Consider the following 144,179-nt stretch of genomic DNA (forward strand, 5'->3'; position numbering starts at 1 on the left):
GTCTCGCGCTGGACCGATGCCAAGGCAAGTCGATCGACGGTATCCTCATTCGATTCTTGGGAATAGCTAAAGCTTTATATAGTGACTCGAAATTTCGTTGGACAAGCCTTCTGTGTTTCCATATCTGGATTTATCGGCTCACCTTTTTATCAAAATGCCATGAGAGCACGGCATCGATAACGACAAAACGGTCTGTTGAGACGTACGTGTACGAACGGTACCATTCAGGAAAAAAAGTTCCGGTTGATGACGTACAACAGGGGTAATATGCATATCTAATCTGTGCTGGTGTACGTCATACAGGTGGAGATACGGGCCAGTTCATGTAAATATATATATATATATTATATATATATATATATATATATATATATATATATATATATATATATATATATATATATATATATATTATATATATATATACTCCAGCTGATCTTGAACTAAACAAGTATATATGTATATATATATATATATATATATATATATATATATATATTATATATATATGTGTGTGTGTATATATATATGGGTACTAGTGTGAGTACACTGTACGACTTACAGCTATAATATGAAACTTACCTTAAAGCAGCTGTATTTTTGTATTTTCAATTATTTTTGCTTCATTTATGAAGTACTGTAGCTTGTTTTACTTTCATATCTCGTCAGATTGAATGATATTCAACTTGTCGGCGCAGCTTATGTGTGTGATCTAGGATGTTTACACTTGTGACAAAGCCTTCCAGTTGCCTTAATGGTTATCAACCTGCCATCACAAAAATTTAATTTCCCAGATCTATAACATGAATCCATTGGTTGTGGAGATGATGATTTGTCGTAAATTTGTGAAAGAACGTTGTTTATCGTTTTGTATAAGTTATATAATAAAGACGATGCTTTGATTCAACAAGCTGCATACGCCTTTTCATTTGCTGTACTTGTAATCCCACGTTCATTTCTCATCTCGTATTGAGCGCCTCCAGTGGTCACAAAGATTTCAACGTGTCATTTTTTTTGATACAGACCCTTAACTCTGTCGAGATTTCGTCATCTTCGAAAAACGTTAGTTCAATTCTTTGAATGAAATCTTAGTATGAAACGTTCATTACTCTTATAAGACTTCGTATATCTCATTATTAATTTATGACTTCAATAATCAAGAAATTGTAAACTTTAACAATAATTGATCAAATGCCCCTTCTTCATGTCCTTAACCACAACCAGGGCAAAACTTAAAATGCTCTCAATGTTTTATCTATAATTTCGCAGACTAATTCCCGAAAAATATGACAGTCGTTTTAATAGAGGGCGGTGAGATGTTTTCACATATGCTGAGTAATTTTAACGATTAAGTTTGTAATCCTTTAATGATGGATACAGGTTGTTTTCTTGGGTATATTTTATGCGATATCGTCGAGGTCGACGAGAAACAATCGTACTATGTTCTTTGACCGTAAATGCTAAGTTTTGGGCAATGTGTACGAAAGTTCTGACCAATCACAAATGTTCGCGTCACTCAAGGAGGCAAAATATTTGCTTCTGATAACAAGATTAATCCGATTTTAACATTGGCGACCCTCAACATACTTCATTGCAAATCCTTCCGTCTGTGGATGAATTCTTTCCCATTGGTAGTATCCTGAACACTTTAAAAGAACAAAAAAACTCGAACAAGCAACGACAAAAACAACAACATATTCAAACTGAAAATTTTCGTGGTCTATCTATCAACTTCAAGCTATAAAGATATCGGCAATCAACACAATTTGTTATTTGATCATAATGTCATCCAACCTGGAAAGAAGCCTTCGGCCGTAGAATAATCTCGAATAAAAGATCAATGTCTTACAATGTATGGAAAAATGCATCCACTAGCCAAATAATTTGAATTTCCTTTGCATTTCAATGTGCCATTGTTCGCTTAATCCTTAGAATCCTGCTTCCTTCAAATTTTTATGATGATATTATTACAATGATGAGCATGACATTTACAAGACGTGATGGGAGAAGCAATTATGAGTAAATATGAGAAAATAATTGAAACTAAGGGACGTTCGAATTTTACGGCTATGGGGGCAAATTCTTGCCATTGGTTTAAAAAAAGATAGACATCTCGCATGCATCCCATACGAATCCAATACTAACGCATGATGAATACCCCTCCTTTGACAGGAGAACAAATGTGACCCTCCATAGTGAAAATGTTAAAACACTACGATATAGAATGAAAAAATACTAGAAATAAAATTGTTCTACCTTGTAAAACTGATATTGCTGCACTCTATGTATATCGCTTTCTAAAGAGGCAATACACATTGCAGAGGACAAAGTCATATAATTCGCATCGTCCTTATTGTAGAGATTAATAAAATATGTCTGTAATGTGCAAACAAATGAAATTGAATTACAGGACAGTGTAAGTCAGTTCCATTGTAATGTTAGTCTTCATTATTCGTGGGCATGAAATTATCGAGAAGATACTCGTTCCAAGATCTTGCACGCTGTCCAGATCTTGTGTAAGCTTACACTGTATGCACTGTTTCCATTTCTTCATCTTCTTCGCTGCTGTCTATTTCCTGTACAATACTATATAGTAATATCATCATCATCTTCATCACAGCATAACTCTACGTCCTTTGTGATGTGGTGTGGTGTGATGTGATGTGATGTGATGTGATGTGATGTGATGTGATGTGATGTGATGTGATGTGATGTGATGTGATGTGATGTGATGTGATGTGATGTGATGTCATGTCATGTGATCTGTTGCATTTCAAACGCAGCGTTCATCCTTGTTTTCAAACTTCTTTCAAGTTGTGCAATGACATAAAACCCTTTCATTGAAAAGCTATCATTTGTGAAGTTGTGACGTGCAAATTAAAACACTATTTGAATAAAGTGAAATGTTCGACTGGACAGACTTGGCTTTAGGACACAGTGACCATCTGTTTTGTTATCTGTTAGACTATGGTGACAAGAACCTGAAATGTTTTAAAGCATGGCCGTCTCTACATTTTCAAAATCAGATTGAATGATTCACTGAAATAAGATGTTTTTGTGAGTGACATGGCCACGTCAGTAATAGTCTTGCCACGAATCACGGCAGACAAAACTAGTTATGTCTAAATATTTCTTTTTTTGAACATGCGATAACCCCCCCCCGGTCGTAAAAACTGAACGGCCCTAATTTTGCAAGGACGGCCTGTACAATAACAGATGTTCCCGTCGCGGCTAGATCACACATTCTCGAACCACGGTGTACTGACTACAACCTCTTGTTTTGCTTCATTTAACGATCTTTCCTTGTCGAACATGGCATTAGGGACTGGTCAGTTTCTTCGGCCTGGGGGGGGGGGCGGTGGATTATTTTTTGCTGACGTCAAAAGTGGCTGACCCCCCTATTCCAAATTTCGAAAACAGGGTGACCCCCCTCGGCGCGCGACATAGGTAAAACAAAAGGTGGACATATATATATATATATATATATATATATATATATATATATATATATATTATATATATATATATAATATATATATATATATATATATATATATATATATACATATATATATATACGAGCAGGACGTAGATTGATGTCTTCATCGGACTGGCAGAGTGCTCAATAGTTGAACTAGAGCTATAGGTCCAGCTCCGGACTTTCATCTACATATATATATATATATATATATATAATATATATATAATATATATATATATATATATATATATATATATATATATATATATATATATATATATATATATATTATATTTTACATTTTACATATATTTATATTTTATATAGTCATTCTATGTTTTAATGACATTGTTGACATGTCAGTTGTAAGATAGGAATTTCAAAGTGTCAATCTTAAAGTCTGAATACAGTACATTTTGAATGAGCTGTATTTTGAATGAGCTGTGAATATATCACACTTTCTATGCTTAACCAGATGTCCTGAACTGTTGTACAGAAATGGATGTCAATCATTAATATCAAAGAGGAAAAAGCAGTGTATCAAAAACTTTGATGGGTGTTAAAACTTGCCAACCATCCAATTAAATCTCCTGAGGAGCCATAGAGAGCTTTTTTAGCCAAATTTGATGTGTACAGTGTCTGAGAGGACCTTTTCTTGTAACATTGAAACCATAAAAGCACAGCTAATAATGACAAAAACTGCTTTTTTGACTGTTATTTGTTCATAAAAAGCATCTTTCTACAGAAAACCTGTGAAACAAAGGAAAATAATTGCATCAATGAGAAGGAAAGATATCTTGTCATTTTTCTATCTCTAAAATAAGTCACCGTATCAAATATATATTATGAAATATTTGTGCATGTTGCTTTCTCATACTGAATTATCATAGAGAGAACAGAAAAGTATCAGGAATTTGTCATCCTTTTCATATGAAATGCAGATTTCATAATGGTACACTTTCACTTAGCAAACATAAAGATATCTCTGATTTATTTAAGTATGGCGCCCGAAAAATATGAAACATCCTGATATCTCTGATATATATGCCTTGTATATTAAAGTCATGCACCTGAAGGGCATGCTGAAAAATGTCTGATATATTAAAGTATTGAGCTTGAAGAGCACGCTGAAAATATTGAACATACAGATATCTCTGATGTATGTATGCTTGATATGTTAAAGTTAGGCGTGCTGAAAAATATGACTGATTAATAAAGTTACGCGCCCGAAGGGCGCGACGAAAAATACAACTGAATGATGAAATTTGTGGCTGACACTAGCATTTTAGGCAATGATGAGCTGGTGTCAAAATTCAAAAACACACTGACCCCCCTATTGGGCATTTCAAAAACATGGTGACCCCCCCTATCACCAAAGTCAAAAACAGGGTGACCCCCCCCATGAATCCCCGGCCCCCCCCCCAGGCTGAAGAAACTGACCAGTCCCTTAGAACGGTTCACTGGGTGGTGAAAGGTTCAGGTATTTCTTAAAAAGTTTGACCACACGATATTGGCTTGAAGGATAATTGAACTGGCGTCATTTTAACGAAGGACTTTCCTTGCATGATACATTCCATCCTGGGTCTGGCTGTTTCTGCAAGGGCGTCCGAGAAAGTCTTTGTACTCATCTTGACAGTCTAACCCTTTAACAAACCGTACGACCACTGAGTACTGTGCTCATCAATGACTCTGCCTGTGAAGACATTGCATAGGTATAGAAGTAGTTCAGATAGCATCTCTCGAACTTGTGGCGGTATCAGAAAGAAGGAAATACGTTTTGGCACACCTTTTCTTGATCTTCGGCTGTACATGGCTCAGCATGGCGTTTTCAAACCTGTACCACGTTTATGTATGATTTTTAAGACGCGATCAAAGGTATTGCGTAATTCAACGCATTCGACGCGATGTCATTTCGTATTCATAAAATACGCAGATCGGGTTACTAACATTCTTCACGTAGATATCTTTGCAATGCTACACTTTTAATACTACGTAATACAAATAAAGTGTTGAATTGATACTTTTAGAACCATCTTGTCTCCAGCCCTCTACTACGAAGCTGTGTGAGTTCCTAAGCACTCAAAGCTTTACCACCAACTGATCACGAACTTAATATTTCGCTCCAAGGAACTCTAGTTGTTTCAACTCGCTTGTTCCTGGCACGTCTACATTCATCCTTCACGACCCGCCCCATATTGTCTCGTGTATTTTGAGGTAGACGAGATTTCTTTTAGTTCAGTCAAATGTTGTATTTCCAACCAGAGGAGCAAACTTTTCATGTTCCTGTTATTTTTTCAGTCTAAAATCTTCTTTGTAATCCAGTCGTATTGGGTCGTCATAATGAAAACAAAATCGTTGTATTTCGGTACAAAAGTCCGTGTCGGAGCTCCGAGTATGCCTGCATACTGATGGGTCGACTGAATCCCAGTGACACTCACAGCGTGCAACGTGGCAAATCGATTAATGTGTACCTTGACGGTGCACTTAGGCTGTCAGCCAATGAGATACTGTATTATACCATGCTATTGTGTTACAATTTCCATCGCTGGTGAACCCAGGTGTACTTATGTGTGGTATATACACTATGGGTTCTTCACGATTTTAGAAGGGTCAAACTATAAATTTATTAAAATAATGGCATCAGTAGAACATGACAAATTCAAGCAATCTTTCTATGATCATCTTTGTTGACTAAGCGGTGTTTGTTCTGACAGGGACCCTACATCTCTTGCCAGAACAGGTCCATAGATCGTATAATTGATAAGCGCCATCACACGGTTATAGAGTGACAAGTCATTCAGTTCCTTTCTGCTGTGCTCTATACTTTAAGACAGCATGGTCAATGGATCTTACAAGTGACTTCAATGATCGTATCGCTTGCATTTCCCCCATCTAGAATCTGACTCACAACCAAAGGGTGGTATCAGACTCGATTTTAAACTGTGTCATTATTGAAGCATAACTGGATGAGATAAGTCTTTGTGCTATCCAGCTCTCTTCATCGCACTGAGAACCCAGTAACGTTGTAGCCTCTTATTCATTCGCACGCTTTATTAGCTGATGGTGAAATGCTGTACACAAAATCGAAAGGTTTTTTTTAATGCACGAGTCGGTTTAAGAGATTGCATCGGACCGGTCTAGCCCCGCTGTGTGAAGCAGACAATGCCTTAAACTCGCTGTTCCCCTCTTGGCATACATTCCATTTCATGACCTTTTTAACTCCCGTGTTGAGACACAGAATCTTGTGTTTTACTTGTGTTTTACTGCTGTCTGTCCTCTTTTTCGTCTAAGGGAGCATTCGTTTATTGCGGATGGGGGATGCCGGTGGAACTTAAGTTACAAATGAAATGTAAAACGCGACCCCTTCCAAATTTAAATATCTAAAATTTGACCCCCCATGTGAACCTTCAAAAGAATATGCAAAAAAAATAAAAAAAAATGAGTGACCCTCCCTGATTTCCATGCATAAAAAACAGTGACTCTCCCCTAGATGTCACAGTACGTATCAATATCTTAATTGACATATAATTTCTCATGTGACTTTTGAATTACCGAAGAATCCTTTTTGATTCCAATATCATATTTCAATATCATAGTTCACACCTACTCTTTCCAACACCCTATTCTCATTACGTGCATTATACCAATTGTCGAAAATATAAAAGAGCACAGATTTATCTAGTTTTAAATTGTAAAAAATATTCATAATTTCTTCATAGACTACAATGTATAAGGAATCAACATTTCGATGAAATTCTAAAATAAAATTTCTTGCACACACATACAATTGTAACCACCCTAGTCTAAGCAAGTACACTGATATCTATAATCAAGTGTCCATAAATAAACAGACTTAGTTAGTTTTGTATTGGAAAAAAAATATTCATAGTTTCCTCATGGACTACAATGTATAGTGAATCAACATTTGGGTGAAATCCAAAATCAAATTTCTTGCAAGCACATGCATTTGTAACCATTTGTAACTCTAGTCTAATCAAGTGCATGCAAATATCAAGTTTCTATAAATACACACAGGTGCCGCCAACTGGTAAATTTCATGAATTTCGCAAAATCATCACAAAACATGTTTTGAAGGCTGATATACCGATTTTTCGTATTTTTGACCTTGATCCAAAAATTTGGAGGGGAAAGTAGAGCTGTTCGTAACTGCCCTCCCACTGGCAAACACGGAAAATATGCCCTCCCACTGAATTTGATGCCCGCTGCCCTCCAGTATCTATAGTCTGCCGCTCCCCACTCCCCGCAACATTTCAAGCTCCCTCTGCCCTCTCCCCACTACTGAAATTTCCCATTGCCAACTAATGCCTACGAGGCAACCCAGATCAACGCAAACCGTGGGAACAGCTGGCAGTATAGCTTGGAACACTGCTCCCCTCTAAGTTAGGCGCTAAATCTCCCCTCAAGTTCTATCAACCACGCCGCTTTCCCCTCCCTCTACGTATCTTCCGGTGCCCACTGTCAAAAATTTTTTCCCGCCCACTGAAAATGTGAAATTTCTTCCCCGCCCACAGTAAATATAGATTTTTTCTCCCGCCCGCGATTAGTTTTGAAATTTGCCCGCCCGCTGAAAAACTTCGCACGAACACCTTTTTGCACGAACAGCTTAGTTGGCGGCACCTGTACACACACTTAGCTAGTTTTATATTGGAAAAATATTGTTCATAGTTTCCTCATGTACTACATTATGTATAGTGAATCAACATTTCAGTGACATTCCAAAGTCAAATTTCTCGTTTAATGTACATAATTACGAAGTCTAAAACTCTTTGTTAACACTTCGTATAACAACATATTTTCAAAAATTTGAGCTATATTTCACGTATTTAAAGTGTTATAAAAGTTATATCGTGAAAATGGCATGACACTCATTTGTCTTGGTCGACTTGAAAATTTTATCTTTGTTAACAAAAGTGCTCTTTTCTGCTTGTTATCACCTGTTCAGACAGAATATAGCAATGTTCATATTCCGTTTTATATACTTTTTGGTCAATTCTGTTGGTTTTTTGCCATAACTCCATACAAACCTTCGTAAAATTTGAACCCCCCAAAATCGTTGATTGTAAAATTTGACCCCCCTGAAAAAAGTCACCTCCCCTGATTTCCACTGGCACCCCCTCCCCGTAAAAAACGAATGCTCCCTAACGCCAAAATTTCAAATCCGCTGATTCAATCCGACTGTTAAATGGTCTACAGGTAAAATTACGAGCATGAAGAACTATAAAGAATTTGATTGTCATGGATTGAATTATAAGTGTTAATTTGCATATTTACTGATTTCAGAATCAACGGCTCTCGTAAATTTGTTTGGAATGATTTTCCTCATTATCAATTAGAAGTCGGTCTGAAATAATGTATTTGTCAGTAATTAAAAGAACAACCGTTTAATTGTTTTTAATAAATTTTGTAATAAAGTAGGTTTAGGTTTCCAGAGTCATACTGTTATAAAAAAAACTACAATACTAGAAAGAAAGAAAGAAAATTTCGAAAGAAAATTTTCCATTTGTGGATGTGCGTGTTTTCATTAATGGACAATAAAGTAATTTGAATTGAATGAATTGAACTATGCGTGTTCTGTAAATCACCGAATACCTCATATACGATTTGTGCTTGCATTTTAATAGGCCTTTAACCTCTGCAGCTAATGAAGTAGGCCTTATACCGGTTTCATCCAGATATATGTAGAGGTTTTTAGTGTGCACGTGACGTTAGGAACCACAATCATACATCTAAGAATTCCTTTATCTGCTTTGCTGCTATTATTTTTAAATATAGTTTATTGGATCACTTATTCGCGGACTGGCTACCATTAATCTTCGCCAAAGCTCGATTTTCACGTACGGCATCCGTGGTTCGTCCTTTTTGAGTAATAGATTTAAGGTGATTAAAACGTTAATGTAAAGGTAGTATCAAAGAAACAACTCTACTTAGTTTGAATTTAATTTTTTATTGTAACAAAAATACGAACTTCGCTTGATATTACATCATCTCATTTTGAATTACTAGTACACCACAGCAATGGTAATACGAGTTTACAATTTTGATATGCGTTGGTTAGTCTAGACAGAACATTGCTTTTGTTATCGATATTACAACCAGTTTACAGGCACTACACGTGTCCTGTATTTGCACACATTATCATTTGAATTGCACATGTGATGAAAACTAACGGCGTTGCTTGTCGGCGAAGAACAACACCAGAGTTCGCCGTAGCATTTTCAAAAGTGTCAAAACAGTCATTGCACAACGCAAATTTTTAAAGTTCTCGTTACGGCGGGTACACGACTGAAAGCATTGGTATACAGCATACTGGGTAATTAATAAAGTAAGATGACACATACATTTCATAACAATAATTTGTTTTGGTCATATTGATATCTTATGAAGCGATCTATTGCAAATACATGTCATGTATACTTGTCTGTGATATCTAGGTATTCGAATAAGATCTCTAGGTATTTGAATAAGAATGGAATTGAAAGCCATCACAATTTGTCATGAGTTGTCCACGCATCCTCTGCACTTTAAGGCAAATGCAGACACTGAATTTGATCCGTAAACAGACATCCACACAGCGAACACAATAATGAGATAACTTATTCTGAAGACTCTTTCTGTTGTTTTTCCCAGTGATAGACAGTCTCCGAACTTTACATCCCAGCAAAGAATTCGCTTATCGCTTTCAGAGTAAACGTGACATATCATGCAGCGTAAATAATCGACAGCGTTCTGCTCTGTCAATGGACAATTGATGTCTCCCGATTGATGCCAGAATAATTGATCACGGTAAGAAAATACAATTATATAATAATATCATTTTCATCGAACTAACCTCGATAAGAAAGCAATGAAAGTCACAATGCGAAAAAACATGAGATAGATAATACTTTATTTTTCAAAATCAAGCGATATTATCAAATTAAAGCATTAAATATTATTAAATTAAAGGAATTTTCTTAAAAAATCGACTTGTATTTAAGACGGAACGATGACGGAACAAATTTCTGGAAATCGTCGCAAATATTTGTGGTCTTACGAATGAGAGCTCTGTCTTCAATTGTTGTATGATACGAAAACTGTTTTCTAAGCATGGAAATAAACTCACTATACGCCATTCAGTGCGAAGTCATACATACAGCTACAGCACACAACGTACATACAGCTCATCACACAACGGACATACAGCTACACCACACAACATACATACAGCTACACCACACGACGAACATAGATTACAAGCGTATGAAACTAAATGTTTGTCGAGTTGTTAACGTAATGCAGGTAATGTATTGATGAAAAGGAGCGAGATCAAAGATGTCGCAGATAATTTCTTTCAGTGACTCACGTACGCTGTTCGTCTGTGGTCAAGGTCATCAAGACGCATGCTGAACGTTGCTTGGAGTGTACATCTACTACATTAAAACACTTCCACAATTTCCAACGTACAATACATCAATCATAGTCCTCAGTAAAGAATCGTGGTTTCCCGGTGAACGAAAGTACGCAAAAATTTCTTTGTGTTTCTTTTTGTTTTGTTTTTAATTTTCATGTCCTAGTTGAGTTGATTTTTCACCATAAATATTGGCCAATCATACCACTAAAACTGTGAATCACGTAAAGGGAAGTGCAATGTTTACATAAATTGCCCTCAATACGGTATTATTCTATTACACTCCGCGTCAACAAAGGAAAAGCCTGAGTAATTTGTTGCTTGGTAGCGATTGGTTACAAATTTTGAATAAAGATAGCATCGTCATACGACAGATCTTCGATTCATAAAATTCATAGAGATTGAAAAGAGTATGAACGACTAGCTCCATTTTCTGTTTGATGAGACTTAAAAAGCGACGGAATTATTGACTGGAAGCCTGTATTCTTACAGTTTGACTTCTTTAAAGCGTGAATTTGATCTTGTGTGCGTTCTGTGGTCTTATGAAAACCGGAGATATGACGTCACTAAAAATTGTCTACGAAATGCAATGTATTCATCTTCTTTGTCTCACAGTCAGGCCGTATTATACAAGCTTTAACCAATGGATATTTCGGTCATGACGCTTTTAAAACAAGGATGTTGACTTTTATTATTCGTTAAAAGATGAAGTCAATCACATCCATTCTCAAATTGAAAACATCCATTTTGAAGTCATAGTGATAAAGTATAGTGATAAACCGTATACTTGGTTGATCATCCCTCAGGCCTATCACTTTACCAAAGAATTAGTTGGATATGCCAGCTGTAGAATGCTATCCTGGGGTAAATTTATAACATGGACGATTGAAGTATTGAGCAATAAGGCTGTATTTTAAAATTCATGCTGTATTTATTTTGTATGTGTGTGATCTCAAGCTTGGCTACATTTGCATTGAGTTTGAGATAGCAAAACTAAAATTTAGCTGATACCAAATTTTCGCTATTCAATAGTTTTAACAAAAAGAGCAAAATTAAGATACCAACGTAAATAAAGCATTAAATTATATTTAATCCATTTTCTTTACTTTTCTTTGTATTTAGTCTCAAACTTCTCATGTCGTATATTAAATAATTATTTACAAATTGTAGACAAATTTTAGTTTAAGTCTTCTTATCGGCAGGTTTTATTCTTTTGAGAAGATTATATCGTCTGGATGGTGAAAACAAATTCACTTGCTGAAGTGATGTTAGGCTAATACAATACGTTTAGACAAAGTTGAAGCATCTAAAATTTGCGGTAAAAATATACTTGTCTTCCACTGTGACTCTATTTAAATTGAAGTACACATATACTAGATAAACGCCTATTCATAAGAGAATTTCATACTTTCACTGTACAAATGCAAATTGGACTCCACTGGTATTAGCTATATCCTCTAACAAAGTGTGTTAGCAATACTGATAAACATCATAAGGACAACAACCGACGGTCCTCAGTAAAAACTACACTTGAAATACTTTGTCGGAAGTTCATTTTATCAGATCTTGTTGCCATGTTCAATGACTAGTTCTGCGACTCACCGTCATGAATCACACACAAAGACACATTGAATGGCGTGACTTAGCGTTCTTCATGTACTGCTTGATATGTCAATGCATGTATGGAAACAGAAATGACCACACAAAGTCCCTGTATTTACCCAGTCACTCGATGACGTCATCGTCTGAAGCAAACGTCTTTGGCACATACTGGTCTGTAAGTTTGATGTCATGGCCACGATGGCAGGAAGAAATCGATGTAAGTTAACCTCCAGGGTTTAGTGTCACCCCATCTCATCATAAGGGGGCGGTGGTTCAACGCTGCCGTTTTCCCCAACCACATTTGGAATGTCAACGGGTAATTCATCAGCAATGCTTTCATATGGCGGTGGCGGTTCTCCATAGATGTCTTCGTCATATGGCGGAGGATCTCCGATATCCGTGCCATCGATGAAATCGGAATCGTGTTCATTGTCGGCCAGGATGTCACTTCGTGGACTGAATATGTCGAACGGTGGTGAAATACTTAATGAAGTTCCATTATACGGTGGAGGACCTACACCTTCAATCTGCCCAGTGTCAGGAACTGGTAGCTCCTCTATAGGGCTGCTATTCTCTGACATAGGGGGCAAAGTATCACCCATTATAGCAGTCATTGGTACAGGAGCTGATCCTTCTCTGTTTCTCATTTCAAGAAGATCGTTTCTGCACAAATAATGATTAAAGCTCGCCCTCTTGATACACGACAAGGCAACTATAAAACATGCTAGGCATCCAAATATGGCTGACAAAATACAAATTATATACAACGTCCTGTCCGAAGGTGGATAACTAGCATTCCAAACGCCAACCACCAAACTAACAATGCCCAGCGAGAACATCAAAATCTTTCGACTGTGTTCCTTGAAACAAGGAGGCAGAAATTCCATTCGAGCGGAATGATTATGGTTCAGATTTGCAACAGAAGTGAGCATTTTAGAGACTTCTTGGCGATATCTCAGCTTGGCGTAACTCCAGTAGGACAGGAAGTTGCCTCTATGTGTGAAGGTGATGTATAACATCAGGTTTGGTTTCAAGACAAATGTCACATATATTGCGGAAAAATATCAGTCCTATACCTTCCACGTGGGAATCTCTCCAGCACACCTTGTTCACATAATGTATTTGGACGGTTGATGTAACATTAGGATGTGAAGCACGGAAAAATACCGTATTGTAATTTCTCAGCCTGGCCAGACACTGAAAAGAAACAGAATTATTGTAAAGTTAACGTTTATTTGAAGATGCCTCAAGATAAAAGATAAATAAAGGCAAAAAGGACTGGTTTTAAAACGAAATAATCCGGTTTATTAAATCCTTAATAAACGAAAAAAATAAGTGCCTGACAGTTGTTACATTAATAAGCTTTCCGTCAGACGTGTTCTTCTATCAGAAATCAATTTCAAATATTTGGAAATATTGTTGACATTGAATAGAAAAATTGAACTACTATACAAAGATGTTAGGACGAAAAGACGAAAACAGACAGCTGCTCAGATTAGTCTATGTATTTTATCCTCTGTAACACTAACCTTTTGTGGCCCTCCATTTAGCCTGACACAAATTCCTTCTGTGCGCGCTTAAAGCATCCTTAAATGGTCGAAGTGATCTAGACATAACCTTCATCAAGTGCAATTGTGCTAAGGAGGAAGTAGCATGAGTAGCCAGGGTAATTAAGAAATGCTGACTGGCTGGGTTATCTTAATACTTAGCATTCATATGACCTGACTCAACGCGTATGCATGGCACATAAACGCGGCGGACGATTTTACAATTTCTCTCTCACCTTTGCACACATGTGTTGCCACGGATACGTGCTTTTATGTTGACGATTTATGTAATAAATTGAGTCTGTTCCCATTTTCAGGGGATAACATAATGTAATCCGTGACGTTCAGTCATAGTGCATATTAATAAGTCCGTCAGTCTCGACCTGTAGACACAATATCTCAAGAGTGAATTCTTTCACAGGCTAGCAAGCTAAATTAGTCTGCTAGATTGTTATGACTAGGGGAAGGGCGTTCATAGACCTGTAATATGATCGGTTCATGCACCGTACTAAGGAATCTCACCTGTCTCATTGTCCTAAAAATGCATGCGCAAGAATTCTTTCAACGTTGACCTGTAGGCCTATTTCAACGATTGCAGTCTAGGCGGAATAGAACCGTCTTGCTCGATACTTATCAAAGGAGATAAAATCTTTATTGAAAACACAGTTTGCGACTCCCGAGTCGTCCGTAAAAATCGATTTTTGTTTGCATTTTATGCCTTGATCTATTTACATATTAATGTGGAAAGGAATCGATGCATTAGTGTGGTTTAGTTCATCCCTGCTGTTATGTCGAATATGTTGTGCCATATCATTTGTAGACGGTTTACGAATGCAAATTCAGTATGACACAAGAAATCGTACTTCCTTTACAGCATAGTAGCTCTTTAAGAAGCCAAAAAAATCTACACATGTACATATTGCATGAGAAATAAACACACTTTATCTTAAAATGATTTCATTTAGATATTGATACGATAATATTATGTCAAAATATAGTATGCCAAGCTTAATATTCTTTACGGTAAATGTTGATTTGCAAACTAGTAGCAACTTCTATGAAAAGGTTCATTAAATTTTAGAGTATCGCCCTAGGATGAAGGATTATGACTTTACAAATATTTTCAATTTCTGTATAACTGTTTATTATCATGTACGTAGTAGTGAGTAGACAAGAAATGTAATGAGCAGATTTGATATGCAAGTCTTACTTTCTGAGATTAATAGCATGGATATGCTTCCTACCCTCTGACTGTGTGACTATTGCTGTGTGACACATTTCAGCTGTCGATGAAGTAGAAATCTGACTAAGATATAGACATTGTAATTTCTTTACAGTGTAGACGTCTGAATCGTTATTTGACATCAGATTAGTTTCAAATGAATGAAGACACAATTGGATAGCTTACCGTAACAGGCAACCAAGACGCACATTTACACACATATCAAGCGCATGCAAGAAAAACTCGGGCAGCGTTTTTTTCAGATTCTGTGTTAGAGAAAGAAATAATGATGTCACCAATTTATTTGAAATCTACCACGGAGAAAATTCTTCTTTAAATACGTTTTTCACAATGACTTCTTCAACAGAATCCATGAAAGTGTGAAGAAAATAGCAACGGCGCGTTCTTGCATTGCTCTGCAAGGACTGGCTGACACTATACCGACAGCCCATGGGTAGTACACTACTTTATATTAGTTTCGCCATTCAAAATGCCAAGCAATGTGTTCAAAAACTGATGTCTTTTACAATGCTGTTTTACTGGATTTTTTTCCTTTTCCGTTTTAGTTTGTGTCCCTGTCTGTTGTTAATATTGTCTTGCTCGTCTTTTTCTACCATCTTTGTTATTTGTTATATATGGAATTTTGTGACATGTAATTATTTTCTAACACTCCTGAACTTATCCTGAAGTAAAGATTGTACTATTATCATTATTAGTATTTGTATTATTATATTTCTTGTCTTCGAAAATAGACTTGTACATGCGCATGACGTACTAACCAACCAACCAACCAGCAAACAAACAAACAACCAAACAACAAACAAACAAACAAACAACAGAAAGTAAACAAAACAATTAAACCATGCGTACGCATTGATGTCGGAGTTATTGAATAAGAGCCACACAGTGGGCCTTTAGAATAAGCAAAATCTGATCAGACACCATGAAATCTTTGACTGTTTTATGAGGATTTACATGGATGTTAACCCGCTTATATACGATATTGTGGTTGGACATTTTATATGCATCGTAAGCTTTGCGATGAATTATTGCTTGAAATTTGAAGCGAGGTACGTACATTCCTGACTAGGTCGCTGATTTATGGAACACTGAGTTAAAATGAAAAATGTAAATAAAATAAATCTAGCAATCTGCCTAACAAGATTCAGACAAAATGACGATATACCGATTTGTGATGTGATAATAAGTCATAATGTAGAATGCCGTTCTCAAAGATCGACAAATGGATTGATGATTGTCAGAGTGTTGGAGATATATTGATATGACGCCAGAGGCGTTACATTGACACTCTTCCTGTAAAGGCTTAATAAAATACACAAACAATCTGGCACGAGGAAATGACTATTACTATAATATTTTGAGTCGAATATAGTGCTTTCTCTGCTCTTACATACAAATAGTAACATTACTTCAAATTCAAACGCCGGCTGTCAGCTTTTATCTGATGGTTGCATATTTTCATTGAATCAAATACGGTGACCATACGAACTGTTGACACTGCATATACTCCGCAGAATTCTCATGTAACACATCAAATTGCATATTATGGCATATTCTAATGTTTGCCGCGCTAAGGACAATGTACTTCAAGCTAATATAGAGATGGAACTGTAACCGCCGGAAGATACATCAAACTCACAGAGAGACTGAGTTATCATGGTCGAGGTACGGGCCGCAAAATCGGTAGGTATCTCTTAAATTAAAAAACTGCAAAATAGATAATGTTTACGATATTTCACAGGGGAGAGTAGAGCGGTTCGCTTGGTCCCAAAACGACTATCTAGTTAAAAAGTCATGTTTCAATGTCAAAAGCAACTAGGAAATATAGGTGATATCTGAATGTTTTCGTTCTCTCAAGTAATCTCACTATTGAATTGTATATGTGTATAGTAAACACCACTTAAGGTAGTACGGGCTCGAAACTAAAAGACTTACCTTTTTCAAATTACTCAAAGCAAGAATAAAAGTCAAACAAACTAGAATAAACTAGAATAAAAGTCAAACAATACAAACTAGCGGCATTCCAAAAATGTATTGTAAAAAGTTGAGAGTTCACATATTTGTCCCTCGGCTCATTTTTCCTTAAAATATGTATCTGATACTTCAAATGTAAATAATGGTAGTACACCTAGACAACAAGATGATAGACTGCCAAGAGGCAACAGAACAAAGACACCTGATTGAAAACTAACGGTCATTTGATGACCATGAAAGTATCAAGAAAAGTAGTATAATAATAGTGGACAATGGGGATAAAATCTTGTTTTTTTAACTACAATCTTGTTTTTAACTACAGGGAATTCCCTCTTACGCGCATGCGTGGAAGAGGGTAATTCCCACTGAGTCAGATGGGCGCGTTTGCGCATGCGTGGAAGAGGCCCCTGAGTCACTGCACAACATGTATAAACACGTTCCGAAGGTAAGAAGCGGTGGCCCCGTTCCGGCAGGAACCTCATGTTGTCAGACCGGCCGGCCGGTCGACGGAGTCTAGCTGCCTACTGCATAACTGAGGTCTGAACGACTCTCGTTCCTATCGGTACGAACTTGTTCACCCGATAGATAAAATTTCAGAAATTTCCTCTGAACTTACAATGTGACGGAAGACCATTACTTCAAACAAAATGAGTCGTTTTAGATAAATAACACTGATATCTAAAGTATTCACACTTTTATCTTTACGTACAAATGTAGTTCCAGAGTCGGGGAGGGATTCTACTCTATTCCCTCCAACAAAACATTCAATACTCATTTCCCCTCCCCGGTCTTTATCGATATTTATAATAATATCACAAGTTGTTCTGTTGTCCGTTTTCATAGCGTAATATCCAACCAAATCATCATACTCGTTTCCTGTAGCTAACTTTACACATCTAATGAGAACTGTACCATGCTCAATTATTTTCATATTATCAATCATCTGTTGATTTACTGTCTGTAAAGTGAGAACAGCTGCCTCATCACCAACACTTTTCAAGCCTAGTTTCTTTAAAGTTGTGTCCCAAAATAATCTAACTGGAACTCCGCTAGCTGTATATGAGCAATAATTCTCCCCCTCGTTTATCCACCTTCGCAGTGTATTATCTGCCTTCATTATTGTATTAAGAGGACTAAATTTAAGGTGAATCGGTATACCAAGAAGTGCAATGTATGGATTCTTAGGAGTAAGCCAACGACGAAAATCTAGCAACTTGTACTTGTTAACATTGCTATCGAAATAAATAACATTTGGAGTCCCTGGCGGTTCAGTAACTCCACCTGCAATTTCACTATCCAATATATCTAAGATGTTACGCGGCACATTATAAGGCATGAATTTCTGACTATCCGAATCCCACGTCAGAGCAAAAGGAGTAGGATCATTTGAAGCCTTTGTAGCGTCTATTATGGACTCATCGATGTCTTTAAGTTCGGAAAATTCTACAGCATGCTCGTGGGTTAACACCGCGGCAGAGGCTAAGACAAAAAGTTTCTCGCGGTCCTTATAACGAAGGACGTAATCCTTATTATGATTACCTGCTATCTTAGTATTATTGTTAACTTTAACATCACTCAGATCTTCGAGCTCGAGATTTTGTACATGAATTGCACCTAGACCGAAGTTACTTGGACCAGACATACTCCGTAGGGACCTATATACAGTGAAAATTAAATAATACCTTGTAATATACAACTAACAATCATGGCTTCAGCTATAGGAATGACAGTTCTCGGTGCTGTATTAAATGCAACGGCATTCACAGGAGGAAATATTATCGGACAAAAGCTTAGCGGGAATGGTGACGCTCTTATTGAAGAGAGGGTGCGACATGATAAAGCATTAGAAAAATTTGAACATGATCGCAACATCTGGTCAGAAAAAAGATTACTCCAGGCTGATTGGGAAAGAGAAAATCAAGCAAAGGATGCACATGCTGCAGCAGAATTAAGAGATACAGATGCAGAAATCCTGGAAGAAGCAGAAGCGGTGCAAAGCAACTCTATGTCAGGCAAAGCAGCGCAATTCTCAGATTATTATCAGCCCAGTCCTGAGCAAAAAAAATATGAAATGATTTATATTGCTGGAGGATTGGTCGTGGGATGGTTTATCTTCCGATAGGGTTACACCGTTAGCTACAGCAATTCAATACAAAAGCTAGTTGGCCAGTTATTGAAATTAACTATGTTCCCATCCTGATCTGTTACCCAAATACGCATTGAACTCATATAGTCTGAATCCTTTCTCAATGGCATGGAAATTGAGCCCCCGTTTTTAAATCATAGGTGACCTTTTCACTTATTTCTTTTGTATCCTGGACGGTAAGTATTTGTAAACAGTCTGATACTTTCCCCTGTATGTATTCGCCAGAGCCAAATGAAACATAATTTCCAGTAACGTCAACGACATCTGAATGAACTATGTATTTAGTGACTGTTAAGAAATCTGCTCGACCTGGACTCATAGTACTTTTTATCACGGGGTTGTCCTCAGGTTTATCTGAAAAGCCGACGACGTTGGTGAAGCTACCTGTAGCATTGAAATATACTTTAATATCTTTAGCCAAAGTTAGAAGAACGCGGTTTGTCGGCAGATGTTTTTCAAAATTAATTTTTTGTTTCAACCCGATTGCTTTGTTTAACGTATCGATATTGTAGTTACCTGGACGTATTGATTTGGTCTTCTTCGCTTCGTCACCTTCTTGGTATTTTAGTACATTATTCGTCCCTGTTATGTTATGCCATGAATTATATAGTCCACACTCTAGCAGTCTTATTTTAGTAAACTGTGATATGTCAATGCAAGGATTAAAATTGACAGTAACTGGTTCACCCGTTTCGCTTACAATCCAAATGATCATCGTTGCACGTTGTATGTATATATTACTAAGTATAAGTGTTCGATGAATATTATTATTATTATTCCGAAGGTGTCCATTACAAAGTATAAGGTTCTGCAGGAATAATATTTTTCTGTTCAAGGAGATCTTTGGTCGCAACCGCGGCAGCAGTCGCACCGCCTAATTTTGCCAAGCGAGTCAAATTTGGTCGACTTGGATCGCCCACCTCTATTTTTAGAAATTTGCTAGAGATCATTAGATATCCCATCGCTAGTCCTGCGATTACAATACCATCGTACATTGTGTTTACAACTGTTTTAGTATCCATGATTGCTGACACGTATATAAAATAAAAAATAAAAATAATTACGGAGTTAATCCATCTCATGCAATGCAGAGGGACCGTGTTTTCCCTCCACCCAGTTATGTTGTTCCCACACACTAGTTCCTGTCCAGTCTTTATCTACATCCCAGTTATCATCTGGAACCGTAAGACTTTCAGAGGAGGCCGCTACCGTTCCGGGCTCTGTTTTCGTTGCTTTCTGGAGTGGCTCACGCGTAAGCACCTTACCGGCATGGTTCCCGAGGGGACTTGGTCGCTTAACGGGACAACTGTGTTGTTGAGCACGCCTCCAATATAGTCCTAATGCAGTCAATGAAACTCCCACAATTCCTAAAATAAGATAACAATCATTATACCAGCTATCGCGTGAGCCATCCGTCGTAGGCGGTACGTTCCGAAGGGGGTCTATACAGTTTGCTTCAGTCGCTATCGCGGAGCTCACGGCGCTGGTCTGGATGGCTTGACACTTCTTCTCCTTGTTTTGCCTGTTCCATTCCGCTAGTCGCTTCCCTGCAGCAACTCTCCCTGGATGCTTCGTCGGTAACGTAATTTTCTCTATGTTGCGCTGTGGCTCGTTCCAAAGGGTAGTCGTCGGAGGTGACGGAGTCGTTTCCGTTTGCTGAGTCAGTGCTTGCGAAGTTGAATCCATTTATTTCGGGTATTATATTAAGCCCGATTTTTTTAAAATTTAAATGTTTACCCGTAATTAAACCGGTGGAAACTACAGCAATCACGGGCCCCCACGTGTAGGCTATCCATCCTGATAATCGCTTTATTTCACTGTTTAGTATAAAATCCTTTTTAAGATCAGTGGCATAGTTATCCCGATCATCGATTGGAACTACCTGACTTATTGCGCGGGCTCCTAGATCTATGAAACTTTGAGTGATGGTATCACTTATAAGAGAACTGTATTTCGCTTCATAAACTTTAAATGCTTTATTCACTGTTTCATCTGTCCATTTTTCTACGTCCGCAACTGAAATCCCCTTACCAAAAAATAACTTACTTTGACCACTTGCGATGACACAGAGTATTTTTTCACGTTTCGTCTCTATTATTGATTGAGCGTCCGAAGGCGCAGAAGGTAGTGCCCCTTCGGAACGCGTATTTGCCGCTGCCGATGTCTTTATTAAATTCTCCATTGTTTGCAGTATGTTATCTATTCTTAGTAAAAAATAAAAAATTCGTTTAAACCTGTATCCGAAATAAAGTATTAACATAGTCTGGAATGTTAGTACCCCTAACGGAATGATTCCGATTCCGAAGTATGGAAAATTCTCCTCCATTAAAATCTATCTGTATATAGAAACACGAATAATGAGTACAGACGCATTCCCAGTTGCTTTTCAATTGAATAAGATGAGCATACCGACAGTACAGCATGCTGATATTCCTTCCAAACCGGATGGGGGAATAAAACCTATTCTCATGGACTTAGAAATATATGTAACGCCGACAGATAAATTTACTTTTCATCCAAGGGATATATTTAAAGATAATGTAATCACTCATCGATCAGCTAAAGAAAGTAATGTCTGGCTGGGCGGCCCGCACATGAAATACTGGGACCAGCAATTAAATTTCGCCGTATGGTGCAGCACTACTGGTTGTGGTATATCATTCGCCCATCTCTTCGGTTCCGAAGGGGGGGATTTCCTTCCCCCGCCCCAAATACGATCATTCTGCCGTTTCCATGTATATTTTACAATACGTCGTATTCTTCATGAAATGGACGTTGCACTTCCAGACGATACCCCCACCTTCAAAGCGGGCGACAATCCGTATAATCTCGTCCAATATGAACTTCTATGTACAGAATTTGGAAGCCCAACGAAGTCCAACTTTCGTTATCGAAAAGGTCAAAACTCAGGTCTTGGTTATGGTTATGAATATTACACTAATCGTGGCCCTGTTCGACAGCCTGCCGCTGTATACAATGGTCATGACTTTTTCCTCTCCGCCGACGGAGGCGTTTATTACACACATACAATTTTTGGAAAGAAAAAACATGTACTGTCCGACAAAGACCGACCACACTACTATTTCTCCCGAAATGATGGAACGGAGGGGCAATATAATAGTTTCATTCCTCTGACAGGGGACTCGGGACTAACAAAGGCTGGCCTAGCCCGCCTCAATGAAAGCCTTGAAGCCTACGTATATTGTATACTCGGTGCACAAGCTAATATTCGCAGTACCATAGTGGGCGATACTGGCAGTGCAGAGCAAGTAAGAAAAGAATTCGGCGTTCTCCTCGAAGATGAAATTCGCAATACTGACAAAGTAATTAGCTATAGGCGATACCAAGACACAATAATGAATACTGGTGTCCAACTTGATATGGCCGTTTTGCCCAATTTACTTCTCTTGCCGTCTGAGATGGTCATTCTTTCGGGCCCGGCAATCTCGGGTTATAATAATGAATTGCAATACGCAACTGAATCTATGGTCTTCGGGGTGAATGGTGATATAAACACGGAAGTTCGAGAAAGTGCTATACATGAGATGGAAGGGGAAGATGATGCTGTGAAATGGCAGGATGAGCCCTCCGGAGGACCACCTCACAATGACACGAGTCGGATTCCCCTACGGAACGGGCAGCATCCGTGACAGTCGCCGGCGCAGACCCTATTCAGGAATATGGCAAAATTGGTTTGTTATCCTCGACGACTGCGCCTCGTCCAAAGATATGAAGAAGCGCAGTGACGTTCTAGTCAAACTTGGTTTCAGCGCAAGACATGACGGATTATCTGTCTTGGTTCTGACTCAACAATATACTAGTATTAGTAAACCATTTAGGGAAAATATACAGATGTTAGTACTTTTTTACACACCGAGCAAGACAGACAACAAGACTATTATAAAAGAATATGGAATGGAGGTGTCAGAACAGGAGGCCACTTCCCTAATCAGGCAATTGAAAAATACACCATTCAGTAAACTAGTATTTCATTTACGACATCCGTACGACATAAAATTTTTCGTATAATATAGCTAATTATGGAAGGCTCTACCGATAGGAACACCGAAGGTACTCTTAGAGAATTATATTACAACCCGAAAACTGGTTTTGGAGGTGTACAAAAATTATATGACGCAGCGCGCCAGCGGACTCCTGTCCGTTACTAAGAAAGAGGTGCAGGAGTGGTTAAAAACTCAGCTAACTTATAATCTACATAAACCGGTACCTCGTTCTCGTGCTACGGGCGGGAGGCGCGTTTTTGTAACATCGGTGGACGAGTTTTGGCAGGCTGATCTCGTGGAATTCCCTTCATCGTTCGCAAAAGAGAATCATAACATTCGATACATGCTAACAGTAATCGATGTGCTAAGCAAATATGCATGGGCCAGGCGATACAGTCAAAAACGGCTGAACACACGTTACAGGCGCTACAAGACGTGATTAAGAAATCCGGGAGGCAACCCGACAAACTTCAGACAGATGAGGGGCTGGAATTTACTAATCGAAAAATGCAGGGGTGGTTGGAGGAGTCGGGAATTCACTGGTTTCACACCTACAGTGACAAAAAAGCTAGGGTCGTTGAACGTTTTAATCGGACTCTTAAGACGATGATGTGGAAATACTTTACATACAGACAGACACGTTCCTGGCTCCCCATTCTACCACAACTTCTCGAGAATTACAACAACACTGTACACGGAAGTATCAAAATGAAACCCATCGACGTAACAGAGGAGAACGATTGGCAGGCATTTTATACACTTTACCCTGAGTTGGCAGCCATGGGAGCTAATCCTGAATTCAAGCCGGGAGAACGGGTTCGAATTACAAAATACAAGACCACTTTCAAGAAAGGATATTTACCAAATTGGACAGAGGAGATTTTCGTGGTTTCAAAAGTGGTGTACGCGGCTGGCTTGGGAACGCCGCCAGTTTACAAAATAAAAGATCTGAATGGAGAGGAAATACTCGGCACTTTCTATTCCGATGAACTGCAGAGAGCTGCTGGTGCCGACGAGGTGTACAGAGTAGAACGAATTTTGAAGACGAAAAAAATTAGAGGAAAGAAATATTATCTGATAAAATGGCGCAACTATCCAGAAAGTTTCAATAGTTGGGAGCCAGAGGAAAATGTTATTAGAACTTTGTAAGTTCCTATGCTGGTACTTGTCAAGTACTAACGTAAGTACTAACGCAAGTACTAACGTAAGTACTAACGTAAGTATTTACGAAAGTTATTCAATAAGTACCATGGAAGAAGTCTTAATTTCTTGAAAACCGAAAGTGTCAGTTTACCACCCCGCTTCCAACCACCTGGCCAAGTATTTATCATGTACTGTCGTAAGTAATGTTCACTTATTGCATCTTTTTTAGCAGTATGTGGATGAGGCGGTACCTCGGTTCCTGAACATATTAAGTTTGCAAGATCTTCAAAGCGACTTCTCATGTTGCCATGGTCCGTTCTTTCCAGTCCCCCTTTTTCAGCTTTATCAATAAGTTCTGGCTGAAGTATAATGTACACAACTGACATGAGCCATAGACAAGTAACTTCAAAGCTCCTTACGGAACCGTAAGGTTTCATAATATCAAGTGCCTGTAAGTCAAATGGAGCATTATAAGTACACACTGTTTCACAAGCATTAAGAAGTTTATTTAGGTTCTTGAGTGTGACTCGAGGTTGTTCTAGTTGTTCTTGGCTAGGTGGGTAGTACGCTTTTTCAAGTTCCTCCTTGCCGAAACCGTCTATTAAAAATCCCTGGCTGCCACCGCTCCATGCAATTCCAAAGTCAAAAGCTCGTGGAAAATCTACTGGCCCGACTGTCTCTGTATCAATTGTTGGATTAAGTATATTCTTGAGAAGGGTAGGCGTAAGAGATTGATGAATTATCAAACATGGAAGCCTGTAGTCATTACAAATTTCTAAGAAAGTCTGTTTGAACTTATCGTGAATCTCTTCTAGTTCTTCTAAGGCGGCTATTTCATATTGTCTGGCTCGAGTCAACACATTCTGCCTGCAATAATCCCAAGGCATATCTTTGAATATGATAATGAAACTGTGTAAATGGTCAAATGCTCTAGAAACAATCTTTTTTTCTTCCGCTGCCACAGAAACGCCCCGGATTCTAGAAAAAGTTAGATGTTGAATTATGGAAGAGTCACAAATAATGTACCCGTAGTTGGCTTTCCCAGCCTGACATTGTAAACTAAGAGTATGTTCTATAAACTGGTTCTGAAAATCGGCAATCGAAACGACACGCCCATTATAAAAGTCGGCAATGTTGCTAGAAAAAGTAGTGTCAAATTCTGGTACGTGAGTCACCTCCGGCCCCTTCGCCAAATTTACTGCATCGTAACTCTTACCACTTCCAGTTGGTCCATTTATGAATATGTATGACATTTTAGGATACTATATCATAGAAAAAAAAAATTTTTAATTATTTTTATTAAGATATATACGATAAGACAATGACAATCCTTTCTATTTCAGATGCAATAAAAATACTTGAAACCGGAGAAAACAATATTCGAATCAGTGACGGCAAACTCATATTTGGTGAATCTTTGGTAGATCCTTTCATATACGTAGACAGTGAGCTAGAAGTGGTTTTCAACATTGGACCTAAATATGGATCCAAAGATCCAGCTACATGTGATGAAATGTGTGTCCGTTGGCAACAAAGTCTTCAAAAGTTTACTGATTTAATAATATTCCGTACCTTAGGTGAAAGTTTTGATGCAAGCACTGCTAAAAGTTATGCTGCAAGCCTGGCCGCTCACTCCAAGAATCCTATCGGATTTTACAATCCTTCTAAAGTGTATCAGAAGCGAGGGAGCGGGGTCCAGATAAAGTATTTTAAATTTCGGTTTAAAAGCGCTACATGTATTGATATGGTTCAAGAAACTGACTGTGGTTTTAAAGCAGTGAGCCCATTGCCAGTCCGAGAAAATCCTGCTATTGTACCTCGTAATATCCGGAAAGGTAGTAAGATAGAATTCTTAGCATTTAAACCGCGCTTAAATAAACGTGCTCTTTCTTTCACTGTTGAGAGGTTATTTTGTGCTGCGGCTAATAAACCAGAAATTCAAGATGCGGAAGAACTAGTCGACTTAGAAAGATTAGGCGAGATATATAAACAAATAAATGCTGCCAAAAATATTATAGTGGATTTTGATGACCTATCATAGAATAATTATTTTTTCTTTTTAAAAAATTTTAGGATAGTATATATCATAAAGATTATTATGGCCCGTCGATTACGTACAGCATTCAAGGGAGCAGTTTTACGAAAAGAATTTCCTGAAGTCAAGCGAGTCGAGGATATTGAAACGATGGTGGATATTGAAGGTATGGCCAAAGAAAGAAAGATGTACTCTGTTTATGCAGAAATGGAAGTCAAATTTTCGGATCCGAAAAACGGTAATACACAAAATCGTACATTGCCTGTTAAATTAAAAGGTACATACACAAAAGAGTTGGGAGGGGCGGAATCGGATGTGAAAGAATTATTAATAGATTGCTACGACCATATGCTTGATACAATTGAAGCTGTTGAGGGTTCTGGTCTCGTTCTCGAGGAGATACTTAATTTTGAAGTAATTCTAGTAGAAGTTTTACTCGGGGCAGGCCGCCCGATTCAACTGCCTGAATGGTTAAAAAATAAGCATTGTGTGAGTGATCTTATTCTACCTTCTGGCAGCGAGCATTGTTTTCAGTACGCCGTCGTAGCAAGTTTAAAGTTGGCCGACCCCGAGTTTCGTAAAAAGAAATGTGGTCAGGTAAGGAGAAACTGGAAGACGTACGACAAATTTATGGCTGACTATACTGTTGGGATGGAATACCATTTCCTACGCCCGCCGATAAGACTGTATTCAAGCGCTTCGAGCAGCAAAATCCAGGCATTAAACTCCAAGTATTTCAGATCTACGAGAATGATCCCGCTCCCCCGTCAGACATAACTGTGTTATATAGTGGCGGAGCCAAAGGCGGAACGGATCAAATAGCATATATCTTACTGATAGTTGGCGAAGACGGCTGCCACTTCGTACCAATTACTGCGGAAAATCGCTTTTGTAATTCTCGTACTAATCGAAAGAATGAGCGCAGACGGAAGTGTATTTGTCCAGTTTGTAAGCGAGGTTTTGCGTCAACAAAAGAATTAGAAAAACATCAGGAATACTGTGGAACAGACACTGCTCAGCCAGTTTTTCCTAAGGAAGTATGTCAATTTGAAGGACATCGGAAAACGGTGCCCTGTCCCTACGTTATCTACGCAGATACTGAGGCAATTATTGACAAGGCTGACAACGATGGCGCCCGCCGACACATTCCAATTTGTATTTCGTATGTTATGATTGAACGGTGGCCGGGCAGTAAGCCGAAAGTTTATAGGAAAAGAACATTCACGGGTCTCTCCTGTGTTACAGAATTTCTAAAAGATATGAAGAAAAGGGCTGAGTATTATTCGAAATCGTATTATTGGAAAATAAAACCGATGAAAGATCCTTCTAATTACAACGATCCAAACTGTATTGCATGTGGAGAGCAAGCCGGATACCGAATAGTGAAGGATCCTACGACTTTTTATTGTGAAAAGTGTCGCCCGTCGAGAACCATTCCAATCTACTTTCACAACCTCAAGGGATACGATGGTTCTTTTATTTTACAAAAGTTACATGAAATCAGGGATGAGGCGGAACCAGAGCCTAAAATCATAGCTAAGACGGGCAATGGTGGAATTATGTGTCTCACGAAAACATTTATTTTTAGTGCCTCAATTGTTGTTGGTGGAGAGTGGCCGAATAAGAAGAGGGAGATAAAGAAACGTTTCTTTTCTATAAAGTTTATGGACAGTGCTCAGTTGATGTCTGGGTCGCTCGCGAAGTTGGCAAAGACTGTGCTGGACCCCTGATGGACAGCGGTACCACTTTCGTACCCGGACATTGACAGCGGGCGAAAGGTTTCTTCCCCTACGAATATTTAGACTCGGTTGACAGACTGGAAGAGGAGGAGCTCCCGGACAGACACAAATTTTATAGCGAATTGACGGAAGAGGGGATTTCGGAGTCTGATTACGAACATGCATTGCGAGTATGGGACGAAGTTGGATGTCGGACGATTAAAGATTAGGGAGCGTTCAGTTTTTACGGCTGGGGGGGCCGGCAAAATCTTGTCGCCGGTGTTCAAAAAAATATAGACCCCCCTGCATTTTTCGTGAAAAAAAGATGACCCCCCCCCTTTGTCAGACGAAAAAAATTGATGACCCCCCCCGCGCTTAAAAATAACTAAAACCATATGTCAAATTTACCCACATGATTGGATTTGAACTCCGGTACGCGGCACACTTTATTCGTGTAGCAGAGATGCCAGTGCACAAACTTCTCAGCCACATCCATTGAAACGTCTGTTAATTAGGACGACTGTAAGGCAATTTTTAACTTCATTTCAATAGACAACTAAGCCGGTAAAGAGGGTCGATCATGGCCATTGCTGAAGTAAACCTAATTGGAGTGGGCCGCCAAAGGCGTCTGCCCGTTAAGAGGGTCATGGGTAATACATAATGTATATTTATTGTAGTGGGCCGCCGAAGGCGGCCCGCTGGTAAAGAGGATCGATCATGGCAATGGCATAAAGTGAACTTTATTGTTGGTATTATGTTTTTGAAAATGTGGTGACCCCCCTTTCCTACCAGTGAAAAGCGATGACCCCCCCCTTGTGCGGATTCTCCAAAATTGTTATGACCCCCCCCCCCTGGATTTTGCCGGCCCCACCCTCCCCTGCCGTAAAAACACTGAACGGTACCTTATATGGAATTCTATTGTGAGGCGGACGTTCTCCTTCTTGCAAATATATTCGAAAATTTCCGTGACACATGTTTAGAAGCATATAAGTTAGATCCAGCTCACTATATGTCAGCGCCCGGCTTGACATGGGATGCTATGTTACTTTACACAGGTAATAAATTTAAACTCATTCAAGATGCTGAGCAGATGAATTTCGTACAACGGGGAATTAGAGGTGGTATCAGCCAGTGTAATATTCATTACTTACAGACAAATCATCCAGCGGCCGGCGTCACTGGCGGGAATTACGATCCGGATAAACCGTTAACCGAAATAAAATATCTCGATGCTAATAATCTTTATGGCTGGGCAATGAGTCAGGCAATGCCCACGGGCGGACTTCATTGGATGACGATGGAAGAGTGGGTAGAATGGTCTGCTCAGAATGGCGGAGCAGGCTTGGGGGGGTGGGGACCCGGTGCCACCTTTCCGCCAAGTTTTCTAGAAGTAGACTTAGAATATCCAGCCGAATTACATGAAGAACATTCCGATCTACTACTCGCGCTGCACCACTACGAATTTCCGAGGCAGGGCAGTCGACTGATTACAAGTCTTATGGACAGAGAGAGATACGTCTTACACTACAAGTTGCTTGAATTCTATCTTCGGATGGGAATGCGACTGAAAAAGGTGTATCGGGCGCTAGCCTTCGAAGAGGCGCCGTGTCTCGCCGACTACATTGACTTTAACACTAAAATGAGGGCAAATGGAAAGACAGATTTTGAAAAGAATTTCTATAAGTTGATGAATAACGCGATGTTCGGTAAGACAATAGAAGACGTTCGAAAGTACAGAGACTTTAAATTTGTTTCGGACCGGAACGGTACGGATAGTGGTCGTAAAAAAGTTCATAAGTATAATCCAAAGATGAAACATATAACTCTCATAACTTCCGAAGAGGATGGAGATTCCTGCGACAGTGCCCTACTGGAACTGAAAACGGATGAGCATAGATATGTAAAACCAGTTTTCATTGGCGCGGCAGTGCTTGAACTTTCTAAGCTGCTTATGTATGAGACGCATTACAATTACTTTCGAAAGCAGTTCCCTGGAATACGATTAGCCTACATAGATACTGACAGTTTTGTTTACAGTGTACCTCTTCCTTCCCCGGACGTAACTTTCAATGATATAGTCCGAGAAGATGTGGAAAAGAATGGTGAGAAGTCTATATATGATACTAGTGGTATGAGCGGCCCCAATTTTCCAAAGATTAATAAAAAGGTGATAGGTAAATTTAAAGATGAGTTGAATGGAGAACCTATTCTTGATTTTGTCGGCATACGCTCGAAAGTGTATGCTTTTCGGACTCCAACTTCGGAGACGAAAAAAAATAAAGGGATAAAAGATGTTTGTGTAAGAAAACATTTGAACTTTGAAGATTATAAGGATCTGTTTGAAACTGGGAAGAAGCCGGAGCCGGCACAATTTGTACAGTTTGTACGGAAAAAACCTGGAGAAATATGTAGTGAAAAGCGCAGTAAAATCATGATGGCACCAAATGATATCAAACGTGACGAATGGCTGGCAGAAACGTGGCCAATAGGACGGACCTACGGTTACGGTTCCCCTTCGGAATAGAAACGAAGTTAACTTTCATATCCATTTAATCCATAATGTCGCATGTAACGCTCTAAAGGGGGACTGAATCCTTCTTGTTTTTGTATTTCTAGTGCCTGATGAAATATGTCCTGAATAAGTTCTGAGGCCGGGGCCTCGTTCCGAAGGGTTGCGCCTTTTTCTTGTATTTGTGTAAGCAGCTGTTTATATTGAACGTAATAATGTTTATACTTCTCTCTTCTTTTTGATACTCCTGTTTTTCCCTGTATCACATCAATAATAACACCTGGTATAGGAGTTAAAGCTAAAAGAACCGGAACTGCCGGAATTGCTGCTATTACAGCTGAACTTACAAGAATTCCCTTAGTCACATTAAGAGCCATATCAATTCGACCCATCAATTTATAACTGCGGCGATATGCGGCGCTAGTTCTTTCGATATAGTCGGCCAATTGTTCAACACTTTCAACAACTGAGACGTGCATTTTTTTTACTGTATATGTAAGGGATGATAAAAAATAATTGTAGTAATATAGAAAGACAATATGGCAGAAGGAGGAGAAGATATACCACTCCAGGATTTCGATGAGGCAAATTTTAATGATGATGATGCTGCTGAAACATACTTTATAGACGATGATAATGCCCTTGCAGAAGCCGATCCTTTCCAGGCCAGCTCAAGCGATAGACCCCCAGGTGATTCGTTAATTACACAGAGAGTAAGAATTACAAATTTAATGGCTGAACAATTCTTAGATGAGAATAATATTACTGATGGATCAGCACGAATTGAATTGATTACTAATGCTGAGATAAGGGATGGAAGGCTATATTATAAATATCTCAGGCTATCAAAACTTTCAGGACGTGGATTTAGATCGCTCGATACAGTAAAAAAAGAAAGAGGAGGATACGAATTTGTAACTAAAGTATACAATACAATACAATACAATACAATAGCTCTTTATTATCCCAAAACATGGGCAATTCTTTGTACGACAGCGGACAAGTCAAAAAGTTACACAGATAAAACATGTATAAAATATTTAAAAAAGGTCAGTGACGTTAAAACACATTAAAAGCAGAGATGACTAGTCGTTTCTGTTTTGATTCAGTACAGAAATTGCAGTGGGAATGAACGAATGTTTTGATCTATTTGTTCTAGTTATTGGAACCCTATAACGCCGGCGAGATGGTAAAATATTGAATTCCTTGTAAAGTGGGTGGTGATTATTCCTGACTATAGAATTGGCTTTGTGTAAAACTTGTTTTTTATACAATGTACTGAGATTAGTTTGTTGCACTCCAATTATTTTACTACAGATGTTTACTATTCTACCAAGTTTGTTCTTGCACTGTACAGTGAGGTTTCCGAACCAGCAAATGAGTGAAAACTTAAGACACTTTCAATACATGATCTGTAAAAAAGCACAAGCATTCTTCTGTCAACTTTGAAGAAATTCAATTTCCTCAAGAAGAACAGACGCTGCTGGCATTTACATAAAATCATATTAATGTTATCCTCCCATCGCAGCTTATTATCCAAAATAGAACCCAGATAGTTGTATTTCTCAACAATTTCCACTTCTTTACCATTAATAATTGTTACATCAGCTAATGGTGCGTCTTTCCTGAAATCTATACACAAATCTTTGGTCTTATCAATGTTAAGTTCGAGAAAAGAACTTTTACACCACTCTACAAAGTCATCAACCACTGGCCCATGATTTCTTTCATGATTTTGGAGTAGACTGATTATGGCAGAGTCATCTGCGAACTTAATTATAAATCTATCATCATGGTGACTTCTGCAATCATCGGTGTATAGAATATACAGAAGTGGTGACAGTACACAACCTTGCGGTGAGCCAGTAGATGAGATACATACATCAGAAAAAGTGCCGTTCACTCGAACATGTTGTGATCTCCCAGTTAAGAAATCCAAAACCCAACCAACAATCTTAGGATGAATGTTAAAATGAGACAATATCATTTAGAACCTTAGGCGATGCTTTCTTTGCAATAGGTACTACAGTAGCTTGTTTCCACAAGTTAGGTATTTTCTGGAGATCAAGGGACCGTTGGAAAATAAAATGAAAAATGTCACATAACTGATTGGCACATGATTTAAGGATATAACCGCTAATGTTGTCTGGGCCAGGGCTTTTTCTAGTTTTTGTATTTTTCAGGGACTTGCGCACATCATCTAATGTAATTAAAACCTGCTCATTTGTAACAACAGTTTCCCTAATTCTTCTCTGTTCCCGATCAAAATCATGGACATCAAATCTTAAGTAAAACTTATTTAGTGCATCTGCAAACTCTTTATCAGATTTATTTTCCCACTTAATATTATCTCTGTTCCCCTTAGATTTTAGACCTGCCATAGTTTTTATCCCATCCCAGGCTGATTTCAAAGACCCTAAGCTTAATTTATTCTCAATTTTGTCTTTATAATTACCCTTGGCTTTCCTGATTTCTTTTTCAAATCTCTCTGAACATCCCTATACTCACTTAGATTACCCTCTTTAAACAATTTTTTCTTCTTATTTAATAACATTTTAAGAGATTTAGTGACCCATGGTTTATTATTTGGGTAAATTTTACAAACTTTCTGTGGTACTACGTTACTCTCACAAAAGGAGCATTTATGTCGTGGCAAGTATCCTTAAACAAGTCCCAGTCTGTGCATTCAAAACAGCTCTGTAGAGATTGTATGCTGTCCTCAGACCATACGCGAACTTGTCGTGTCTGCAACTTTTCTCTCTTAAGCACAGATTTGTAGACTGGTACTAAGTACACTGTATTGTGGTCAGCATAACCGAGAGGTGGCTTTCTATAAGATTTGTAAGCTCCTGGGATCGATCCGTAGCACAGATCTAAGATCTTATTGTGGCGTGTTGAACAGGTAACATACTGATGAAAAGTATGTAAGGTCTTTTTGAGAGAACATTGGTTAAAGTCGCCAAGGATGAAATTTGGCGCATCAGGTGAAATTGTCTGCAGTTTCTGGATAACGTTAAATATTGTATCAGCAGCCTTGTTTACATTGGCTTTAGGGTGGATATAAACTACAGTAACAAACAGTTGTTGAAATTCACGAGGTAAGTAGAAAGGACGGAGGGAGACTGTCAAGAGCTCGATGTCACAGGTACATACTTTTTCCCTGATAACAACAGTCTTGCACCAGCGCTGGTTCACATATAAACACACTCCTCCTCCTAGGACTTTACCTGTTGTTTCTTTGTTACGGTCAAGGCGGACTGGATAGTCAAACCCGTCAAGAAATAGCTCTGAATCAGGAATAGTGTCGTCCAGCCACGTTTCTGTAAAGGCAAGTATACCAGCATTTCTGTACTCATGCTGGAAACGGACGTTCGCTTGGAGTTCGTCGACCTTTCCTTTCAGAGATCGTACGTTCGAGAGAACAATGGTCGGCAGCGGCATGCGCTTTATTCCCTGTTTCTTCAACCGCAGACGTACTCCTCCTCTCTTACCTCGTTTCTTTGGTTTGAAATTACTGTTTCTACCCTGAGATGCACGACTTTGGAAGAGTTGTGAGACCACATTGTCGGGGGACAAAGTCACTTGGGTCTGAACAGAGTTAGTTTGAAGACTGAAGAGAAACTCACGGCTATACCGTAGACGGCCATCTTGTTGATACTGTTGTCCACTGTGATGGTGCAGGCCAGCTGCAAAATAGCTGAAACTCTCTAATGCCAGTAAAAACAGAAGCAGGAAACGACCAGCGACATCTGCATACATTGCTATAGATGATTGCAAACAGTACACACATCAAAACATGAAAAACAACGATAAAAACTAGGGATTTATCAGACACGAAACGCTGTCGTAGGTCGCTATATGAACAGCGCCCTCTATCTATGAACAGCGCCCTCTAAAAGTATACAGTCGGAGGGGGGGGGGCAGCGCAGAGCCCGAATTTGTGAGTTCAACATTGTATTCTGAAGATGTGAAAAACGATAAAATACCGGCTGAGAAGATGACGCCAGAAGACATGGGTATATACAAAGATGAACTGACATTCTTACGGCAAGATGCTTCCGGTAATGCAGATAAAATACAAGCTTTTGAAAATAAGATTGATGAATGGAACAATCTAAACCCTGAATATAGAGCTATTAATGATGAATTAAGGATTGCGAATATGCGTCTTGGCGAGCTTAACAATGAAAAAAAGAAAATAACGCTAGAGAAAAGAGACATTGAAAAACAGTTAAAGGATCCTGAAATGAGCACCCAAGGAAAAGAAAAAGCCGAGAAACTACTAGCTGAACTCATAACAAGAGAAGCTAAAATTGTTGATCGAATTGAATACGAACATGATAAAATCAGTGAGGCACGTGATAGTCTGGCTACTACTAGGTCTCTTCGTGATGTAATTTCCGATCCAGAATTATCACTCAGGCTGAAGCTGACTGAGTTATTTAAACGAAATGGTATTACAATCGCTGCAATACTGACTGCCCTTGGAATGACAATATCAACAATTGCCCTGGCTGTGACTAGAGGAGGAGGAGGAGGGGGAGCAGGAACTGGAGCAAACACAGGGGGTTCAGGTCCGCCCAAAGTATATACAAAAGCGAAAGAAATTGTAAAGCAATTTGGTGAATGGTTAAAAACCTTGGCCGCAAAAAGTGCTGCTGCAATACCAGGTTTAATCGGCTCCCTTGTCAGTTTTCTATTAAAAACGGCAGGATCGGTTGTTGGATTTGTTGGAGATCAGCTATGGATATTTTTAACTGGATTAACATTAGTCATTATAAATAAAATTATGTATTAATATATGGTCCCTACGAAATCGGCATGTTTGGTGAAAAGAATATTGCAAAGTTTCTTTCTAAAAATAAAGACCTGTTTGGTTTCTCTGTCGAATTGGAATGGTGTAAACTCCGACGAGTAAATCGACATATACTTCGAGCAAATCCAGGTGTCCGACTCAAAGATGATAATCTATATCATAACATATTAGCTTTCATTAAGGAATGTCAAAAGACTAACTTCTTTAAGCGACTAGAATTCATAGCTGTATTCCAGGATACTGAGGATGACCAAGAGGCTCATCATCTCCAAGAATATTGGGTTCTTCGATTGATTCGCGACACGGGTAATCGATTTATCTTTCAGGCAGACGGAAATATTTATGTGAAGATGTGATTTTTGAATTTTTTTCTTCTAAGTTATTATATACACGAAGTGAAACTTAAGATGTGATTAATTTTCTTTTTAACTGTAATTTTTCTTTTCTTCTTCACTACTATATACATTACACGAAAATGGGTTACGATAGATCATTATTACCGGAATTCACCAACCGAATACCGAAGGGAACGAAGTCAGAAAGAACTCATCATGTGATTGCCCATAATCCAAGTGAGGCAGATCCAGGCCAGACACTTATCATACGATGTCCAAAGTTAGACAGCGGAGTAGTACTAGTTCCAGATACTTTCGACCTGGTTTTTGATCTCGAAGTAACGGGACATGAAAATAACCGAGTAGTACAAAATGTTGCAAAAAATTTGGTGGAGCGTATGGTTCTCACATTTCAGGGGCAGGCACTTTTCAATTTGAATAAATATAACCTTATTGAATGTTATCGCGATCTCTTTAAACATAAAAAGGAGAGAACGAACATGACACTGTACGGAATTCAGAACGAAAATCTAAGAAAATTGAGAAGTGAGGCGGCCAATGCAGATCATGCCGTCGTGGGCGATAATTTACTTTTCGATACATATAAAACAAAATATGCTATTCATCTGAATCACCCCCTCATAACAGGTCATGGGGTTGCATATCCAAAAGAGTTAGGGAGTCATATTGAATGGGAAATTACGTTGGCACCCGCCTCCCAATTACTTGTCAGTAATAATGTTGTTACGCCCAATTATAAATTAAAAAACATTCAAATGGAATACGAAACAATTTCTGATTCCGCACTCGCGAGGTCAACTGCTGGTTATTACAACGGCGGAAAAAGTTACCTTTACAAGCATATACATTATTTTAGAACAATCCCGATGAAAGAATCAACCACGGTTATCAATGAAAATATAAATGTACCACGACGTAGCATTAGAGGTATCTTATTACTCTTCACTAAAAAACAGAATCAGACAGAACTGAACTTTTCTTTAATCCATCCATTGAATCTGTGTCTGTAATGATTGAGGGTATTGTGAACAAAGTGTACGCTCAGAAGATGATACCAAGACAATTTTGGCGAGAGGCACGACGGTATTTTGCTGAAGATAAAGATTGGTGTGAAATTGATATAGATGAGGTCGATTATTTGAAGAATAAATTCTGTCTGTTTATTGATCTGCGTAGTTTTAAAGATATTGAATTTCATGGAAATGGTCTTAGAGTAATGAACACAAAAATGGAATACAGCTTGAAATGTTGAAGAAAGATACCTTCAGTGAAAAGTGTCGACTCTCGCGATGATAATAAAATCGAAGGCCGGGATGATAATATATTTGCACAGTTTATGTAATTAGCGATGCTCAGGTCTCTGTTGAAAATAGTAGATTAAAGTCTTTACTATTTAGTTCGTATCGATAGGAACGAGAGTCGTTCAGACCTCAGTTATGCAGTAGGTCAGCTGACTCCGTCGACGGCCAGCCGGTCTGACAACATGAGGTTCCTGCCGGAACGGGGGCCACCACTTCTACCTTCGGAACATTTTATACATGTTGTGCAGTGACTCAGGGGCCTCTTCCACGCATGCGCAAACGCGCCCATCTGACTCAGTGGGAATTACCCTCTTCCACGCATGCGCGTAAGAGGGGATTCCCTGTAGTTAAAAATAAGATTGTAGTTAAAAAAACAAGATTTTATCCCCATTGCCACTATTATTATACTACTAAGAAAGTGTCACTGAAAAATGCAGCAGAAAAAAGCATCTCATCATATCTATATTATGTATTACACAGTTGAATGAAATCACGGATGATCGAGGAAAGTAAAAAAATAGCAACAGGAGGAAAAGTCAAACAAAAAAATGAATTTGTAATCGATGCCTTTGGTACACGGTGGCTTCATGGGAAAAGTACTGAATGGACAAGACCTTGATAGGTACAAGGGCACAATATGGAGAACAATTAAAGTTACTTACAAGTGATGTACTGAAGAAAGATGATGTAAATCATTGTGAAACTGTATAAAACAATATCGATTACATTGCAGAGCCAAAGATTTATCCTGGTACATGTCACATCGTTATCAATGAAATGGACAGCAGCACAAGTGACGATGGACCTTCCGAACCTTCCGAGATACGGTACAATGGGTGTGGACATAGAGTCGAGTCTTGGGGGGAAAAACCTTTTCCAAAAACCCTTTTCTTATGATATCATTGTCAACACAAGATTATAAAAGGCAATTATTATAATCGAAAATTTAACTTAATTCCAGAATTTGTCGGCCCGTCCCCGGCCATGATAACTTCGCCAACAGCTCATCAAGGGTCAAGAATTGATAAAACTCTATTAAGAAATTATTGATATTGGAATATTCACCATGCAAAAATGGCTGTGGATATTCTCTTTGACAATACTTTTTGATACTTTTATATGACAATACTTAAATATGCATATTCCAATATGAGACTTAGTTGGCACAACAGTGCTGCTCGTGGGATCGATTCCTAAATATTCATTATGTCACTATTTATGGCTTGAGCACAGGAAAGCATTTAAGCTGACTCTTGTGGTTTTCATTGTGACGTCATTGTAAGTATCTTTCTTTTGAGTGAACGTGTTCTGAAATTGTTGATACAGAGTACTGAATTAGATATCCCACCCTGCACATACTGAACGTGATCAAAATTTTGTCTGACACAAAAATGATGGACAGATATAGATTCTGTATTTGTGTTACCGCTGAAACACTCTTTGTGTTGTATATTTTGAAATCGAGCATGTAATATGATCTGGAGCGGTAAATGTACATTGCTATGAATAGACAGCAGTCATGTTAGTTGTTTCAATAGGTGTTGGCATAGTCTGCGCATGCTTCACGTGTTGTATCCGTCATGTATCATCAGAAGTCATGAAAAAAAAATGATCAGACACTAGAGACAAATGTAGATGACACCAACTGTACTTATCCATTGTGGGCACACTGTATCTTTCACAAGTTCTTCATCCGAGGCATTAATTTTGAGAGAAGTTGTTATCTTTCATTGCCAAGGTAATCTTACAACTTCAAGTACCGACCAGTGCCATTAACATGTAAACTACCACCATTACTTGGATTAGAGTTCGATATTCTGGTCGAGTGTAAGGCAGTGAAGGTGGTGAAGTTGTAAGGATTCCCTTCTGCCATTCATTCATATAGCAAGGTGAACTTCTAAGGCAATATTCAATATTCGATATCAAACAAGTCTATAAACACGATTGGAACTAATTCGGGATAATTAGATGGTAAATTAATGTGTATTTAATCTGCAAATGTAAACTCATCTGCTTTTCTTTTAAAATTACACACTTGTTTTTATGAGTAATTTATAATATAGCAACATTCAGCTATAGGGCACCTAACATGTGTTTGAAATTTGAAAAATACGAAGATCCAATTATCCCAAATTAGTTCCAATCGTGTTTATATTATATTTGTCTCCATCCTCGAGTGGATAAATTATTACTGGTACTTAATGAAACTAAAACTGTTCCTGTCAACTGTATCATTGATATACCCCAATGTCAAAAAATAATATTTTTGTCACGGAGAGCCGTGTTTATGAAAACATCTATACTCCCATGCCAATTGTGTACATCAACATTTGAGCATTTAAGGAATTACACTCTAGAAAACCCTTGTAATTTTACAGATTTGTATGATCAAATTCATTGTCGATGAGAAATTCAGTCATTTATGATGTTTCCTATTTAGGATACTTGGGGTTTTGCAGTCGAGAAGCGTTTTCGTAGAAGAAAACTGGTACACAATGTACACCCTTCAACTACAGCACTGTTTCCATTTATCACTTAGAATTGTGGTATTAAGTTAATCTTACAATGTATGCCATATGGAAAAATGTCCACGTTTCAAATTAATAGAAATATTCCATGAGTTGCTGCGGATTTCAATACTCAGGCATGATGCAAACCCTCGTCGTCCAAAAAGAGAACAGATTGGTGTGCTGACCCAGTAAATTGAGTCATGGAATAAAAGCATAGTATCCCAGACAGCTCGGTTGAACGTATCGAAAACTGCCGTAATTAAATATATCGTTCTGGTAATTTATTCAGTGTTCTCATCCTCTGTACGCTCATCAACTTATGCCACACTGTTTGATTGAAATTTGAAATATGTCATGAAGCATTTCCATATTTCATTTTCCGTGAACATCGACAGACTGTTATCAGAGTTACCGGAGGCCACATTGACACCAAGTTCACCAACAAAACACGGCAGTGTAGCTTACAGGAAAATACGAGGTTTATTGTGAACTTTGTCTGTGATGTCCATTTTTCATAAAATCTATTTGCGACAAAATGTATTCCTTGCTTTGACGTCTATTCTTGAAGTCAGTATGACGTCATTGAAATGATGACAAAGATGCTGGTATACACATTTACCTAATACGCTACATATAAGCTTATTCAATTTTGTAAGATATATTGCACACCCTTCACCAGATTAAAAAGTATACCCTGATTCAGATACTTCGTAAATGAAGCCTTTCCTAAGATGCATTTGATGAACTCTGTTGAGGCATGACTAAGACACGGAAATGTGTAGACAAGATGCTGTATAAACTCGCTATTTGTCGAGAAAAGCAAAGTTATCTGTTTCGAAGCGTATCCGTCACCCCTTGATGTATGGATCACGGCAATCAATAGCCAATCCCCAATGTTGACAACCACACGATATGCTACCTTACATTCAAGTCTAGTGTCAACTCGCTCGAGCTCGTGCCACTAAATTAAATCCAAATAACATTGATTCTGTGGTGTTAGATCAATAGTGAAATGCCATGCGAAATGTTTGAACGTGGATTGAAAACGTGCAACCCAGACAAGTGTTTCTCTTGGTATTCAAGACGATTACTTTGTACGTCAAGTACTTTAGTAATGCGCAGTGATGTTGTGACTACACTTACGGCCTGTGAAGCTATGGTGTGTCTGTGTCCGGTCTCTGACAAGGACACTGCACAGAATAACAAAATCTCGAACAAAAATCGAGAATTTTTTGCCAAATTTGTGAGCCCAGTCCACGTTTTAAAGACTGCATATGGGAGTCTACGGCGTTGTTTTGACATTCGATAATAATAACACAAAGTTTGTACAGAGGAGTATTGTGTGACACGTTATGGAAATTAAATTAAAAGAGAAACAGTTCAAACAATATAGAACCTGATTCCCAAACGGAAGAACATGGTGTTCAGGCAGATTAAATGGCGTTCGTCTTTATACTAGTATTGAAGACTTATTCACATTCTACAAGGAAGGAGAACACATTAATTTTTCGAACACAATTTTCTGAAACAATACCATTAAATCGAAAAATGTAGTATCGTAAGAAAAAAGTTGTATTCCAACTATCAAATGTATGTACTAGCAAAGTAGAAATATTAAAAAATGGAGGACGGTGACTGATTGTTAGATGGTGAAACCAATCATCTTTCATATCACAGATTTTCGATATCCGTATCACGTTGAATATCCATGAACATGTTTTGTTTTCACTTGATATGGGATGTTTTCACAATACTTGCAATTTGACACAATTGAATGAAAATGAGCAATGTTGAATTACAGCCAATCGACGGTATGCTATCCGTATGCTAATAATTACAAACTCAATATGTCGTGCTTTCGTCCTGCGTGAAGATTTCCTACTTCGACTTTTGGTGACAACAATGTGTTCCCTATTTACGATACATTCTCTTGTGAATCGTGAAAAGGTATTGATGCTATTAGAGGTCACTTAAAATGTGAAAGTGCTTATCAGTGCATGGGACACAAGCATTTTTAAACAAAATATGTTTGATTTTTTTGTATATTAGACATGTTTGATTTTGTAGTATATTAGACTACATCCAATCAAGAAAATTTAATCCGTCTGTGCACCACTGTCCAGGATCACAGATCTGGCTTTCATTAACAGGAAGGGATTCAAGACAAATGGCAGAGATATTTCGACTTCTAAAGTTTCACATTGATCATAATTTTGTTACAAAAACATTTGAATCTGCAATATCTTTATAGCAACGTAGAAATTGTCTAAAAGATTTTGTTAAATTCAGAAAGCGATTTTACAGTGACAATAGAAGTTATGTACGTTGACATGCAGCACTATGCATCCGATGTTATCAAGTTTAAAGGTTTCAAGTAAGTCCTTTGATATTCTTCCTTTTTGTTTCTCTAACTAATCGTTGACGTATGATTTTTATCACACATGCAGTAGCCTCGAGTTACCGACCTTTGTTGGCAGCAAGCTAGAGTAAAATTGTAACACGCACGTTCAATATTGGGTTGTCACAGTTGGTGACATTGTTTTGCCGTAAGCAAGCTAAACTTAGTGGCATTTGTTGCCATGGTTACTATCATACCACATTGTCGATATAAGATGCCAGGCAATATTAGCTTTACGCTTATTTTATTGTCTCATCGCGTATCTGCGTCAGCGAATCAATTATCGTTCTGGTAAAGCCTTCTCGTATTAAATCATATCAGTAATACATACGTACTTAATCATAGTGTTTATACTCACTGCTTTTCGCTGTAGGATCATTTCATGTTACCTTACAACGATACAAGAGTCAATACAGTTTTGTTTAGAGGTTGCACGTACAACTCATGAATTATACATATCATTATGATGGTGATTAAATTCCCCATTTTGCAATTATCATTACACTGAAAGTCAATCCGATGATAAAAACGAGTAAGAATATTTACTTGTCTAACAATACATTTAATCTTACATTGTATATTAACATATGTTTTGGGGCTTTGTGTTTGAAATTGTGTATGAATAAATATTAACTTGTACATGACGCATGCACACATAACTGAGGAAAGATATATGTATTCCCGTAAACACAGGCTAACATAGACCCACACACAGCGATATACGTGTGTGCATGCATGCATATATACACACAATGCATATCTACATACATATATTACATACATACATACATATTTATACATACATACATACATACATACATACATACATACATACATATTATACATACATACATACATACATACATACATACATACATACATACATACATACATACATACATACATACATACATACATACATACATACAAACATGCATGCATGCATGCATGCATGCATGCATGCATGCATACATACATACATACATACATACATACATACATACATACATACATACATACATACATACATACATACATACATACAGACATACATACATACAGACATACATACATACATACATACATACATACATACATACATAATACATACATACAACATACATACATACATACATACATACATACATACATACATACATACATACATACATACAACATGCATGCATGCATGCATGCATGCATGCATGCATGCATACATACATACATACATACATACATACATACATACACACACACACACACACACATACATACATACATACATACATACATACATACATACATACATACATACATACATACATACATACACACACACACACACACATACATACATACATACATACATACATACATACATACATACATACATACATACATACATACATACATACATACATACATACATACATACATACATACATACATACATACATACATACATACATACATACATACATACATACATACATTTACCTATCTATCTACATGCATACAAGATACATAAGCGACAGACAGAAAGACAGACATTGGAAACCACATATCTTGAATATGGAAACTTTTAGAGATAAATGTATCGGACGGAATGAAGATTTGGAATCTTCATGTTTAGAACAATTTATGAAATACATTGGTAATCACAGTTTCTGTGAATACAATATTAATTTGATCGATATAGATGGTCAGGTCATGATTTATGTACTAGGCATTTATTTTTCCTTTAGGGTTTTCTAGGTTTCTAGTCATATACCTATCTGTCAGTCGATTTTCGGAAGCCCCTAATCTAGTTTACATCTATACTTGATTCTGAAATTTGGCAGATTAACGATGAAAAACAACAACTAGTGAGCTACTATATTGACACGTTGCCGTAACTATAGTTAATGATCGGTTGTCAATCAATCAATCAATCAATCAATCAATCAATCAATCAATCAATCAATCAATCAATCAATCAATCAATAAGGTAACTGTGCTGTGATGTTGGCATAAAGAATACTAACGAAGTATATCTTAATAATCTATAGTTAATGATTGTACGGTTGAATTCTGTGATTGATATGAATCCATGAAGGTTTGAGCCTAAACATGGAATTATAAATTATACACATATGAATTTTCAGGCTCCCCTCTCCCCCCCCCCCCCCTCCACTGGTCAAGAACATTGTACACCATGTCTGAAGCATGTTCACATAGTTCTCGCCACGACAGGTTGTAAAACGACATATGAATGAGTTGTAACGAGGCTCTTGCAACAAGTAATCGTCTTAGTTGCGGTCATTGAGATCAACCAGTATTAAGTGATTGACTGGTTGGTCTACTTCTCTCAGCACTACCCTTGCAAGACTTGACATACTGATTTTGATACACTGTTTTGTAATGTTTGCTACACCTTGTGTTATATGTCTGTTTAATTAAAGAGTCATCGATGTGTCCTTATCTACTGTTGTTCCTAAGATGTAGTTTTCGTCCCTTCTTGAGATTCGGATTTCTTTGCCAAAAGCGTGTGTTAAAGGAATCGAAGGAAAATACTATCTCGGAACTTTGGGGCAAAAGCAAAGTTGAATGAAAAATTTCAAGCATTGTCCAGGAAATAAAGTTTTATTGAATGTTGATTTTTCCGGACGATGAATGTATTATAACGCATTATATCATATTGATGGTGCAAATACAACGATCTGATTGGTCGAGACGTAAAAATAGCAGTGCTATATTCGCGATATAGCACAGTTGGAACACGGTGCACGAACTCTCAGTTACAGAAAGATTCCTGTTTTGATGTTTCACGCCGGCATTTCAATACACGATTATGATATTAGGTCAAAAAAACCACCTCAGCATCGAATTCGGTTTTGACCAGTTCACTCCATAATGCACGAGCGACAGACGTCGTGAACTGGTCAAAATCTCGTGGTATACCGTCGCCGAGGATGGTTTATAGCTTAATTAGAGAGGACACAATTGCGCCATATACTTTGAATCACACTGTTAAGTATGCATCCTGCGTGTCTGTAGCAATTATAGTTTCTGTCTTCATCTTTCATTTCACAGTAAACAACTACAGTGCGTCCCTATTACTTTCTTACATGTATTATGATTCGTGCACAAAGTTTGCAACTTTGTTACATTGGTAGTCTTCTAAAACTTTACATATACACCATATTTTAGAATAAGAATAATCTTTCCCAGGAAAGTCAGTATGCGGTTGAACTATGTTTCAGACTGTATTAGACTGTAGCATTGCGATCAGCATTTCTCAAAAAGTAGAGCCCCCCCCCACTCTTAAAAACTGAAAATTAATCATTCCAAGCTTGTATAAAGACTGAAAGCTTGCCCCGAGCCCGATACAAAATCGAGATGTCTGATATCACTGACAGCGGTGACATATAGCAGAATACGGAGGACAATTGACCAAATTCAATTTTTTATCGCTTATTTGTATATATTATTATAATCAGTTTTGTGACGACCTTGATGGGTAAATGGGCAATAACCTTTCCCATTTACACCTGACGTTAGCTGAAGAAGATTATCTTAAGTCATTATAGAATGTCCCTGGACAAATAAAAACATTATCATCATAATCGAAGAATTTTAGACAGCACTACAGTGTCGCCCTTTGTAATCAGTGGTATCGCCATGTCAACCATGATCTTGATCACAGGTGGGAAATTTCAGGTTTATTTTGATATAGTGCTATATCCCATCATCCTATCTAGTTGACTTTAGAGAAGGAGAAAATATATCATTAACGGCAAATTTAAATCAAACAAGCGAATAGCAGCACAGTACATCTCATTTTGCGGGTTTTATTTTTTACGATTGTGGAAATTCCACACGTACATCTACCTACACCCATTTACAAAAGTACATACATATGTACATCTATAAAAATGCAAATACATACGTCATTCAAACCATGCCTACAAATATACGTCCGTGTGGTGTTCACATATGGCCCTATTCATGGGAATTTCTAAATTCTGAAGACGACACTGAACAGACTGCAAGATATCCTTGACGATGCAATTAGATCTACAATGTATCGGTTGCAAAACGCTGACAGATTTCTAAACAGGACATACAGAACGAATTCATCTACTGATTTGTATAATTACCACATTTTTGACGAACAAGCTTTTGATCGTATTTACATACCTTCTAAATCATATTCAAAATATTCCGATAAAAGCATTGAAATTTTTCTTTATATCTCTATATACAAAAATAAAAATGTGACCTAATAGCGTTGTGGTAGTAACCCACATTCAAAAGGCCATATTTGCTACCTAGCCTGCAGCCCTGACTGTGAAATCTCTTGTCAGTGTTGAATTTCGATACATGCATGGAAAACGATATTGCTTTCATATAAACTCTCATTATTTCTCGTAGCCTGACAGACATTTATCCATGACCCCTGCACCAATATGCTTTACCGTCATCACTCTAACAGAAATATCCATGATAATTAAATTGCTATATTTTTAGCGATGGTGATGATGGAGAAGTAAAACTCGCTCCGTTAACGATATTTACGACTACGTTGAAACACCCATGAGATTTGACAGTGATTCTAAAGTCTGCTTCGCGAATCTCACCGACTAGTCTTAATTTACTATGTTCGAAACGTATAAGCGTGGTCGTCTGACGCTCAATTAAACGTCTGCATCTTGGAGTACACCAGCAACAGTGCGCTCACGACCAGATTGAATTACTTTATTAAAAGCATGTACCATGGAGATGCCACTCACGACCTCCATGTCTTCCAACTTGCGGTATAGCAAACGACAACCTAGAATACATACTCGACATGACTCACAGCATTTGGAAATCAATATGAACCACCTTTCAAAGGGCCCCTGGCTTCAAATTCAGCGCGGTAAAACACGATAAAGGCTATCAATTCGTTACCATGACAACCATTAGGCCGAAATTATGTGACACAAAATGTAAATCGCGAAGTATGATGGTTTGCTGTGTAATAGATTACTTGGCAAAAACTAACACTAGCTTATGGGACTAATATGACGCCAATGTTTTCACCAATTTATTGCATTTAGTTCATCAAAGCGAGCAGCGTTTTTCATGTGAATGCATGTACGTACTTGCCAAAGCACAAGATGAAAATCTCTATCACTAATAGTTCTTTGAGTAGTCCCTATCATCCTGAAGTAAGTCACATCAACCCTTTGATGGGTCTTGTCGGAAAGTGGCACACTGGTCATGTAGTTTATCATGTGTCCTTGTATTGACGCTCTCTCTACGCCCATACTAGACGTCAACGCACTTCGATGTGTGCACGTCGCCAACGACGCCAGGACACGGATACGGAAGTGTTCACACAATTCACACCGCTTTCACTCGGTCTTTGTAAAAATCACAGTCAAAACATGAATAGATACGACACGTTACAAAAAGATAGCACTTACATTGTAGATATCATTCCCGGTCCAAAGAGTTGATCATTGCAAATTTCAGAAGCAGCTTGTCCGTCACATATCGCATTTCATAGCTTCTAATTCCGGGGACAGACATATTTATATGGAACGCCAAATCCTCAATAGGTCGTCGGCTAAAGCGGATACATAGGAAAGCCTAAAGGGTAAATCGACCCACCGTTCTACTCAAATGCGCATGTGCAATGAACCAAGTTGTGTTTTGCCATTTAATAACGATTTTGCTCTTCTCTTTTGGTTGTACACTACACATGTCAGGATGATAACGACTCTTAGCTTGTGTACGAATACTAGACCGTCATATTTTATCTAAACATATTTAGAAGTGTACTTGAAAATGACTTTTGGCGTAAGAAGATTTCATTCTTTCGAAAGGAGAACGAGGGAAAATTATTCTAGTGGTACATAGTGGAATGAGAGCATTTGATACATTAGGTAAAATATCAGCTGAAACGTTTTAACGAACTAAGGATCTATAAATGAATCAGGAACTGAAAAGTTGCTGTTTCTCGAGTAACAAAAGAAAATAATCCAAACTCAACGGGCTTGGCGACGATGTTCAACCAGCAAATATGAATTGACAGATTGATCCTGTGTGTATGAACATATGAAGTATACACCATATATCCCGTCATCTATCTCTTGTTTAAGGCTGTATATACCGCCACCATAATGTCAAAAGAAAAAGGAAGACGTGAAGTGGCAAAGATAGGGTTGATTTTGCCATATTAGATGTTATATGATAGGTCTGAATAGCAAAAATTGTGTCTATGAAGTATGCATTAAGAAGCCGTGTATTGGACAATACACATCTAATAGCAGAAAAAATTACTTCATCGATGAATCTATAAATCGCATTGAAATAAACATGTAAATTTTATTGAAAGTTAGCAGTTCCCTTCTCTGTGACCTCGCATATTGACCTCATGATGATAAAAATGAGAGAAAACGTACACTTGTATTTACAATATGAACAAGACAAATTCGTATCACAAATCAAACAAAGTAGAAATTGAGGTTTGTGTGTACACCTGGTCGACAAAAACAAAACAACACAAGCATCAAGCACTGCATATTCATTGCAACTTGGCAATAATTCTGGAAAGCACTGGATGAGTGTGATATTTCACGTTTCATTGGCAATATTCCCATGAGGAAAATGAAATTCTAAATTCAAATACCTCTGTTTCACAAACATGACGTAACAAACGTTAAAAAGAAAACTGATATTGCATTCAGATCATTGATATTGATGTTGTTTACGGCATGATAAAAACAACTCCAGACTCCGTGTCAGCACAACCGCTAGCTGGCGCCTCATCAAGAATCAAAATATGTGTATACGTAGTTAAAATAGGAAGTCTTGCTAACGATTCTGTCGGATAACCTGGAATTCGACACAGGTACATTTTTTGCTTTTTATTCACTGATACTATTTTGCGTACAAAAACATGGGACCAATATGCTCTCGTCCGTGTTCGCTTGCGGCCAACAGATGAATAAAACAAGAAAATACTTTCTCGTGTCTAAAAGATATGTGTAGGCTGCTTAGACAAACTTCAAACCTTTGACTAAATTAACCCTTTCGCGACAATGGCTTTGTCCGATCCCATTGTTTCCTATTGTAAAGGTGGACCTTTACACTGAGAAAAGGGGTTGAATGGATCAAAGAATCTATCAAACACTCCGCACTTTATGAATCGATGTTATTCGAATAATTGGTTGTTGTTGTCACATAGGTTGTTCATTTTTCTTATTATAAATAATGACAGGACGGCAAAAACTTTTCTATAACAGTGTTGTCCTTATATTTAAAAGTAGCCAGGTATTTAAGTAAGTAGGCGGGTGGACTGCGAGGGAGCGAAGCGACAGAGCGGCGAGTGAGCGTAGCGAACGAGGGGGAGAGCGCGAGAGAGGGGTGTCCCCCCTCTCGCAAGGCGAAAAATGAAATTTTGAAGTGGAAATGGTGTTCTCTGGTGGCATCTGAGGTGACATTTGACATTAGAGGAGGGATCAAATTGTTTAGTGCTTGATAGAACTTGGTCATCTAATGCTCTTTGAGAGAAATGTACAAATAACTAAATCAGAACTCCGGACTCACTCAAAAAATGCTAAAATTATAATCAGAAAGAAGCTATGATAAGTACAATCTACGTTAAATTAATAATAGTAAGTATTCACCATCTGGCCTACCTATTTAACTGTTTATATTGTTTTCATGATGATATTTAAAAAAAAAAGATTCAATTCAATCAGAAAAGAGTTTGACCACATCAAAAGATGGATGTCGGATAAAAAAACTTAATTCTTTAAGTTTTGCCCCACTCCTTGAAACTTAATTGATGGATATTTATCAGATGTTCCCATTATTTCTTTACTGTGATAATTCCAATCATACTTAAAACACAATCAGGATTCTAATGAAAAACACATTTACTTTTGTTAAAAAACTTATTGGTAAGATAATTTACTGTAATGTAAACACATGCACCAATATAAAGATGTCTATTTCAGACAACTAGAAGAAAAAGAAGTTTTCCAGTTGCAATAACGGTATTGTAGGGAGCAAAACTATGTAATTACATCATCATTTTTTAAGAATTTTCAATCAAATAAAACTAGAATATCGTTTTTTTTGCAGATGAAAATCTTTTTAAAGAATTTATTTTCTTATCCGACATCGACCTTTTGATATGGTCCTCTAGTATCATACTCTATCGATGAACCTTATTATCTAAAAATGACACCCAATAAAATGAAATATCCTGACATACCCTTAATTTTAACAGTGCGTATACACGCAGACACGTATAGTGTATCAGTAGGTAGACGAGGCTGTCAGAGAGAACAGCGTAAAACGGTCGGAAACATATGCCGTGACCGTGGACCGTACGTAAAAATAATCAAAGAAAATAAAATACCCATTCAAATAAACAATTAGTTCTAAAAAAATTCAGTTCTAGCTCATTTTTTTAAATCTAGAAAATGCGTCAGTTTTGCTGTGAGAACAACTTGATTAGTTGAGAAGATTATCATACACGTAGGGACGTTGGCATCCAGCGCAGCGGCGGAAAACTAGCTTGCCAGTCTCGTGAACTTCGAATCGTCGATCAAAATCACATCATTTCGGTGCTTTTCTCTCACAAATTCAGAGAAATTGAAGTTTTTCATACATAAACTAAATGTATTGTTGGAATGAAGTATACCTTTTGAACGGTCTTTCTTCGGGAAAAAATATACCATCGGCAAGTTGCCAGTGGCCGACGCCACATTTCTTTTTGTCACCATCATTAAAGATGACCTAAGATGACCTTCATACTAATCAAACCAATCACACTGCTCGTAACAAAGGCAACACTATAGGCGCGTCCATCAGCCAATTACACTATTTAACAAATAAAAGATCGGGCTCAAAAAGCCACAAATGGGTATTTAGAAACTGTTTTATGTTTGTGCAATTCCAAGTGGGAAAGGGGTCGCGAAACTGCTAATCGTACGTGTGCCGTCTAACAGCTGGCAGTGCGATATCGAAATTAATAGGTCTATAAAAATCATCTAATAACGTTAAAAGTAGCCGGGAAAAAATGCAAAACAGGCGGGCTATTTACCCGGCACCCGGCTTCTAAGGACAACACTGCTATAATAAACGTACTCACTTCTCGACAGGTACATTTGGGTACAGGTAGCAATGTCACACTGGTTTGGTAGTTGTAACCATAGACCATCTAGACAACATTTCCTCAAGGGTCTATGTTACTCTCTTGAGATATCCGACTGTTCAAACTTAAGAGATCGGCAAAAGTAGATCGATAGTATAACAACGGCGTCAGTATTTCTGATAAGAGAGTTGATATATATTTAATATTATTGAGAGTTGATATATAAGTACCAACCGTTCTATGGTTGGTGCATTAAAACAACAATCTAAGAACTAGGTAAGAATACGAATGCTCGAATATGTTGAGCAATGGTTAAGATAATTGACAACTGCCATTTACCTATTAAAATACTGCAGCAGTTCAAATCTATTACATTTGCATTTTTGTAACATTTCAAAGTACAATTACCTTACGAAGCCATAACGTTCCCATGACAGAATATCTTCGCTGTCTACCTGATCGTATTGGCTACTTTTCTACCTACTCAGTTTTGAATTGCGTCATTTTAACTTGAGAAACATCTTGTAATTTACTAAAATACTCAATTTTGCCGCCGGCGTATTGCAAATTCTAATTTAGAAACAAATGTGACAGTGGGAGAATTAACAAATGGTACGTCATTTATTCGATGCACTTCGAATAACGAAATAAATACTGTTCAGTTGATGTGATTCATCAGTCAATCTCTCAATATTCACGAATATACAGTCCATAAGTCGTTGAATGTTAGAATTGATATTTTGAAAAGCTGCAAAAAGCCAAAAGATTGAGGAATTTTTGACGTTTATAGGACGAGACAATATAGGACGATGAGGCAAAGAACATCCAAATGCTGCCTTTGTGTCAAAATTTCATTAATAATGCACGGGGCTGCAAGATATTTTATTGGGTATGCCATGACCTTACATTGTGGAGTAGATTAATCTGCAAAATACGGGCAGTGTTCTAAGTAATATATGATCTGATATTCCAAAGTGTATGTATGTAAGTTGTATCAAAACTGATGAAAGAATGTGCATCACTGTGGAATTATAGGCCCGGCCCTGGAACGTACCTGCATTTCATATCAGCTTTTCAAACCGCAAACATAACTTTCAGATTTTTGTCTCTGTAAATGGCTTTAAACCTCAGGTATAAATCATCAAATCATGTTGAACTTCAATGAAACAATTGAACGAGTATCAGCTGGCAAAGACACCATAAAATTGGTAGCTCCGAGGGTAACTGTAAATTCAAAGCGGTTTCATCAAACAAACACACAAACACACGAATGAACCATCATCATCCTCACTACTACTACTACTACTACTACTACTACTACTACTACTACTACTACTACTACTACTACTACTACTACTACTACTACTTCTACTACTACTACTACTACTACTACTACTACTACTACTACTACTACTACTACTACTACTACTAATAATAATAATAATAACAAGGCAGTATTGCTGAAGGCAATGAGTACTTGGGCCGTGATAGAGTAATTTTGAGGACAATATATACTACTATTCAAATATGGTCTTGAATTTCCTCATGTCAATTAGGCATTTGATTGACTGGTTATTAAACGAAGCAATGGCATGACAACGGCAAAATATGTCTAGCAACTTTTGTGGAGTTTGAGGCAGGGGTTCTTTATTTATAGTGGAAATTGCTTAAACTCCTTAAATATTCAAATTACAGCAAATTTCTTTTGTTCTCGATGGTAGATGTCTAATATTTAGATGGGCATATTTAGATTTCTACCCTATAGTTATCCCTATACACCAAAAATCAGACCTCTAGCTCTATTGGCTCGCTCAAAATTAGATATGCGCATAATTAATGAGGTACAATATGTGGTGTCATAAGGTGTCTTATCATACCAAATATGAAGGATGTAGCACTTGTGGTTACTGAGTTGTGGACAAATATATATATTTGAGGTCAAAGGTCATTGAGGTCACGTCACATTTTGTCATAATAATTGTATTGCTAAGTTATTCCTATATACCAAAAATCAGATCTCTAGCTCTATTAGCTCGCTCAAAATAAGATATGCGCATAATTAATGAGGTACAATATGTGGCGTCATAAGGTGTCCCATCATACCAAATATGAAAGGTTTAGCACTTGTGGTTACTGAGTTATGGACAATAATGTATATTTGAGGTCAAAGGTCACCAAGGTCACATGATATTTTGTCAAAATGTCTGAGATATCTGCGTGAACCGATGGACTCACTGATGGACTCACGGACGGATATGACCCAATCTATAAGCCCCCTGGACTTTATCCGTGGGGACAAAAAACTGTGTCAATGCATCCTTTAGGCAATATGAATACGATGAGAAACTAAATTTTTATTTTTCTTGGCCTTATACATGGGAGTCTATGGAGAACTGCCTTATACATGGGAGTCTATGGAGGTGTAAACTAAAAAGTCCTCTAACACGGCCAAATTCGATCGCATTGTGAAACAAATCGACGTGCATCTGTATGGGGTTGGGTACTATTCTTGTGCAAAGTTTGAAAGAAATTGACCAGGGCATGTCTGAGATATCTGCGTGAACGGACGGACGGACGGACTGACATGACCAAACCTATAACTCCACCCCCAGGACTTCGTCCGTGGGCACTAAAAACAACGCAACAGTTATTACAGCTACACCGGCGGTAGGTTCATATCCAGAGCCCCGTACGGTCTGCCGCCGTCGCTTGAAAACCTTACCTAGATGAAATTTTGTCTATAGGCTGAAATTTCGCCGAAGTTTGACAAAATTGCATCGATTTTTCAGGTTCATATCCGACATTTTTGAGTTTTGAGTGCAGACAGAAATAAGTTTTGAGGCAACATGGCTGCGACCCCATGTTGACCCCTAGCCCTGCGTACGATGCTATGTGCTACAGCTAACACACAGCATCGTACGCAGGGCTAAAAGTAGCGAGAGTTGCCGACATCGACGGTTATTTACGAGAAGTGAATAAAAGACTGTCATTTTTGGAAGCGATCGAGTAGCTGAGGTAGGCTGGGATGCGACTTGGGCCCAAGAACGCTGAATTTCGGCAGTAATTTGGCTTTTTACGTCAAGTCCCAAAATGGATTTGAAGTCACCGAACCTACGTACGGGTCTTTGCAGGGCTGTGGTGAGCGGGGCGATTAGCTGTAGCGGAACACACAGCATCGTACGCAGGGCTAGTTGACCCCAAGTGAAAATGTGTTCGCGATCAAATCTTCCTATATTTTTTTCAGAATTTTCGACAAAATCATTGCTTCTTAAATCTTTTGTAAAATATAAAATACTAAAATAAAATGCGATGTGCCATGTCTCCAGATTTCTAAAATATCGTTCGTTGACCGTTCGACGGAATACTCATTTCACAAACTTGTGACGCAGTTGAAATTCAATACTGACCGCCAAATAATCTTAATGAGACGAGATCATTCTATACATCCTCCAAATTATCCAACCATTCGCGTTAGAGTTCAGCTCGCTTAGAGTATCATAACATTCTTCGGCCTTCGTTAGATCGACCCTAATCTCTCCCATTCAGGAAATAATACACAAGCTACCTTGACAAAACTTCGTGCACCATCGAGGACCAAACGCACTACAAATCTGTCTTGACGTCATCATCTCCTTACATGGTAATCGGCATACCGTATTTTTTAGCAAAGGAGACACAGAATACGTCGGAGTATTCAGTTTCAAAACGTATTACATTGTGTGATGTTGTCAAAAAAGGTAATGTTACTGCAGTGGTATAAATTACAAAACACAAAAGTTCAAATCAGTTTATATTGACTGGCTTTACCCAACATTTCATATTGTTTCTTATGCCAGATTTGACCACGTGCTTACTGGCGACCCCTTTACATGCAAATTTTGTGTCAAATGGTGTGTTCTGCTGGAAAAACAAACGTACGATTTCTATATGAAGGAGGCGAAATTTGCCCTCAAAACTCGAAACTACCCCTTTATGGGGTGTACCTAGCTATTTTGAACGAGCTTCTCGAATCTGCAGCTCTATTTCGAAATGATGGTGTGGTTTTCTCAGCTCAAGGATAAGTGTTCTCCATCGCTGTGGGCATTACTATTCTCAACTGGGGTACAGTTTCCAGTCGTAATGTTTTTCATTGTGTCCGGGATATAAAACCTTTCTTTTTCACACTTAATACTTTGATTAACACTAGTCCACATCTTGTCAGCGATTAAACATGTTTCAAGTTTAAATGTTAAATTCTGGTCTCGAGCCCTCTTGTTCGACCAAACTGAAATTACCCCTCCCACTTTGGCTCGTCCAGTGGATGTAGCAAGGGTCGTGCCATCGCCTAGGAAACGGAGGGTGCATTGATTGTTGCATTTCGATGCACATTTTGATTATATTCAGAAGATTTTGTGGCAAAAACTCAGATAGAGAAGCATTAATATTCACATCTCACTTATTCAAGACTGGCTGAGAGCAGCACTTCCATTCAGTTAACATCATTACGCCATTTATTATGCCAAGAAAGATGAAGCCAAGACATTTTGCCCTCCCTGGTCTCAGCCAGAAATGGTTATACCTTACAGAGTTTTTTCCCACGGAATGAAAACAAATGTACTTGGGCTAAGCCCAAGTACAATAATAGAGCAACAACAATGACAACAGCCATAATAACAAGAACGTGTTCGTACCTGAACACACTCACGACAAAATACTTGCCATAGGGGGCGCTATGCAAATCGTGGGTCAGCAACGAGACGATTAAATGCATTTGTGCTCAACAAGAAACTCTTCGAAGACGTAAGTGTAGAATTACTCACTGTAAATTACTGAAGATGCATTGCAATCACTTCTTATCGCCCTGCACCCAATATGAAAAGGCTTACGCAGGTGAAAGTGGTAACGGCTTTTTACTTTGACGAACACGCGTTTCAAACTCTGTTGAATAGTGACTACAAATAAACAGCCCTACAATGCTGTATTGTAATATAAAAGATTGTCTAATGTCGGCATAGACTACTTTTCAAAATCAGAAAAGGAAGAAATGATATCGACAAGGAGCAAATGTCATACCTTGTCAACAATGAAGAATAGCCTGTTTAAAACATCCATTTCACGATTCCGTTTCTGTCGCACTTGACGAAATCAGTGGCACGAATATAAAGGTAGTACATTGCATTCCAATATTCGTTATTTCACACTTGATTAGATGCGGTATGAAGTAGAGGTTCAATTTCGTCCAATCAGGCGGAGATATTCCAAAGCATACATGTGACCTAAAGCAGGCGACATCAGATTTCATCGATTGCTCAGTTGTAGGGTAACAGATGTCATGCAAATGCAATACGCAATTGGGGAAATGTAACCGGCTGTCCTAAGTTTGACCCTAAAGTCGATGCAGGTCACGGCAGAAATTCAGGAAAGCACTCTCATTAAAATATTGCAGGTATTAGCTCAACTGCAGAGAAGTCAAAATAGTCGTTCCGGCTGTTGTGTATACCACCGTTTTGTGTCATTTGTTAGATATTTTTAGTCAGCACGAAGCGGTTCAAGAATTCACACGGTGATAGCTTATTCAGTGTATCAGTGTACACTTCGAATGACGCTGAGATTAATGCAGAGGAAGGAACTATAGTTACACCCGTGGCCACTTTAGTGTTGATCAAGCCCACTTGATACAGACAGAAATTCTGCTTGTACAAAGGCAAAACTAGCTCTGTCTGGGGTTGTAAATGAGAGTTTACGATTGGCATCCTGTGTTCAAGATTGAGATACAATATAACACTATCATGCACTGGTCTATGTACAAGTCTTGTTTATTTCAATTTCCCCAAACACACTGTCTGCATGGGACATACAATTTTACTTGATTCTATAGCAGTGAGCTAATAAAAGTGTGTTGCCGCGATAAACTAATTATCGAGTGGAGGCTTTCATGAATGGAAGTGGTATCTTGTGTCTTAATTTTTAACACGGGGTGCCATGCCAATCGTTAGCTCTCATTTACAACCCTTGGCAGGGTCTGTTTTGTCTTTATACAAGCAGAATTTCTGTCTGTATCAAGTAGCCTTGATCAACACTAAAGTGGCCACGGGTGTATCAGTGTAGTTTAAAACGATTTTCACTTGACAATTGTGAAACACATGAACTCTACACATAGCGAGGGATTGGTTTCCCATCTCCTATCTATTGCTTCGACGGTCTTCATAGATCTATCTCTCGGTCACCAACGTCAACCTTACAAATGTTCCGTTTCTCAAGCTCTACGTTTGATGATGTCTCTATGAAAAGCTGTACACTACGTGTACATGTCATCTATATAACTAGATCCAAATTCCTTGTTCGTTGTACATGTTTTTTTTTTATAATGACGCTATTAAATGTACTATTTAAGCAATAAAGCATACCCAACGACGGTATACCACGAGATTTTGACCAGTTCACGACATATATGCACGAGCGATAGCGAGTGCATATATGAAGTGAACTGGTCAAAATCGAGTGGTATACCGTCGCTGGGTGTGATTTATTGCTATTATATCATAACAGTATATTGAAATTCTGGCTTGGAACGTCAAAAACGGATTTTTGCTCAAGCTTAGAGCTCGCGCGTATGCCAGCCGTGGTATATCGCCAATATACCACGGTTCTTTCCGCGTTTGACCAATCAGATCGCCGCATTTGCGCCATCATTATACTGGTATGATATAATTCTCGATATCTTATTGATCACCATTCATTACTGCCAGTATGGATTGTTTTCAGCCAGCAGTGCTATATCGAAGCAACGCATTCACTTTATCAAATCATGGTTTTTAATGAAGTACAGCCTTTCACTTTGCTTTTTTAATGATAAGCTTTAGGCAGCTTCACAAAACACATTTTATTAATATATTATAAATATTCCATGTCAGGATATAAGGAGGTTTGATAATCAAATCATGAAAACGTAGTAGGTAAGATATTTCGCACGACGACGTTGTTGAACGTACAAATTTTATCCTTACTAAAGTTTCTTAAGTCATAGTTTTACAACAACTTGAACACAATAACAACAAGAACATTCAACAAATATAACTAAGTTACAAATTCGAAACTTATATATATCTATATATATATATATATATATATATATATATATATATATATATATATATATATACAATATTACAATATTACGATATTGTTCTTCATCTCTTCATCAAACACTTTACCCCTCTGTGAACATACAAACAAGTTTGGGTATATATATATATATATATATATATATATATATATATATATATATCTCCAAGTATAGATCTGTCTGAATATATAACTTTTAAAATACAAAAACATGAGTTGGAAAGAACCCTCAAAATTTCCCGGCGGTTAGTTTATTTGATTTCACTAGGTGACAACCGTCTCACTTACACTTGGAATTTCGTGTTTGCTGTCATTTCGGCGCACATCTACGGTAGAGCAAGATGGCGTCGGTAGCATGTTACATTTGCTGTCAGTGGCACTTTGGCGGGAGAACAAACTCTGCGATATAATTTTGTCTTCGGCATGCAGCATCTCGTCGTCAATAGAGACAACGTTATTGTACACTGACTGTTCATCCCCGGTAACCTTGGAAACAGTAGAACGACAGTCTCCATCTGTGGTTTGCATGTTACTGTTTCCAACATTCGCGGTGGTTTCGTCAATGTGAGTTTCTGCAGTGTCGCGCATGTCGTTGGAGACTGTCCCCCTCTGGTCGGCTGATCCAGCAGGGGGTACCGCTCCTCCCTCGGGACCGAGCTTTAGACGTGAGATCTTTTTTACACATCCACCGAAAGTACCAAAGGCACACGAGAGACAGCCGACAATGACGAATAGAGATCCAAATCCAATAAGGAACGTATTTCCAGTCGTTATGCAGTAACTTCCGCCGATTACACAGCACACACCTACCACAGACAAGGTCACTTTCCACTGATGTTTTCGAACACAACTGCGAACTGAATCGGGACATAGTTCAAGTTCTGGTCCAGTGTAAGATTGTGCACCACTACCAACTGTCGATATCATCTTCTTTATTAAATAGTACACGGAAGGTTTCAATTTTTCAGATATAAGATAGTGATGCTTACAGTAACAAGAAATATCCGTCTCACATCCTTATGTTCACTGTCCGTTCTCATTAATTGTGATCCTGATTTCTACCAAAGGCACGAGAGGAATGTTTCCATGAGTATTCATAGATGCACAAGTCGTAAGTCTGACACGAATTGACAGTAATTTCACACGACGTCGTCTTCCTTATAAGTGTACCAATAGAAGCCGACAATATTCCTTGTCACGGACGACCATCTAGAGACAGGCATACGTATACGGTCCAAGTATGAAATGAAATTGATTAGTCCATGAGTTCAGATTCGTGAATACTCTGCCCGCATTCAGTTTACGTTGAAGAGCTGAACTAGATGTAGAATTCGTCCATGAAATTGGCATTGATTGTACAGGCCATTTTCCTGGTTATCGTCTCAACATAGATGGAGAGTCAGTCGTGAACCTACCTATAAGAGAGCAGAATACGTATTTATGTCAATCAGTGTGTGCATAAGTTATGAAGACAGCTCGTCAGTAAACCTAAATGTGTTACCGGTTTCCAGCTGCCCGATATATCCATGATGCAAAGGTTTCCTATCGACGCAAAAATACGTGATTCCTCTCCGTTCCAGACCATTGCTGACCTAAATTCAAGACAAGAATTAATTATCTGCGTATCACGAACGACTGTCACAAACATGATACAGAGTGCATGAAAATGTTTTATTCCAACGGGAAATCTTTCTTAACTTGCGCTCGCTTCAAGGCAAAATTTAATATCTTGTACCAGTGCAGCGACTGTCGTACCAGTATTTTCCATTGTTAATTTTACACATAAAACAGTTTTTAAAGAAAAAATAATCAGCTGAATAATGTCTTTAGAAGCTGGCAAGTGATTACATACTGCGAGTAAAGATTCGTGGTGTTTTCCTTGGGAATCTGGGAATAGCTTACATGGAAAGTAGCAATAAACGAAACAAGACATCGAGAAGTATAATGATATGATTATCAAATAAATCGCAGTCTACAAACTCTTACCGAATAACCTTGACCCGGTTTGAAGTAAGCAATCATTTGTTTGGATTTTTGTCATTTCGAATAGATAAAATGTATTCATCTCTTTGACTTCAATTACTATTGCAGTGTCTCTATTTTAAGACAAGACACACAACTTTCAATCGCCAAAGTTTGTAAGAACGTTAAAAACCCATAAATACCCTGTTGTGTTAAACTGCTGCTGCTGATTTCCGTATTCTGTGTGTTACAAATCTTGTTCGAGATACGCACCAAAACTTTTAGTTTACAAAAAATCTAGTTGCTCTGTCGTTCATTTAAAAGATGTCTGATTCGTGGGCGATATCATCACCATTAAACTGAATAGTCGCGATGGGATAGTTTTATCGTCTTACGTATCAATTTAACGGTATACTAGAGCATTGAATAACAGCGTAAATGATAAAGTTTTGTATTGAATCGGATTGGTTGCATATTTGACTGCACACGGTGTGATTGGACTGGTTACATTTCTGACTGCACTGTGTCAATAAGAACTGAGTTTTCATGTCGTCGGGAGAAACAGATCTACTGTAAAGTATAGGAAACTTAAAATTGCGTTACATCTTTCAAAAATCTTTTGAAACCAAAAGCTACCAAAGACATATCATCGAAGATGTTTTGGTCAGGGTATTTTTATCTTGCAAACAAAATACAAATATTTGAGGAGTTCACGGTCAGGGACGTGATGCCATGATACTCTGAAGACCGTAAACAACTCTTCTAAATGGATGTTCACAAGATATTCATCAGCAAATATACCAGTGCAGGATTTCAAAACGACGCAATAACAATCAAAATTGACTAATCTTTCTTAATATGTTACTGGGAATCATTCACTACCTGTCATTAATTAGCCTTATTAAATTTCTGTGGAAACATCGATTTTGTTGAAGACGATGCATATAAACCAGCAATTTTCCCCGGTGCACAAAACATTACGACATGAATTGTTAAAGTGTTGATGACGGGCACTTTTAATAAGTGTTTGCTTTTATCTTAAATAATTCTTTGACGCAGTCAGCTTTACATTGCATGGTAAGGCCAAAGTAATTAAATTCTTTGTTTTGTGTCCACTCTAAATGGGAAAAGGTACGCGTCTAAGCGGCTGAAAAACACACACATGAAAATTTACACGATGTAATTTTATTGCAGCAAATAAAAAATTGTAACAAAATTTTAGTTAAGAAAAGCTAAGCGGTTATCTCCTAAAATTTCCTATTCAAAGACACTGTGTGTGTGTTTTTCATGAAAATCTAAAAAACATAAGTGGGTGGGGACGCAAAACAAAGAATTTAATTAGTTTGGCCTAATGAAAAATCCTGAGGCCATCTTTGCACAACTGTAATGTTAAACTACTTTTATGAATTGCTGCGTGTGGTATTTTAGATTTAATTGCTCAAAAGTTCAATCATTTTGATTGGACTTTCCAGGTGTAGTCATGACTGCCACGTCACAAACTCAGAAATAAATACCGCAGCGTTTTAGTAAAGGGAAGCCATCATCTCAAACAAACCTAGTTTTGCCGATGCAACATCAATAAGAAAATAATTAGGAAATGTAATAAAGCCTTTAGACGCTTGTACTCCGGCAATGCGTGGCTGCATTAGTACTGTTTCCCTCCCAGAGCCGTAATCCACGATCTCACTCACAAATCTGCTTCGTTTTGCAACTGCTGCAACTGCCGTTTATGCAACACGTGGGCTCCACGTGAGTCCAATCTCAGACTGCATGTAATGGCCTGAGGTTCAATCAATACCTGGTAACAAAGATATTATGAAGCAGTATCACTTGATCGTTATCAGTGCAGTTCTCCTATTCTTTTGCGGTCATGCCACGTTTCTGGTAGAAAATACGATTCACAAAGACAAACTGTAGACACACGCTAACATTAATATGCATGGTGTCGTAACCGATTTCTGGATCGCGATTATCCCGAACAGTCGCACGTTACAGATAGGTGAAATTGTCATCAGAGCCTCAATAGCAGACGAATATCTGGCAATAGTTCCGTTATTCAAAGTAACGTATAAACAATCTTTCCGCTCTATAAGCCACTTGTACACACACTGAGGGATCCAAGTATAATTATAAAGTACATCGCTCATAACCCTAAGATCTGCAAGGACATATTCAGTGGCTACTAGTAGTACATGCACAATATGACTCCAGCATTCCCCGTGGCTGTTCGATGACAAATGCGCCACTACATGTGAAATACAAGTAACGAGTAAAATTATCTCCCTATCACTTAAGACGTCATGTCACTAAACAGTGCATTCTGACTGGCCAAACTGTTTTCAAAATTGACCAGTAAAAACGTGGGAGGTGAAGCGCGAGAAAGCAGTAGGTGCTATCTCTAGGGATTTACGATAGAGACTGGAAATAACGCGTATGTGGGCGACAAGTGTAACATGGTAAAGACTTTGCAAGAAAATTTGCATGTTAATTACACGCAGCTGGAGTCCTCCAGCTAAACGGGCTAACATGAAGACATTTGGCTTCGTTTCCCCGAGTTTGAATATGATTTCAACGTTTAGCTCCCATCTGATAATTCTCGAGATTCCCTTTTGAAATTTGCATCGCAGTGCCTTCTTTAAATCATATTTTTCAAGCATGTAGACTTTAGTTCTTATAATATCTCCAACTATCGACCACTTTCCCGGTGGGATTGCTTCACAATACAGCTATCGAATAATTCTAAAACAAACTTTCAACGTTCGACTATAGTATCTGCGCTTATTTCTCTTACAGACACCATTTAAAGGGAAACGCTCGTCGGAACTGCGCCTGTGCGAGTTTCTTGTTTACAAACAATGTATTTCGTGCACGCTATCTAGATGCATAGCTGCAACATTTAAATTATACGATGTAAATTATGACAGACATGTTTAAACTTCCATCAATCAAAATCGTACCTTGGATACAGTGTTTACATTGGTCGTATGGATCCAGTGCGACCTTTGACCGCAGTTCCGACGACTGAATCCCTTTAATGGGAATAGCAAAAAGGTCTGAAACAGTGATTTGTTTGGTAACTGAGAGTAAGGCTATGTTATGCTATAGTGCGTCAATTAATTTTGCCCCGAGTTGTCAATTAAATCGAAAATACCATCATTTACAGCAATCGTCCAAATTAGGTTACATATTTGTTTGGGGAAGATGGTCGTCGGAACTTTCCATTACTGAGTTCTATATCGCTGACTCTGGCCAAAACTTATTTCTCTGTTGGTTTTGTAGTGTTTTTTGGAGTACTTTCAAGGGAACTCGTAACTAATAATGTCAATGTCATTCAGTTGCATAGTTTCTGATCATTGTCGCCGTTTGTTTCTGAGAATTAACAATGTTTATGTCGTATTGACATGTTCTGAAAACAAACATTGCTGAAAACATTAACTATACAGAAACTAGTACGACGCTTAAACTCCTTGTTCTTATTCGCTGCACAGTGCCAGTTCTAAACGGTGAAGGGATTGGAAAACGAGAGGGCGGTTCGGAACAGTCTTGCAAAGTTGCTTGTAATTCGTCAAATTCTGCTTATTTCTTTGTTGGGAATGTGTGCATTTCACTGCGGGTGTATAAATGTACCTCTAACATACATTATATCGTCTGAGGGTGTCTTCCAGTTCAACAGGTGCACTGATTCTATGAGGTACTGGTCGATGGTCCATGTCCGAAAATTACCTGACTATGACACGTCAAAACCTATTGACTACGTCTGGAATATTTTTTTCTAAAAATCGGATGGAAAATTTGATACAGATCTTGAAACAGCCAGTCGATTAAAATATATAGTTGTTTCATTTACTAGTTGCAAAGATATTGTGTTTCGTGAGTATATAATCCCTCCTGGAATAAAAACTTTGGCAAAATCCCCCGACCATGATTTCACAATGGCGTTATGACATATAAATTAGATGCCATTGCTAGAAGTAAAAGTTCCAGGCTCTCAGAGAGAGTGAAAAATGTTAAAAGGGAAATGTTTCTGAGTTTTCAGTTTGATTAGAACATACTGTGTCCGACGTCAGTGTTCCAGTAATGAAGAGAACAGACGAAGTGAGAAGAGGTATTCACCCCACCCCTCCGTCACGTAAAATCACCCACTTTACGATATACTTTGACGATAATCACTCGAGCGCCTAACATGAGCCTATTCACAATCCAAGGAAAAACAATACGAACTTTGGAAACTTTTAAGTTATATTGGGTCTAATACTTATTATTCAAAACACGAGCCGAAGAAGGCGATTTTGTGTGAAGCGACAAAGTATCTCATTCCGGTGGAGAGAGTCCTCAGATCAAGCATTGAACAATGCATAGCATCAAAATATTTTAAGACTGCTATTGCTACTTCACAAATACAATTCAATTGTTATTCTACAGTACAGTATCTATGATGAGCATATGTCACCACACAAAGTCTGATCTCTTTACCACCCTATTGGCCAATGTCTCTGTCTGTTGCTCTCGTCATTGTTGCCTCCTACCACCGAATGATAAATGTCTGTCTATTGAATTTTCTATTCTGATGTATTCTGTTCCCATTATCTATTGCATATATTTATGAACACTTCCAGGACAGTTTTCCGCTGAGAATTCTCGATTTCTCTCTCATAGAAATAAACATTTGATGAAAGTACGTATTCTACAACCGAACTAACATGTGAAATATTCCGGCGAAATTGATTTCTTTGCACGATGCGTTAATAATTGATGATACAGTAACTTAAGTATCGTCTCAGAATAGCGTGTACAGTATAAATCACGGCGATCTAAATGAAGTATAATGAGATTTGTGATTCGAAAACGTAACAAGCTAAGGGTCTGACTTGCGATGGGATGGCGGTAAGGCTGACCGTGGGGACTTGACAGGAAAACAAGGCAAACTTCGTATCAATAATTCAGAACAATGAACGGAGATTAAAATGGATCTGAGGGGATCAGCAGTATTGAGAGAGGTCACTGTGTAATCTGAAAAATTCGATATCCAAAGAAACTGGGAACCCCTTCAATAATGCAAAACCCATTCTTTTCTCCCCTTGGCGTTATAATGACTTATGTGGCTAAAAACTAAGAATAGAATTTCCAAGGTATTCCTTAATTACATTTTGATTAACTTACACATGCTACGAAGGAGTGTTTTTTTGATGTGATACTGGAGCACATTTATACACAAGGTAGTGATTTATTCATATTATCTCCTGATACACATCGACCTTTCAGGAATATATAATTTTCGTTGAGTTGATAAAGGATGTGCATTGATTTTCTCTTGATGCATCATGACGTCATGACGCAGATAACGATGATAAACACAAGCGTCACTATTTGCTTTGCAGAAGAAAATGACGCAAAGAAGTAGTTGTTATGTCACATTATAATTAAATATAGGTCAAGAGTCTGAATGAAAGAATGTCTATATATTTAAAGGAAGGCGAACTAAGCGGTCTCAATGCGCTATGGTGATTTTACTGAAGTTAGCTTTATATGGGGTCACTCAGCACACTGCCCAAGAGAAGCTTGGCGGCACAGACCATGATGTGAAGCGAGATGGCGCTCACCTGAGTCACCGTGAGTATATACATGGCCATAGGATAAAAACATTTGGAAGTGACTTCCTTTGTCGCCTCATTAAACTAATGGCGAAGTGATTGGATCGAGCCATTCATAGTGAGCTAAATTTCATGTATTTTAAAAAATAATGATAGAGCACTACAATCAGTCGCCCAAATTGCAAATAAAAAGAATAATTTTCAGAATCCAGCTCTGACATTATTAGCAGACTGTACCAATGGAAATCGTTTTCTAGATTTCGTGACCCGTTAGACCTGTTCACATTTTGCAGGTCGTGAGCTTGTTAAGGTTAATATACTATACGGTTGCATGCATAATATGAAATCAGTGTTTGACAAATTCAAATAGAACTACAACATCCTGTAACATAGTCATATAGCATTTTGATCACAGAGGTTTTAAAGATCAGGGCAGTTTTAACCACCTAGAATTTTACGTCAATATATTTCTTCAGTTTTGCGATTTTTTGCGACGTTTTATGCTTAAATGCAGCACTGATAAGTATGTCCTCAAAGTGCATTAAACTTCGGTGAACCATATAATTAATGAACGTACCCGTAATACTTATGTAATTCACAATGAAACCAACATTCATACCATAAACGGTACTGTACACCTCAGCTTCATTTTACGTTTCCCTACCATGCAACCTGATCTTCCCCGCCCTGTCTGTATGTCGCCCATGTCAGTCTGCATGCATGTATAATGAAACAGAATGTTAAAATATGCAGTATGTTTGCGTTAAATGAGTCATTATTGGGATAAAAAATCATAAAACTATACATTATTCGGAAATATTAAATCCGAGTAAACACGTTCAGTGCGTGGTCGATTAGTATTATAGAAATTTCATTTTCCATCAGTAAAGGGCTATTTTATTATTCTTATTTACAGAAATATCCCTGATCCAAGAACTGTCAAATTATTGCCAAACGTTGATTTTACGTCAAATCGAAATGTGACAGTTGAATTTTATCGCATGTGACTGAAACACTAGTCCAACTAGCTTGGCAGAAGTACGGAATTTTATGTCCATATGTTTGTGCACAGACACATTTTGCATTTTAAAACGTTGGTGAAAAGGATGCGTTGCATTCTAGCACTGAATGCTGTACATTATTGCCCATTTACAAGAAACGCTGCTCCGATTTGAACTGTAGCTCTTCCTTATCATCCACGGTTGAACAAGGCTGATGTGATTGTCGGCATAATAAAAGGATTGAAATACACCTAGATTCGAAAATACCTTTATTTTCTGTCAATGGTGAGAGGCACGTTAGATTAGAGGGACAGAGCTGACATGTTTTTGCGCTACGTTTCCATGGAAATCATTTTATTTCAAGGAAATCAATGCACTTGACTACGTTTGGGAGAGTTTTCTTCGACAGTCTACTATAGTTGAATCAATGCACCGTCAACGTATCTCTGTGCATCGTCTAATATATTGTTTGCTGGAAAACCAGGTCCTACAAGGCTTGCGAGTGGTATATACATTCTTATAGAGTGAGCATCTACAATTTTGTAATATATAATTTGTAATATATATATATATATATATATATATATATAATATATTTGTGCCACTATATATTTAATCAATGCAATGTATCTTTGTGCGTCATCATATATATATACACACACACACACACACACATATATACATATATATATATATATATATATATATATATATATATATATATATATATATATATATATATATATATATATATATATATATATATAATCAAAATCCACGAAATGTGTCATTCTCTAATGACAATGTATGTTATGGATCGATCCGTTCACTTCCAATTTCTTAGTAACTATATCTTCGGCTACCGTGTGACGTAGTACTAGTTTAGATATCAACCGTGACTCTGAAACACTTTCATAGCTCACAGGTCGGGAAGGGGCAGAATCAGGATAAAAGTTAGAAGTCAATTCACGTTTCCAATCTGCAAAGAACTGAAAGTTCATTGCCAACATTGCCCTCGTTTCCATCAATATTCCATGCAGTGGCTCATCAAACATGTGATGTCCTGTATGTATTACCTCGCCTCCTGTCAAAATCAACTTGCTCGAGTGAGTAAACGACGAACAGTTATCACATCACAACATTGCGTATTTTTAAATGTTCTTGATTATGAAATTTCTTGACCATTTAAACTTGAACTCCTTAACCATTTAAAGCCCCAATAGCATGCGAATTAGTAATGAAGCGATCTCAAAATATCCTCGGTTTCCTAGAATTCTCTTTGACTAAGACCCGTTAAAGACTGAAAAAGTGTATAACACTGTCATAAGAGTGGAAAGTAGCATGTAAATTCAAACGTTTTAACGTCATTTTAGATTTCCCGCCATTTTCAAAAACTAATCACGTGACAGAGAAATTAAAGATGACAACAACAAAATGTTGGCCATCGTGTTTTGTGCAATCCATTATAAATGGCATAAAGCTTGTTTCTGGTATGATCACGATGTTTGTGTACTTTTCCGTGGGGGCGCCATTTTATGAGTGCGGCACACGTTTATTATTCAGCCTGACAAAACGTATGTGCATGGTCAAAATCAGCGAGCAGTGATACTTCTATACACACCCTTCAGTTAGTACATTTACACAAACCAACTTTGGTTTGAAAATAAAATCGTGAAGATAATGCATAAACTTTGCAGCTTTTGGGGCTTTGATTAAATTTCCATAAATAGCCGCAGAAAAAGGGAACAATTAAACTAGATATTTTTTAACCTGAGACTTTCCATTTCTGGGAGTCATTAGCTGCTATAAGCTATAATGTATTAAAGATATGTAATTGCATAGATATTTCTTGAAAACAACAAGAAACATAACTTGATACGAATCAGAAAGTTTTTTTTTCATGTTAGCATGGACAGTTTACGATATCTTGTATTGCCCTAAGGAGACGAATTTACCCGTGTCAGGATTATCAATAACCGTACTAGATATATATCTTCATCCTATGGTTCATGAACTCGCTGCATCGATATCGCTTAAAAATAAAAACAGGCAGCTAGATATTGCTGTGCTGTCAGTATGATATAAGATCACTTATACGGAAAGGCGACAGATCTGACTGTTAGCTGTTAATCTGAGTAAAAATACGTAGGTAGGCAGGTGAAGCTAAGCTTCAGGTAGAATTCGATACTGAAACATCAAGGTCTGAGCTGAGGCGAGCACAACGGTGTACACCAGAACTATTCCTAGAGTAATATGAATATGTCAAACTTAACAGCATCAAAATGAGTTATTAGCTCTCAAAATACATATATTACCTACAGTATGTATAACGTACTGCAATACTTCCCTGCCCGCCTTGTACATACTCATGACACACATATGCACTATCGAACGGAACGCTATTCATTTCCTTATCACCGGTACCGTTGCATAAAATGTAAGATTTACAGGGGAACCACTCGGAAGAAACGATGCTAAGATTGAATTATTCAACCTGACCTCAGATGGTGTCGGCAAATATTACTTTAAGAATGGCCGTGGGGAATGGGTGACATTTCATAAACGCCGTTAATCTCCTTGCGACCATTCGGGAAAGAAAAGGCTAAAATAAGTGTTTTCATAAAATATAACTCTTGAATGATGAGGTCACACCTCGTACCTTCTTTTCCTGTTCATGGCAGTATATGAAGATTACACTCGATTGCACACCATTTTTCTCTACGTCACAGTCGTCACAGTCCTAAACGCATTTGACTTTGACTGTAAGGTTCTACACTTAAACATTTAAATCACTTTACTCAGGCAATATCTCTATATCTCCTTCCGATAATAGCTCAGCCTATCATCGGGTATTGCCAAATTAACTGCAATAACGTCTGTCATTCATTGTTTAAATAAGACCAAGATATATTTTCCGACCCCTTGAGTAAGTATTCTAATATGAATTACCTTTCAACAACAAATAATAGTGCATGAGGAAAATGTTTTCTAAAATACTGATCGCGGACTTCCATGTGGACTCGATCGCCGACCTGGGCTTCTGAGGCTGACGAACCTAACAAAATTAAACATGCTAACACACGTTACCATTCGAGCGATAGTTCCACTGTGACCGACTCAATTTTTCATACATATCTGAAGACTCAAGAATTTTTATATTGATATCCATTTTTGACAAAATAGTGACTGATATCCTGAGCGACCTTTCTGTGCTTAACGTGGTTACGTATTTGAATGAATCTTGAAAACTAGGGTACCCTTTCAGTTTTAATACGTTCACAGAAATATCTCAGTACCGGCTAGTGTTTAATCTAGCACATACTCGGACCTTTTGAGTATCCGCTGCAAGAAATGATATCTTTCAATGGTAACGGACAATGCTCTTTCTTTTAGTGACAGTAAGTTGTTATTGTCGAATGTGCTCTTTTCAAGTGTGGGCATTTTCGGATTTCTTGGTGAAACTTGTTTGATGCAAGTCTTTGGATTTTTATGTGCAGGCCATCCAAGACGAAAATCGCACGTAAAATCCTCAGTAAAATGTTTCCTAACATGCAGCATAGAAGCTGCACATAACCAACACACTTTTTTGAAAGCAATATTTCGCATCAAAAATGACAAGGAAACCCTCATACTATATATTTTCAAAAAGTAGAGAATCTAAAGTTTACTATGTAGCAACAGTTTACTCGAAGAATGAAGGGGTATATATTTTGGGTAGGAAACCTCAATTTTAGTATTAATGATAAAAATTAATTGAAGTCAAAACTTGATACTATTTTCTGAAATTTAATATTTTACTTGAAACAAGAGAATATGTAGAAAAAAAAACTATTTCATTTTGTACATCATCAATCTAAAAAATTCCAGAAAATTTGACCCAGCTATGCAGAGTTTGAAATTGAGAGAAAAGAGAAACCAGGAAATCGGGTGATTTACATAAATTTGCATAAATTTACACTTCTTTCTCACCCAACTTACGGCTGCTTTACAAGCTAAAATGTAGACGCAACCAATATTTTAATGCTGAGTTAACAAATTACTTAAGATTGAATGATTCTTGGGAAAACAGTGATTTTAAGCAAAATACATTGTGTTACGTACAGTGCCACCTCAAATTAAATCATAAATCAATTATAAACATGAAACTTGATGGGTGAAATCAGGAACGGTTTTGAAGAATGTAACACTACAGTATACAAATATATTCACATGACAATAACACCGAAAACAGACGACCAATGAAACATACTGACTTGAGCGACTCTCAGGCTGGAAACGTTATGCCGTCACCCAAATAGTTAACACATCTCATTCAATTTTCTAACTGAAATATTGATAAGTTTCTCTGCTATCACTCGTTTCGGTCGCAGACAACATCGCCATCCTCTTTACACGTTAAAGAATGCGCGCACGCGTATAAGTAGATGGCGTTTTCGACTTACTTATCAACAGTTGTTCCGAACTGTTAACTGGTTACTAATCGGAAAATGCCAGTTTGCATGTATCAGCGCCAAAATGGTGCATACCACGTGATCGTAAATTAACGAATCACAATATTGATTTGGAACGAGATGTGATACAGAATTTCAAATTATTGCCACACCAGGAGAATTCAAGAGCAGGTGACACTGGCAAGACGTAATGGATGGAGCAGAGATCCCCACCAGGGGGAGAGGATCTGTTTTCCTGATAATCATTAGACCATAAGTTCTTTCTACTGGCATACCAAGGGTTTGAATCCATAAACTATTTTTGTGCTTTGAAATGCCTCATAAAGTTCAAGGTACTTTCAATTTACTGATTGATAATGCATAGTTTAGACATTTTTATTTTCCATACCTACCATATAGTGTAATCAGATCGTTAACTCTAGCAACCTAGCCATATATGCTCCATTGAGACAGAAATTCCCCGGATTGACCTACAATGTGCAGTGACGTTGAGTGAACAATACAACATACAATAATTATCCTTGACGACATATATATTTATATCTATATCTATTTATCTATGTATATATATATATATATATATATATATATATATATATATATATATATATATATATATATATATATATATATATATATTTATTTATTTATTTATAACCCCCACAGTTACATTAAGCCATTCTTTTGCTGTTATCTTGTAGGGATAAAAAACTCCACCAATATGTAAATGCAAAAGAAGTGGAGATGTTATCGGCAGATGTGTTGAGGTTAAAAAATACATCTCGTATAGAATGGCAGTAATACTCCATGCAGTCAATAACTGGGGATTGTTGACCATGAAAATTAGACAACGTTTTTTTTTCAATATTGTAATTAATGACAAATCGAGATTAATTTTCCCCCGAAAAGATGAAAACAATAGGAAACTAATTATTCAGTATATGTGTATATATGCAACTAATAGTCAGATATACTGAAAGTTAACACGAACACGGCCATTAACCTCGGCTGTTACTATCAATATTCGCCGATGCAGACTATTTAGATTCATTTAATGCCCATACAGCCATCTTTCTTACATCGATAGCGGCAAACAAATGTTATTCCACATAACAACTTATGATTTTTATTCAGATTTCTCATTAAGGGCCTTATAATGCTTATCATTTTATTGAAACAGACATTCCCTTCAGAATAATTGCAGTTTTAGCATCTCCGATAATGCGGACATGATAAAAATCACGACTGACATTGGAGATGTAACTATGGTAAACAACACTAATCTTTATCTTATCATTGCTCCGGGAAGAAAAGATAAATTCTGAATTGCCTTGCTTTCCTATCATGATATTTTGAAGCCATATGAATCATACGTCTGTGTGGTTGCGGAGACCATCTGGCGCCCATTGCCTATTTGCTTATCTTTCTTTGTAGGCACGGGTACCATCGATATGACGAAATGTGACATTTAAACATTGCATTGATATTTAAGGCGTTGCAGAGAGTAACATCAACGAGCCTTTATGTCATCGTTAGAATCCTCTGTGCAAATATCAGTATTGAATTTAGTTATATTTATTATATTTACTTATTTAGTTATGTTAAGTTATATTTATTTTAACAAAGGTAAAGTCGCATATGTCATGAAGTGCTGTATCTAATAATATTTATCCAGAGAAAAGGTTAATACGCCTTTAGTCCTTAGATGTCAACAAACGTAAAAATTCCCTAACAAAGAACCCCCCCCCAAAAAAAAAATATCAAACAATCTTGGCATGGTAAACTTCATGCCAAAAACAAAAAGCATATTAGCATGGTTACAAGTACATGAATGAAAATGGTTGTTACTTCTTTGTCATATCGAGCAAATCAGATGAGTTCCCATTAAAGATAGGCCTTCCAGGTTCAACAAAAGTTAATAAGACGATGTGGTGAAGCTTCCATTGAAATTGTGTGACGACCTACTAGGGTAGTCAGTCATTGACACAGTATTAGTCAACATGCAACATTCAATGGACTGGTTCCTTCAAGAGTATTTTCAAACCAAGCATAACGGAAATCTTACACTTTCGACTTATATTCCCTTATAAAGTTATGTTTAAGTTAAGTTCCTTCAGGAGTTACGCTCGAGGTAGTTTTGCAATATGTCACGTTTCTTGCAAAAGTTTAGACAAAGCTAGCACACATGTACAAGGTGTCTATTACTTGGTAGTGAAAAGTCACTATTTGCTATCTTTTTCCACAAACTGGAAGATGATCGCTAACTCTATACAGACAAAACGCTTCTATTTATTGTTCGGGTCTACTCATGTTACGTAGCGCAGATTATATATTTGTTTGAAAGTGGTGATTTGAAGGACGTGAAGCCCTCTACTTTACGTTTTCGAGGTTGTTATCGTTATGATGATAGTGGTGGTGACGATGATAATAAGATGACACTAAGATATGGAATTAGACAATGCGACCTGCATACCAGTGACATTCTTAAACACTAGAATTTGATCTTAAAATTGTGTTAGCACTTGGTGCATGTACATATATGATGTTTTGTCACGTGGTGCCCTCCAGACTGGGTATCAAGGGATCAAGGGATTGGCATCTGTAAGTAGCTAGTAAACCAAGTGGACTTCTGATGGATTGAAAGTGACCGACATGAGAAAAATATGTTTGATAGTTAAGAGGAATTCAAATGACAAATTGAACGAGGACTTGGTGTTGGTCAACCAGCTGCTCAATTGAATGAGTTTTATTTCGAAATATTCGATGAAATCCAACACGCAAATGTTAAAACTTCGAAAACCGAATGGGCAGATCCAAAGAAAATTTCAAATCTGATAGTTATTCAGGTGGCAGACGCCCGCTAAGACACAGGATGATACGGTCGTGGTCAATGGTGTCCTTCATTCAACGCTTAGTCTCGCATTCGATTTATCGTCCAGAGGCAGCGATGCGGTTTCTGTTTTCTGTCACGGCATTAATGTAGCGAGCACAAGGTGATACTACTTACCCAAAACTTTCCAGTGTGACTTGTCTAGGCCGTATTCATTGTTGTAGCCAGTCAGCCAATCAGCGATGACCTCCTCCGATTGCAAAGCATTGTCATCAACCGTTACAAATAAGAAGATCGATTTGTGAAAATCCTAGCATTTATCCTTCAACTGAATCCTGCAATGTATATCCACCTTCGCATGACTTAAAACGTTCAGAAAAGAAAATGATGCTCATCTAAGGTTTTACTGACCCTTGAACCGACTCCTGAGTTTCTGTTTTGGACATTGAAATGTCATTGTCGGCACTTCAAAGCAAAATCTTCCCAACCATCTGCAGGTCTCTCATGTGAAACTGACAGATGGAATTCTCTTGTCATCTAAGTGTATTTTCACGGAGCGTTACCTAGGCAACGCCGGTGTCATTGCCTGATGGGAGATCACCGTTGGACATGCACATGCGAAACGATTGTTTCAGTATAGGGAAAAGGCATGTTTTCAATATGCAGTTGCATTAGCTCAGTCGTTTTGGTCGAGAGGAATGGAGTACCAGAATGTCTTATTTTACAAGATATGTGATGTTATCTCGAGTTTTCGTTTCCAATTTCATTTTCGTCTAATTTGCGAGTTTCATCTTAATTTTAGATTTGAAATTGCTTACTGAAATAGGTGGATCAAATTATAAATGGTTATGTTGAAAAGGTTAAAATATACCAAACTATCCAAGCTAATTTAGTATAATTATATATTAAATAAGTCTGTAGAATTGAGAATGGAAATAAATGTGACACTTTAAAACAACGAGATGAATAAGTAATCTTGATTACTACGAAGGCAGAATACAAGTTACATTCTCTGAGCTTCCTTAAAAGATATCGCCAAACATATAACACAGAATACTACAGAATACTACGTCTCAATTGACCACTTTCGGAAATTCGTGCAATAAGCCAGACAAAGTCCATAATGTGGGTGAATGGTTGAATGAGATATCAGCCATTGTAAAACAAATAATTGGAAACTATTCTTGAGATCTCTTGAGGGTTGAGTTGAATGAATCACTTCAATGCTTTAATAATGAATGTAAAGTGATGGTCTCTTAAAGATATTCAGTAAAACATTTACATTTCACAGCGCTTAAGTAATATCTAATTACACACTTGCTCATAAGTCATCAAGGGGAATTAATTCGATTAATTGGCAGGTATCACACTGACATGATTCAAGTGGTAAGGTGCCCGCAGAAAATGCTCAGATATGTGGAATATTGATTGTTTGAACTATTGCTTTCGTTGTTCAAAAAATAATACCTACAATCAGCACAGATGGCAGTCTATAGGTAAATGCCAAAATCTGTGGAATAAAGGGACCAGTAGCTGTGACTTTGATGATTATGTTATTATTTCTGTTTTAACATCACCTTCGACTCCCCTAATCAGGTTGAGATACATAGTGTTCAGCTTGTCAGCTCAGCCTATGTAGACTGCATTGTTATCGTTGACAAGTGAATTCTGGTCCGGCCGAATATTCAAATGTAAAAAAATGATAGTGCAATTTACTGATATGGCGTTCTGTTGACAGGCTAGTTTTTAGCTCCGCTGTCAGCGACGATAGCATTGAAATTTGGTATAAAGGTTTCTATAGGTGAACTAAGTAATATATATTGAATTCCTGATGAAATCTGTAATTTTGTATTTTTGGGGCAATTTTTCCCATTTTTGGTCAAAAAATGTGTATTTCCACAACTGCTCAACTGATAGCTTTGTAATTTGGTATACAGGTTCCTACAGATCACCTTAATGATATTTATTGAAATTATGATGAAATCTGCAATTTGTTTAATTTTGGTGCAACTTTTGCCATTTTTGGTCAAAAAATGTGTTTGTCTGATAGCTCTGAGAAATCTGCAATTTTTATTTTTGGGGCAATTGTTGCCATTTTTGGTCAGAAAATTTTATTCTCAAAAAACTAATCATCAGATAGCTTTGGTTGACATGTTCTTTAGGGATGATCCGATGTGATATATTCAAAGTATGATGAATCTTCAATTGTGTATTTTTGCAGCTATTTTAGCCACTTTTTTCTGGCCACTGCGTTGAGCTATCAAAGATTTCCACCTTCTTCATCAACATGTGTCAAAATAGTTATTCTCTACATAAACACAGCGGAGCTATATCGGCCGCTAGGTCGCTTGTTTTATCATGCCTTGAAAAACTTGCAGTTAAAATACGACACAACTATAGTGAACAAAACTCACCCAAAATTACAGCTACTGGCAATTTAACTCAGTTTTTAAGATGATTCAGCTGTTTGCGTTTCTTGTCTTTTGATGTTAACCGGCTGATAATTCAGGGAGTGGATCAGTAAAAACCCAAGAATCAATGCTCCAGAGCCTTCCCTGCACTGATTTAACATGTGCTGAAGACCCATGATGCATCTGTACACAAAGCTCAACAGATCAAAATGACAGAGTAAATTGGTAAAATATCAAAGTCTTCAATGTATGAACTTCATTCAGTTTGATTTACTTCCAGGGTTAACTTGAGAGCACTGTAAATATCCGAAGGATATATGTAATGAAGAAATCAATAATTCAATTTTAGAGTTAACCATATCGATTACTGCTCTGCTGTCAGTGAAAATGTCCATAAAACAAGAAATATTACGGTACTTTGTTAATTATGACTGATTGACTGTAGCGGTCTCTGATCCGCATCTCATGGGAGAAATTTGTCACTGCCTTTATCTTGGGCTTTGGTGCACACTTCGATCAGTGGCCTGAGAAGTTCCCATGTCCAAAATAGTAGATCACCATATCCTAATTATCTGACGAATTCATGTGATCAATATGTACATTATGTGGACTTTATTCTCGGGGCTATAAGCGTCTAAAGGTTTCATTTATATGGCATATATCCTTTCTTGACGAAAGAATGTCGCGTGGCCACAAAGAACGCTTAAGGACGAAGGAACAACGATTTTGAAATTTAGTAAGTTACGGCGTTACACCTTTTAATATTGACGTCTCACATATGTCCATGCTGCGCGACCTGTTTTCAGTCTTCGGGATAAAACTGTAGGCCCCATCGAACAGTTGTTTTGAATTTTCACTGAATATTGCATGAACATGTGTAGAACTGTCCACTTTCGCATGGCGATATATCCTTTTCTCCTTTAGTACAGTGCTTGAGGTCACAACAAGACTTGTTTAACACTCACGTAGAATTTACTCATATGTATATTGATTGATTGATTGATTGATTGATTGATCTTATACACGTTTAAGTATTGGTATATGTTTGATACAGCGATAATTATTTTACTGCATCAGGAATGTTCTTAAACTAGTACATCAGTATGACATGTATATATGCCTATATGCATACATAATATACTTGTGTTACAGTGCTTGATGGTAAAAGCGGAGCGTTATAAATAATAACACAAATAATGTCAAGTACAAAGTAATAATATCTGTTACTAAAGTTTCACACACATATATATATATATATATATATATATATATATATATATATATATATATATACACACACAACTGTATATATATATATATATATATATATATATATATATATATATATATATATATATATATATATATATATATATATACTTGTATTTTATAGTATCAGTACCTTTCGGTCGAGTGGAGAGAATGTCTTTTAATTTTTTAATTATGTCGATATACTTTCCAAAGAGGCGTATTTTTTTTAATATGCAAAACTGTGTGGTTAGGATTTCAAAACCAAACCTATGTATCGCCCATAGAATCCAAAAAAACATTACCATCATTAGAGACCATGTCTACACTGATCTTGTTGAAGACAACTAACTTACTTTACTTCGTTATGCACATTACAGCCAGGCTCTGCAGTCAGACATAAAGGCGAAAAACGAATAGGCTTGCCTCACCTTAAAAAAGCAGTAATTATATTACAATATGCGTGACAAAGCAAACTTAACACATCATTTAATTTGCCAAAAGGTCTTGGTCGACAAATGCTTTAAATTTGAACGATGCAGATCCCGTGTGCGAATTTTCAAGTCTAATCAAAACAATGTCACGTAAGCTTAACGTTCATGCCAATGAATAAATAAAATTTAAGTTATTCAAAAGACTTACCAGCAATTGAGAAACCTTACTCGACCCATATGCAAAGCGGTCTTTCTTGAAACCGTATATAGCCATATAAAACGGACAGTATGTTCAGTAGATTACTAAACAAGTATTTTATCGTACATGACACATTCACTTAAAACAGAGTATACTAACGCTTTTAGATAGTGACTTCATGGGATGGTGTTTGCAGTGACAATTTGACGATTGGTGTAGATATGACCCTTTTTCTCTGTCGGATTTAAATTCATGACAAATTTGAAAAACAAAACCCCGCATACTGTAATCGTGCGTACGGTAAAATAGTGATAAATTCCATAATTATCCTTGAGAATCACATTGTTGCACGATTAGTCCCGCTGACAACTGCTGAAATTTTACCAATTATTTCTAATCTATAAAAAATCAAATTTATATAATATTCAACGAAATAGATCTGATAACATTGAGTCAAAAGGCCCATCACTGCTTTTATCATTCACCATTTGAACACAGACTGATCGCTATCAACAGTACAACCAACAGGAAATGAATATTGAAGAGATTGATAATGCTATTTAGCCTAAATGACCAAGTTTCTCGTGTGAGATTATTATCTTTTGAAAAGCATAGATGAATCTGAACAAAGACAATAAGCAAGACAGGAATATAACTCTGCTAGAATCGCCTATGAGTTGAGAATTCTCCATTTTAATCCCTCTCATCGATGATACTGCCCATCGTTAGATAAGAAGAACGATATTTCAGGTAGCCTGATCGGTTAATGATATTACTTGTAAAAGCCTATGTTATCGCAGCGCAGACTAAGTTCATCGTCTACGAACATAAGAACGGGACTTATAATCTAATCTCCCACGTCACGACAAACTCGTGCCCATTTGATCAATTCCGTTGAGATGCCAAGGAACTATTGTCATGGATCTTTTGATTATGATCATATTATGGAGGCTAGCCTCTAGCTAATGATCACATGTTCAATCTATAGTAGGTCACCAATGAATCTTTAATAATGGAATTCTAATTACGAGATTTAATCAGCGACAATAATTTTTGATACAGCTGTTTTTCTCTAGTAGCCTGTTGACGGTTACCTATCGTGATATCACCAGGTAAACGGCCAGCAACACGTCGACATTAATTAAGAGCAAATACTAATTTTGAGACATTAGGGGCTTAGCTTTATGTCGTTTGGTTTAAACGTCACGCGACATGGTCACACATTGACAATACAAATGGAATTAGTGAAGTAGGCAGCAAAGCAGTATGGTCATTGCGTGTTTTCAGAGGCCATCATATTCTCACGTGATTGTCATGTTACTCCAGGAAGAATGCTATTCCAAAGATATGATTCAGAAATTTGGACGTAAAATCGATTCAGTTAACGTAATTTATTTGGAAAAGGAATAATAAAATATTGACCAATGGATATGATAGGTATATTGTTTGTTCATATTGCATTTGTTCAGCTTGGAAAACACTCTTAACGATGTAAAAGCAGTGGAAGTACACGTCTTCAGCTCGTTGTAAGACAGCCATCAGGTCATTTCTATTTGAACCTGAACGAATAAAAGTAATCGCAGTGGAAGCGACGCAGACGACAAAAAGTGAAAACGTTGATTTGTAATATTCTGAAAGTTTACACTTCCCCTGCAATTGTTTCCATGTATTTAACCATTTCATTAGCTCTAACACAGGTATTTTCTTCTTTCCGAATATTCCCTGTCTCTATACATTATGCTTCTATGCTAGTTCAGTGTCCAATTTTAGCACTAGTCAAACATATTATACAAAGGCCGGCGTGAGCTTTCGAAACGGCGTGACTGACACGCTGATATATAAGTATACTTACATATATTTAGCTAATCGATCTCTATCCTACGGCAAGAATGGTTTTACTCAGGTTTGTATTAATTCGTTTTAGAGTGTGCAAGCCCCTGTGTTTACTAAGTTCAGAATCTTCACCATTTGCTGGCTTTGCCAGTATAGTGTCACTCACATTTTAGATCACAAGACATTTTCTTGGAACTATGAGATCACAGGTTGTTTGAGTGCCTTGAGCTGAGTTTAGTTTGTGTGTTTTAACATGAGTTCTTTTAACAGATACCCGAGGCCTTATTTGAACTGTCATCGGGTTTTACTTTATTTTGTAGGATTGCCTGAAGCTCGCATGGGTGGTTTAGTCATTGCGTCAGTGTTCTTAAAACCCTGAACGACTTTATTAAATCGGTCCAAAGTATTAGCAGATATTGTGACGCCAAGACTCCCTTACATACTCTACTTCTAGGCGTTGATTTTCATCTTTCTATTTTACTCATAAATACCATTAAATCCCAGGTAGCCGATACATCGTCTAAATTTGACCTTAACATTTTAATCTAATTGCCCGCCACGTGACACCAATGCTGTATTTCCTTAGTATTCCCATAAAAGTCATCGACAGTGTCAAGTTTCATTTACCTTTCTATATCAGTTACCGTTATAAAGCGATTCTGACTAGTGGGAGAAAATCTTTGCAGCACTGTAGAATATTAATTTGATACTCTATGTCATTAACAGAGGTATTTGTTTAAATTTTGAATAAATCAATCGATTTGATCATTTGAGTATGTCTCAGAAACTGTGGATGTCACTTCATCTGGCTGCCAGTACTGTCCTCGCGTCATCTAAGTAAATTTTATACTACGTTCAAAAATGATATGTATGTGCATTTGCATATATTCAATAAGAAAGACTGCAGTAATAAAATCACTGACAAAAGATAACTGCAGCAATTTACATAAAAAGGGAAAAAACAAAGAATAATGCAGAAAAGGAAAAGTTTTGAAAAATATGAAAATAGCCAAAATGTTATGGAACGGCGCTCAGGTGATAATACGCCAGAGGACATTGGTTCCAGATTCAATTCCCGAAAAAATAGAGAATTACAAATCTGCAAGCTGTTTCCATTTAGGGTTTAGTCTAGGTCGTCGGAACTGCGCCTGTGCGAGTTTCTTGTTTAGAAACAATGTATTTCCTGCACGATATCTAGATGCATCTCAACATTTAAATTATACGATGTAGATTATGACAGACATGTTTTAACTTTCATCAATCACCATTGTATCTTGGATACAGTGTTTACATTGGTCGTATGGGTCTCATACGACCTTTGAGTGCAGTTCTAACGACTGCGTCCCTTTAACATCAGCCTCTAATGGATGGAACGATAATGCCCATCTCGACGTAATAAACTGCGAACTGAAAGAACTGTCCATTACCCAACCGTTTTCTTAACATCATCAAGCTATCAAGTTATGACAGTGAACAGACACCTTATGATTGGTTGAAGCCAGTGTCTCAAAGTAAAAAGTTGTTCACTGAATGCTCCACTATAACATAGATGTCAGTGATTGTCAATGAAGCAGCCACTCTTTATTGAGTTTCGATGTCTTGAGTATGTGTACTTTGAAATCATCTACAATTAGGAAGACACCGAAGGTAAAACAGACATCATTATGCAGCCATACTATTATAATTACAAATTTGCAGAATAAAAAACGGCATTCTGCAATTCACATCACGTTGTCATCAGAAAACATTTTACGCGCATTAATCGTATTGTAGATTTAATGTACGGTAGGCTTATTAAATGTCTTATAAGCATGTCGAAATCAAATATGCTTTTAAAAATTTTTGCCTTTGACAGTTTAGAGTGCCAATATTTCAAAGGTGAAACGGATGAACCCTTTAAAATCAACCATAACAGCACCATGATTACTATTTTCATTTCATCAGAATCTACATTCTATCCCATCCAAGAGGGAAAACACTTTCACGTTTTGCGCGCTTTTGCTCAGCCAGAAACGCCCCGAAATCTTAACACTGCAAACATCGCACTAAAAGACGAGTAGCTTCTCCTGTATGTCATGTGGTTATGCTAGCGTTTATTATGCCACAATGGACCTTGGAAATCCCTACGAGACAGAATGTCTATCCTTAAAATACCTAGGGAAACGGATGTGTGTACAGCAAGACTGTAGATGGGTATTCTATACTTTTCGCCTAGCAGTTTCTCTCATTTATCTACATCCCGTGACTTATTCGACGGGTATACTTTAAGAGACAAATTCAATCTTTTCTTTGAGCTTTTTTCTCAAATTTTGAAAAGCAGTTTGTGTTGTTTGACTTCTTGAAACATTCTGGAGTAACTGTTCACAACCTCAACTTTGCTTGCAGCTAGACAAGATTAATGATTCATTGAAACATTTTATCATCTGTACGAAAAATTAAATTCGGTGTACAACTTTCACCATGTATGGCTGAACATACACAGTTACATAAAGTTTGGACCATGTACATGCTGTTGTAATTAAATCTTCACGGGCGGTGCCTTTCATATCAATGAGGATAGCAGCTTTCCCTAAGTTTACATTGTGGCAATGTCTATTTGTCATTATGATAGCAAAGCAAGTCACAATAGGAAAAATCATTTTATCTAGAGGTCGCAAATGAAATCAGCCGTTTGCATAAAACAAAGGCCAATTTTTGACACGTTTGCAGTTATGTTCCGTTTGTACACAAAGTGACAATATACAGGTATTCTATGTTACCTTGATATCACAAAAAGCTTTAAAAAGAGCGACTGTGTCCCTTCGATTGCAATTTTAAATAAATGATTAACAGTATTACATTACAGAGAGAGTGTTTTAGGGTTATTAAAACGCCATACAGAAGTAAAGAAATGTTGAAGGACTCTTATCATTATAACATAATTTCTATTGAACATTAAAATAAAGTGAATGTATTACATCGATGTATGATACAAAAAGCGAATTTGAATGCAGAAGTTGATAGAAATGGTTTTATACATTGTTCCCCATGAAGAGCAATATGCAATCTAAAGTATCTCCAACAGACATTTTCCACAGGTTATTCATACACCATGCTATGTACACTGTTCATTTTCAAGGCTATACTAGTGTCTGTACTGTAGAAGGATCCATTTACCCACAAGTATAATGAAATCATATTTACAAAAACTGACTTGCTTTAATGAGTACTGTTATCACAGACTGTATCACAGACTGTAGCATCAAATACTTGTATGTCAGTCTTGCTCGTGATAAAGTGGAAAGATATTGTAATGGAGGACATTCGGTTCACTTCAACTCTATGACAGACAAGGAAAAAATCCAGAACATCATAAATTCTGAAGCCAAAGGATCATGATGTCGTTAGAAAGTGGTCCTATGGTAAGACCACTGTATCAAAATGAGTATTTGACCCTATTCTAATAATATCGCTTATCCCTTCTTCCATCCTTGCATATGAGAGATCCTGGTGCAAGCTAGTAATAAAAAAGGTAGGTAACTTTGACTTACTGGGATAATGCAATTATCACGATTTGAGTGTAAAGTTCTTTGTATTAAATATAACTTTCTGAAGTTAAGGAATCCGTAGATTTAATGAATGTCGTGTCAGGCTGTTTGATCACTTGAAGAGAAAGTAGATCGAGGTATCGACATTCAATTCAATTCAAATCAATATTGACAGCTCCAATTTATTTACATCCGTGGATTGAAATTGCACTGCTTGAAAATTGCAGTGATTGGTAAATTTAATAAACCTGGTTTACTTGTCAGGAAATTCTACTTGTCACATTGTAGTTAACGTTTCGTTGCAAACAGGCCATGTTGTCTGAAATTAGCTCGTGGATCTGTCAGTTTACAGTTCGGGTGCCACCAGGAAAGTGTCACGTAACATGCCATCACGCCAAATGCGACACCTGAATCAGGACACCATTAAAGACCCCTTTCATGGTGGCAACACTCATATGAATCCAACTTTAACTAAAGCCAGTCAAAAGATACAATCATACACACGTTGGTACAGTTGGTTTCCTGCCCCAATAGGTTAGAGGAATTGCACGTTCTCAAGTAAAAGCAACTGATGATAGAAACTCTTGTAAACAATTTCGCCATTAGATAGTACATGAGAGGATCTTTCACACATGATGTATACGAACAATAGAATGGCTTTTGAGGTGGTCTTTCTCCAGTTTGTCGTTCGCTTAGTATACTCTGTCTATTGCTGTAGTATACTTTGTCTATTCTGTAGCTTACTCCTGATAGACTTGCTCCATTAATACCGCTCTAATTTCCTTCTTGAAGATAAATAGTATTTCCGCGCGATTGCAATTCATCCGACCCAGATTTTTCGAAGGGAAATTGCATGTTTTGATCGGCGTCAGTATCATTTGACGCATTTTCTGAATTTACTTCTGTATTTCGTAATAGTCAGATACCTTGTAATATGGTTGAAGACGTAGCTGACGGCAATAATCGAACTTACATCAAAGCCACAAACCTACTGATTACATGTAGAGAACAGACACAAGGCACAAATGACATGGTCTACTAAGCTATGTGCATAATTATGTCAAGGCTCGTTTCTCTCCTTAATCAAAACAAATACAGCAAGAATGTCAGTAATCAAACTTGACCACCAATTAAGTGACGTCGACAAGTATTCTGTGAGTTGTTTCTTTTCGATATTTTCCAAATAGTAGATCAAGCTTTGTTTGAACAGAAATCATATTAGGTCACAGAAAGATTCAGCCAAAGTGACGGTTTAATACTAACTTGAATTTTAGCTGTCGTCGGAATGAAGGACCGATCTTGAAGGGAAGAAAGAGCATTCTATGAAAATGAGGACACACATGTGTACGTATAAATGTGCATGGGCCACGTGTTTATGTAATGTGCTATTACAAGTACAATCACTGAACAAAACTATCTCAAAGTACGTCAACGTCACCGTCAAATCGCACCCATGACATTGCCTTGTACAATGAAAGCTCTAACGTGCTTTCTATGATTTGAGATGAGACATGGATAATAGCTGTACCTTTTGGTACTATTTTCATTTTGTTTTTTCCCCGAGTAAACTGGTACATATAATCTTATTGTATTCCCTGATGAATGTCTAAATACCAAGTATCAGCCATGTCAACAGAACGCATCGTGGTCAATGTGCAATGTTATTGTAGGGAAATAATTTGTACTGCTGACTGATGAGGTGCCGACATCTGGGTTATATTGACAAGTTGACCACTCAGCATTTCAATATGGTTTTGATGGTCGAAGAAGAAACCCTACAAAACTTTACATTTACCTTTGCAATACCAGCATGGCTAACATCATTATCATATGGAGCACGTATGAACCGTATATGGAATTGAAAGCATAAAGTGTGAGACAAACATGTTGAATACAGTCGATTTAACGGCATTATTAATGATGGCAATAATAATTCCCCTTCTTTTTTCATTGATTGAATTGGAAGAATGGTTGATTGTTCATATACTGAATACAGAAGGACTGAGTCTGCAAACTAACTAGATGTCAAATCAGGTCTCTAAATTTCGCTAGGCACAAATTTGGATAGGGAAAAAGATTTTTAAAAAATCGACGAAATCAAAGCACAGAAGCTATGCATGTGTAATAGGGCGACAGTCACGCGAATAAACATTTTAACAGTGACCTCAGTTTACTGCATAAACAACCACTACATTTGCTTCAATGCGAAAAACTTCACTTTTTCAGTTCAAAACAACTAGGGGGGAAACATTTCTGCACATTGAAAATGTACTTGATCGATACCAGTGGATCAGAAGGTATATAATTCGTATGCACAGTATTCATATAGCATAACGTAATGAAACAAAATGATGAATAATTGATGCAAAAACGTTGTTAGGGGTAGATACTATCGTCCTGGAAGAAGAGAGTCGTCATTTGCTCAAACACGTTTAAGTCTCTCACACATATATAGGTATCCTTTAGACACATACAGGCATGATGTATAAACGTCGAAAGAAAAGTTCTGAAGTAAGAAACAATGAAAAAGCAAGACAAAGGTTGCTGAGATACAAGAGACATTTCTCTGATGAAGTCAGAGATCAAACTTGACTTAATGACATCATGAGTCAGACCGTCTGAAAGATTTTAAGGGAAAATGTCAATGAAACGATGATTGATGTTATCAAAACTGTAACACGTGTACCGGCCAGAAATGGTCACAACATTGTTGTAATAAAATTGTAGTACGAAAACACTGTATGTATCAGAAAACATAAAGTGAATATTATGAGTATCCTTCAATTGCGAAAATCGCTGTCCTTACCCTCCAATCAGTAAAACGTATGACGTCAGATTTCCTGGTATCGGCGGGTAGACACGCCCTCAGGTATATCATGCACTGCTTCATTACCGTTACGTCTTGTATCTCGATTCACCAGAAAATAACAGAAGACTTACAAAAAACATACCATTCCGCACTAACCGATGATAGTGATGAATTTTTAACAACCGATTACCTTGCAATGGCGGAAAGTCTTTGTTATTACTTCATGTAGTTACGTGATAGATGATCCATGTTTTTGAAATCAGATATGATTAAACTCTACTGCGTTCCTGTTTTTGCTCAGCCTCCATTTAAATTGATGTTGAATATTGCATGCTCACTATTGCATATCGTTTTCCGTTTGCCCTCCCAAATGATTACAGTGCAAATACCCGTCTCATCAAAGCGATTGCATTATTCTAGGCAATCACTCACCAATAAATGTATTTAGGTACTATTTAATATTGAAAGATGGCGAAGGCTGTCTAAGGATAACTGGAACAGTATGTGCCTGTTTATCGTCTGCGATCATCGTATAGCAGCATCAACGTTGGCCTTTGCTGGCAAAATAGGTCTTTTTTGCAGTAGTAAGTGAGTGAATTGGATTTCTCTCTTGAGTTGATTGAAATTGCGGATATAGAAAATAAGTAGGTAATTATTTAGATAGGATCTTTCTTAGTTCCAAACATTTGTATTTGCCCTTTAAAGCGGAAATACCACACAAATTACATACAGTATTGCCATTTTCAGTTATCTTGAAATAATTCTTCACACTCGATCAAAGTGGTACATTCACGAAACTGTACTGAACATGGTATAATTAATGTACTCCCGTACCTTGGCCTTCAGCTGGCCAAGAATTCGTCTTTTTGTGACTGACACTCACCTTCGCCATCAATAGCTAGTCGAAGTCGACAATCTCATTAGGCCAAGATGAAAAAAATGCGTGTTTCCGTTATTATGCCCCAAGGAAATAGGGAAGGTTGGTCAAGAACTGTTCTCATTAGTTTGGATGGCAACCATAGAAAACCTGCCAAATTTGGTAAAATAATACGTGATTTCTAAATATTCTAATATAACATTCGGGTCGAAGTGTTTTGGATAGAAACGGTCGGGTTACCGAAAACATACATAATTATTTTCCTTTTGTTTTAACGTCTAAACTTCTACGAATAGCGAATATCAATTGTGAATGAACCAATGATTATTTTGTTCTGCTGCGGATATGATATTATTGCTTATGCAAAGCCCGACGCATGCGTCCTTGGAGTTTACTCCAAGAGGTCGATGGCGTGTGAACGCGAAATCGTGATTCATACCATATGACCACGGACTGACGAGCCATAAAACTGAGCATGAATATGACGTGACATGATAAATTATTTCTGAGTATGGAGGTAAATGGGCTGTTTGCTGCCAATTTTATGCTTGAAAGTAATCAACAAATTGTAATAATGAATCCATCGCGAAGATTACTTAATCTGAAGTGTTAGCAAATGAAACGTGTCATCTTGCTAATAATGGAAGCTTCAGGTCATGGAGTGATCAATTATCCAGTCTTTGTAAGTCACGATTGGGTTATTTAAGTGCTTTCCGGTAAGTCTAATCATAAAACGTAGCATTACTTGACCAAGCAATGCAAGTTCACATCGACACGACACTTTCTACAATGCGTAACGTAAAATGGACGAACAAGAGGGTAATTAGAACTGTCACACATTAAATTCACGTGATTACATTCCGCTTGAGTTAACAAATGTTGAAATCTGTCATTCCACAATGACGTACGCGTCTTTGCTGATTTTTAAGGAGTTCAATTTTTGCAACAAATGAAGATTGTAGGAACAGGACCTTCTTTTGTGTAGTGTCCTGTCAATCACTACATCCAAGTAATGAACTGACCAAATGCCAGTCAGAAGAGATGATGAAACTGGAACATGAATATGAATGCATGCAGTGTAAACATACATTCACCCATGCATACATAGAGATTGATTTTGATTCAGACATAGAGAAAGCAACACCTGTCAATCATATGCTGTTGCTCTCGACTTTTCTTGTTTTAATAAAATAATTCTAACGACATCATATTACCCTTCTATCCACCAACCCGTCATTATTTTCTTCTCTCAGACGATAGAAGTCTTAAATCTATTCTTACTTTTCAGGTTACCCTGCACAATGATTGAAAACACCGAAAAAGTATCCGATCCGTTTTGATAAGCTACATGGCCGAAGAGATGGAAAATCACTGCCCTAAGATAACATCGAACTATGAGATTAGGTTACATTTGTACTTACAGAATAATAAAGGTCTGAAATTGGATTTACAAAGAAGTGTATGACTTGAAATCAAATTTTTCGACTGGAATGGTTTTCAATCACCTTTGAGGAGAAACAATGATGCATGAACGCCACGTGAGAAACATGAGTAAAACAGTCTTCTGTACAGAAACAACTATACTTGGACGCGTTACGCTACTTCCTGGGTTCAAATGATATGGCTATCTATTAAACATGAGGATTTTTCTCTTCGGTGACTCTCTTATGCGCACCGAATGTTTGACATAAAAAGATCATCACAGCACAAACAGTGACTAACCTAAAATCTTCCCTTACATGTCGCAATCACAGACTCCAAAGGAGCATCATCTCTGAGACGATGAGGTAGTATTCCTCCATCACGGAGCACGCTCATTTCGCCTTTGCCTGGAGACAACAACTGTCTGATGGAGCAAAATTCTTGCCTTTGTACTAGAGAACGTGCTAGACAGCGGCTATCGGATATTCGATCGGGTTCTGCACTGACCACAAGCACAACAACTGTTTAAAGTGTGATTTTGACACGAGTCAGGGTCAGATTCTACGTCATCAATTATGACAGCAGATAGCAAATCCCTCCTAGGCTTATCATAATATATACTAATACATTTTAGTCAACCAGGAAAGAATTAATGCCCCCGTAGTGCCTCAATCGGCGTATTTCAGCTGTTAAGGTTTCTTCGATTTTTCAAGTGCAGCCATGTCTTTTGGTTGTCTCGTTACTGTCATTCAGATTGGGTTACAGATTAGCTGAGTATACACGTAATTTAGTACGGATATACAGCCTACTCTGTGCACTCTCTTCTCTTGGAAGCAGCTGCATGTCTAGTTGAATAAAGATGAAAACCGTTGACCCGAGTCCGTACTCCTGGATAAAGAATGTGAACGATCGCTGTATATTTTATTTGGAGTGATGTAAAGCAAACAAAATACTAAAATCGTGATTTATATGAGGCAAGATTTTCTCTGAATTCAATATCGATAACATGAGTATTTACTGATCGTGATGACAAAATCTTTTTTAAAATGCAGAAGATTTCCAAGTGCTGTAAGCAAGGACTCAAGAGATACCGAAGTGTCTATGGAATTGCTGTTACATAGCACGGGTTTGTGTGAAAACACTGGGTTCGAATATTTAGCATTCATTGTCAGTATGATTTAGAAAAAAACGTCATGATGAATTTTGAAGGAATGGATTCTAACCGAGATAAAGGTTTTTGACTGGAAATAAGATGATGTAGCGCACAGTTCTCCCTACTTAACTTGAAAGACATAAACACAATTATCGCTGTAAACGAGACAGTTGTTAAATTTCTTTTTATCTCTAGTCTCGTCCATTATAATTTGTAGAACATCACATTGAATTAAACAGTCATTGTTGAAAGTGCAACTGGATGTTTTCATCATCAATTCTATTGTGCCCCTATACTGCAACCCAGTAACACTTTAGACTTATAAAATATATTCTTTGGAACCCATTCAAATCAGTGACCACATTTCCTATCCCACAGTACTTGTACAACTTGCATACCACACACATACTCACTCCTCACTCTCTCTCTCTCTCTCTCTCTCTCTCTCTCTCTCTCTCTCTCTCTCTCTCTCTCTCTCTCTCTCTCTCTCTCTCTCTCAATGCGAGCACAATAAGACCTACAAACCATTAGTATTATTGTCGAGAAACAAATATTTTATCGCAATGAAAGGCAGAGGTTGGCTTTCTGTTATCTTTCGCTTCCACGAAACTTTCTTGTGAAACTAATAGATGAGTGCGGGCGATTCGTGCATGTCACCTTTGCAAAATGTTTCTCTTTTTTCCCCCGATTCAATTACTACCAAACCATTCAAACTTGGTTCACCTTTGTGTGACACATGTGTCTTTTACAACAATAAAAAAACAAGCTATTTTGTGGACTGTCTGCATTGTAAGGAAACGTCGTGTCAATGAAATGATAACGTGGAAGCTGTATAGAAATTTAAAGGGCCAGTAGTTTTAACTGTTAATGAGTTTTTCACGGTTGTTTTTAATGTCAATTGAAGTTTCTATATTCTCCTAAACAAAGCATGTTGAAACATCAGCTATTCAGCGTCAACAAGTGTAAAATGTACTGATATTGTTAATGTTTCAATTCTAATTCGGACCAGAGTTCACTTGTCAACAATGCAGTCTACTTATGCATACACTGAGTTGACAAGCTGAATACAGTATATCTCAGTATCTTTGGTGAGAAGAACAAGAAACAGTAGTTCACGTTAGAAACGAAAACAGTGTAAAATCCTTACAGCAACTGGCCCTTGAAATAGCGTTTATTACAAATCAGTCGATTAGGTCTGTAGTTTTCTACATTTTATTTTCCACGGTGTCGCTAAAAAGTCTACTGAAATTCACAGCACAGGTATTTCATACCTCTATGTTAATTTTGACCTTGACTACATGAGTAGATACATGAAATTCCCCCTGGAATGGATTTTAAAAAGTTCTTTCATCTTTGAGAGAAAACAGGAAAACCTCGCTTGATGATCACAATCTCAATGAATTACTGAGTTGTGGTATAAATAATGGACATTTCTAGTTCATTTCGATGTCAGAAATTCCCAACCTAATAGAACACAGGTTTCATAGTAATATTGGCAACAACGGATATCCATTATTTGAACAAAAGTTTAGCCTCAACAGCTCAGGTCAATGTAGGTCTAACAATTAATCACATAATATGTGATAATAGTTATAACAAACAAGATCATAAATGCAACATGCGGCAATTATCTTCATTATACATTGTACCAATATGCTCAATCTTATTATACTACAATAATGTCCATACAAAATGAAGCGTATTTCATATGAAACAGAAAATGCCTTCGTCTTCATTGCAGATTTACCGGATTGGAATATCCACTTGAGGACAGCGAATTTTCCGACCAGAATAAAAAATGCATTAAGGGTTTTTTTAGAGTTAACTTTAACATTAATAGGAAGGTCGTAATGAAAAATACACTCAATTATCTTTGGGGGTCTCGAAGGGTTATTATTTCAAATTTCAGCTTTTGAAAATAATTAATTTCAATCGACATGATACATGTTGGATTTTTGATCACCAGTAACATCATGATGTTGTTGTTGTTCTCACAAAATATGTTGAGTTACCGTGGCCTGCGAACCTATACCTTTAAAATATATCATTGTTTTGTACGATGGTCTGTCTCTGTTGATATTATGATCTGCGAGTCCCTTCTAATGTGTAGACACTCAAAAAATATAAACCACTCGACAACATTTAGTGCGAATAGCAAAAGTTAGGTCGCCCCCGCACATACAATTGCAATATTAACATACTGAGTGGTACAGATATTGACCCTCAGTTTGGCGTGATCTGGTTTGAAGTGCTTTCAATTTCCTATTTCCATTACAGATGACGATGTATAAGATATTTCTGTCGTCGACTATTCTAGCACATTTGAAATATGGTTCCGATTTAAAAAGATGCCAAGGCACAGTGATGAATCTTGAGAGAATCGATGCAAGGCTGACCTATCTCGTTACCGGCATCAAAAGTGTGGGAGAGGATGACGTCAAAAGTTGAGCGAACTTACTCAACCATTGAATTTACTTGAGGTATCCTCTCACGTATAGATTTCCATAAATACAGTTACATTAATTGCAACTCGTTTGTATGTGAGAAAGTTATCGGGCACGCACGGGTACGTAAATTTCTACTTAAATAGCGTCGATGGAGAACTTTCAATGCGGCGCGTTTTCACCTGAACTAACATCCAACGAACCCTAGGGGAAATTGGAAATCATCAAATTGGACATAGACAACAATGAATGCCTAGTAATAGGTATTCCTAACAGTTCTATTGACATTTGAACTTTTGTCGAAGTGTGAATCCAAGCAAGGTCTCAGAGAATCATGATAAAACCAGCAACATAGAGCTGTGTAGTTGGCATAGAAACGAAGTACTTTGTGTACGAAATAACACTTTAAAGCCGTCTCCAGTTCACTGAATGATTATCTCTGTTATCTGCACCATGTCATAGTTCTTAATGCGCATGCGCGATCACAAACCGGTGTGGACATAAAAGGAGTTGTCCAGAAAACGATGAGAGCGTTAGGGAAATCACTTATAGTTAAGTAAACAAAAAATAATTAAATTTGATAAGCGATTCAAGTTGACCTGATATTACTAAATAAATTTGCTGTAACATCAAATTTATAAGCAGACCTTTCCAAACTCCTACTAGTTTTGGTAACGTAAAGCAGAAACTTCAACTCACAAGATTTGAACACGCTAAGTAACATCTTTTTGTCAAATGCTTTGATATCTTGCTATCAAGATACTCCCAACGCACTGTAGGTGTGTCTACGGTAAAACTTATCGCAAACCCCAAATTCTTAGTTAAGTTTACCGATATTATTTACATTCATGATAGCATTGCCAAGTAATTCTGAATTTGTTCATCATAGACCTTTGACCTTACCGAGAGCTGTGATATTACAATACTCTTTCGCACTATGGTGGCTTATAAATTACTGGAATCGCGGTTTTATTCTTAAACTGCTATGTATTATTAAGAAATGAAGACGAACGCAGCGTTGTCGAAATTTACTCGTGGTGAATGATAATAAAAATACCAATCTTGATTGAAAAAATAAAAATTCCTTTCGTATTTATTTATTGTGTCAGGAGAAGAAGAATATAATAACAACATGTAAAAGGTAAATTTAATTTGTCTATTTCAAACAATTGTTGAGTAAACTTCTGTGATTGAAAATGACTAGTTATCAGAAAAAGATTTGCTTTGACTTAGGGTAGGGACTACCCGTGGCTAGTACAATATCATCCCATTCCTTTGGTTTGCATGCAGAAACGCAACGCAACATCCTTGTAAATATTGTCATTTTATTGAAACTTTCACAAAAGACTGTAAACAAGAAGTCATTTTGGAAATTATATTCAAAAATGGTGTTACAGTGCTAGATTAAAATATCAAATGAAAAGGTTGTTCTTTTTCTGTACAGAAGAAGCTGCGAAAAAAGCTGACTCGGACGTTTTTCTGAGAGCTGTTGATAAATTTATAATTACGTACCTTCATAGTGTAGTCAGCAACATACACTTTTCTTCATATAATCATGCATTTGTGAATGAATTTTGACAACTTCACGTTGCAAGAAATAGCAATGTTTTAATCTAAATAAGTTCCCTACATGTTTTAAGGCTGATATTTGTCATAAGGTAATGTGAACTGCACAAAATCAAAGGGTATAGCGTATTTCTCTGTGACGTATCTCAAAAAGTTCGATGAGAACATACTTTTTGTTGTCATATTCTTGTCTTCTTACTGCGTCCTACAACATAAGCAATTATAAAAATGGCAACTCTTTCGTTTTTCCTTAGCACTTATCTAAGTGGAGGTACTTTTGTTTATTTGTCTGGTCTATATGTTTTCATGTTACCGCTGGACTGTTGCTGGGGATATCATACAACGTTCGGTATGAATGTCATCGATTTGATGTATTCCACAGAATGATGTTTACAGTCATACGAGCATTTAAAGTGTTTCAAGTGCATAAGGAACATTCATCGATTTGAAAATATGCACTCAGAATTCTCGATGATTGGTCATTTTCATTACTATTATGAGGGAATTCATAGTCAGACATCATTTGTTCTCTTGTAGTCATTTTCTGAGTATGAGTGAAGACATCAGCCTTATATTACTTGACCTCCATGGATATTAAGTTTGAGATTTCATTCTATCCATTAGCAGTAGCTTTATGAAATTCAAATCAAAATCTGTTTATCGATAACTTACGGTATCGTATCGATGAGAATTGATCAAACATGACTTTGAATTTACATGATTAATTTCCATATTTTACAATATTGCTGCCGATGGGATCTTATTCGGTTAAATTATCTGGCCAAACATAAAATGTTTAGCTTCAGCCTGCAAATGTTTTGATTCCCTATGTTTCAGTTTCTACTTTCCTTACATTTTCAAAACTTTGACCACATTTTCCCCGTGTCTTGCACGTGACGAGAGCCATTCCTAGCGTATTCGCATGCTTAAATTCCAACGTGCCAGTTTTGTGACATTGACGTCATACAAAAGATCAAAGGACCTCGAATCTAAGCAATTAATATATAGTTATAAGTAGGACATGGTAAACCCAAAGCCATTTCTTTTACAGACACAAGATGTTTGATTTCATGACAACCCGCCTTAAATTTCGAAAACAATACTACTGACCCATGACACTTGAGTAAATTATCTTTTGTTAATAGGTGTCTTCTTACAGTTTTCAGTCTCATATGTCTTAATAGAAGCTAATGAGGTGTGAAATAATTTTGAAATACATTTTTAAGCCATTCACAATTAGTTTCAATCAATTCATCACAAAGTTTATTGATTGATAGTGATTCATTTCTGAAACTCTCTAAAATTTTAAAGTGCCATAAATTAATGCATGATACAGAGTGTAATTCATCACAGTTCAATAAGGTGGGCTGTTCGTCATTCGTCCATCGATCAGCGATCATGGCGTGTAATTGAAAGCACATACCGTGATTAATTAATCGCAAGGCTGACAGGCAATGCACAGTCTTCAATGTACACTGCATTAAAACAGATACACTTCAGTCGGCTCGAACATGTTTTACGACTGCCCTTAGGTAGACCTGAATACGGTCTATGATTTTACACAACGTCACCACCATCAGAAAAGAGAGATTAGCAGTGTTATTTTTATGCGCTCACCCAAAATACTTGAGCATGTAATGGTAGATTTGGATGATAATGAGATTAAATCTCTCCCGGCGATACCATTAAAACAGCGCTATGGTGATGAGGAAAGAATGGGAAATTTGATCCTTGTCTACCGATAACGAGGCTCCGAAGAAATGTTTGCCTTAATGGACCCGTGGACCACAATAGGCAGATACTTTTTACGTTGACTGTTCGGATTCTTCTTTGTATTTGCGTACTCTCTCGCAAAAATGATATTTATTTTAATAAGCAGACATTAAACGGCGCAGCAGAAAGGTACATAATGGTAAAGTGGTCAATATCAATAGCGATGTACATTTTCAATGGCTCTCATATCCACAGTGATAATTTTGTTATATTTTACACCACTAAAATAAGGTATCTTTAGGGGAATATTATTATCAATGCACTCTGGTACATCAAATACACGCACAATGTTTGAAAAAATCTTGTCCATTTTGATGTCCATGGCATGATTGCGGAAGGTGACAAAGGTTACGTTCAGTAATGTACTAAATACTGCAGAAAGCAATCATAACGTATTCTTTTCCACCAGATCAGGAGTTAAGAAATAATTTACAAAACTAGATTTTCATCACTGATAAATATTACAATGCAAGACCTATCAATATGAAAAAAATTAGTAACTTAGACCTTAACCGAAACACGAAACAAAATTGTTGAATGTTACTTTTGTGTTCTATCTTTGATTACGTTATCTTGGTGTAATACTATTTGATCTATAATGCACCAAAAAACTATTACGTCGTTGTCTGTTCTTTTAGGCGGTAAATTTTACATTTATAAGATGTCCCGGTTCAAATATAAAGTTCCAGAAAGGCATTAATGCCCATATGTTCCCCGTCTTACTTTAAAATAAATCAAAGGGTTAATTGGGTATTGAATCCAATATCGTTTTCAAATATTCATAAATGATCACTTGTATTTCGTATTGTAGCGTTCTCTCATGTGTATTACAATGTACATCTATAAGGTATCTAGGTCCCTTTATGTTTCTTTAAAATATACAATCAGGTCTCTTCCAATTGCAATTGCTATCTCTGGTTGTATAAATCATTTCTTCATGTACAATTTGATCAATCTTTTTTCTGCTTCTGATATTGATTTACGTGAAATTATTCATTAAAAGGGCAATAGCTGTAACGTTTGACAATATTTTCAATATTTTCTTTAGAAATTTAGTCAATTTTTTTCATTCATCGCCCTTAGCCTCTCCAACACAATACATTATGGCAAATTCGATAACTGAATTCCAGTCAGTATTAAATTCCGTTGTCAACAATTTTTTTAAGCATTACATCATACAGACTGTACATTGACATATTAAATACTGGAAATTTTTGGAGTTAAATAGGAAATGATGCTGTACAAATGAAACAAACATAAATCGAAAATGCATCATACATTAAAGCTGATTAAAACTTTGTGAAATATTATTAAAAATTCCGGGCTTCTTTGCCATTCATAAAGTCTTCCTCCGTCTCTGAGTATATTGATAATTTAAAATTTTCGTAATTTTCCGGTCAACTTCGAATTTTATTGATCAGTTTACTATTATTTTTTAATTCAAAACTGTCATTTTTCTCTTTCCAGAGTATTCATGGCGCTTTCTCTATCCCAAAGCTTGCTGAAGGTATACACATATGACGACGTTTCACCATCAGTAAGCTGAAGTCGTTCAGCTCATTTTCTTGCTCTCTCTGTCTTCTGCGTCTCAATCACAAGACATGACGCCCACACCGTACTGACTAATCGAGATTGATACATAAGAGTCAAATTCCCAGTTTATCAGTTCAACGGCGCTATATGATTACTAAGACAGTTGCGTTCGCGTCTGATAATTGGTTGTATTACACGCATCCCGGTATCGATATATCTATCCTAATAACTTTCAATTACGCCTTTCATCGATCTTCCTTCCCGTTGACTTGCTTCAGGCGCCATTAGAAAATGAAGACTTGGAACGGAAAGTCCTTTGAGTACAGCACGTACCTACAAGAACATGGACATAGTGTCGCACAAGAGTTCTCTGGTTGTGTTTGTTACACTGAGTGAATGATAAAAAACGAGATTAATGAATCTTAAGTGACAGATAGAATATAAAGTTTATCATGTTCATGAAGTAAGTAAAAATATAAAGCGCCACAGTTTGATGAAGTTTTCCCGCGTTGTGTAACATCAACGCAAACCCTATCACCATTCTTATCAGTAGCCAAGCCTATTAGGTAATAATCGGAACATACGAAGCTTGATAGTTTCTTGCGCAATTATTTTAATGGTATTTAGCCTTTTCTGCGGAAGGAACTTTTTAGAAAGACTAATAAATTGTCTATTTAAAACCTGAAAGCAGTAATTACATTTAAGTGCTACAGTAGAAAGACGTTATCTACATTAAAGAACCGTGAGCAAGCGGTTTTTAAGTGAAATCTGAAGTTTATATTGAACGTACAAGGCCATCATGTGTAATCATTCTTTTCCTTTCCAATCACATTATCCTCATTCCTGAACAACATCATCGATATTTAAACACATAAACTGCGGAAGCGTTGTCTCATGTGGAAAACTATTACTTGTGTAGAAGTCACCTTTCCTACTTTAACTATGGCATGGATCCTTGCGCAGGTACTGCGACGTGATCCGCATAAAATCCATGCAATTCAACAAGGAAGAACAAGCTAAGGATAATGTGAAGCCACTCCGCGTTTTTATACATGGATATTGAACTATGTTTTAAGATATACTTGTATTCAGTGTTGTAGTATAAGATGCAAAAATGAGAGCTTTGCTCAGCAGTTTACAGGTTCGGTTGCTGACTTGCATTATTCAACGTATGTCTGTCCCCGTACTCGTAATATACAGTATACTGATCCATCATCGTTATAACCCCTAAAACTGTTTTGTTTACATTCTGTATCCAGAATTTGGTAAAGATGGCAAAATAAAACTTCGTTTCCGCATCAACATAATAATAATTTTACATTGTGGTGTAATATAATCACCATTCTGTGATGATAATGTAAAATAACGTGTTAAATAGTTATTCAAACAATAGAACTTGGTAATACAACAGCAATTTCAGAGAGAAAAATTATGAATTATTGTCCTTCTATTGTCCTATGTTTAGAAGTTATTTAAGAGTGGAACATATTTCACAACATGTTCCATGACCTGTTTTATACTGAGAAAATCCATGTATTAATGTACATACATTGTGTGTCTTTGTATACATGACTTAAATTGCATTAATACATATTGTCTCTACACAAATGAATATTTCCTTGGATACAAATGCATTTAATGCGGTGTGTGTTAGTCAAAGAAATCGACAATTCAAATTATATTTGCATTATAATATATTTAATTATCTTTATGTAAAATATTTTTTATAACTATCTTAACCAATACAGGTGTAAATGTTATTTTTCTCTCTAAAATTAAATCATTCACTATTGTTCTTGTTTTACTTTCGTTTTTTGTTTCATCTCAAACATAACACCACTTGACACAACTGACGCCAATGTACCAAATTAGGAAGTTAACACTAAAAGGGGAACAACTTTCCTTTTTTTGTATCAAACCTTTATCTCTTAAATGTGTCTTTAACGTACCCATTACCTCTTTAATTTTCTGGACGAAAACATTTGCTATTTCATGGCGGTTTAACTTTTGTGTAACAAGTGGTTTATACATGATAGTTGGCTATAAAAGTGACATCAAAAGAACACTCACATGATAACGACAATTTTTCCTTCACTTTCTTTCAAACTTGTACGTGATCACATGGTTTCAAAAAATGCAGTGTACACTCGTATTATACCAAATTGTCGCCAAAGGGGTCGATTTTCTTATTGGCCTCAGTGATCAGAGGGACGGTCCTTCCTCATCATATTTCTACAGTGAAAACGGTTCCCATGATGACCAATCTTGTTGGTTGCCGAGAGGATCAATGAAAAAACAGACAAATAAATTTACTGCTGAATCTTTTGTTTTTCTCTGTATTGAACGAGAGTTTTGATGTCATAAAGTGTGAAAAATCTTTAATCTGGCCATCAATCATAGCGACACCACTGATGAAGGCGAGCACTAGTAGTAAGTTGCACCACCTAATAGAACAACCGACAAACACTAGGATGACTAATTGTTGATTCACAATCCTAGGATCTTGCGTACAAGCGAACATTTTGCAGATTGACAGAGAGACAAAATCACATTCACGAATTATTATGTAATATTTTGTTTATTTCTTGTTCCATACTTAATTTTGTAATCACACTGACTATTTTTCTCGCATAAATGAGATGAGTACTCAGTTGTGTGCTTGACCTATATGCTGTCAGGTTTCACATGTATGTATCTGATGCAGTTTCTGGTATACACTTTGGCAATGGCCCTGCCGCTGGAGAGATCTGGCAACAAGAGCGGCTCGTGCCATATAACGCGAACTGAAGAGTCTATCTACCTGCGGAAGGGCTAATGCTATTATATTATACCAACATTATATATTTTTTGCATTTGATTTTTGTTTTCAACGTAGTCTTATCACCCAGAAAGGAGAAAACAGAATCAACAATTGAGCGACGCATAAAATGGTAATTAAGGGACTGGACACAAATTACAGGGGGGGGGCCGGTGTTTTTTTGGGGTAGGTCGCCATTTTTCGCGCAAGCATTTTTGAAGGGTCATAAAATTTTGTGCAAGCCTATGGGGGAGGGTCACCTTTTTTCATGCATCAAAACTGAAATTGCATGTGCACGTTATGGAATACTGAAAAAAGAAAATACCTCCTGGCACTTTCATTTTCTGCCATTACCATTTTCGGCGCGCCCTTCGGGCGCAAAGTTCAGGTATAATAAACAATGTATTGATGATCCAAGCAGCCACATTGATTTAAGTTGTCATGATTTCTACTTATTCAACACTATTGTGCATAACTGTCCCTTATAATGACTCTTTCAATAACAATTTGGGAGATTACTTATTTGACATCATTCTCCCATTGACAATACATTGGGTATAGGTCGGTGTCAAACGTTCATGTCGCTGTATGTACATTTTTTAATTTTTTGAGGACATTGACAGAATACAAACTGTTCAGAATAGTGCATAGTGTCATCAATAACAACTGGAAGCTTCAGGTCGAACAACTTTTGAATAACAATTTAGGATCAGATAACCTATGAGTTATTTGTAGTTTCCTCATAGCCTACAATGTATAGTGAATCAACATTTTGGTGAAATTCCAAAATCAAATTTCTTGCACAACCATTGACTTGAAACCACTCTAGTCTAATCATGAATATTAATTCTAATAATAAGGTGTACATAAATGCACAGGTTTACCAAGTTTTGTATTGGAAAAAAATTATTCATAGTTTCATCATAGACTGCCATGTTTAGTGAATGGACATTTCAGTGAAATTCCAAAATCAAATTTCTTGCACACCCATTGACTTGAAACTACTCTAGTCTAATCATGAACATTAATACCAATAATCAAGTGTACATAAATGCACAGATTTTCCTATTTTTGTATTCGAAAAAAATTATTCATAGTTACATCATAGACTGCCATGTAAAGTGAATAGACATTTAAGTGATATGCCAAAATCAAATTTCTTGCACAACCATTGACTTGAAACCACTCTAGTCTAATCATGAACATTAGTACCGATAATTGAGTGTACATAAATGCACAGATTTTCCTATTTTTGTATTGGAAAAAAATTATTCATAGGGTTTCACCATAGACTGCCATGTATAGTGAATCAACATTTCGGTGAAATTCCAAAATCAAATTTCTTGCACACACATGGACTTGTAACCACTCTAGTCTAATCAAGAACATAAATATCAATAATCAAGCATACATAAATGCACAGATTTGCCAAGTTTTGTATTTAAAAAAAATTACTCATAGTTTCTTCATAGACTACAATGTATAATGGATCCATATTTCATGCGAAATTCCAAAAACAAAGTTATTGTACACAGATGCACGTGTTACCACCCTCTTCTAATCAAGCACAATTATGTCAATTATTCAGGGTCATATATACACAAATAGTGCATATTTTTAATTCTGAAAATTTTTTTTTACAGTTTTGTCATAGACTCCCATGTATAGTGGATCAACATTTTATGTGAAATTCCAAAAACAAAGTTATTGTACACAGATGCACATTTTACCACCCTCTTCTAATCAAGCACAATTATGTCAATTATTCAGGGTCCATATATGCACAAATAGTGCAAATTTTTAATTCTGAAAATTTTTTGACAGTTTTGTCATAGACTCCCATGTATAGTTTTGTCATAGACTCCCATGTACAGTGGATCAACATTTTGAGAGAAATTCCAAAATCAAATATCTTGTTCACATGTGCACTTGTAAACAACCCATGCTAATCAAGTATATCTATATCAGTTATTAAACATCTGTATATGAACAGATATAGCTAGTTTTATACTGGAAAATACACGTTCGTAGTTTTCTTATAGTCGACTACATGTATAGTGAATCAACATTATCGATAAAATCTAAAAATTACATTTTTTGTACAGGCATGCACTTTTTACCTGCCACTTCAAGCAAAGTACATTTACATGAATTATCACACACATATGATTTGATATTTTTTGGAAAATGCGTTAAATCGGCCACATTTTGCCTTCCTTTCGGGAGGGCGACTTAAAAAGTATAGCAAGTCAGAAGGGGGTCTTTAACACATTGCGGGTTTTTTTTGGGGGGTATTGAGTAACAGGGGAGGGTCACTTATTTTCATGCACGGATAAGGGGGAGGGTCACTAATTTATGAGCATGAACTTTTTAAGGGTCACTATTTTTTACGCAGCGGTTTTTCGAAAAACACCGGCCCACCCCCCCCCCCTGTAATTTATGTCCAGTCCCTAAGCGCCCGGGACCAAGCATCGATGACGAGAGAGATATCTAACACACGTATTCTGCTATGCATTGAATGGAACTGAAGCAGAGGACAAATAGTGACAGCAACACTGACATAGCGAAACGAACGTAAAATCGTTAAATGCTCTGAAAAGGAACAGTTCTAAAAGCAAAATTTTTAAACTTTTACATTACTCTTTTTATTATCTCCATGTATTTAGTCAAGTAATTATTTTCAACGCCGACTGTTAAAACGCTTTTTATCATCGACAGTCGAGGGGGGAATTCCCTCTCTGCTATCTATGTTTTAATTTTTTCTCGGCATTAACCTTCTATGCTAGTTCAGGGGCCAGTTTTAGCACAAGCGTAATTTTTACCATAGTCAGCCTGAGCTCTCGTCGAATCAGAACGACAGAGACTTACTTGACATATTGGCATTATATCACGTGAATGAAGACATTAAGGTTTTTGGAAGCACTGAGACGTATAGATGTGACAGTGAGAGTCTTAGAGTGGGAGTAGATTTATGACAGCCTATGGCCATTCTTCTATCAGCGTCAACAGTACAAAAAACCTCCATATATGGCAAGGAAAATATTGTTTCTCGGATTTTTCTGGTGAAGCAATAGAAGCGGTGAGCGAATGTTTTATGAAACCTGTATCCACCTCACCGGTCTGACAGCACTTATTAGTGATCTGAGTGATTTCAAACATCAGTCATCACGAAGTATACCTAATACTCTAGAAACAGCATGCTTGGAATGAACAGTTGTTGCACTGAAGTAAGTCGTCTCCATTGCCAATCGGATTCATGCAAGTCACACAATGTTTTACAATAACACTATTATTGAATTTATGATTGTTGGGAAAGAGGCATCAGCAGAACTAATGAAATGTCTTTGAAATAAATAACTGAAGAATGCGGTAGTATTTAAGGCTAATTAACGAGACACTCAAACAAAAACCAAATTGCCAAACGAAGAAGCGTGGCCTAAAAGGGATGAAAAGCCAAAATATTCTCTCAAAATAGCAACAATATATCCCATTTATCCCTTCGAATTCGTAAACCTTTTTAACACAAAAATCGTTTTAGATTACAATAAAGATTAGTTTTTATAGTACGAGTTTACCTCGTATTATGTTGTATAGTACGAGTTTACCTCGCACTATGTTGTTATATTACAAAGAATCTCACACATACGTGTACAAACATACAAACATAAACATACGTAGGGGGCCTATACGTACAAACGTTCGTATATATGTGTTTAAGACAGTCTGGTAGACAAGGAAACCATCGTTTGTCTGTACATGGGGAGAGATATGCCACAATACTTCACGTCTTGAAAACAGATTGACTGTGATTTAGGGTAGTTTTGAAGAAAATGCTTTGATTTTGCCGCCACATGACATTGATGGACTTGGAGGAATCGTTGATCCCTGTCGAGTCTCTCACAACCACCATTGCAATGTAGCCAATCGTTTATACTCACCTCATGAAGAATAGAGATGCCATTCGCAGACATCACAGAACTGCACACTACACTGAGGTATCCATCATTGTCATCGAAACTCACTCAGTTCTCTTGCTACCCGGATAAATGAACTACGACATTTAAACTGCCAGCTCTAAGGTAGTCAAATCAGGCAATAGATTGGCCAATCACCTTGCAGCAGAGAATTCCATTTCGTCCACAGTTCATATACATCAAGGCAAAGGCCATCGAACCTCAGTGCGTGCAGTCTTTAAACATTTAGGTCAGTAAGTTCATAGCGTTAATTTAATCAGAGAAGGACCCCCTTTTCATATTTTATTGTGTACATTTTTCCTCCTTTCATCCTGCTGTAGGTTTAAAGTTTTCTATCTTTATCCACTTGATCACTTTAACTCACTTTGTGCCTAAGCTTTATTTGTCACGTTTTTAACATTTCGCTGTCCAGACATGCTGTTGAATTTGACCAACAATTCCGCTTCGAATCCTTAATATTTTCCCTTGAGTAGCCAGCACTATTTGGCTTATTACACAAAGTTCCCTTTACAAGTCATATCATCATCCGTATACATCCTGCAATTACTCTGATGCACCATGTTTTGCCAGTGAAATCCATCATATCTCCATCTAAGGAATACAATACTCCCCCTGGAATTTCTGAGTAAACGCAATTTGAAAGAATAAGGCCAGAGGCGTGTGTTGCACTGTGATCTCTTGGCAGTGATTTTGCAGTAAATATCAAGGCCAATGTATTAACATGCTTCGCTTGGGTTTCAAGTTTCGATTTCTAAAATCAGTCAATCAACGAGATTTCTCACCACTAATGAAACAGTGCTGTTTTAAGTTAGATGTGAAACGTGTTGAATAATACCATCACGTTCTTTCGGTCGAGTAGCATTCCTCCGTAAAGCAGAGATATTTAACATCGGGAATTTACTGAGAATTATCTTTCCACTATCCAAAACGCACTGATATGGCCTTGAAGACGATAACAGCTTATATGAAATCGTCAAAACGGAGGTAGTTTGGATTTCAAGGAAGGTTACGTGACCTGGGTATTCATCTCCTCCAAAATGTGCTTGGCACTTCTCCTGTAATTAGGTCACCTTTGTTTTCTCTCTCTATGGGTAAATATCAAATACGTCAGGCTGTGACCGATGAATTATTCAGAAATTGTGAACCAGAGTCTAATGGATAGCGTTGACACAATCAATATGTATTAGGCAAAATAAGTAACTTGAGAGTCGGCATTGAATGAGTACAGTTTAAAGTTTCCATCCCGATGTTTTGAAGACCTCGAAAAAGATGGTTTCAAAATATGTTATTTGTCTCGATTTTAAATTACTGTGTGTTAATAAAGAAAATGCTTTGAGACCTTTGCCTTGTTTTTAGTGTCGAGTATATCATTTTGAAATCGACAACTGACGTCATCAACCTTTCATTAAAATCATGCAAAATAGAGCACAACATCTTTGACAAAAGAGAAAGAGAAGTGAGATGTATAGCGTCCCCAATAGCCGTTGAGGAGATCTGCTTGTTTTATAGATAATATCGCTAGAGGGAGCTTTGTATGCAAAAGCTGAGGCATGTTTACCTTTCAGGCAACATAGTGAGAAAATTTCATGTGACGTCAGCATATAGTTCCTCATGACAACACCTAAGACTTACATGTGAATATAAGGGTATTACGGAGGCGGGTTATCGTTTGAGGTAAGGTCATCCCGGGGTACACTCAGCGCCGTAAGAAAAGCAACCAGCCAGTTCACTACGACACAGATCTGTGTCGCTGATTCAGGATCAATTCTAGAACCATGATGCAGAAAATTCTGCACAGGTTTGATCCTTGATACCCGTTATTGTGACGTGATTTAGTACAAGGAAAACATCAAAAATTTATCCGAAGCGAAAACGCAGCGGTTGCGTGGCGGCACTGATGGAACAGTATTATTTGAACTGTGGTCTGTCATCTTTGTAGCCACGCCCGCTTTCTACCACATCAAGTGTACAAGTCTATCGATTTAATTTATTTCAGGAATGCAAACGATGATCAGGCAGGAAAAAATTAGTAGATCAAAATCTGAAAGTTAAAGGTCATGTTCTGAGACGATCCCGGGAACAACTTTCTCGATTAAAGTTTTACCATAGCTAATGAAGTGGAGTGACCATCACATACAGATGTACAGTAATTATAACAAATATATAGCAGCTCTATAAAATCACATTCCAATATTTTCGATATTTTTTTCAGGTACAGTACCATTACATTGCACATCAGCAGGTCAAAGGTTACGGACTGTTTCGTTACCGTACACTATAACCAGAACTCATTTATTGTACTGCAATCCCATTTCCTTTAAATAAACTTTTATTAACACACAATTCCAAGGTGAGGGCTTTCAGTTCCTCTTCAATTTCCCCTTGATTGTCTTTTAAAACCGGACAGAAAAACTGGAGATAATCAACATATTGTTCACCATATTTATTCTGGTATCAAAGCACAAATTTGAAAATTAAAACACAAAATAATTAAATTACGAGCGAAACAAGGAAATATGTTGTGTAAAAATATAACATAACATCAGATGTAATAGCTACCTGTAAATTATCCACTGATATGTGTCGTTAATATGTCAAACGTGTACTCATTTGACGTGTAAATGGCATTATCGGCATTAGACATAAGAAATGTTATAACAAAAGATAAATTAGACATGTGATAACATATTTGTTGCTGAATGAGATTACTGAGCAAGAAGCAATGGTACAGCACATGATAATCTTCCCTTTATCCAACTTCTTTTTATGATCCATCGCGTGAATGCAGATATATAAATAATCAAATAATATGAATATTATATATAATATATATATAATAAAACTACAAGATAATGGTTCTTCAGCCTTACTGAAATTTCACAACCTGAATTTAATGTACACTTCACGGAAACTGTCCAACCACCGTACGGGGGCGCTCATCTGCTGCCATTCAGTGTTCACAAGAGCTCCCCAGCTTTATTATTAGCATTCTTCAGTTCAGCTGATAAAGCGATTTGAATGTAAACAGATAAGCACTGAGTTGGTCATTTCCTCTAGTGTTGCCAAGCTTTCTCTAACCTATCTAACTCTACACATCGTAACTAAAATATGACAGTTTGCTCACAAACATCAAGATATGCTGCCGTCTGTCTGCGGACTATACCCTGGGGACTCCCGTGGACTATACATGACGTCAAGTTGATGACCATACCAGGTTAATAATACTCATTGGACTATCCAGTGACTCACAGCGAGTCAGTCTGGAATTTTTATGGTTAACCAAGGCAATGTATTTTTCCTTCCTCGTTGTGTGTTATATACTCGGGGCTTTTCAACAAACAAATCGTGACTCAATGGACTTCCTGTTTCTCTTCGCTGTGTAAGATCGTTTGTTGGTTGTTTGTCCTTCAATGATCCTATTTCCGCAATTCGCTGAAGTAGCATTGACCGGGCTCATTCAAACAAGAACGTTATGTAAGTCATTACTAGTCTCTTTCTTGACACTTGGTGAAGGCTGCGTTGAAATGAGGTCATCTGTCGATGTGATGAGGTCACGCTGATGGCTCATCTGTAAAAACTGTCGGAGAGAGCATGCTGCTGTTATTGAACACTTTCTGAATCATGACGTCTCTTAAACATAGACGTATTCTAAACACAGACTTATTATTTATATTTATATCCGCAAACGGATAATCAATACATACACATTTTTAAAGACAAATCATAATTTCTCAATACAGACAAGCTGTAGGAATTCTATGCTAAATGTTAGGTCAGAAATGTCTGATATTAGTGTCGTAGAAAATATTGTATGCCGTATCGTATACTTCGAATTTTAGCAGCTCGAAGACATGTTTTGTTTGTCCCTGTTATGTCACCGACAGTAAAACAATTATCCCACCTCATTGCAGTACACGCAAGGCAAACATTAATATTTGTCCATGAAATTACACTGAGTATATCTGTCTGATAAATTAACATCACGCTATATGTTTTCAAAGCCATTGCAATCAACTACTTAAAGGTCATACTGACATCATTTTAATAATGTGAGAATTGTGGCTTTGAGCTCATGAGAGAAATTTAACAAACTTCTGAAAATAGGAAATGTTCTGGGATATTTATGATGAAAATTTAAATATTGAAGCACACCACATTTACTCGGTTGTATGTAATCGATAGGTTGTTTAAATATCTATTCTCTGGTGAAATTTGATATTTTGGCGCGCATGAAAGATAGCCAAGTTGTTATATTACTATGATTATCATATACCTCACAGTTACAGTCACACCTGAAACCTAGATTTGTGTGCACTCATGCAGGAAATAACTCTGTTAAAATCGTGTGAATTTTTGAAATTGACATTAAATCTAACGACACTACCACTCACTAAAATATCTAATACTTTCAAGAATGTCGCCGAAAATTCTTTAAATTGTGCATATGTCACTAACCTTTAATTTATTTGGATCCCTTCTTTAGCTTTTGTGCGCCAAGAGTAGCTGGATGTGGACCAATATAGATATTTCGGTTCTGTTGCCCGTAGTTGCCATAGCGACTTTCTTTGTGCATGGCTTTCATTTCACGTCTGTGTCTTCTCGATTTGACGTCGGAAAATATGGCAATGACCATGAGACAGATGGTTGCTATTGTGAATGACCAGGCTAAAACATCGCGATCTGTGGTGAACACCGATGTGTAAGACAACACCCAGAATGTTATTGTTCCGGCGACGCCGAGAAAGCCGACAATGTATAGAAATATGCTTAACCTTCGGTAAAAGTTCGTGACGTCACGTTCGACTTTGGAACATTTTTGTTGGCGCTTCACACTGTGACCGTTTCTCGGTTGGTGACGAGTTTTCTGGACTAGCTTGTCCTTTCTCTGGCCAGATGTCTCTGTGTCGCTTTGCACTCTGACCGATTCTAAGTGGCCGTCACTCTGACCAACAAAGAGGGATAATGGCTGAGACACTGCATCGATTCTTGTGTCCGAAAGTGTTTGTGGGAAAGCAATGGTTGTATAAGAGTCTTTTGTGGTCAAGCAATTATCGTAGCCATTATACTCATCGTAAAGGCAAACGTCATTTCCATGAGAACTGGTCTCGGTGGCAGTTACTTCTGGTTTTGAGTCGCTTGAATATGACAAACTTGTCGCGGAAACTTTGGCAGGTTCTCCCGGTTGCATTGCAGGTTTTGCCTCCGTTGACTTTTCGTTCGACACAAGCTTCTCCATTCTGTAGCCGTCTCTGTAGGAGAATTCGAAAGTGATGTGGGGGAGCTTATTCCAAGTCAACTTCAATAAGATATATGTTACTCAGTGAGAGCAGTTTCTGAAATGACCAACAACTTTCCCCTGGTATTTATACCATGCCGTCATAGGTGCCCGTAATTTCCCAAGTACTGTGTAATCTATTTTTCCAACCCACGCCTTCCCACTGTCGTGATTCCCGGAAGTATGTTAACGATAGTCTTACTTCCGGTAATCTGTTCTCTTACAAGGACGGCAGAGAGTAGTTTAACAACAATAGGCTTTCCGCATAACCATTTAAAGAGATAAGACTTTGTTAAATTGTAGGTGGAATTTGTTTCTATTGATTTCATCTCCTTTATGACATCACTAATGTAGCTATTGTAAGTCATGGTTACACCACGGTCCTCGTGGTTACACCATCGTCTCTATACTTGAAGAACCGGGAGCGGTCTACCTTGTACCATGGAGGTGTGCTACCCCATGGCTGTAGCTTGAATCGGTGGAATGGAGCGAACACGCTGTAACACTGAACGAATCGATGGTCAACGGCAGGCAACAGCATAAACTTGTAGAATAGAGGGGAAGACGCTATATGAGTAAAGATATCGGACTTTCGCTCCAGTGAACATTCTCGGCTTCTGTGTATGAAATTTCCACGGTATTTTCTGTTGGTTTCTTCCTCAAAGAGATAGAGCCTGCGAAATCACTTGAAACTGCCATTAAACTGTTCAATTATTCAATTATTGAGTGCGCTTTTGTTTGTGTTTTACATCAATTTCAAATTCGTAAATTAAAAATTGTGTGCGATATAAGAGCATAGTCCCTCTACAAATCATCTGATCAAGGCGTCAATAGAATGGCGAAACCAAGCGTTTAATAATAGCACGGAAAAGTGGTTTACATCGTGTGAGCCTGAAGTATTATTTGTACTTCGCGGTGTAGTCCCGGGACGCTGCTTTTGAAGGCTGTTTCTAAATAAGGAGCTCAACCATACATGTACTGTTTGACCCCTATACATGTTGAAATGAAGGCAGTGATTCACTGTAGCACTCAGATACCTATTGTTGGTCTGACTCTATAAGCTTATGGTGTTCACGTCTGAAAAGATTCATGTAGGATTGTAATGACCTCGACGTATCTGAAAGCCAACATGAAAATGCCAAGCTATGGTTCGTGCTAGCTCTGCGTAGCAGGGCTGTGCGTTACCGGCGTTATACGGCCTCCTATGTGGTGGGAGGCCGTATAACGCCGGTAATACACAGCCCTGCCATGCAGAGCTATGGTTCGTGCATACAGTTTGTCACTCTGTGCACTGTGGATTTTCCAGTGACGTCATTGTATCATGATGATAACTGACCTGTGACCCGCGTGTTGTTGACTACGTGCGTAAGATCAGTTAGCAGGATGATCGGGACGGGACAACAGTGTGTTTTTAGTGTAATTTTCTACGAAACTCTATCCGCCAACAGTAGTGTTCGAGACCTCTTGATATGGGCGAGCCATTGGTCTATCCAGGTCGCCTATTTCCAAAAAGTATTGCGGTCCCATCCCATAGAGAACGGCGACCTCTATACTTACGCGATATTCTATTGCTGTCGCCTCACTACTGAGAGAGGCGAAAGCAAGATAATATCGCGCAAGTATAGACGTCGCCGTCTCACAGTAGCGAGAGGCGAAGTTCTCTACATCTGATTTTAATCAGAGAGAGAGAGAGAGAAAGAGAGAGAGGGGCGGGAGGGAGAGAAAGAGAAACTTGAAAACCGAATGTGCTTTTCTTAGGGGAGGGCATTTATACATTTAAAGTAACTGATTCACTAGGAATACGTTATTTTGTAAAATTGTTCATTTCAATCTCAGTCACCCGGCCTTCAACCTTGCCAAAATTGTAAAGAACAATAAACAAATATGAGCTGTGCAGAGCTGAATTGGCTACTGTTACCATGTTCTCTGAACGTTCCTGAGCACTTTTACAAATTCTTATGTTTAACAGAACTGTAGCGCGAGAGAGGTTGTACATTTTGCCCCTTTCTTTTCTTTGTGCTAGAGTATTTAGATTGCTGACGTTTTGTGAAATCCACTTCTCTTGCCCCCGGAAATCATCATATTTAATTTGTAGAAAAGATTAAACTCAATACTAGCAAAACGTTTTAAGAAAGTATAAACATTCAATACATTGAAGGCAGAAGTAACTTTGATGTAATTAGAAATGATATTGTGAATACCTCGATAGTGTTTTCACTATAAAGTCGCCATCTTATATCATCACTTTCTTAGTTGCAGCTATGAGTAAGATCATAGTAATCTTTCGCATCTAGTGGTACATCGACGCAGTTTGATGTTAGGATAAAAAGAAAATAAGATATTAATTCAACATTTAAGCTCTCGACTTTGACCATATTTCCCTTTCTGAGAACGACATAGACACTTGGCTGTAAGCTGTGATTAGAATAAGCTTACTTAATACTTACTGCAGATAGAATATTAACGTACAACAAAACACAGATCACTTAAATTCATTGTTTTATACGTCTGAAACGCAAAATGCCGCTTTCAATTCACACTGCAGCCAGAGACAGAGAGCCATAATATGGGAAGGAGGTCTATGAAGAGAATTGCAACGGGCTTACTCATTCTGGCTACTCGGAAGAACGTCGGAATTACCGACAACATAACCTTGAAAGAACACGCGTGAACAAACTCACCTTTGACTGGCTGGGCAATCAACTCAATGGAATGTCCTACTTACTACCGTAATGTCTTCCATGGAACAGGATTAGAATCTCTTATTGACATTCTAATTGACTTATTCCTCGTTTTGCAACAATTAAAGACGGAAACACCACATCAGTTCGTTTGAAAGATCATGTTAAACAAATACATCGATGCAATAATTACATCAGAAGAATAGTTTAGAATAGATACTGGTTTCACGTCACAGTCCATGGAGCTCTGTTTGCTCAGTCTTGAATAATATGTGCTAACGTTGCCGTTTCCGGTCAGTGCTGATGTCCATGCACGAACAAATTTAAAGTCACCCAAGGAAAAAATCACTTCCAAACGCTTTTGTCAAATCAGCTCCTATTATATGCAGTACATGGAAATCGAAGACGTTGACAACATATGAGACCCTGAACTGTTTCTGTTTTCATGTAGTTCAAGAATTGTAATCTTGTTATTCATCTTGATAATGAGTCCCATAATATTTTTGACTGATTAAAGTTTTTCGTATTGCTGTTATTATCTTTCAACATTCTTTCTTATACTCGAAAGTGGTTAAATAACCTATACTCAGTATCCGTCTGGTATGACTTGAAAGAAAAGTATCGTCATTGGACATCCTGTCTGTCGACGTGAACGATACTACAGAGAGGGATATGTAACATTAATAGTGAACTTTAACAGAATATCGTGTATTTATGATAGGCATTGTGTGTCTTGATCACACAGACACTGGAAGGGCCTTCTGTGCAGTTTTCGTTAAAAGCAATTGATTCTGTCGAGAAAAAGTGCATCATTGAAAGCGCTTTCTTTGAATGTTATTGAGATAAGTTGTGTTACATGAAAGAATTGATTTCATGTACTGTGATTGTCCATACGAGCTAACACAGCTCAAATGTAACATTGTTCATGAGTGTCGATTTGGAGGATGGTCTATAACGAGTATGACACTAGCCATTATGTTCTATTACACTGATTTTTTTTCAGTTTCTAGCAATTGTGCTTGTGGCCACAATTACACCGAAAAGGCGAACTTACGTGGACAGTTATACTCAGGGACGGACCATTAGATCTTTGGGGTGTGGTCAAAAACAGAAAAAAAAATAATTTCAGAGCAGAAAGTTAGGGAAAAAAAAATCTGCAAACTAGTTTGCAAAATAAAAAATAAATAAATAAGAAGACAAATGCGTAAAAAAAAATCTGCAAAAGTCTTTAAAATCTTGAATTTTTTTTAGATTTTACCGACAGGAAGCAACTTTCTGTATTTTTAGTACATCCTCCAGGCACATTTTTAATTTTAATTTATACATTTAGAGTGACTGTATCCCTTATACTGGAAGTTGTGATTATCTTATCTTTTCAGGACTTTTGTATTCTGATCACTTGAAAATTATAAAATTATAGAGCCTGTTTTCTACTTGTTTCCTGCGTACAAACCAAGCAGGTACACTAGGTAAAACATTGAAACTATGGTATGGTTGTCAAGACAGAAAGTTATATTTGCCTTTTAAGATCAAGGTAAACAGATGCAGGCCACATCAGGTTCATTTTTTTCTCAGCATTTTATTGCAATGATGAATGCAAGAATGGGTGAACAAGAAGAAACACATCAATAATGATAAAACAACATATCAAGTCATTTTGTATTATTTTGCTTTTAAAAAGGCATTTTCAATTCTTTTTTCTCTAAAAACAGCCTCAAAAAACAACAGCAACATATTTCTTAACATTCAACAATACACTACGTAGAATGCCATCTATCCAACAAATCCCAACACAAAAACACACAAAAAGGTTGAACTTTGAAAGTTTTTCAATAGCAAATACTGAATAAATCTGCATGAATAATCGTTTGTGTGTAGCAAATGCTGAATGACAATTATCTGAAGAATTTTTCCACCACAAAAAAGAGCATGATTTAAACAAATCTTAAGGGACTTATGTAGCAAATTTCAAAGAAACTGGACAAGCCCTTTCAGAGAATACAGCTTTTTTGACATTGAATGGCATAAATTGCCCTAAAAAGACAAATATTGAAATTTCACCACATCTATACACATCAAATCAGTTTGGACATGCTGCTACAGAGAAATAGATGTTTTGATCAAAAAAGGGCAACAATTGCTCTAAAAACACAAATATGCAAATTTCACTGTATTTTGCAAACAGCTTCTCAGCTTGTCAAAATCAATTGTAAATCATGAGATACGCATGATGTTTGGTGGTGTGAATGTGGGCATTTCACCACGCAGAAGAAAGGGAAGCCAGTAAACCAAAATAGTCAATTTTCAAAACTATAGGAAGCTACTGAGGAGCAAGAAGACCATGTTTCAGAGGAAGATGTGTAATCTGAAAAAATGCTCCCCAAGTGCCACCAAATAACACCATTTTAATCTCTATTTTTCAAAAGCTCCAACAGCAGGATGGGGGACACCCCCTCCTGACCTCCCCCAACAAAAATACTCCCCAAGTGCCACAAAATAACACCATTTTAATCTCTAGTTTTCAAAAGCTCCAACGGCAGGAGGAGGATATCCCCCTCCTGACCTCCCCCAGTGACCGCTTGCGCGGTCGCTTCTGGTGCTTCACACCACATCTTTGCCCTCTTTATCCTCGGACAGCGACGAACTAAAAAAAAATTATAAATCTGAGAATTTACTCTGAAAAAAAAAATTGCACAGCTAATTTCAATTGGAAAAAAAAACATTTTTAGAAATTTACAATAGTAAAGAAAAAATTTTCACAATTTCATTGTGACCACCCCCCTCCCAAGATCTAATGGTCCATCCCTTAGCCATTCGCCTCATAAATTCCTGTAATCATAAGACTTCACCTTCTTAGAGTCGTTCACACCGAAAACGGTTACATTTAAAAATATTCAGTGCCACGAACTGAAATGTTTCACGGTCCACTGGGCCTTCCTTTCCAGTTGTGAGACGTGAGTACCACATTCAACGATGACTTCGTCTGTGATACAGTCGGTTAACCTTGGAGATGCAGCCCAATGATTTTTGCTTGCATACTTTGACAAAAGAAATGTGACAGTCATGTCCGCCGATTGCACTTTAGTAACACTAGGTTTGGATACGCATTCTATTTACAAAACTACCAGACTTTGTTTTGTCTTTGTGAATTTAGGTTTAGTGTTCAAGTATATCTCAGACGACTACAACGATATTGACTTCGGATACTGATGTCATGATGTACGGATTAAACTTCAAGTTGTTGAATATATTTCTCTGTTTCGTGTCTAGATTTGTGTCGGCCCAATGAAGTCTTTTTTAAATACAGATAGAGCACAACATGATTTTGCTAGCACTGGCGCAAAAAAATCGGGCATGCACATACGACGTCATCGGGTTTGTCCTTATAAGTACACAAAAGAGTGGCTATTGGGAGGCTTAGGAGGACAATATTCTTTCTGTCTCACTGCTGTCATTGCGATTATGTTGTCTTTGCTGAATCGCTGTTTTTGTTCTTAGTTTTCATTTTGCTAGCTAGGTATTGCTTCCAGTGTAAGGACAGCAATGTTGATGCATTCACAACCTGTACGACTGGCACTGTTCTCAGTCACCAAGTCGATTCATATGCCGTCTCACTCATCTCAAGGCGTGCGTTACGAACAAGTACAAGGACTGTAAACCTACCGAATGCATCGGACTGTGTAATATAAATGTTTAAATTGTTGCGAGTGATGGGACACACACAAGTATCTCCAGTAGAATTCTGATACTGTATTACTCCACTTTCGTGCAAGTCAAGCTAGGCATCTTACCAATTTAATCTATGATTTGTGTCTCTGTTTCTTACTTGAAACTGATACGCAAGCCCTTCTTGCTTTTTCGAACGGACATAAACGCTTGTAACGCTGATTAACCCCTTGGCCAATTTGTAACAAGACGCCAACTTAAGTAAAATTAAATGACTGGCTGCCATGATTGGCTGCCGTAAACACAGGTGACGTGACCAAATAAAAAAATGGAAATCACGATATTCGCGTCCAATGACGTAGCTAGAGCAAACTTCTACGAAATTCTCACTCTCATAGCGGTCAGTGGTGAGAGCAATAACCTTTCAACACACAAGTTTCCATTGAAATCGTTGCTGTAGGGTCAAATAATCAACTTCCTTAATGGAAGACACGTGATTGCAGACCGATCTAGTTTTATTCCATTCATTGCAATGGTAATATTACCTTACTTTCAAGTACATCGTTTCCGTATGTTTTTAAACAGACAGTGACGGTTTATGAACATTCTTGCTCTCCTCTTTAATGCGGTGTTTCATGTACGTAAGTATAGGCCTACTGCATGTATATCAAGCATTTTGCCTAGTGTAGGTATGTGACTCGAGCAGTAGTACGGTTACCCATACGTTGTTTGGCGTTATGATCATGTGCCTGATGTGCGATGGCACGAAAACACTGAAGTAGATAATTACCTTGACTGGAAGATCCGTCGCCCGAGGGAGCGTAGAGAGCGCCCTCGAGCGACGGATCTTTCCGTCTAATAATTACCAAGACAGGCATGCATGTCAAAACATGTTACGGAAAATTTTAACAGCCCTATTTACGATATCGCAGTCGCTAGAAAAGGGTTGGATTACGTATTTATTCGATAATTCTAATATGGACATCTACATTAGGCGATGTCCATAAATTAGCGATGGCAGTAGTCACGATTTAACAGAAGAGTCGTCCCTAACTACAACAAAATTTCAATGACAAAATGGATATTTTGATCTAAAATATATGTATACATTATGATTTTCTCCTTAAATTAAAGTTTCGTCAAATTAACTCTCAGCTTGATGTAAGTGAATAAGGTAACTAAAAAGACAGAAGCGATAGCCGCACCCAGGCAGGTTTTTTCTCGACTTCTACTTTTGTCTTCCTCGCCGTCCGTATATATCTTCTGTGTCCCCTATGTTCTCATTTGCCTATGTGTGAATATCTGTAATTTTCTATAGATCCACTCTACCAAGCAAAGGGGAACAAATTAAAAACCATGGTGCTAAGTTTACAAATGCAATACAAATATGAACGATGAAACTTCATATCTACAGACGCACCGATTTTATACCACAATTATTGGCTAAATCAACAACAAAAAACAATTTCTGCGATGCAAAATAAAAGGATTTTGTTAAATAGGACAAGCATGCTTTACCGTCCCCTTCTGAATGTCTTTTATTCATCTGAGACTGAGTCTAAGTACGTTTGATATATGCATTCTGGTAACAGCTAATTATTACCGTTAAGGTAATAATTCATTGTTGTAATCTCTGATCCAGTACGTAACGTACTTTCAAGGCAAACCCACATTTCTTGATCATCGTGGCCGCTACGGATTTACTTTCTTGGTGTTCTCTGAAAGAACTGAAAAGATAAAAGATATTTTTTTCACTGAAAAGATACTTTCTACCCTGCTATAACATGTTTAATTTCGATTTCCAAGTATCGAAAAGGTGATAATAGATAAAATGACAATTTCTTCAAAAGTAAAAAAACGAGAAACATTGGTTACTTGTGACCCCTAGTCTGAGACAAACGAAAATTAGGCAATTGTAGAAGAGTTGACATATTAGCATTGTTCATTAAAATATGGAATGAGGTTAAATATGACTTGTTGAAAACGTAAAACAACCATTGCAAACTGTTAACTGTTGAGGCGAAAGTAATGTACTTTCGTACCTTGGACTATGGTTGTTCAGAATTGTCTTAATCAAGCGTTGAGAACATTTTCCAAAATAATGTTTTCAGACTTTCTCAAGAAATAAAATTGTGTAGTCTGTAGAAAAGCGGAGAGTAATTATTCGAGGAGTCAGTTTAGTAACAAACACTGGCCTATGCAATCATAGGATAAATTGAGCAGCGAGTAGAGTTTCTCTACTCACCTCCGTCTATCTTTCTTCTTAGTATCGACGATCCTATTTTTCGCCTTGAAAATTTCTTCAAGCTTCTTCAACAGTTCGTTTTCGATCTATATTTTCCATTCTTGACGATTTGCAGGCGACGGATCTCGAATTCCACTTTGGCGTGTTTCTCTTCCAAAGTCTGTTGCCTAGAGCTACAAATGAAAACAGGACACAATTCCATCAAACGGATATTTCAAACGACTGTTATCTTATTGCTACAATAGTGTCAGTGTTCCAAAAGTGGCCAAGATTTTGAATTTCATTGAAAACAGATGTAAATAACATTCAATAAAAATCATGACTCTAAGCATGCGTGAAATCATAATTGAAATGCTAGAAATGACACCTACATTTGATGAAATTCATGTTTTCGTCTCGGCAGTCCATTATTTTTACCGATCAATAGGAAGTATCATCTGTGCTCTTGGATTCGTCGCCTACGGGGAAAAGTCGGGAAGAAAGCATGTAGATAAGGCAGGAAAGGAAAAAAAGTGACTACAGTACACTATATAATTTCCAATCAATTGAGCTGTACCGACGCAATTTAACAGACGATATTACATGTATATATTACCACGACACATTAAAATCTAATCGACACCAATCGAAGCGGAAAGTTACAAGCCACTACAAATAAAACGATTGGAACTAATTTGGGATAATTGGATGGTGAAGTAATGTCGATTCAGGCTGCAAATATAACCTCATCTGCTTTTCTTTTCAAGTTACACATTTGTTTTTATGAGTTATTTGTAATATCGCAACCTAAAACTTTTGAGAAATTTGAAAAATATAAAGATCCAATTATCCCAAATTAGTTCCAATCGTGTTAAATGTGACTTCATGTAAATGTACATTGGAAGAAAAATATTTAATTTATCGAGACAGGCACGTCATGCGCCGTGTAACAATGATTTTTTAAATAAAAATGTTTTCTTACTTTCCATTTATTCCCGTTCCCAAAGTTTCCTTTTGAACATGATCATTTCCGTTCCTTTTTTCAAGCTCATCAAGTTCCGCCGTGATCTCATCTCGAGGTGAGCTCACGGATATTTGTAGATAGTTACGATCGCCAAAGTTAGAAACTGACGTTATGCATGTAGAACCGATTCGAACGATTTCAATTGCAATACATCCCGGTCAGAAATTTGATAATTATTTCATCATTGTTTTCATTTATACCACTTTCATTGACAACACATTTGTTACATTTTGAATGGGAAATGACAAAGTGTTGTATTTCGTTTAGCGTTATTGGCTAATGAGCAGCTGTATAATGGCAAGTGGAATGGTTTCATTTCCTATCGTGCAAAACATGAAGCCATTTTCTGAAGAACAAAGTCCACTTTACATATTGTAAGTGGATTTTATAATACTTTTCCTAATTGCATAACAGAGCCTATAGAGCAATAACACAAAACTGTCCTTTAATCACGTCTACATTTTTTACAAACATGCGTTACTTCGTCAACCTGTAAAATCTAATGTAGGATATACTTAAGATGTTAGGCAGCAGTATAGAGCTAACCTTTGTTTTATCTGTTGGAGGCAATGGTGACCTTCTTTCATTCGCTTTGGTGTCATTGGACTTGCTGTGTCGGGTGGTGGTGGCAGTTTTCTTTTAAAATCGCGGGAGGTTTTGGTTCAGTGCGCTTTTGACTCTTTATAGGTTGACTAGAGACTAAGATCAATTCCTCATCTGGTTCTTTGTTGGCATCGTCAGTTGCTTACTCCTTGGTCTTGTTCCCCTTGCACAATTAGCCTGGTGAAAGATTAATCTCCTAATCAACCATTCATTTCTGAAAACATTTCCCTCTATGATTTTGTACACTTCCTTGGAAGTTTAACAGTTAAAACTGTTCAGAAAGATAATGATAAAGGTTGACATAGACATTGTTGATAAAATATATTATTATTATACAACCATTGCAGACTGTGAAGCACTGTAGCATGCCACAACACTATAAGCTTATGACTGCGATGCTTGTAGGTGACTATTTGTCGTGCGTTGTCAGGTCCGACTCTGATATAATCGGAATTTGCTAGTTCCTCAAGCAATGGTACGGAGCAACTCAGTTATTGTAACAGTTTTTGCAAAGGTTTGATTGGGTTGGTCGGCTATTTTTTCTTGTTTCAGGTCAGTCTGTTTTTCGTCGGAGTTATATCGGTCGTCAAAGTTGTTGGAAGTTGGTTGACTCAAAAGGTCATTAGCCGCCTCATCTTATTTCGAATTGGCAATTTTATTTGTCTCAGCTTCTCTCATGTTCTACACTAACCTGTTAAAAACACACATATTGTCCAATATCAGCTCTTTTATATCCATGATATTTGTAAAGCCAAAGGCTGTACAGACTGAAAGATCCGTCGATCGATGGCGCCCTTGAGCGACGGATTTCTGTCTATAGCGCTTTGCATCAGTTTTGCTCTCTGCTTTGACATATATCCATCAAGGCGAAGACATCTGTATGATGGTATGATAATGATGACGACGATGATGATGAAGATTATATATATATATATATATATATATATATATATATATATATATATATATATATATATATATATATATATATATATACATATATATATGTATGTATGTATATATATATATATATATATATATATATATATATATATATATATATATATATATATATATATATATATATATATATATATATAATGTAGAACAAAGCAGGTCAAGACGCACCAACTCAGGACACCAAGCTCTTCATTTATAAAATTTATTACACCGACGTTTCGTGGGAGTAATCCCACTTTATCAAGGTTAAAACAATCTGAAATAAAATACAACGACAACTTAAAGTAAATACATAAAAAAGATTGAATCATACAGAGACTGGAAAACGTGTAAAAGTTAAAAATAAAAATTGGCGCCAACTTACAAAAAAGCCGAGCAGAAAACTGCTCCGCTTTCTTCAAACCCAGGAGTCGAATGGTCAAAGTGTGGGTATTGTTCAAAACAACGTCAAGGCTTATTTATACTTGAAAGACATTTGCATATTAAAGTGTAGGAAAGGTGGCAGTGCAAACCACACAGAAATGACGTACTAAAATTATCCGACTCTAAAAATACAGCTCAACAGGTGAAATTATGAACCGTGGACAATAGCGTACATCCAAGGACACTTATGTAACAACTGAAATTCTACAATACATCAAACTAGAACAGTTACAAAGAAAACTATAAAAAAGAATACTGCTGAAAGAGTGATGCCTACTAAAAATCGTCAAAATGAAATGAAGAAAGAGCTGTAAAATCTGCTTACACATCTAGAATTTTTGTGGTGTCTCTCTGTTCAAACCCTGAGGATACATTGTGTTGAGTTGAAATATCCACTTGGACTCTGTGAAATCTCTGGAGAATTTGTCATCTTTGTGTACTTTTTCAAGAATTACAACTTTCATATTTTTGACGGAGTGGTTAGATGAATTAAAATGTTTGCTCACGAACATTGCAGGGTTATTAGGGTCAGACTTATTAGATTTAATCATACTCCTGTGTCCAGCCATTCTATATCTGATTTTATTCTTGGTTTGTCCAACATATTGACACATGCATTTATCACAGTAGATACAGTATATAACATTCTCAGTGTTACAATTATAATTCCCTTTTATTTGAAATATTTTTCCATTATGGATATTAGTCATTTTGTCCGTTTTTACCATATGTGAACACATTATTTTACATTTACTATCTCCACATGGTCCTGAACCATAATTTATATTGTCACTACGTTTCAATGTTAATTTATGTCTAACAATGAGTTGGCCAAGGTTTGCGCACACTCTTTGTGAAATAAGAGGTGGGTGGGGCACGACTTCACGCATTCTTTTGGAAAATTTTAATATATCTTGGTGTTTTTTGGCCATTTCTTTTATATTTGGGCGCAGAGGATGAAGGTCACTGACCCATGCTACTCTCTTTGTTGTCTTAGGTTTGTTATATTGAAGAAAATGTGTCCTAGGTTTATTACGAACCTTCTCTATGATTTCAATTATCTTATTTTTTATTATATCCTGATTTAACCAATTTATCTTGAAACTCTTCTATTCGCTGATCTAACCATTTGTCTAGGGAACAATGGTACCACTGTAGATAATGCTGTTGAATATATGCTTGGGGTGAAAAGAGGATGGAGGCAGATATCTACCGCTATCGGTTGGTTTAATATATAGATCTGTCTCTACTCTTGAATTAATTAGGCTGGTGGACATATCCAGAAAATGTTGCATTTTTTTCATATATATATATATATATATATATATATATATATATATATATATATAATATATATATATATATATATATATATAAGCAATAAAGCACACCCAGAGATGGTATACCACGAGATTTTGACCAGTTCACGACATATATGCACGAGCGATAGCGAGTGCATATATGAAGTGAACTGGTCAAAATCGAGTGGTATACCGTCGCTGGGTGTGATTTATTGCTATTATATCATAACAGTATATTGAAATTCTGGCGTGGAACGTCAAAAACGGACTTTTACTCAAGCTGAGAGCTCGCGCGCATGCCTGCCATGGTATATCGCCAATATACCATGGTTGTTATCGCGTCTCGACCAATCAGATCGCAGCATTTCCGCCATCAATATACTGGTATGATATTATATACATATATATATATATATATATATATATATATATATATATATATATATATATATATATATATATATATATATATATATATACGGTTACTCTAACCGTGATATATAAATGATTATATCATATCATTATATTGATGGTGCAAATACAGCGATCTGATTGGTCGAGGCGCGAAAAGAACCGTGGTATATTGGTGATATACTACTGCTGGCATGCGCGCCAGCTCTCAGATTGAAGAAAATTCCTTTTATGACGTTCCAAGCCAGAATTTCAATATACTGTTATGATATAATAGCAATAAACCACACCCAGCGACGGTATACCAGTCGATTTTGACCATTTGACTTCATATATACACTCGCTATCGCTCGTGCATACATGTCGTGAACTGGTCAATATCTCGTGGTATACCATCGCTGGGTGTGCTTTATTGGTTAATTATATATATATATATATATATATATATATATATATATATATATATATATATATATAACTATATATAACTATATATATAACTATATATAACTATATATAGTTATATATGGTTATCTAGTTATATATGGTTATCTAGTTATATATAGTTATATATATCATAAGTATAGACAGTTAACCTAACAGTGTGACATCACATGCACACAACAGTATTATACGATTTACAGAATTAACAGATATTTCCGTTAATGTTCTTCTAGTCTTTGCCAGTTTCAAGCCTTTTGATTTTCACAGGTGCAATGTGGTTGCATAATAATCGATAAGAACCATGTGATTTACAGTCGTATATTGGAAATGAAGTTAAGATCGACACGAATCTCTGAACTAAGTCGGGAAAAACTGACGACGTTACATGTTACACAATTTTCGATCTGGTTGTACAGCAGTATAACCATATTAGCATAGCGCTAGCCCGGCTATATACCACAATTCAGACAAGGATAAATTTCGATATTCGAAGCATGATTATCACTTTACCTTCATATAAAATGCTGCATCTGAAGATTCAAGACCATCTTAAGATCACCTGTTCTCGATGATGACGGCTATATCCATTCAAATTTTGTGCAAAAATCAGGCAAAGAAAGACTGTTCGAAACAACTCCGACACACTCACTCCAACATATTGGGAGTGTGCCTCTAGTGACCTGAGTTGGCGTCGAACAACTTCATCCGCAGCTCAGAAATAATAAAGGTCCAAATTACATTGCATGGAAAATCGATTTTTATTCGACTAAAATAAGTGGGTCTGTGCATGTGATAAAAGATATCATATCCCGGTATTTTGTGCAACGGTTTACTTTATTTGATTTTATAAATTTTGACTGTGATATTTCAAATAAAGATTTCAACTCCAAACCGTCTGATTGCTTTCTTTATTACTACAAGTGCATATCTCCTCTCAAATCTGTGTATACATCCCTGTAATTGCTCCGCAAACATTGCCAACTTGCTAATCCGCTGTGTGTATCAGCGGATTATTTGATTAAGTCAACATCACAGCCGTCGTCCCACACGCAGTAGATCTCATCAACTGTGCCAGGCCAAACGTATACCCTATCAGCGTCAATTCAACCTTTCACTCTAGACCCCACAAACTGGGAATATACTAAGTTTGAAAAAAATTCAAACTATGTATCGTATGGAAATGATCTTACCGGGGCCACGGGGCAAATAAAAACCCAACAAACCCCAACAGAAACAGAGGAATGATCATTAGTGTTCAAGGTCGCTGTATTATATGTCAGGGTAAAAAAAATATAGCTTTGAAATTTCCGGACGGTACAAAAGACGGGGCAGAATAAGACAAGATTACGACCAATGTGTTACCGCCGATGCAACAGCTGGCCTCCTCTATAACTTTCATGGGCGTACTTTGGTACTACATGGTAGTCGCAGTTACATGTGTGTTTTTTTAAAACCTGAGGGAATCTGATTAGTCACTCTGTAAGTATTCCTTATCAGCGATCTAAGCGATCTCACGTTTACACGTCAATCAACAAGGTATAAGGTATAAATTAGTTCGGGTCAAGCGTCCTCAGCGGTATTCACTGGACCAGAGATCAATCGCTAGCTCGCAATGGTGGACACAAACATCGGACAGCTGCTGTCTACGTAGCCCTGCGTACGATGCTGTGTACTTCCCCGACGTTTCACGGCCTCCAACCACATTATCGTACGCAAGAATACTGTCTCTACGCTCTTTTTGTTTCAAACACGGGGAGGGACCTTGTTTCAATCATTTGATCGAGACGCCATCGGCGAAGACATTTACAAGAAGAGAATTTTCGATTGCCTCGCTCCGCCTGATGTCGATATGCACATCGAGTGGGGTTCGGGATTGCTGGATAGCTGAATAGCCCCTTAATAGCTATAGGTAGTTAAAGGGCCATCATTTGTAACTTTTGACCATTTTTTACCTCGGAAAATTCCATGCTGGAGGCTCATATTTGTTTGCAAAATGTTGTTTTACGAAGAAACAAAGTTAACATGATTAGTGATGTTATAGCCACATAAAACTGCTAATCATTGTTAAAACGTGTTGGCCTTCCGAGCTCGTTTGTTGACGTCTGGCATGCTCAGCGTGCTGGGAAGAACACAGATATGGTGACGCCGCGATCACGCCAGATGTACAAGTTCAACTTCACGTTTATTGCGGGATCAAAACAACATTGCGTCGTGGATTGCCAGACATCTGGCTACGCAACGTGCTCGGACAATGGACTACGACGTAAGTACGGGCATAAGTAATGAATATTTATTTTTAAATTGCTGTAAATGGCTCGCGCGGTGCAGAAGAATGACTACGTTGCAATCCGCGTGTCAACAGAGTTTGTATTTCTGTCCGGACAAAAATTGAAATTTTCGTTGTAAAATCACATGTTATTTAGTTGTAGGGCACGTAATGTTTCCGAATAATATGCGATTCTCTGTTATTTGACAGGCTATTCAACATGAGCCAGTGATCATTTCAATCAAAACTAACGGAACAATCGCCAGAAGATACAGCTAATGGAACTTTAATAGCTACGTTAGCCATAAGAGAAGCTTATTGTTAGCTGTTTGTGGCTATTTATGCTATTATTAATTTCCAAAGGACACTTTTAGTTGCTACTAAACGTAGTAGGTAGCTATTCAGTTAAAAATAAATGATTATTGTAGGGCTGGCTATTGAACTATTCAAGCTATTAGCCATTTTTAGCCACTAATAGCCACTCTTAGCTTATTAGCTAGCTACCAGCTAACTACTCCCGAGGTCGAAATGGGCTGGCTATTGAGCTATTCAAGCTATTAGCCGTTTTTAGCCGCTAATAGCCACTCTCAGCTAGCTATTAGCTGACTACCAGCTAAAAATTCCCGCGGTCTGAATGGGCTGGATAGTGAGCTATTCAAGCTATTAGCCGTTTTTAGCCGCTATTGGCTGTTATTAGCTAGCTGTTAGCTGGCTACCAGCTAAGAAGTGAAGACGTCTGAAAAGGCCTGACAACTAATTACAGAGGAAGTTACGAGCGTGACTTTCACTTAGGTGTACAAAGAATTAGACATGTCATAAATATACTGAATAAATATTGTAGAACCAAGAAAGTAGCATTGAGTTCTATATGGAAGATATTTTCTTTCATGCAAGTGTAAGTTTCAACTAACCACAGCACATGGCATTTTTTCTGCATTTACAGCTACAGAAATCACAAATTGTACGTATTGCGGATTTCATTCACTGTCATGAAAAATTTTGTTGTAAAACGAAATGATCAGGAGAATCTTGCGATTTGTAGAACCAAGAAAATATATTAAGTCACATGGCTGGCTGAGCGGTAGAATAGTTATGGTCAGTTAGTCTCTGTTTGGAAAGGTTTGATGTGATTGCTCGTGTCTGAAAAAGTTTCATCCATAGCAGAATAGCTGAATAGCTGCTCAACAACCCCGAAGCAGCTATTAAGTTTCCGTCATTAGATCCCAAACATAATAGCTGAATAGCCACTAATTATCCCTTGAGTTATTGCTGTAAACCCTATTAGCTGAATAGCTGCTAAATATGTCAAAGCTGGCTATTTTGGCTATTCAGCAATCCCGCACCTTTATGGATATGCATTCCGTTTTAAGATCGATGAGTCGCCGTCGAAGAAAACGAGCAAGTTTATGTTTCATTTTACGCGCGATATTTACCTGATATTTTCGGCAATCTCGGGACTCCGATACTAGATGATACTAGAAAGACTTGCCCTGTGCCTCGGTTCGCCGGATCTGTGAAATCTCCGATATTTACACTATATTTTTCCGTGATTTGGGGACTCTAATATCGATACTAGACGATATTAGAATGACTTGCCTCACGCCTCGGCACACCGGATCTGTGAAATCTTCGATATTTAACCGAGATTTTTCGGCGATTTGGGGACTCTGATATCGATAACCGACGATACTAGAATGACTTGCCTCGTGCCTCGACACGCCGGATCAGTGAAATCTCCGATATTTACACGATATTTATCGGCGATTTCAGGACTCTAATATCGATACTAGACGATACTAGATTCAGTCAAATCGCAAGTAAATATCCGATATATATAGGAGCTTTCACCGCCTCACAGTTCTGGCCGGCAAGCCCGACTTCCATGGACTGACTCTAGCTTCGATACTAGACGATACTAGATTAGTCAAATCGCAAGTAAATATCCGAATAGATATCGGAGATTCCGCCTCACAGTTCTGGCCAAACCCGATTTCCAAGGACTGACTCTAGCTTCGATACTAGACGATACTAGATTCAGTCAAATCGCAAGTAAATATCCGATATATATCGGAGATTTCACCGCCTCACAGTTCTGGCCAAACCCGATTTCCAAGGACTGACTCAAGCTTCGATACTAGACGATACTAGATTAGTCAAATCGCAAGTAAATATCCGATATATATCGGAGATTTCACCGCCTCACAGTTCTGGCCAAACCCGATTTCCAAGGACTGACTCTAGCTTCGATACTAGACGATACTAGATTCAGTCAAATCGCAAGTAAATTCGTTATGTAAATGCAAATTAGCATTAATTTAAATATGCCAATGAGTTTTATCTGAGTTGTATTTCCCAAATCAAAGTACACAAAATTAGCTGAAAGAAAACTTTGATGATGTACTACAGCTATAGTGTGGCGTCAAGCTTGTTGTGCATGAGTGGCATGCTGAAACGACTGCCATGATTGTAGACTAGACAGTGTATGGGAAACGTTCGCCGCGCGCGCTGTATAATCTAACATCAAAGACTCAATTTGTTGCAAATGTTTACTTTTCTAATGATAAGCAACATGTACACTTGTCGATCTCTGCAAGGCAAAACGGACACTCGATCAAATTCCACTGTAATTACAAAAGGTCAATAAATGAGTCAATTAGTAATAAATTGACAAGATGTTGCCAAACATTCTTGCATCTTATCATAACTCTGACACATTTTAACAGGTACCATATTTCATAAAATTCGATACAGTGCTTTTGGACATTCACCCTAAAAAAAAAAATTCGTTATGTAAATGCAAATTAGCAATTAATTTAAATGATACCGCTAAGTGCCATTGAATTGAACTTACAACACTATGACATTAACATCTGTACCAATTTTCATCAAATTTGATGCAGTTTTTGTAGACATGTCACTCTAATTAGGAAAGTTCATTAATATGCAATTACAAATTAATTAACATGACACTGATAAATGTAATTATTCAGTTAAAGCAATCTGAGCTTCACATCATAAGTTTCATAAAATTTGATAAAGTATTTCTTGACATAGTCTTATTACAAAAATTCAATAATTGACATCTTACTGCTACATGTTATAAAACAAACTGATGTGCATATGTATGACATAGGTCAATGTCATTGTACTAGCTTTGAATGATATTGGTGGAAATGTCTGAGTTATGGCTTTGTACATGAAAATATCGTAACAAAATGGCTACCAGGCAGCCATTATGCATTAGATTGTGAAACAAATGCACATGCATATTTATGACATAGGTCAATATCCTTGACCAACTTTGAGTAAAATCGTTTGATATATGTCTGAGTTATGGCTCTGGACATAAAAAAACAAACAAAATGGCCGCCATGAGGCCATATTGATTCATATTGTGAAACAAATCCATATGAATATGTATTATATAGGTCAATGTCCTTGTAGCAACTTTGAATAAAATCAGTTAGTCATGCCTGAGTTATGGCTCTGGGAAAACTAGGATCGATCACGATTTTAAAATAAAAATTGGCTGTTTTTGGAAAAGAAACTGCGCGTTAAAATCAGCAGTTTTGTCTATGGTGCACCGTGGGAGGCTTATCGTGTGCGCGGCTCATGTGAAAGACCAGGCAAGATTCACCCTCCATCATAAGTATCCGCTGACCTCCCTCCGAGCTCAGACATTATCTCCGTTCTGTGACGGAGCAGGTCGTACAATTTTCATAGTTCATTGCGCATGCTAAGTAGACATTGCCAATATAATCTACAAGATTTTTTCGCTTTACCTTGTAAAAGAACCTTGTTTTACGGGGTACCAGTCAACTCGCACTTTTTCCAACCCGCCCAGAACCAACTCGCCCCATTCCAACTCGCCCGATACCAACTCGCCCGATTCCAACTCGCCCGATACCAAATCGCCCGATATTATTTTGCAATTTTATGAGTACCTGGTACGCTAGGTCTGCATGGCAGGGCTGTGTGTTTACCGGCGTAATACGGAGGCCGTATAACGCCGGTAAACACACAGCCCTGCCATGCAGAGCTACTGGTACGCTTGCTGCGAATCGGTAGCCTTTGCCACTCGGGTAGCTTGGTCATTGGAGTGGAAGAACATATCAAAGAGTGGCAGGGCTCGTTTTCGCAGCAACTGGTACGCATAAAACGTTTTATTTCTAACAACAAATATTTCTAACATAGAGAACCACAGGTGCGGCTTGAAATATGTGCCAACACGGAAAACTTTTTATTTGCGAATTTCACGTTTTGCAAATCTCTTGAAAGAATAAATTTCGTTCGGCTTCTTTAGGTATAGGGATAGTTATTGCTCCGAATCGTAGCCTCTGCCACTCGGGTAGCTTGGTCATTGGAGTGGTACCAGCAGAACACGTCAAGGAGTGGCAGGGCTCGTTTTCGCAGCAAGGAAAGTTACTGCGTACTGGCTCACTTCTTTAGGAACAGCAGGACCGTCTTTCACGAGTTACTGGCCTGGCATGAAATGAAAATAGCTGGCCTCACGCCATCGGGTTAGCGTACATGGAATCTACAACACCCTATCTCAAAACAACGGGCGAGTTGGTATCGGGCGAGTTTGAATCGGGCGAGTTGGTTCTGGGCGGGTTGGAAAAAGTGCGAGTTGACTGTAATTCTGTTTTACTTTACCAACCCTTGGAAGCTGAGGAAAAACCCTGTCGCCAAATAGAAAACTTTCCCCTGAAAGGAATTTATTTATTTTCCTACAACCAAATACCTAATCAGTGATATTTTAAAAGTTGTACGTTACGGTCAAAAAGCAGAGAGGAAATTCTTCCGTACTGATTTCCTGTATTATTATTATTATTATTATTATTATTATTATTATTATTATTATTATTATTATTTTGTGGTTTCCAAAGCTTACATAAAACGAAAAAGACTAACATTTTGACAGGACAGGAAACGCCAGCTGAAAGCCATATAAAAGGTTGCTAAACACATATTTTCCGCTGCAAAAAGTTTTAATATTTTATTAAAGCTCGGCAGACAGACACTTTATGAAGTTCACAAGCTTAATTTTCAATTTTGATAAGGGGGTCAAAATTATCTCAATGGCAATTAAGCAAATATTTACAACGAAAACATCACGAGATTTCTAAAAGTTAACAGTATTTGCGAATAGAGGTCACTTTCGCAATTTCCGAAGTTATTTTGTGAACACTTGTCAAGGAAGTGTTCGAAGATTAAAGAAAACTCCTCCACGGCTTTCATTTTATTCTCTCCATTGTACAACATACATTGTGACGCAAATAGATACCAACTTTCCGATGCTGCTCGTCGAATTATGAGATAAAAAAAGTTGACACAAGAATACCTAGAAAAGATTACAGTAGCGTGTAGTTATGACACGAAAATAGTTTGCAGCAATCTGTACTATCTGACCGCACCAGCTATGCGTGTAACAGAATTATTTAATTATCTCAGAACTGAGTAACCTGCACTATAGCGTTAAACTCCTATTTTGTTAAGAAACGACGAAATCATCTCAATTCCAAGCATTCTTCAATATGCTCACGGCTATCTATTGTCTTCAGTTTCACTTTGCTGCAATCTGCATAGCTGTGATATCGCAGCGGTACTTGTGGCGTGTATCGAACGCGCTCGGGTCATTGAGGTCATCGCCACTGTGGCGATGACCTCAATGACCCGAACGCGTTCGATACACGCCATACCGCTGCGATAGCACAGCTATACAATCTGCAATATCCGACAATCTATGACTCGGCTCCCAGTAACCTTCACTAACGTTAAAACTCCGTCTAGGCTAAAAAAAAATTACCAATCCGTCTCAGTCCGCAGCATCCTCCAATACACTCAGGACTCTATGAAAGTCCACACATAAGAAAAGTCAATCACTTTGCAGCTATCTGCAATATCCAACATGTTAAGTGTAGGTACAAAAATTATTAGTCTCAGCTCGGAGCAAACTGCACTGACGTTAAACTCCGGAAATTACTGATCTATCTCAGGCCGTAGCATTCTCCAATACACTTAGGACTCTATCAAAGTCCACAGAATCACTATGAAAAGTCAATCACTTTGCAGCCATCTGCAATATCTGACAAGCTTTGTATAGTACAAAATAGAATAAAATTTCAAATCGCAATCTGTTTCATCTACAACAAACTCAAAACTGTATCTACAGTCCATACATACGTAAAGTCAATAGTTTGAAGCCATCTGCAATATCTGACACGCTATGTATAGTACAGAAATTATAAAATGTCTCAGCTCGGAGCAAACCGCACCAAGGTAACAATTCCGACCATGTAAAGAAATTTCAAATCTATGTCAGTCCGTTGCATCCACAATAAACTCAGAACTCTATCAGTGACATCTGGCGGTTCGCCTGCAATGAGTCGAGAGCCTGTGGGCAAAACCACTGGTTGCAACGCGGTTCCTCCACCGAAAACAATCGGGGTTTTTTTCACCCAAAATCGTGATCGATCTCCTATTTTGAGCACGCTCAACTTGTCTAGATGCACGATGCGCTAAGCTGTGCTTTTGAACTTACGCAAAGCCCACTTTCATCTCTCTATGCGATGGGACCATATCCGTATCAGATGCGCCATATAGTAAATCTCGGTCTTTCACGATAAGCCTCCCACGCACGGTGCACAATAGACAAAACTGCTGATTGCAGCGCGCAGTTTCTTTTCCAAAAACAGCCAATTTTTAATTTAAAATCGTGATCGATCCTAGTTTTCGAGCACGCTCATCTTGTTTAGATACACAATGTGCTAAGCTGCGTTTTTAGACTTGTGCAAAGTTCGCATTTCTCTCTCTGTGCGAGGGGACCTCTTGTTCGATAGCCAGTAACACTGCCCTGCTCCGCAGAGCTAGGTTTAGAATGGGATGTTGAATTGTAAAATAGGATTTGGAATGGCATGATGTGTTGTCAAATGAAATTCGGAAGAGCATGTTGAGTTGTAAAATAGGATTTGGAATGGCATGTTGTGTTGTCAAATGAAATTCGGAAGAGCATGTTGAGTTGTAAAATAGGATTTGGAATGGCATGTTGTGTTGTGAAATAGCATGTTGAATTGTAAAATAGAATTCGGAATGGCATGTTGTGTTGTGAAATAGCATGTTGAATTGTAAAATAGAATTCGGAATGGCATGTTGTGTTGTAAAATCAAAGTAGTAATTTTGGCATGGATTGGACACCATATAGTATACAGCGTTCTCGGTCACTTGCACAACATAGAATTTGTAAACAAACCCGCGCGGCATTTCAACTCGAACGGCATGAGGCCTACTAGTGTTTAGCGTTTGTTTGTATGCCACTACGGCAGCATAACATTGAATTATTTCTTCATTGACAACATTCCACTATGAATGTACAAGAATAACGTGTAGGCCTAATATCAGAAGTAAAACATTATTAAAAGTTAGCATTATTAGTTAGATGAGCTAGGAGCCCCCACTGCGTTGCAGTGTTTGTGTCCCCGGGGTTTGTGTGTGCAATAATTGCACGATATGGCGGCTTCACAGATACATTGTATGGTAAATCTAAACATTCAAACCCTAAACTCAGTAGGGAAATTCTATTCATGATTTCAATTGACATGGCATTGTTTCAGCTGATGTTTACTTCGTGAAACTCCTATACCTTCCCCAACGTGGTTTGCAACGCTTTGTCCGCTATTTGTTTATAACCAACGCCCTATCGTGATTAAACAACGACTAGGGAATCGTGAAAATGTATAAACTAATGTTCACTTATTGCTAAAGTAATCACGGTTATCGCATGACAGTTGGGGTTAGCCTTAGGCCGGCATTTACGGTCGGTTGCTAAAAGACTTTTTGGGGAAGATGCCATGAACTTGAACATTTGATGAAAGGTCTGTTCACAGTGTGACAATCAGATCAGAATAGCGTCAGAGCATAACCAGATATGAACTGAAAATGCTCACGTGTTTCATTATATATTGCATTTATGTGCAAGTTTGAACCTTTGCTACATGCTTTGCTACATTTAAAGTGTTATGATCAACACAATGAATTTCACCACAGATCAATTCTAAAGGTCATTAAGTATTCAAATATGTAATTAGCTGAAATAAAAATAATTAATTTCTTTGAGTACTGTCATTGTATCACAATATAGCATGTGTAATTACCTTTGGTCAAGTCCTTCAAGCTCTATATGCCAAACCGTGAAAGCTTGGTAGCTATTTATGCAAATTATGAATTAGCTGACATGAAAATGCAAAATGACTTTCAATACTGTTATAACCTGGTATAATGATCAATGTACACAGCATGTTTCGCCAAATTTTATCAAGTAAATGCCAGTATATATCCCTAATTTGGAAGGTTCATTAAATATGCATATTGGGAATTGGCTGAAAAAAATGTCAAATGACTTTCAATAATCTTGTATCATAGTATCTTTAATGTACATAGCAAGTTTTGCCAACTTTGGTCAAGTCAAAACAGATAAATATCGCTAATAAATGCGGGATATCGGACCGCAGGCGGGCGAAGATTGCATTATAAGCGCGCCAACCCAAACTCACTGCATGGACATCACATTTACGAAATCGAAGTCCAAAGTCAACTACGTCATTGTTAGAATAAGAGAGGTTTTCCATAACACGGGAGCATACCACCACAAATTTTGCACAGATGGCGTTGCACTGGCATTGAAAAGGTGCATGGGAGCATGGGAACGCGGGCAGTTTCCTCGCTATGGGTAGGAAATGCATTGAGCAAGACACACTTCCGGGTTCGCAAAAAAACGAGGATACCCATTTACGGGGCGCTCAAATATAACTATTTGCTGTGATACATAGCAGAGGCGTATATGTTTGTGATGCTGAGAATAACATCAGTAAATAAATGACGGGTTTTTAAAAGTTGACGTTTTTTGCGATGAAACAGACTTCTGAAGGTAGCTCGCTTGGGGAACACGTCATCCCGGCCGCTGTCCGCTTTGACCCCAGTAATTCACACTGGTTTTGGTCGGCCCCAGGTACCCAAGTCACTTCGACCCCGTCACACTTTTGCCTACATGTCCACGGAGACGATTCAACATGTTCCACAACAAAGCCAAGACAAAAATTGAAAATATAAATAAAATGGCTTCACAAAGCCTGAAATACACGATACTCGATGAAGTATGAAGTTTATGAAATGAAATCAAAATTGACAACACAAGTGTTTGTCTCGGGTAATACCACTTGAAGTTGAACTATTCTACAGACTGTATTCCATACAGTGCAGTATTTGTCAGTGACAAATTAATCTTTGCAATACTTTTTTTGCGATGAGCTGGAAATTTGATTAATATCGAGTTAATGTACATAAATATTCCGTTATTTACTGGGACACGTTTATTTTCTCGATCCGCTATCTGCGGACTACGTGCTGAAGTACATTGACTGTTCATGTCAACGATCGTTTCTCCCTCTGCAGAGTTTCTGTATCCCGTTCAACAACGCTAGTACCTCGATCACACGATAGTGACGCTATGTAGCTGTGCAGTATTGAAACTTATCATAAAATGGCCACCTCGTCTAACAGTAACACGTATTGTCGGGATTATCGTACGGAAAAAAGACTGCAAAAGTAAGACTTATGAATCTTCATCAGAATTGAACACATCATGATTGTACACGAGTATCAACCGTGAATGCACGTTGAGCTCGGCAGTTACACAAGCATGGTACGCTACATGCATAGCCCTACGAGTATGGCGACAGTGTCCGGCTTTGGCTACGCCGGGGCTACGCCGCCTACCGGAGGTGGGAGGCGGCGTAGCCAAAGCCGGACACTCTCGCCATACTACATGCACTGCCGCGATGCCGATCGTATGCATTCCAAGGCCTATCCCGGAATTTGTTTCACAAACAACCTCAAAGGAGAGCAAACATACTTCTATGGACAATGACGAATACGTTTCTTGGCGAAGCAAAATCAAAACAGTGCAGAAGTACATGAAGTAGGTCATGGCCTTGGACTCTGTGCACGAACCTGATTGGACACTTCAATACCTTTGACCCAAAGTTATTATTCATCAGCACTTCCATGCCATGAGGCTAGGTAGAGAACGTATTAGCCCTGCGTACGATGCTGTGTGTTCCGCTACAGCTAATAGCCCCGCTCACTGTGGTGAGCGGGGCTATTAGCTGTAGCGGAACACACAGCATCGTACGCAGGGCTAAGAATGTATGTACTCATTTCTGGCGATCGAGCAGCGAGGGAAACAATCAATTACCAAGGATAAAGCTAATTTGCTAAACGATATTTATCTTGAATAGTGAGTTGAATGAGTAATAAAATATCATATTTTTAATGTTCAATACGAGGTTGAAACACGGAGGGACCGTGGTTGAAACCAGAGCTATCCAGCTGTAGCCAACCTGGACAAGCACTTTTCACAGCGCCCTCAAACAGTCGATTGTTTTCACTTGTCATACGCGGCGTAACAGAAAAATTAAAACTTTCATAACTTCATTAATATCCAAGCCACGCCCACCAAAACCTTTTCAGTTCTAGCCATTTGAATTCTGAAGATGTCTACCAAATTTGACTGAAATACGTTCAGCCGTTTTTGAGAAAATGGACCCACAGACAGACAGACACACAGACAGACAGACAGACAGACGGACAGACAGACAGACAGACAGACAGACAGACATCGCTGCGACATATGCTCACGTGTTCACACGTGAGCAAAAAAACCTACATGTATCGTCTCACGTTTCCAGTTGTACGACAAGCAAAGGTTACGTGCCATCACTGCTCGTAAATTAGATCGCCGTCCATCTCTGTTTTGTGTCTCCTGAATCAAAACTACAAGGACTATATCAGCAGTGACGCCAATATTATACAAACAGGGCAATGGTGACTATATCATCAGCGACGCCAATATTATACAAACAGGGCAATGGTTACAATATCACAAGTACAAGTAACGTAGCTTTGATTACAACTTAGTTCGCACTGTGATCAATGTCGGTCGACGTATTGATATAGCCTTCGAATTTAAAACTTGTACTGTAGAGTCGGAAAAATTTAGACTCTAATCATTAGGGACTAGAAAGAAATTACAGTTGCGAGGGCCGGACGGTATATTTCGTTCTTCGCGCAAGCAAATTTTTTATAAATGGGCATGAGTTTTCGGGAGGGTAATTTTTTTCCCGTACCGATAAAAAGGCAAGATGTAGTCAACATGGTCAAAATAATTGCTTCCAGGTTGAAAATTACAGAAATACTACCCTTTGGAAGGGCCAGTGATTTTTAGGTAGATTGCCGTTTTACGCGTAAGGGCTTGTAGATGGTCACGAATTTTTTCTGGCATGCATCTAATTAGGATTACAATGTTATAAATTCGCACACAGATAAGAATGGTCAAATTGACAGTTTCAAGCTAGAAATTTCAAAAACCATTGCCCTGTATTTAATCCATTGTGTAATGTGGCACTGTCGAGACGCAACATCCCTTTTAAAAACGTATCTATGGCAGTCTAAGGGGCAAACTATGGAGACTTTTTCGAATACAAAACTGGCTTATCTATTAATTTATAGACATTTGACAATTAATATAAATACAGTTGAATAGGGTACTTGAACAGGGTAGTTGACGTGCATATATGTACAAGAAATGTGATTTTGGTATTTCTCCGAAAATGTTGATTCTCCATACATTACAGCTTATTGGGCAAACTCTGAACAATTTTCCCAATACAAATCTTGCTATATCTCTGCATTCATAGATGATCGACAATTGGTTACATGTAAGGTTACTGTACTAGAAGTGTGTGGTAAAAATTGGATATTTGTAGAAGAAATTTATGTTGGAATTTCACCAAAAATGTCGATTCACGATGCATGGCAGCAAATCATGTACCATTTCTTTTGATAAGCTATATCTGTGCATTTATAGATATTTCACAATTGATATAAATGTACTTGACTAAAATAGGGTAATTAAAAGTGTAGATGAGAACAACAACTATGATATTGGATTTTTAACAAAAATATTAATCGCATCACTATGCATAGGAGTCTATGGGGTATACTATGAACAATATTACCCCTTAGAAATCTCACTATATCAGTGTATTTACAACTATATATTGATAAATATTGACTTTTGGTGTGTAACAAGTTTCTTGACAAACAAAAGTAGAGGTCTCCGTACAACTGCATGCCAAACTTTAAGTGAACGTAAACATTACAGCGATAGTCCCTTTAATTTGAACTTCACGTTTTTCAGATTAAAATAACATCAACAATAATATTTATGATGATAATTTTTACACATAGATAAAACTGATGGCAAATTCAGAGATCTACCGAGGTATGGACAGATTTAGTTCGAAATAAAGTGAAATAAAGTAAATAATATAACATAGAATAATGATGAATTTATTATTATACGTATTCAATGCTGCAATAACAATCATTATTATTGCCCATAAATAAATCTTTGAGTGTACAATTCAAATTAAGAAAAGTTCTAATTTTTTAACATTAACAGCAATTAATTGGTGACTTTCTCCTTTTAGCCATTACATTTTTGATTCGTTCTGTCTGTTTATATCTAGACTTTTTATTAAAGTTATGGACTTAAAATATGATAACAGCTTCATTCGTACATATATAAGTTGATCTGCGAAATACAAAAGAATTCTCCCACAAACATGGCGGCGAATGAATGATATAATTAACATCGTTTGTCGTAGCATGATATCTAGTATTATGAGGCATTCACAAATACTGGGTAGAGGGTTGAAGTAAAGGAATCACGATTGAACTCTTAAAATTAACAACGATATAAAAAGGTAGCCGATTGGGCGTTCCATTTCATCCATTGATACAATGAACAATAACACATGAAATTGAACACTGACAAATAAATATTAAATGAGAATATATCGAACACATTAATGTTATGGCACAGTAGAGACATTGATGATTTCATAAAGAGCATGACTAAAACTCAACAAAATATGACTGTACATGATGAGAGAGTATCTCTAGTGAAGCTGATATGGCAATATTGATTCCAACATAAAAGCAATTTCCATTTTGTGATGTATTGTCGTCGTGACGATGCTAGTAGAGACTAGAAATAAACTAGCTTTAATTGATACAGATTTAAACCCGGCAAGGTTCAAAACATAGCCTAGGAAATGTTGGTACAGACTTAAAAATATTACAGTACGCTGTATGTCAACCACAAAAAACCAATGTAATTGACATGACTGACTTATACTGGAATGCTACTGCATGTATATTATATGTATAAGAAATATTATCATCATTTAGGCTATAGACAGCATCTACAATGCATCTTGGATTGTGTAATAAATCTAAGTGTAAAGTATCAAGTTTTTAGGACTCGATCATTACATCTTGACATGAAATAAGATACGATAAGATAAGATCAGACTAATTGTAAAAACTTCTTTAAATCAACTATTTCACGAAGACCCCATGTTTTCAGTAAGTCCACTTTTATCACCTTCATGTGATAATTGTAAAGCGCCTTGAGCACATGTACTTGTGGATATGTGCGCTATATAAGAACCCATTATTATTATTATTATTATTATTATTATTATTATTATTATTATTATTATTATTTCAAAATATTTTTACCACGATGGGCTTTCCGTTTTATATTTCGTTACACCATAGTGATTCTGTCAACATCTAATAGTACGTCTATTACTCACCCTTGACCATTACATATATGTCCCGACAGTGAGAAACGTGAACCAATGTTCAATCTAATTACAAGAGCTACTGGTTTTGCAATATTAGCCTGTATTTTAATATTTAGTCAAAGATAACACGATCTTTGTTGCTTCGTGTTGAGCGATACTTAACAAGATAACTGATGAGCCGACAAGTGATCGTTTCAATAGATGTATTCGGTAAAAGCTGGCGAAACAAATGAAACGAAAGTTGAAAAGTAAAGTAAAATTGTAAAAGTTACTCTTTTGATCAAGTATAATTATGCAAGTATAATTCCACGGTCCCTCCACAAACTTTGAAAGGGACCCTGATAAATGTTACCATAGTCAGAGGTTTTCAAGTGTTCGTCGGAAAGCGTTGCATGTGTATTATGGTTGTGTTTACACATAGGTCTTCAAAGCTCCAGTCATGCATGTGACAGTCATTGGCCTTGTACGCCCAGACGTGCTCGAAGTTTTTTTCTGTGAGCTTGCACGGCAGGTTATGACTTGAAGGAATGCTTTTCGACCTGTGTGATTGATGAGATTATACAGCAATGGATTGATAGATGAATTGATCACGAGAAGCCATCTGGAGAAGTCGTACATACACACTGCAAATCTTCCCCCTGTCTGTTCACCGGTATTCATCCATATCAACTGATGGATAAATTTATAAATTGACGGCAACATGCAGGCGAAGAAAACGAGTGAAATTACTCCGCAGGTCAGGCTGATCTGTTTCTCGTCAGATTTTCGACAGCTTTGTTGAAATTCTTCAAGTTCACGACAGAATTGACTGAAGTTTTTGGCTGCCAGTATGTACATGACAGTCACTACAACTGACGTTAATGTGAACACTATGACAACAATGACAAGTGCTGCGTTTCCAGCTTTGCTGATGGTAGTTTGATTGGTCGCTATGGATAATATGACCCTTGGAATAGTCAGCACGATTCCTAACAACCATATCAATATTATGATTCCCTTGATTCGTGATTTAGTCAGACTGTGTCGAAATCTCAATGGATAGCTGATCCCTAGATATCTTTCGATGCTTATCACGGCGACAGTTATGAATGAAGTGAACAGCAAACAGCTGTGGAAATTCGCCAAGTAGTCTTGAAATTCTTTGCTCACGATGACTTGCGTCAAAAGCGTAAATTCCAGAGAGTAATTCAACAAGACAGAAAGTAAGAGAAGCGTGTCTGCTACGGCTAGATTCAGTAAGTATGTATTTGGAAGTGTTCGCATGGCTGGTATTTTACAGATGGTAAAGATGAATAGACTGTTGAACAATAAACCAATCGATGCAATGATGGTGGCTCCGATGTAATACACTTCGTCTGTAACTAGACAGAGATCATCCGACTCACCCAGTACACGTTCACCGTTAGGCTCTACAGAAATGTCCTGCAGAAGTGAAACATCGACCGTAACGCTGGTTAAGTTGTCTAATAAAGTGCTGGATGTATTGTCCAAGGATGTCAGGAGGCCAATATCGATTGTAAACGGTTCATCCATTGCAAGGGATGGTAACAACGTTGTCTTCACGTTCCTGTTCTTTTGAACTGAATCTTTTTAGGTTATGTCTTTGCTTATATATGTTCGGTGGGTCGTGCACACGCACATTAACATATCACTTGTTTACACTTTGCCGCACTGTGAGGCTATCAAACAACTATGGGCGGTATGTATATATATGATAAGTCACCATGTCAAATGCCTAGCCTTTTAATGATTATAAACATTCTCTTGTTGTTATACTGAACAATTTCACTTAAAAGTTCTCTTCGCTTTCTTATTAGTCCCGCGGACGTGGGTTCTGTTAATATTATTTAACATTATTGAAAGTCATTAAGCATTTTTACTTCAGCCAATTCCTAATTTACATACTCAATTAACTTCCCTAATTAGCGATATATATCTGAATCGACCAAAGTAGATGAAACTTGCTACAGATATTGAAGATACTATGATATAACATTCTTGAAAGTCATTAAGCATTTTTACTTCATGCAACTCCTCATTTGCATATTTAATAGACTTTTGAAATTAGGGATATATAGTTGAATTTACATGACCAAAATTGATGAAACTTGCTATGTAGAATAAAGATACATTATTGAAAGGCGTTAAGCATTTTTACTTTAGCCAATTCCTCATTTGCATATTTAATGAGCTTTCCTAATTAGAGATATATATCTGAATTGACTTGACCAAAGTTGATGAATCTTGCTACATATATTGAAGATACTATAATACGACATTTTGGAAGTCATTCAGCATTTTTACTCCAGCCAATTCCTTATTTGAATATTTAATGAACTTTCATGATCAGAGATCTGTATTGACTGGACCAAAGTTGACGAAACTTGCTATGTACATTAAAGATACTATGATACAACGTTATTGAAAGTCATTTAACATTTTTACTTCAGCCAATTCATAATTTGTATATTTAATAAACTTTCCTAATTAGGGACATATACTTGTAGTTACCTGATCAAAGTTGGCATAACATGCTATGTACATTGATGATTATACCAGGTTATACTAATATTGAAAGTCATTTCGCATTTTCATGTCAGCTGATTTATAATTTGCATATCTAATGAGCTTTCAGAGTTTGGCAAATAGAGCTTGAAGGACTTGACCAAAGGCAATTACACTTGCTATATAGAGTGGTGATACAATGACGGCAGCCAGAGAAATTAATTATTTTTTTCAGCTAATTGCATATTTGAATACTTAATGACCTTAAGAGTTAATCTGGGGTGAATATTGTGCATTATGTTGATCATAACACTTTCAATGAAGTTGCAAACATGTGGCAAAGGTTAAAATTTACACATAATTGCAATGTATAATGAAACACGTGAGCATTTTCAGTTAATATCTGGTTATTAGATGTATTGCAGTCGGTTTAATTCGTAAACAGGGCCACAAGGCATTATCAGTAATAGCAAGTTAAAAAAATAATACATTTATGATTATGAATACTGTTTATAAAATTAAATATTTGTCATTATTGTATACTTACAAAAGTGCCCTAAAGCATTCAAATCTTGAATGATGATCAGTTTTCATGCCAAATTCGCGCAGTTGTACTACAGACCCTATCATTAATGAATTTACGAGTATGAATATGACTATCCCTTGATAAACCAGATGTGAACTCAATGTGCTCACGTGTTTTACAACAGGTTCATTCATAGTAATACGCTTCACAGAATGTTGGATATCCAGTGAACAGACTAGAAAACTTTAGCATTTACTCAACAGAACAACTTGACCTGCTAATGTGACCCCTGAATAGAAGGAATGACGTGTTATATGCAAATGACTTGTGCAGATTTTGAGTTTGACAAAATTACAAACTTAGTTATCAAGCATTGAAATTGACAGCTAATGACTCGACATGTATTGACATTTAGAGGTTATAAACGGCAAGCGAGGGTATTTGGCTGCGGATATAAGACCTCTGGGCTGAAAATTAGCATATTTGGCGGGAAATAATCACCGAGCGAAGCGAGGTGATTATTTCACCCAAATATGCTAATTTTCACCCCAGAGGTCTTATATCCGCAACCAAATACCCGAGCGCACCGTTTATAACCTCATTATAATATGTTGAAGTTAAAAACAAGTGGACAATTTCGTTATTTAGGGCCGAAGTTGGAACAACAGTTCAGGAGCGCCCAGCCTCATACAAACTCTAAAAAAGAACGTTTCAGAACGCGCGCGCGTGCACAGTTGCATTCATAAACTACGGTTACGCAACGCATCGATATCGCGATTAGACATCGAACTTGAATTTTTTCTTTAAAAAAAACGCTCATAAAACTTTAAAACATTGTGGTGTCGTTACACAGACTCCGCTGCTTACTGAAACTCTTCATTTGTTGGTTCGTCAAGCTGCACTAGCCTAAAATTTAACGATCAAAAACAATCTGAAGCCATAGACTTGTTGGACATTACGGCGCGATGAACTCTCAAGTAGGCGTTCGAAATTTGCGCGAGCTCAAAAATGTTACGCGGCGCGCAGGTCTTCTTGTTGAGAATATAAACCCCGGCTCCAGCCAATCAGATTGCCGGATTCCAGCCGAGCATATTATAATTATCAGACACTACTGGACGCATGAAACATACAGTATGACATGAATTACTGCATACTTTTTGACTGTTATGAAGTTGTGTAAAACCATTGTACCTTTGACCTGTCTCATTTTAAAGTGACAAAACAACGAGCAAGGAGATGTTATGCAACATTTGCAGACCTCAGGATAATCACTAACCAAAGCACAAGAACAAAGACAGACATTGTATATTCTGACAGCAGTTCAATTGAGCACACGACGCGGAGTGGCAGACAGACTACTGATAGTTAAGACTAGACGTGTATACGGTCTACTGCCAGAGTAACTATCTCTGACGAAGATTTATTGTATTATGTTTTTCAATATTCCTGTCAATAACCAAATTCATACCAATATAATCGACACCCGTGTGAGGCGTGTAATAAAAACAATCAGATATCTGTTATATCATTATATGTAGCAGGTTTCATCAACTTTCGCACAGTACTCTCAGAGTTAAATCACTAATTACAAAACTTTATTTAATATGTAAATGAGCTAATTATTAACTTGACACGCCCAATGCAACTCAGTACAATTAAATATTTATCAGATCAATATCTGTAGCAGGTTTCATCAAATGTAATGCTGTAATTTTGGAGTAATATCACTAATTACAAAGTTCATTAAATATGCAAATTAGCTATTTGTCAACTCGACACTGCCAAATGCTTCTCAGTACAATTAGATATTTATCAGATCGTTATCTGTACCAGATTTCACTGACTTGGGTGCCGTAATTTCAGAGTTATATACCTATTTGCAAAGTTTATTA

General features: G+C 37.4%; 2 long non-coding RNA genes across 3 annotated transcripts; one reads left to right on the forward strand and one right to left on the reverse strand.

Moving 5' to 3' along the window:
* Positions 1-58,590: 58,590 nt before the first annotated feature.
* Positions 58,591-110,718, reverse strand: LOC139152074 (uncharacterized). Of its 2 annotated transcripts, XR_011556547.1 has the most exons (4): positions 110,579-110,718; positions 108,722-110,085; positions 104,231-107,843; positions 58,597-59,846 (listed from the first exon to the last, which is right to left on the reverse strand). It is a non-coding gene; the product is annotated as an uncharacterized lncRNA (long non-coding RNA). The 2 variants fall into 2 exon arrangements; XR_011556546.1 differs by lacking the exon at positions 110,579-110,718 and having other exon boundaries at positions 58,591-59,846; positions 108,722-110,290.
* Positions 110,719-110,767: 49 nt separating this feature from the next.
* LOC139152076 (uncharacterized) lies at positions 110,768-112,757 on the forward strand. The gene is made up of 2 exons (XR_011556548.1): positions 110,768-111,061; positions 112,087-112,757. It is a non-coding gene; the product is annotated as an uncharacterized lncRNA (long non-coding RNA).
* The last annotated feature ends 31,422 nt before the right edge of the window (positions 112,758-144,179 follow it).

Source organism: Ptychodera flava, chromosome 15, assembly GCF_041260155.1.
Source record: "Ptychodera flava strain L36383 chromosome 15, AS_Pfla_20210202, whole genome shotgun sequence".
In the NCBI taxonomy this organism is placed as follows: domain Eukaryota; kingdom Metazoa; phylum Hemichordata; class Enteropneusta; family Ptychoderidae; genus Ptychodera; species Ptychodera flava.